This window comes from Notolepis coatsorum (genome assembly GCF_963971535.1).
Source record: "Notolepis coatsorum genome assembly, chromosome: 2".
Classification (NCBI taxonomy): domain Eukaryota; kingdom Metazoa; phylum Chordata; class Actinopteri; order Aulopiformes; family Paralepididae; genus Notolepis; species Notolepis coatsorum.
In genome coordinates, this window is record NC_140166.1 from 87,859,635 (window position 1) to 87,981,530 (window position 121,896).

At 43.3% G+C, this 121,896-nt stretch overlaps 2 protein-coding genes across 2 annotated transcripts in view; both read right to left on the bottom strand.

The window, feature by feature from the left end:
- Positions 1-4,296, bottom strand: part of LOC311223463 (lysosome-associated membrane glycoprotein 1-like) — a gene marked incomplete at both ends in the record, with an annotated part of 20,669 nt that extends 16,373 nt beyond the window's left edge. The window contains 2 exons of the mRNA XM_084308250.1: positions 3,342-3,472; positions 4,260-4,296. Of these exons, the coding sequence (XP_084164376.1) occupies positions 3,342-3,472; positions 4,260-4,296 (168 nt within the window). The remainder of the gene's footprint in view (positions 1-3,341; positions 3,473-4,259) is intronic.
- Positions 4,297-59,806: 55,510 nt separating this feature from the next.
- cul4a (cullin 4A) lies at positions 59,807-117,430 on the bottom strand. The gene is made up of 20 exons (XM_084307668.1): positions 116,708-117,430; positions 111,471-111,586; positions 106,130-106,234; positions 103,244-103,312; positions 103,060-103,133; positions 102,801-102,963; positions 102,613-102,702; positions 100,370-100,452; positions 93,936-94,003; positions 90,539-90,657; positions 87,792-87,984; positions 84,747-84,851; positions 84,518-84,628; positions 76,798-76,883; positions 76,551-76,658; positions 75,170-75,283; positions 72,528-72,633; positions 66,813-66,985; positions 61,471-61,623; positions 59,807-60,533 (listed from the first exon to the last, which is right to left on the bottom strand). The coding sequence occupies exons 1-20, from the start codon at positions 116,850-116,852 to the stop codon at positions 60,438-60,440; spliced, it is 2,277 nt and encodes a 758-aa protein (XP_084163794.1). The 5' UTR covers positions 116,853-117,430; the 3' UTR covers positions 59,807-60,437.
- Between the last annotated feature and the right edge of the window lie 4,466 nt (positions 117,431-121,896).

Here is a 121,896-nt window from a genome sequence, read left to right on the forward strand (position 1 = left end):
TTCAGAGAAGTTCAAGTTCAAGTTTCAAGTTTGTTTATTATTTGTCAGAATAAAATACAGAATACTTTATGATGAAATGCTTGTTTCTGTAAGAGCTCCATACAGTAAAAAAAAAAAAGTAAGTTAAAAAAATTATTATTATTAAGAAGTAAGTAAAAAGTAAGTAAAGGAATATTCAGTCAATATACATATATACAATATACAATACAGAGTACAGTGTTGGTATTGAAACAGAGATACAGTATTGACAATGACTTGGGGATATTGTATTTATTCTTACCATATAATATATATATATATTTATTGATCCACATCTGTCTGTATACCTGCGTATAATAATTTGTATATATCTGTATATACTATATCTATATCTGTACAAGGGGCGGCTACGTGGCGTAGTGGGCAAGGCGCTCGCCACGAAATGCTGGAGACGCTGGGCTCGTCTGTTCGAGCCCAGCACTCCACATTTGCTTTCAGTTTAGCTGGTCGTCCGTACTAATACACATTGGCCGTATTAGGGGGTGGGAAACTGATGGGTGGGGATCAGGCGTTGTGGACAGCGACTCCTACAGGTCGGTTGGTGCGCCTGCGCAGTAGAATCAGGAAGTGTCGGGGGCAGCGTGAGCCTCCCACGCGTTACTCCTCGCCACTGAGAGATCGAGCTGCGCAGGTGAAAAGATGCGACTGCTGTTACCTCAAGTACCGGAGGGGACTTGTGCTATGTATGACTTAGTCCACATTGCAGCCGGCTTGTGGGAGGCAAGAAACAGCGTCCGTGACAGGGGAGGGTTGAATTGGATGATACGAAATTGGGATGGGAGAAAATATAGAAAAAATGGGAGAAAAAGTGGATAAAAAATAAAATAAAAAAATCTGTACATACCTACTCTTACTAGTTACGCTGCTGGCCAGTATGACTTACTACCATAGTGTCTTTATATCTGTATCACTGCACATTAATACTACAATTCTGTACATACATCTGATTAGCATTATACTCAGTAATAAATATCTTGGTTTAATCTTTAATGAGTACATGAGCTTCATAGAAGGTAGGAAAATACTGTCTGAGTCAGCAGGAAGGGCGCTAAGGGGTGTGCTGAGTAAAATGAAAGTGTGCACTGACCTTGGGTTTTCAACATTTACGCAATTATTTGATTCAATGGTGGGTTCTGTTTTATTTTATGCTGCTGGAGTATGGGGTTTTGATGATGCACCTGAATGTAATGCTATCCAGAACCGTGCCATGAGATACTTTTTAGGAGTCCATAAATATACACCAAAAGGGGCTATAGAGGGGGACATGGGGTGGGACTCTTGCTTGGTCAAGCAAAAAGGAGAAATGATTAGGTTATGGAACCGCCTGGTCCAGCTTCCAAATGACAGGGTGACAAAAAAGATATTCAACTGGGACAGAGCACACGGTCATCCCTGGTCAAGAGAGATGTCCATGATTTTTTCTTCGGCTGACTTAAGTATGATTTTCATGAACAATCTGCAGTGTTGTGTAAGGTTCATATAATTAAAACAAAATTATCAACAATCCATCAGGATAAGTGGAAGGTGGAGATATGGAAAAAGCCTAAACTTAGAAAATATGTTGTAATAAAAAATGAGTATTTTACTGAACCTTATGTAATGTTAAACTTAAAGAGAAGACAGAGGTCTCTGTGTGCCCAGTTGAGGTCTGGCACCCTGCCATCGGCCGTGGAAGTGGGTAGATTCCAAGGTAAACCTGAGGAGGAGCGGTTGTGTGTTCTATGTGATCTGGGAGTGGTGGAGGATGCATATAATTTTGTTTTTTATTTCCCTTTGTACACCGCTTTGAGGAGGGCTTTATTTGAGAAAATCCAAATTGTAAATCCGGATTTGTTTTGGCAGTCTGAGAGTTGTATGTTGAGTTGTTTTTTTGTGGAGAACATCTTCAGTTTTGCAGGATTTTTCGAGAAAGCATGGCACTTGAGACAAAACACACTATATCCTATATAATTGTATTTGAATTCCTCTTGTTTCTTTGTTTACATACATTGCATACAGCTTGTGTTATATTACGTTTTATTGTATTTTCTTGTATTTTCTTTTTCTTGTATATACATTTGAGGGGGAAGAAACTGTACATTAGGTACATTAGGTAGGTGGGGTGGGGGGGGGTTGGGTAGGTGGGGTGGGTGGAAAACTGTACATTGGAGTTGGAGTGGTGGGTGGAGTGGGGGGGGGTTGTTGGGTAGGCGGGGTGGGGGAAACTGTACATTGGAGGGGGTTGGGTTTGGACATTTACAGGGGCCAGTTTTGAATTGCAGTCTCCCGTAGGTGCTCTTTGAGAGCGGTTTTGAAAGTGGGTAGTGATTTACATTCCTTTACAGCTGTGGGTAAGGCGTTCCACATTGATGTGGCATAATTGTGAAATGTGTTTAGTCCCTTGTTTAAGCCGAATCTGGGTTTAACATGATTTGTGGAGCTCCCTCTGGTGTTGTGGTCGTGGTATTCACTGACCTTTGGGAAGTATTTTGACATGTACATGGGTACCGTAGTGGTGTAGTGTATCTTGTAGACCAGGCCCATTGCAAGTTGCTGTACTCTGTCGTCTACTCTAAGCCATCCTAGGTTGTCAAAGTGGGCAGGGGTGAGGTGGGTTCTAGGATTAAGGTCAAGCAGTAGTCTGACCAGTTTGTTTTGTGATGTTTGTAATTTAGTTTTTAGCGCCTTTGAGGTGCTTTGGTACCATGAGGTGCAAGCATAGTCGTAGTACCCTTGAATGGAGATGTCTGCCATAGAAATATGTGCCGTCACTCCAATACAATGGAGCTGAGCGGCACTCAAAAAAATGTATTTGAAAAACTCAAAAGCAACGTCTCTTTCCATAAATCATGACCTGGTTACTGACCTTGTTGTGAGCAGTTTCATGTAGGAACTATTTTCTACTGAACTACACCTCCATTCATTATCATTAATTATATTCAAAACTAGGTGAATCACACTGAAACTATCTGCATGGATAGATAGCTCTCTGGGTAAGATAAGATAAGATACGATCAGATAAGATAAGACAGGATAAGATAAGATAATATACGTTTTTTTTGCTTTAATGGGGGAGTGGGGAGGGGAGGTAAAGGAATGAGCAGGGTAATAGAAGAAAGATGTAAATATAGGCAATATAATAAACAGTGTAAACAAAGGTGCTGATGAGGGTCTGTATGCCCTATCGGTTATATTATATGATATGTAGCCAATAAAGAATTTGAATCTTTGTGTTTTTTCTCATTTTTATTTTTTTTGGGGGGGAGAACTGGCCCTTTAAATAGAGGGTCTAGTAGTGGGGTCAGCCAGAAGTGACATAATACCGTTTCAGTAAAAAAAAAAAGCAGCCATTCAGTAGAGGTGTTGTATGTGATGGAGAGAGAGGCGGAGAACTCAGCTTTGATGCAGGTTGAGTCCCCCTCCCGTACCTCTAGACTCACAGCCTGGACCAAACCTGCAGAGGAAAGAAAATATGTAAATAAAGTACTTATCGACCACAGGAAAAAGGTACTTATTGTACGTTATTTTATAGCCATAAATAATATATTGACATATTTATGAAAATGTACAATGTGAATCCGGCTGTCGGCGTTGCCTCCGACTTGGGCGAGTCGTCATACTAACTCAATTGGCAGAGTTAGCGGATGGAAGTCAATGGGTGGTAATCTGGACGTTGTGGACAGCGACTCCTACAGGTCGGTTGGGGGACGCCTGCACAGCAAAGACAGAAAATGGCGGGGGTAGTGTGAGCCTCCCACACGTTACACCTCGCCAATGAGAGTCCACGCTGGCAGGTGAAAAGATGTGACAGGCTGCCTCCTCGTGTATCGGAGGGGACACGTGATGCAAGGCTTCTATCCTCCCTACAACCGGCCAGTGGGGGGCATATGCGAGCAACGTTCAAGACAGGGGAGGGAAGAATTGGCACCGCGAAATTGGAATGGGAGAAAAAATAGAAAAAAGAGGAGAAAAAGTGGATACAAAAAATTAAATGTACAATGTGGGGCTTCCGGTTTACGCTCGGATCAGATGACAGCGTAACTTTTCCGAGCTCCGTGACCACTTCACTTTAATATTGATTATGACGCAAATTTTACGACATACACTCACATTATACCTCGTAGATATGGCTAAACAAATACAGAACAAGATTGGAACATTAAATGAGGTTGACAGTGAATTTATCAGGACTTTGTTCCATGCTGAGCTTGATGCTAGCATGCTGCAGCTAACCAACAGACTGGACTCGCTCCAGGAGGATGTAGCTAGCGCGACCATGCGGCTCTCTAGGGTGGAAGAAGAGATGGCAGAGGTGGCGGTCGTAGCTGAAACCAACTCCACCGAGAACTCGGCGATTGAAGACAAGTTCCTTTTTTACGAAAATAAGATGGCTGACCTAGAGGACCAGAATAGAAGGTGCAACATCAGAATATACGGCTTGCCCGAAAACATTGAAAACGATGCGCCGATTCAGTACCTTGAAAAGATGATTCCACAGTGGTTTCCGTCCATCTCTATACCAGAGATTGAGCGGGCGCATAGAATATTCAGGAACGGTCCCCCGGAGAAGGGCGAACGTCCATGTGCCTTTATATTTTGCTGCCTGCGGTTTTCGACACGTCAGGCTATTCTCCAAGAGGCCAGGAAACACCCTCCAAAAGTGGGTAATTATACCCTCAGATTCGCCACGGATTTCAGCGACTACACCGCCAGAGGTCGCAGGGCCTTCTCTAAGGCTATGGGAGTTGCTTGTGAGAAGGGCATCGAGGTCTACCTATTATACCCTGCGACTCTGAAGATCAAGATGGGCCACGGAGTTGTCTCCTGCAACCGCCTGTTCACGTCGCCGTCCGAGGCAGAGAGTTTCCTTCGAAGCGGCACAGCGTCCCCCCCGGCCGAGGATGGAGAGCCGGCCCCGGCGGAGCAGGCAACGGGCACCTGGGAGTAACAGGCCTCGGAGCCTTGGTATGCTAAGCGCGAGCTATGCTAACTTTCCGGCTCTCCAAGCTAACACTATCGTTACCACTCGCCTACCGCAGCTTTTCGGACCAACAGAACGGTAACACTCAAGGTTTATCTATGCTGTATTATTCCAGAAACGGGTATGCACACTGACTATTTTCAAGTATAATTCAGACGACTTGTGCTTTTTAACGCATAAGCCTTTTTATTGTCTGAATATTGAACTTCGCACTGAACTTCGCATAGACTGTTATGCATATTGTCTTTTTTCAAGTTTGCACTTGGACGAACTGTGCTTCACAAGTTGCACTCAAACTAACTATGTTTTAACGTATCTGCCGGTCGAGGTGGATGGTCCTTTCTGGGCGGAGCTGCCTACGTGAATCAGGATATAACAGGCCTTGAGCCCGATTAAGCTAAGCTCGGGGCGTGCTGGTTGTCCAGCTCTCCTAGCTAACATTGCCGTTGCCACGTTGCCGTTTGCTCCAGCTGAATGATAACGCTCAAGGTTTGTATCCACTGTGTTATCTCAACGACGGGTACGCATGTTGCCCTTTTCTCAAGTTTAACTCAGACGAGCTGTGTTTTAATGCACCTGTTTTTATCGTCTGCACTTTGAACTTCACATTGAACTCTGCATAGATTTCTTCTCTCAGTTGAGTGAAGTGGGTTCCTTTTTTCTAAATTGTTACAATATACCTTACAAGTTATTGGTATGGTTAAGATACATAATGTTGTTGTGGTTGCTGTGCTCGGTCAAGGGTGACCAACTGATGTTTGATCGATACCGGACAAGTATTCTGATGTGGGGGAGGGGGGAGGGAATGGGGGATTGTGTTGTTTTTTGTTTTTATTTCCAGTCGACTCGCTCTGTTTTATTTTTGTTTTCACGTTCACGCTCGGAACTCAATAGGACCTTAACAAGTGGATATGTATCTATTATGGTGTTCTACTACAAACAAATTACATTCAGTCATACTGCAGCCTTTTTAGACTATGGCTAATTTGAACATATTGATCTGGAATACAGGGGGTCTCAATATACCACATAAACGCACAAGTGTACTAACGTGGCTAAAAAGGAAGGAAGTGGACCTTGCTTTACTGAGTGAAACGCACCTTTTATTGGCGGGTAACGCAAGACTGGCAAATACATTTTACCATAACATAAGTACTTCTTCTTTTAGCACCAAGGCCCGTGGGGTAGCCATAATAGCTAAACGAAATTTGAATATTAAACTGTTAGAGTGGTCTGATGCAGATGGTCGAATTACTATTGCTAAAATATAATGTTCTAACCAGAAAATTGTGCTGATTTCTGCATATGCCCCTAATTTGTATGACGCTAACTTTTATGCTGTACTCACTGCAGCTATGTTGAAACTACCTGATTACTCATTAATAGTAGGAGCTGATTTTAATGCAGTTTGGGATCCATTGATTGATAGGTCCAATCACGCTGAAACCTCTGATCAGAAGCAAGCTACCACAGCCCTACAGGCCTGGTCTAAGGACACGGGGTAATCGGTATGTGGCGATCGCTCAACCCATCCACGAGAGATTACTCCTTCTTCTCGTCGAGACATAAGACCTTTTCCAGGATTGATTATGTTTTTTCTTCCCCACATCTCTTTGATAGCTTTGATGTTGACTTATTGCCCATAGCACTTTCAGACCACAAAGGTATCCTCCTCAAGGGTTCACTCAGTAAAATAACGTCCTGCGCCCCCTAGATGGCGCTTTAACTCAACACTACTGAAAAACTGAGAGTTTAACTTGGAAATTAAAGAGAAGCTAACTGAATTCCTGCAATTTAATGCTGGCTCGGTACAGGACCCCAGAATTCTATGGGATTCGGTTAAGGGTTTTATCAGAAGTAGCACTACTCTCTTTGCATCTAATCTCCGCAAGGGACGTCTCTCTAAGCTGCTGGAATTGGAAAAGCTTCATCCCACGTTGATCTCTTCATTGCAGCACAACTACTCTAGTCGACTGGAGCTTCAAATTAAGGTAGTGAAAAAAGAGATTAACTCCATTTTAAGACAACAATCTGAATTTCAGATGCACAGAACAAGACAGCACTACTACTTTCATGGCTCCAGGCCTAGTCACCTACTAGCTATGAAGATACGTGCCAGTGAGCAATTTGCGGATATCTCTTCCATCAAGAACCAACAGGAGGAGGTAACCACCAACCCCAAAAAGATTAATGATACATTTCCCCTCTTTTTATTCCAACCTGTACAAGTCAGAGGTGGTCTTTGATCATACCAAGCTGGAGGATTTTCTTGATCAAATCAACCTACCACAGATCTCGGAAGATAGCGCTAAGCTGTTAGCTGCACCTGTCATGCTAGTTGAACTTAGAGAGGCGATTGCGGATATGCAACGGGGCAAGGCTCCCGGATGGGACGGCATTCCACCGGAACTCTATCTTGCATTCTGGGATGTACTCGGTCCCTTATTACTCTCAATGATTTTACACTCAATCAAAGAGGGCAATTTTTCCAGAGATGTCAATATGGAGCTTATATCTGTTTTACTCAAGAAAGATAAGGACCCCACCGAATGTGGCAGCTACAGGCCCCTAAGTCTCCTCGGAGCCGACCTAAAGCTATATGCCAAGGATTCTATTATATGTTGTTACTACTGTATTGCACATCGTTGCGGGCAAGACCACCCGCATTTCATTGTATACTTGTATGCCGTGACAAATAAAACTCTTGACTTGACTTGACTTCTAGCCACCCGACTTCAAAAGCATATGACATCTCTAGTTCACCCTGATCAGACCGACTTCATAAGAGGCCGCCTGGTTACTGACAACATCAGACGGTTACTGCACGTGATTGATGCCAGCAAGGATGTTGCAGTCCCTACAGCGGTCATGTCCTTGGACGCAATGAAGGCCTTTGACAGATTGGAGTGGTCTTACTTGTGGGCAGTTCTTAGAAGGATGGGGTTGGGGGAGGGTTTCATCCATATGATCAAAGTTCTCTACACAGGGCCTTCGGCCATGATCTTAACAGGGAAGTTATGCTCGCCACTCTTCTCTGTCTCGCGCTCTTCTAGACAGGGTTGTCTTCTTAGTCCCGGACTTTTCGCCTTATCCCTCGAACCTCTAGCTCAGTACACAATCCCAAATTATATCTCCTGTTTCAATTCAGGGCACACATCAGCATATCAGCTTATACACAGATGATGTACTCCTGTTTATGCAGAATCCCTCCGTCTCTCTACCTCATCTTCTCAGCGTGATAGATGAGTTTGGCAGCCTGTCCGGCTTTAAGATCAACTGGACAAAAACTGCTTTTCTTCCACTTAATGAGCCTGCAAAAGCTACCATCCTACCTGCAAACATACTTATGGTGGAGCACTTTAAATGTCTCGGGATTTAAATATTCCACACTATTAGCCAGACGGTAAGGTATAATTACTCCATCTTGGGTGACAGGATTACGAATGACTTCAACAGATGGTCCAAATAAAAATTCGCCTTATAGACCACCGCAACACTTCCGGGATTCTGAAATCGGGGAGGAGATTGCGGGGGGGGCAAATGAATGAATGTGGATGAGAGCCTTGACATTAAGTGATTGCAGATACGGCTGTGGGGGTGCTAGAGACATGATCGAATAGACTTGTATGCGCCTGAATCTCCTGAACACGGCGCGAGACATTCCTAATCGATCAGAACTAAATCGGCAGCGAAAAATACCGTTTTTAAGCATCGATTCCCCATGCACATGCGCAGATTGGCCACGGAGTGTGACGCAACGCACATCCACCCTGGAATGTTCCATTAGAGGGGGTGTTGTGTTGTGAGAATGATAAGATAGAATAAAATATACAGTAAAAGGAATACAGTACAAATATACAGAAGTCTACAGTAAGTGTAATATTGCAGTGTTGTGCATTTATAATCAGTAGCTTAGGCTACATAGTAGGCTAATGACAGCCCATTCTAGTCTAGCAGGTGCTGGTATAGACGTATAATATATGACATATATGACATATATTAAAAAAATGCCTAGATATACGGTATATCTAGGCAAAAAATGTCATAGATGATCAATCAAATCAACATTACTAGTCTATACCTGGAGACTCAATCAGGTAATTGTAGATGTCGCCATAAGACACGTCTGGCCATTGAGTGGGATCGTTTTTCCATTCTCCTGTTCTGCTGAAAGGACATTGGCCACCAAAGCAGGCAATTTTGTTCAAATACCGGCACTTTTCAGCAGCTGGCAAGGTACTCATATAGCTAGCCATTTTTTAAATATCGTAACCTGCCGCTCACATTCTCACAACACAACACCCCCTCTAATGGAACATTCCAGGGTGGATATGTGCATTGCGTCACACTCCGTGGCCAATCTGCGCATGTGCATGGGGAATCGATGCTTAAAAATGCTTTTTCGCTGCCGATTTAGTTCTGATCGATTAACTGAAACCAATAGGAAAAATGGATGAGTCCAGAATTTGCTTTATCAATAAGGGAGTCAAAATTATTGTCAGTGATGAAGAGATTTGTGTCATCAGCTAATAATATAGGTGACAATAAACTGGATGCATTTGCAAGATCATTCACATAAATCAAAAACAACAAGGGTCCTAGAATGGACCCTTGTGGAACACCACATTTTAGTACAGCCAGCTGTGATCGATTACCATTGAAAACTACAAATTGCTCTCTGTTGTTTAAGTAATTCTCAACCCATTGTATAACCTGTTTTTAAGACCATAACATGACGTTTTTTATAATAAAATTTCGTGATTCACTGTGTCGAAAGCCTTTGATAAATCTAAGAAAATGCCTAAGGTATTTTCTTTTACTGTATATCTCGGGCTTAAGAGGTTAACCCTGTGAGGCCCAAATTAAAAAGACATTAGCGACTTCAGAGGCCAGAGGGTGGGACATATAAACACATTTACTATCAAATAGCATTGTGAGGCTGAACAACAGGACCAATTGACTATACTGTACATGTGCTTAACATTTAAAAAAAAAACATTCTTTTTTTAAATGGCTAAAAGTGATTTTGTAATTTTGCAACCATGGGTCTCACAGAGTACTTTTAACCCTGTGAGGCCCAAATAAAAAAGATATTAGCAACTTCAGAGGCCAGAGGGTGAGACCTATAAACACATGAAGGGTGCCGTGACTGAAAAAAAAGGTTGAGAAACGCTGGTATATGGTGTGGCTCTTTGTGGTACCACAGTAATTTTTGTGGCTCTTAGTCTCTGACTGGTTGGCCACCCCTGCGCTAGAGGGACTGACCGCCCGAGAGCAGCATTCCACTGGCCTCCCCACCGTATTGGGCTGGCACCCCACGTTAGAGGGAGTCGGCGAAGTCCGCCACGTGAGATGTGACACAGCCCAGTGGCCGAGGTCCCACATCAATGATTGACCAACCAATTGAAAACTACCTTTTAATTTCAACTTAACAGCTTGGAGAACAGGTACTCCACCACATGCTCAATACACACAGCTGTAAAAAACAATCAGAGATGTGGAACTCAGTCTAAACCTCTACTCATCATCCACTCACATACGAGTGGGTGGGAGGGCGGCTACGTGGCGTAGTGGGCAAGGCGCTCACCACGAAATCTGGAGACGCTGGGCTTGCCTGTTCGAGCCCAGCGCTCCACATCTGCTTTCAGTTTAGCTGGTCGTCCGTACTAATACACATTGGCCGTATTAGGGGGTGGGAAACTGATGGGTGGGGATCGGGCGTTGTGGACAGCGACTCCTACAGGTCGGTTGGTGCGCCTGCGCAGTAGAATCAGGAAGTGTCGGGGGCAGCGTGAGCCTCCCACGCGTTACTCCTCGCCACTGAGAGATCGAGCTGCGCAGGTGAAAAGATGCGACTGCTGTTACCTCAAGTACCGGAGGGGACCTGTGCTATGTATGACTTAGTCCACATTGCAGCCGGCTTGTGGGAGGCAAGAAACAGCGTTCGTGACAGGGGAGGGTTGAATTGGATGATACGAAATTGGGATGGGAGAAAATATATAAAATGGGAGAAAAAGTGGATAAAAAAAAAACGAGTGGGGGGGGGGGAAACACAGCACAGTACCACTGTGCGTTCTTCAACCCCATATTCGAATGACAAGTAGGGCCACTCTGTGTGGGCAGACGTCATCCCCCTTTGCAGCAGCAGTAGGGGGGGCTGTCTAACAGCCCATACCGAGGATGGAAACCTTCACCATGCCCCCTCCTAAAATCAACTGATCGGGAGACATGCGTGGCATGCGTCTGAATCACTCCCCCCGTTTTCACAGAAAACGGGGGCAGACCCTCAAACTAGTTCCCATTGCTGGGACCGGAAAATCGACCTATTTTGCCAACAAAATCAGAATGAACCCGATTTTGTCTGGTCGTCGTGGCTGCGGCACCTGCTTTATCACAGCAGAGCCAAAAAACTGCGCGAGACGAAAAGAGCCTTGAATAAGAAACTCGAACCGGGGAAGTGCGCACGCAACTCCCCTGGTTCAAATCAAATCAAATCAAATCAAATCAAATTTATTTATAGGGCCCGACAACACACGTTAATGTCCCCATGGGCCGTACAGGTCTTCTTTAAACAAGTCAAGAAGAAAACATAACAATAAGTCAAGAACAGAACAAGAACACCATAAGGTCCAAACGTTTTTAGATGAATGCAAATAAATGAAAGAATGCAATTCTTCACAGTCCGTTCATTTACATTTAGTCATTTAGCTGACGCTTTTATCCAAAGCGACTTACAAGTTCTGTACGACAAGCCATCAGGAAGAGCACAACTCTATCAGCTGAGTAACAATGTTCATCAAAGTGTTGAGTGCTACAGTGTAGGTTAGTTTATTAGGACAAGTGCATGACAGTATGGTTAGTTAGGGTTAGATTTTTTTTTTTTTTTTTTTTTTTTTTTTTTTTAATTCAGATAATGGTTGAAGAAGTGAGTCTTTAGTCGACGGCGAAAGATTGGACGTGTTTCGGCTGTCCTAACTGGGGTGGGTAGTTCATTCCACCATTGTGGGGCAAGGACTGAGAATAGGCGACTTCTCTTTGATGACCCTCCCGGAGCTTGGATAGGAGTAGGTCTGAGGCGGCCAGAAGATGCAGAGCGTAGGGGTCTTGAGGGTGTGTAGTTAGAGACCATTGACCGGAGGTAGGCGGGAGCAGTTCCCTTTGCCGCACGGTATGCTAGGTCAAGGGCCTTGAAGCGGATTCGTGCAGCAATGGGGAGCCAGTGCAGGTCCCTAAGAAGTGGGGTGACATGGGCCGACTTCGGTAGGTTTGAGATCAGGCGGGCCGCTGCGTTCTGAATGAGTTGAAGAGGCTTAGTGGCAGTGGCCGGGAGGCCAGCGAGCAGTGCGTTGCAGTAGTCGAGGCGGGAGATGACTGTTGATTGGACGAGGAGTTGGGTGGCTTCTTTTGTCAGGAAGGGGCGTATCCTTCTGACGTTGCTCAGGAGGAATCGGCAGGTTCTGGTTGTCGCTGCGATGTGAGCAGAGAAGTTCAACTGGTCGTCGAGGACAACACCAAGGTTCTTGGCGGTCGGGGACGCGGTCACAGCTGCATTCTCGACTGTGATGGAAAGGTCGGTCAGGGGGGAGGATTTGGCCGGCAGGTGGAGCAATTCTGTTTTGCTTAGGTTCAGTTTGAGGTGGTTGGTCGTCATCCAGGCGGAGATGTCGGACAGACAGGCCGAGATCCGCTCAGAGACGTGGATATCTGAGGGAGGGAAGGAGAGGAAGAGTTGAGTATCGTCGGCATAACAGTGGTAGGAGAAGCCATGAGACGTGATAATGTTACCCAGTGATTTAGTGTAGAGGGAGAAGAGAAGGGGTCCTAAAACCGAGCCCTGGGGGACACCCGTCCGCAGGGGGCGGGTGGCCGACAGGGTCCCTCTCCATGACACTTGGTAGGAGCGGTCATTGAGGTATGATGACAACCATGTCAGCGCAGAGCCAGCCACTCCCATTCCTGCGAGGGCCGTGAGGAGGATCTGGTGGTTGACTGTGTCGAAGGCTGCAGATAGATCTAGGAGAATCAGGACAGAGGAGAGGCCTTTCGCTTTTGCTAAGTGAAGTGCCTCTGTGACCGCAATGAGGGCTGTCTCTGTGGAGTGACCAGTCCTGAAGCCTGACTGATTAGGGTCTAGGAGGTCATTCTCTAAGAGATAAGCAGTAAGTTGGTTGGATACAGCACGTTCAAGTGTTTTAGAAAGGAAGGAGAGAAGAGAGACAGGACGGTAGTTGCCTATGACGGTAGGGTTCAGGGATGGTTTTTTTTATGAGGGGCGTGACTCTGGCTTGTTTTAGGGAGGTGGGGACCACCCCCGAGTTGAGTGAGGAGTTGATGGTTGCAGTTAGGAATGGGAGGATGTCTGGTGCTATGGACTGGAGGAGTGGGGAAGGTAGCCGGTCCAGCTGGCATGTAGTCGGACGGTTCGACGTTACCAGTGTCAGGGTCTCGGCTTCTGTAATGGGAGAGAAAGATGACAGAGTGAAGGATGAGGTTCTCGATTCAGCATTTGGAATGGGTGGGGGTTGGGAGAAGGAGCTGCGGATGTTCTCCACTTTTTCCTCAAAGAAGATCGCAAAGTCTTCGGCAGAGAAAGATGAGGGAGGGGGGGGTGGGGGGGGAGTGAGGAGGGAGGACATGGTAGCATGCAGTTTGCGAAGATTCTTGGCAGAGGCCTCGATCCTATGGTGAAAGAAAGAAGCTTTGGCATTAGTAATGGTTTTGGAGAATGTTAACAAGAGGTTGTGATATGTGTCGATGTCAGCAGTGAGGCGTGACTTTCTATACTTCCTTTCAGCTGCTCTCAGGACCTGTCTTTGTTCTCTCACTGGATCTGTCAGCCATGGACTGGGTGGGGAACGGCGGGCAGGTTTCTCAACGAGGGGACAGAGCTTGTCGAAGGAGGTTGCAAGGGCTGAGAGGAGGGTGGAGGTTGCCATCTCTGTGGAGAGAGCAGAGAAGGTGTCACTCAAAGGTAGAGTGGATAGTATGTCAGAGGAGAGGGTGGAGGGGGATAGGGAGGGCAGGTTGCGTCTGAGTGAGACGGTTTGAGTTGGGGTGAAGACCTTTCGGTTAAGCATGAGAGTTAGTGAGAAGGATATGAAGGAATGGTCAGATACATGTAGGGGAGTTACCGTGGTGTTAATGATGCTGGAGTTACGTGAAAATATGAGATCCAAGGAGTTGCCTGCTTTGTGGGTGGGAGGCATGGCAGTGGGAGTCAGGTCAAATGATTGTAGGAGGGAGACTACTATGACTGACTGAGATGAGTCAGGCAGGTTGAAGTCGCCCAATAGAAGGAGAGGGGTACCATCTTCCGGTAAGGAGCTTAGAAGCATGTCCAGCTCATCTGTGAAGTGATCGAGCGGACCTGGAGGGCGGTAGAGTGTAACAATGGTGAGATTGAAAGGATTAGAGACAGATACTGCATGATATTCAAAAGAGGAGAGTGACAGTGCTGGGAGGGGTGTTACGTTTGTAGTCCATGAAGGAGATGTCATGAGGCCAGTGCCTCCACCCCGCCTGGAAGGTCGAGGTGTGTGAGTGAAGTTATAGTTTGTAGATAACAGTCAGAAATCATACCAGGTATATTCTCATGGGGGATAGGACTAAAACACCATATCCAACACACATGATTAAGTTCAATGCCCCCGCCCAGTGTAACGCCAGTTCCAAGTCTTCAAATAAAAAGAAATGGAACCTCAGCACCGCTTGCAGCCCTCCGGCCTAAGCGCCAGGAGGCAGCAGGGTCAAATCATATTACAATAACAATAGAACGGCGGAGCAGTTGACCAAAACCCACACACCAGACAGTAATTTTTACTCTGAAAAAGGACCCGTCGATGACAAAAAACGCAAGACCTGCTACCATTCTGCCTCCCCACAGGCGAGGCAAAATGGCATTAAGCCGTCTAGCATCATATCAGGCATTTTGTCATGGGGACATGACTAAAACGTCATACCTGAGAAAAGGTAATCGTGGCATCGTCTGGTACCACATCAGACATGGTAACGGAGGAATAATTGCACGTTTGTTGAACGAACCTACTGGTTTCACTCTGGCTTTTTTATTACAAAAAACAAACGTAAACAACAACAAACATCGTATATACAGTGCAAAGAATAGAGGAATTATGTACAACGTGGGCGAGAGGGGGGAACGCTTTCCAGCGTCCCACTACCACAGTCGCACCCAACAACAAAACAATACGTACATAAAACCACTCAGGGCAACAGGGAAACCCATCACCTCCTTCTATTCACCTCCTTCGTGTCGCGTCCCCGTCCACGGTTTCCCCGAAGGGCGAACCTGTAGTCCCGGTCTTCCGGGGGACAACAATTGTATCGACAGATTGCAGAATGGGTACAATGCAGTACGCCTCAATACACACAATTGTCAGAGGGATAGTAGTAGTAGTAGTAGTAGTAGTAGTAGTAGTAGTAGTAGTAGTAGTAGTAGTAGTAGTAGTAGTAGTAGTAGTAGTAGTAATAGTCTTATTTACCCCAGAGCAGCCCATTTCCAATTTTACCATATATATGTAGCAGCCTGAATATTCTACAAAGTATTCAGTAATGCTAACTAACTGTTATTTTCCCTGTGTGTGTATAACGTGTGATTTACAGTGTTCCTTTGGATAGACTAACAGTGTTCCTTTGGATAGCTCGCCCAGTCTAACGACGAAGTGAGGTGCTACTCTTCTCCAGATGCAGTATGGATTACTAGCAATAACATTGAGCCTTTGTTTCCCTTTCTGGAGCGGTCTTTGCGTGGGACCGGTGGAGGTTGCCAGCAGGGGGCGGAGTGCAGTGGTGGCAGGCGGAGCAGTGGAGAGAAGCAAGCAACAAGGAAGAGGGAATCACCTGGAGGTGAGGGGAACAGGAAGCTCTCTTCGACATTGGACTTGGCCGTAAACGGTTGCAGCCACAACGGGAGGTGCTTTGGAATAGCCCCGTTGAAGAAGTCAGTGGAGGGGAGCCCCGCCGGAGCGAGCAACGGGTGATGAGACATACTTGCTAGTGACGGGTTATCCTAGAAGTATCCGTGATAGTGTGTGAGTAAGAGAAACCGAACCCAAGGACTAACGTCTAAGCTAATGAGACTAACGTCTAACGTTATCGGGTTATAGTAGTTACTGTGTGCGGTATAGTAGCGGTAGTCTACTGACTTGAGTAGACTACCGGGCGCGAGGCGCTGAAGAGACCGGTGGTGTAGCCAGCCACGTTGCGTTAACAGTATAACCAAATAGCAGGAGGGTGCGCCGAGACCCAAAGCTTAGCTGTGTTTAAGGTAGCACCAAGTATTAGCTCGCGCGACGGAAGCAAGCCAGCAACAGCAGCGGTGGACGCTTCCCAGACGGTACAGAGGACGCCTCTTCCCACCAGCAGAGGATGCCATACAGCACGCTCTGCCCGCTAACCACTGCCTGCTGTTCGCCCAACCTGCTGGCTGTGCTCGCGGATTGCCGACGCCATCTTGTCATCCGGACTAGTGGTGACAAGAGTGGGTCCGCCATCTTGGCTAAGTACTAACAGTACCACGTGTGTATCAACAGCAACGTCCATTGAAGTGAACGCTAATCACCAGTGTCTAAGGGGTACCCCAAACAATTTAAGCCGGTTTAGGTTAGGTTTTCTTTGATAACGTGGGCCCACATTTATTGGTTATTTTGGTTATTGGTTTATTCGACTGTTTGATTCTGAGACTCCCAATGTGTCTACGTTCTATGCCTGGGTTCCCCCAGTACAAGCGGGGTGATTTAATGTATTGAGCACTCGGTGCCTATGGTGGGAAGAGCTTCCCCTACATTGAGTACAAGAGCACCCGGTGCCATGTGAGTAAACATTAACGTTGTAATGTATAATCTGCCCAGGCTTCACTAAACATAGATTTAATTGGGATCATTGTGTGTGTCTCTTTCTTTGAGTTCCATTTGCTATTTTATTCTCTGGGTAAATATTGTGACGGCATAATTATTTAACCCTTACACCCCATTTACAGAATAGCATTTGAAGGGTCTATACAGGTGGTCAAGGAAGGGTACTGCTTAAACGGAAGCCCAATAATACTATTGAACTGACAGTCACTGGGTGTGGGAGGGCTGTCGGAGGTACTGAGGGAGTGAGGGTGTGTGGGGAGCTACTGCTGACCGCCTTGGAAGGCGAGGGAGACCAGAGTACCAGTCCCCAGGTTAGTAATTCCTGGGCCCCATCCACTCCAGCTGCAAGCCAATCCAGTACGACGTTCCGGGCCAAAGACGGGGGTACTTATAGGTCCAATACTATAGTATCCTACTACCCAGTGTCTGTGTGCTACTACTCCCACAAGCAGGGATAATCCACCCTTCTACATATATATACATAAATAAATGTCTAACATACAATTCCCCGTTGACGTGAACACAACACGGGGGGGAAACCCCCATTGTCTGGCACCACATCAGACATGGCAAATGGTTTTCAAACTACCATACATATATATAAATTAAGGCTGTCAAAGTTAACGCGATATTAACGCATTATCGCCCGATTCTATTAACAGCACTATTTTTTTTAACTCACGGTTAACTTTTAAGGGGAAAAAATTTAAATAATTTTTTTTTTTTTTTATTGTTATTATTATTTTTACTGACTTCACTCAGGTGTATTATTGATGCTATGTTTGTTTCTGAAGTGTGTGTGTGTGTGTGTGTGTGTGTGTGTGTGTGTGTGTGTGTGTGTGTGTGTGTGTGTGTGTGTGTGTGTGTGTGTGTGTGTGTGTGTGTGTGTGTGTGTGTGTGTGTGTGTGTGTGTGAGATATATAGAGAGAGGGGGGTGAGAGAGATGAGGAAGGGGCAAGAGAGAAAGAGAGCTGGGAGAGTGTGTGTGTTTCCCCTATTATTTCATGCACACTTTATTCATTGTTTTAAATTATTATTTTCTTAAGTTATTTTGTGCATCACTCGGTTTTGAATTTTATGCAAATTTGCAGTGCATGAGGGTCATCCTTTTGTGTTAAATGGCTGCATAAAGCAAGCATTTGTTGACTCGCATGTTGATAAGAGTATTAAAAGATCCGTTTAAGGTAGAAAAAAAATATATATATATGCGATTAATTTGTGATTAATCGCGAGTTAACTATGGACAATCATGCGATTAATCGAGTTAAATATTTTAATCGATTGACAGCACTAATATAAATATATATATGCCCTACATATGTATCTATAGCACCTTTAAGGTGTCAGGTGTAACCAGGATCGTCATAGTCTGTTATGGGAAATGAACATCACTAACTCCAGGTAACACCTGGGTCAAATAAAGGTAAGGTAAGGTAAAGGTAAATATAAGGTCAAATAAAAAATTATATTATAAGAAAATACTAGATGATAATAAAAACAATATTAAGGGAATATGGAAGTTATTAAACAGTATTATAAGAAACAGTACCACAGGTAATTATCCAAAATATTTCATTGAGGATGACAAAGATAATTATAATATAGAAGATGTGGCCAACAGCTTTAATAAATTCTTTGTAAGCGTTGGACCAGAAAAAATTATTGATCCTGTGACAGCTGGTAAAACATTTTAGGGATTGTTGGAGAGAAATCCCAGTTAAATGTTTTTAAAAGCAGTGGATGAAAAAGAAATTTTGAACATTGTAAATAAATGTAAGAACAAAAAGTCCACTGATTTTGATGACATTTGATATGACATTAGTGAAAAAGGTCATTGCTGGGATTACAAAACCATTAACATACATCTGCAATTTATAATTTCAAACTGGTTCATTTCCAGATGAAATGAAAATAGCTAAAGTCATACCACTGTATAAAACTGGGAGCAAACACCACTTCACAAACTACAGACCTGTCTCTTTACTCCCACAATTCTCCAAAATACTCGAAAAAGAATTTAACAACAGGTTAGATGCTTTCTTAGCATCAACTACTCTCTTATAGCCAATATGGGTTCCGAGCAAACAGATCAACGTCACTGGCAATAATAGAAACAATAGAGGAATTTACAAATGCCATAGACAAAAAACAATATGCAATTTGAGTATTTATTGAATAAAAAAAAAGCATTTGACACAATTAACCATGATATATTAATTAACAAATTGGAAACGTATGGCATCAGGGGAGTAGTACTAGACTGGATCAAAAGAGAGATCTAAATAAGAGACAACAGTATGTGAAAGTGGGTGATTGCTCTTCAATGTGTTTGGACATTGCTTGTGGTGTCCCCCAGGGTCAGTGTTGGGGCCAACATTGTATATCAAGGACATTATGTAAAGTGTCCAAGTTACTGAAATTTGTTTTGTTTGCATATGACACAAATATTTTGCTGTTCTGGGGATCATTTAAAAGATACAGTTTTCGAACAACCATGAAAAGTCTTTGTATCTCAATTTGCGGAGTAAAATTTTGGAATGGTCTGATTGTGGAGTTAAAGCAATGTCAAAACATAAAACAGTTTAAAATTAAATACAGTCAAATGGTTTTCCAGAGGTACAGAGATGAAGAAGGGGTTTTATAACTGGTGGTATGTGTGTGTATGTATGTATATATATATATATATATATATATATATATACTGTATATATGTGCATATGTAGGTATATAGTTGTATATATGTATACAAAATGGCTAGAGGAACTATACAGGGTAACCTACAGTTTTGGCAAATATTAATAAGGTATTATTAAAAAATGTATTGTTAACTAAGTTCATTTTTATATATTTGAAATAAACTTCAATCAATCAATAAAAGAAAACACTGTCATAGCGATTCATGATGTCAAGTGGAACTACCACAACAAAGCAGTTCACATATGCAACCACCAGAGGGGTGTGGAGAATCAGAAATGAGACGAGACCACCTTTCAATTCATAAATTTGCCAGACAATTTCATCACAAAACATGTTCGATTGTTTTAATAGGAAAAGGTCTCGACTGTTTACCTGGCAAAGAATCTAAAATAATAGACACACTAAGATTAACAGATTAAATTTACCAACATTTATATTCAGTTCCACGCTGACCTCTGACCCTGGTTCTAGGGCTTTCCCTGAATGATGTCACCTCAGGACATCCATTAGATTATATTGAAAACAATCACACTCATTTCACCAGATAGGCTCTAAGTGGCGAGCTGGTACTTCCTTTACCTGTAGGACTAATCATTTAAAGTCCACAGTGCGCTATAGAGCCATATTCAACTGGAACAAGCTACCAGGATCCACAAGGCAAGTAAAGAATACATAACGTTTTAAAAAGATGTTAAAAAGTGAACTGATGTACACGAGACTGATGTAGTAAAGATGTGATTGACTATTTTACGTTTGTATTGATTGATTGATTGATTGACATTTTTATTAACAGATTGCAGAATGGGTACAATACAGTACAGCTCAATACATACAATTGTTAAGGGGATGCAGACCAGAGAAAGACTTTCGTCTTGTTTACATCAGGTCCCCCATTTTCTTATTCTATTCTATTGAATTTATTTTTATTTATTATTATTATTATTATTATTATTATTATTATTATTATTATTATTATTATTATTATTATTATTATTATTATTATTATTATTATTATTATTATCAATTTCAGTTACCCTTTCACATATGTATATTCTTGGGGTAATGTGTTAGGCCTTCAATCATTCATTGTATCTTCAATGTTGAGTATTCATTTGTTATTTCCTTTATGCTTTCTATTTTTTTCCCCTATTTTAATTGTATTACTGTATTTGTATTCTGTTTTCTTGTGTCTTGTGAGGACCCCAGGAAGACTAGCAGTTATTAATTTGACAGCTAATGGGGATCCTAATAAAACATAAACATACCTCTCTCTCACTCTCTCTCCGTTTTCTCTCCTCTCTCTCTCTCTCTCTCTCTCTCTCTCTCTCCCTCCTTCCCTCCTCTTCCAAAGCACGGGTCAAACAGTGGAACCAAATAATATTTACAGCCTCAGCCCTACTGTCCCTGGCACCTAAACAGACCTTTAGGCTATTAATACCAGCAAACTTTCACAAACTGCAAACTCACTCCTGTGTGTGTGTGTGTGTGTGTGTGTGTGTGTGTGTGTGTGTGTGTGTGTGTGTGTGTGTGCGTGCGTGCGTGCGTGCGTGCGTGCGTGCGTGCGTGCGTGCGTGCGTGCGTGCGTGCGTGCGTGCGTGCGTGCATGCGTGCGTGCGTGCGTGCGTGTGTGTGTTGGGGGAGGGGCGTATACTGAGCTGTCTCATCTTGTGATGATAATCGGTTCATCAATCATCACCACAACAACAGTGAGGGATCAAGGGTGGGTCAGGGGTCAAGGGTCAAACAAGACAACTCTGCTCTGTTAAAAGCACCAGGGCCAATCGTCCTCAGGACCAGGGGCCAGATTTGGCCACAACGTTCTTCTTAGTCCTCCAAAGAGTTCCATAAAGGGATGAGATTTGAGATATGAGATTTGGTATTTTTTTTATATGTGGGAAATCTTTATGCAGTTAATTTTTTAGATTGATTTTGAATAGCTCATTATTAACACATTGTTCGCCAAAATCGCTTTACAGCGTTATTGCCCGCCATGCGTTGACCGCCAACATCGCTGTACAGCGTTTTTTAGATCAATATTTCATTTTTTCGCCATGGCATTCATAATTCATCCACCCACCCCCGGTGCTGCAGCGGGACCCTAAATGGGACTGCAACGGCTCAATACCGCCGCCTGGTGGATGGTCGGGCGAGTTACACTCTCGCCAAAACCGGATGTTGTCATCGGTGCGTCAAGGAAATTCCTCCGGCAGTCACATCTCGCTACGGGACTCCTGACAAACACTATAGTACATTTGTATCGCTGCCATAACGCAATAATCGATATGATTTCGGCGTTTATTGCGCCATACAAACCAGAAATGGATGTAGGTGATCGCCGTCGAATAATTGGGATCTTTCACCGCCAGTCTCATCGGCCCACGGTAAGAGAACAGTAACGTTATTTTCAACCCGATTGTGCATTTCCTTGTTTGCAAACAGTCTGATCAATATATCCACCCATACTAAATAAAGCCGTTACTGATGATCAAGGAATTATAGATGACCCCCGCCCCCCCTTTCCTCCACGCATGATGAAGCATAATGTATACCGATCATATACATTTGAATTTTTTAATATAGCGTGTATGGGAAAGAAACATATAAACGAGTAATCGGGATCGCCGATGGGATCATTAGAATTCTGGCTAAGGTAAGGACCCCCTGTGTCTATTTTACCGAACCTGAAACATGTTTCTGTAACGATCACAGTTTCTTACTTTGCCAGACATAAACCAAGCGTTTTGTAACGATCACACACCCTAATTTTACAAACTTAATTATCTAGGAAATGGGCGATGTTTAGTGTGTAATAAACTACAAACTACAGTGTGTAGAAACAAACTATTTTTTCCATGTTGCACTACAAGTAGTGTCTGCCAAATGAGCCACACAATTGTCTCCACAGCTATAATACAGAACACACACACAGCTCTGCAAACATCGTGAAACACGCAAAAGTGACCATTTTCATCTGGCCTGGAGCAGCAGAGATACGGAAAGCGTATGGCGATGAATGAGTTAATGATGATGTAAATGTGTTATATTATAATGTGATTATTAATGTCCCACTTCAATGCATTTTGAGGACCAAGTCTAAATAGCATACTTCTGAAGTATTTAACAAACTACTGCTGTACGCAGATTTCAACAAAACAGACTATTTTTAGTCAAAGTTATAGCATGGTTATACCTGCTGCCAAGCTTACTGGAAGAAAGATTCTAAACATTCTGTGAGAAGTTGACAGTTGGTCAAACTACACCTCAAATGAGAAATAGTTCCTATATTCCTAATTTGAAAACGGCAACATTAGGTCATAAAAACAAGTACCTTAGATATATTACACAGAATAATATTGCTGTATAGTTTGTTTATACTGAAGTATGATATTTAGATCAAAAAAAAATTATGGAAGTGAATGAAGAGTCTGACACCGGGAAGAATGGTGGTGTTGACAGCAGACGACAGTGACAGCAGTGGTCACTAGCTTAATTGTACAGTACTTAAGCATTACATCACGCGACGGAGTGAAATACAAATTAGATCATGCCTATGGGTGGTTGTTAGGCCCGAGGCGCAGCCGAGGGTCGTTAGACCCCTATAGGCGTGATCTAATTTGTATAACACACGACTTCAAGTGGTGTAATACTTTTATACAATGGCCAAATTCACCCAACCTTATTGCTATAGAATAAACACACAGTAATTGAAGCATAATGGAGATTTATTCACAAAACCATCCGCAGAAAAAGTAGGTCCAAAACAAATGTTTGTTGCCTCCATGTCTAGAAGCAGAGGGAGGTTGCTTCAAAGCATGCCATCTAACAACAAACTTCATATAAATCCTGCGATGTATTATTGTTTTGACAATCGGTCATGACAAACCAATTACATAATCCAACATTGTGTAAACAACTAACATATTCCAGTTGACTGTATCTTTTTTTAATGATTCATTACGAATGATACTTCCATTGTGTCCGGGACATCCAGTGAAATCGCTTCGTGTGTCCTTTTGAAGCAGAGGGAGGTTGCTACAAAGCATGCCATCTAACAACAAACTTCATATAAAATGACTCTGCTATAGAGCCACACTCCGTTATGCACAAGTTTACAGACATACAGATAGACAGTACTGCTACATCTATACATTTATGACATACCAGATTTACAAATACAGTACTGTTTTTGTAGGGTGATTATGGTTTATTTACATTGAGGTTCTGGGGTCACGTGGAGTGTGTTATACGAAATACCCCCCCCTCCACCCCACCTACCAATCTCCTACCTACCAACCTCCTCCAATGTACAGTTTCTTCGTCAAATGTATATACTCTCTTTTTTAGACTCTTCTTGTATCACAAACAGTACTGTATTTGTAAATCTGGTATGTCATAAATGTATAGATGTACTACAGTACTGTCTATCTGTATGTCATGTATGTCATATATGTTATGATGAATTGAAAATGGGGGACCCTGATGTAAACAAGATGAAAGTCTTTCTCTGGTCTGCATCCCCTTAACACTTTGATTGCCCAACCCGAGTTTTCTCGGGTTTACCCCCCGCGGGTTGAATGCCCATCACGAGAATATTCGTTTTTTCTCGTATTTTTTTTTTATTAGCGATCTGAATTCATATTTCATCAACCGAGTCTACCGTTGGAAATTCAGCCACCCCAGGCGCTCAGATGTGAAAAAAGCGCCCCCTATCGTCTCCCAGATGGTAATTCACCCTTTTGGATTGAACTCAATTAAAATGAATGAGAAAAAAAAACCCAGACTCCACATTTTACTTCTCACTCATGCAACCGGCGTCGATCAGCTTCACTCTGGAGCCTCAGAGCAGCAGGGATTATGTGTTTTTACAGTATACGCGGTGGATCAATAAAAGGATTGATTTTTTTCTAATGGCGATCAGGAATTGGAATAATCCATTTGGATACCATCTGATCTCAGGTAAGAAATCTATGTTACCAGTCTTAGGATAATCAGACCCGTTTTCACGGAGATATAAGCTTTTATGTGATTATGTGATATGGCTGTTTGACTGTGCGAGCGGTCAGGAACTAGGAGAATCGATTTTCAGCTCGCGGCACGAGCGTGCATGCGTACACATATACTATCGATAATCTAGCGTTTATTTGAAAACGATTCATAAATAGGCCGAAAAATGACAACGTTCTAGAATATTCCAGTAAAGGGCGATTATCATGGAATGTGAAAACGAGTGCTTTTCAAAATGCTAGAAAACGGAAATGAACCGATAAAAAAACAATCTGCTACGACAATGTTGACTGGAAAATGAGTCTTTGATAAGCGACGGGCAGATTAGACACAGCCATAATTTAAAACATAGATTAGGCAATATTAACGTTAACATTGAAGTGGTGCTGGGCATTCAAGGGGTAAAAAGGAATTAAGCTTGGGCTCTGAAAGTGTTAACAATTGTGTTTAGTGAGCTGTACTGTATTGTACCCATTCTGCAATCTGTTAATAACATTTTCAATCGGGGAGCTCCAGTAGCTCACCGCGTACCTCGAGCGCTATTTCGGCGCCGGGGACAACCGTGCTCGTCACGGATCTGGGGTTTAGCGAGTTCGAATCCCGGACTGCAGCCGTGCCTTTCCCAGAGTGTCTTCCCCCCCATCTGTACCCCTTCAGCCTGTTTCTGTCGGTCATTCTTGACCAGAGTAAATGCGATAAACGCAAAAAAGAGCCAGCGGAATGGCCAAAGTAAAAAAAAAAAAGATAATAACATTTTCAATCAATCAATCAATCAAATAACAACCGGTAACTTCACTGTGCTTCTTAAACAATGATTTGTGTAAATCGTGTCAGTGCCCACGGCTTTACATATTCGGGGTAACATCATACATGTACATAGATCAAAATGTACAATGATAAGTTCATTTTCGTCAATGTCAGCATGTCTTTTTTCCTTCTCCGGCTTCTCCTGCTGTATACGTTTACAGACTTTATTATTATTCAATGAGAATGCCAGCCAGCTTTTGCGCGACGGACACCGACACAGAGAGCACTCAGCCTCAGACTTTCTAAGTGACAGGCCCCAGGCGGTCAGGGTGGGGGGTCATACCTCCAGCAAAATCACCCTGAGTATTGGGTCCCCCCCAGGGTTGCGTTCTGAGCCCCCTGCTGTATTCACTGTACACACATGACTGTGTGGCCAGGTTCAGCTCCAACTCCATAGTGAAGTTTGCGGACAACACGTGGTGGTTGGGCTGATCTTTAACAATGACGAGAAGGCCTATCGGGAGGAGGTTGATGAACTGGCACGCTGGTGCCGGGATAAGAGCCTACTCCTGAACATTGGTAAAACCAAAGAGCTGATCGTGGATTTTAGGAGAATACAGCAGGGGACACACACGCCACTGTGGATAAACGTGGCTATCGTGGACAGGGTGAGCAGTTTCAAGTACCTGGAGGGAGTCCACATCACAGAGGACCTGACATGGTCAACAACACACATAGATGCTGTGGTGAAAAAGGCGAAAAAGCGCCTCTATCACATGAGACAGCTAAGGAAGTTCAGAGTATCGGGGAAGATACTCCACTCCTTCTATTCCGGGGCTGTAGAGAGCATTCTGACTGGAAACATCACTGCCTGCTTTGGAAACAGCACGGCACAGGACAGGAAGGCTCTCCAGAGAGTGGTGCGCTCAGATGGCTTATATCACAAATGTAACAGTACTATATACCTGTATGTCATGTATGTCCCTATGCCATAAATGTCATGATGCCATGTATGTTGTGCAGGCATGCGTTCTTCATGGGACGGGGTTGCACACATAAGTACTCGCTATTTGCATATCAATAGCGCCGGTCGTCAGGTGTGTTAAATACGTTCTCAGATGCATTCACACCTAACTTGTTGTGAAGACATGTGTTACATTCCATTCGTAGAGGCAATTAGGCACTGTCTTTAGTCTGTGCTCAAGCGAGGGGACATTAAATGCGCATTCGCGGGAGCGTGTCAACCCAGATGATTTCAATAACGCACCACTGATGTTGTGTTGTGTTGTGTTGTGTATGTCATAAATGTCACTATGAATTGAAATGGGGGACCCTGATGTAAACAAGACAAACGTCTTTCTCTGGTCTGCAACCCCTTAACAATTGTGTGTATTGAGCCGTACTGTATTGTACCCCTTCTGCAATCTTGTTAAATAAAGTTTTCATTCATTCATTCATTCATCAACCGTACTCAGAGGGGAAAGGGGGCAAAGTGTGCCCACTACCCAGGGCTGCTGAGCCTGAGAGAGAACACACACACAATCTACCAACTAAGTTGTTGTTTTTTTTTACGAGGAAAGGGTTTGCTGGAAAGTGTAACGAACGAACAAAACCACATTCTACAGATGAGGCGAATGCTGAAACAACGAAATCACCCGTCACGACTAAACACACCATAGTGAGTCCAGTGTTCCCCTGCAGAAAGAGACCCTGAGGTCACGTGAGGCGCTCAGCGGGACAATAGAGCTGAGAATAAAGAGCGCTCGCCTGTCTGTATAGAGACGCACACGCACTCCGCCTGTCTATAACCGCTCTTTAGACACACACAGGCACAGGCACACATACTCTGCCTATATAAGCTATAACTGACAGCTCTGTAGACACACGCATCCTGTCCGTTTATAGCAGCTCTGTAAACACACACACGCGCGCGCGCACCCAGTCTGTAACCGCTCTTTAGAAACACACACACACACACACTCGGTCTATAACTATTTAGACACACACACACTCTGTCTATAACAGCTATTTAGACACGCGCGCATGGCACTACGGTTTTAAACAATTGACTGATAAACACAAGACTGGCCTATTACGCAAGAAATCCGGACACCCTTCATCCATCTGTCGACAACTGCACCGAGCTAGACTAGATAAACAACATTATTATTATATTATTATTATTATTATTATTATTATTATTATTATTATTATTATTATTACAGCCCTCTGGACACTGGCTGCCTGAAAATCAATATGATTTGCGTGTCATTTGTCTCGTGTTGTTGTCATCGTGATCATCATTCATCATCATTATGAGCAATAATAGGTAGGTAACCCATACTGACGTGTCGTGACGTCGTTTGGCTGAAGGGTCACATACAATGCAAAACAACTCACCTATAATTGCGAACCAGGCGAACAGTTCGAGTAAAGAACGTGAACGTTTCATGTTTAAAATCCAGAACACTGAATAGATCTACAATATCTGGTACTTTAGGAGCGCAGGTTGCTCGGTCTGCTCTGGAAAAAAAGTCAGAAAAGTAGAGGTATTTCCTGTCGCGTTTTGTGTTTGTTATTTACTCCACCAAACAGCTGGACAATTTCATCATCTTCGCATCCGCGGCCTCCATTTGTAAAACACAGTCTGCAGCGGAGATTATTACATCTATTTCATTGCCCTGGATATGAGGGAGGAATGCCCAGAGTCATGTGAACTCTAGTGGCTTAGAAACACCCAGCACAGTCACGTGAGACCCCCCCCCCCTGAGCATGGTCTACTGTCGACCCACAATACTGTATAGAGAGAGGCCACATAATATCAAACAGGCCACTGCTCAGTTGTCTATTCTGTAGAGCAGGATGTCACACTTAACAAAAGCTTTCGTTTGAATGGTACCATTTAATAGAAAGTATTTTTTAAATACTTAACAACTATGTTAAATGTGTTTTATTTGCACAGTTGAAAAGGATCAACAGCATACATGTTTTTTTATTAGGCGAGATTTACCATTTTGGGTAAATTATTTGGGTGCATACGTGTGATTGTTCTGAATAATAAACAAATGTCCTACTGCACAATTCTTGTTTAATTATTATTCAAATACAACCATCTGATGGAATAAGGAACACATAAGGTATTATGTCCCTAACAGGGTGGAACTCTCTCATGGTCGATGGCTGAACAATCCACCCATAATTATTATTACTTAAGTGCTTGAGCTCTACCAATACAAGTAGCTGAAGGTTAAACATGTTATTTACCTGATATAATAAAAAAAAATGCAAAAAAAAAACACGATTTCTTCCCCCAAAGGTTAGCACATTGAAAAGTCACCAATAGCCAGGAATTACTAATGGAGACGCAAACCCAACCATACCATACCATGCTAGACCACGGCAAGCCTCAGCCAGGCTGAACATAGCTAATTGAGACAAGACATTACACTCTGGTTTTGGCCCAAAACTCTTACATCACAGCATCCTTAAATGCAATAGGTACAGCTCTTACCAACACTGTATCCTGTACAGCGAATATAATCTTTCCACACCCGCAAATTGTCTGTCTATTATATTTATTACATATTCTGCCACTTCAGATTCCATCTTTGTCCCTTTACCTCACTGCATTTGCACAATACACCCAACCCTCCTTTGTACTGTATAAACGTCCACTTGTTTGACGTTTGTTATTTTCAATTAAAATGTTTATATATCTTTAATTTATTTGTATTATTCTGCATGTGTTGTTGTTGTCCTCTTTGTGTGAGCTGCAGGAGCCGTGCCTGTCTTCCAGAGACACAGATGAGCTCAATGGTACACTGGTTGAAGAAACATGGCTTGGTTTCAAAACCAAATTTTCAACAATACTAAACAACATGGCCCCCCTAAGAACCACCAGGGTAAAAAATCGCGCTGAGCCGTGGATGCACTCCGAAATATTGGCCGATATGAGAACCAGAGACAAAAAATGCTCAGAGTTTCGTAAAAGTCAGTCAAAGCTTACCAAAAGCACGAGCAGTGAACTCCAAGCCCACGTGACTGAACTCAAACTGGAAAGAAACAGACTAAGAAACAACGTAAACTCCATGATCAAAACTGCAAAAAAGAATTTCATCAATGACAAAACATAGGAAAACAAAAACAAACCATGTGAACTTTGGAAATTACTCAATAATCAACTAGGCTGCAGTAAAAAACTCAAAACCAGATTCTCAAACATAAACATAAAGACGGACAACACGCTCATCACAGACAAGCTGGATGTGTAGCCAATTACTTAAAAATGTTCTTCACAAACATAGCCACAACACTGGTAAACAAACTACCGTCCCACTCAGGGCATTATGGGGTAGAACACATAGTAGCTTACTACAAAAACCTAGGGGTCCGCAAAGACGACTTCAAGCTGGAAATGGTAACAACAGATGAGGTACTCAAAAAACTGAGCGCCCTCCAACCTAACAAGGCCACTGGCCATGACAACATCCCCTCCAAATTCCTCAGAGACTCAGGAGCCGCCATCACCCCAGTCATCACACACATAATAAACCTCTCCATAAAACAGGGACACGTCCCCAAGGACTTCAAAATTGCAAGAGTGACCCCTCTGCACAAAAAGGGCAGCAAATTAGACCCAGGCAACTACCGCCCTGTTTCTATTCTTACCTCCATCTCGAAAGTCATGGAAAAAATAGTCTACGAACAGGTCGAAAAGTACCTAGCGGAAAAAAATCTAATCTACGAATTCCAATCTGGCTTCAGAACATCCCACTCCACTGACACATGCCTTCTCTATTTGAACAACCACACCAAACAAGAGGTAGACGCGGGCAAATACTGCGGCATGGTCATGCTGGACCTACAAAAGGCCTTCGACACTGTCAATCACTCCATTCTGATTGACAAGCTAAAAGCAATTGGTTTTGATGCAATCCTACCTTGAGGGGAGGGAACAGATGGTGGAGGTAAACAGTACCCTATCCCCCCCCCCCCCCCTTACAGTGAGCTGTGGTGTTCCACAAGGAAGCATACTAGGACCGCTACTGTTCCTAATTTATGAAAATGACATGTCGTCAGCTTGTGACTGCAACTTGTTCTTGTTCGCGGACGACTCAGCCCTGCTGGTCTCTGACAAGAACAAGTTACAGGTTGAAAAAACCCTCAGCTCAGAACTCGGCAGAATCTGCACATGGCTCGCTGATAACAAACTATCATTACACCTGGGTAAAACAGAGTCCATTCTCTTCGGATCAAATAACAAACTCAGCAAGACCGACGGCTTCTCAGTTACAGTGGGTGACAATATTGTCACAGGGAAAGATGAAATTACATACCTAGGTTCCATTCTAGAGGCAAATCTTTCCTGTGACAAAATGGCATCCAAGGTAATAAAAAAAGTCAACCAACGAACTAGATTCTTGTACCGGATCTCCTCTCTGGTAAACAAGAATACCCTGAAGACTCTGACAGGAGCACTCATTCAAGGGTACTACGACTATGCTTGCACCTCATGGTACCAAAGCATCTCAAAGGCGCTAAAACAAGATTACAAACATCACAAAACAAACTGGTCAGACTACTACTTGACCTTACTCCTAGAACCCACCTCACCCCTGCCCACTTTGACTACCTAGGATGGCTTAGAGTAGACAACAGAGTACAGCAACTTGCAATGGGCCTGGTCTTCAAGATACACTACACAACTAAGATACCCATGTACATGTCAAAACACTTCCCAAAGGTCACTGAATACCACGACACCAGAGGAAGCTCAACAAATCATGTTAAACCCAGATACGGCTCAAACAAGGGACTAAACACGTTTCGCAATTATGCCACAACAATGTCGAACGCCCTACTATGTATATTTCTCTCCCACCCACCCACGCCCTCCCTCCTAGTGTACAGTCTCCTGAATGAATGAATGAATGAATGAATGAATGAATGAATGAATGAATGAATGAATGAAAACTTTATTTAACAGATTGCAGGATAGGTACAATACAGTACGGCTCAATACACACAATTGTTAAGGGGATGCAGACCAGAGAAAGACGTTTGTCTTGTTTACATCAGGGTCCCCCATTTTCAATTCATATTGACATTTATGACATACTCAACATACATGACATTTATGGCATAGTAGGGACATACAGGTATTTAGTACTGTTACATTTGTGACATATATGATATTCAAATGTACAGTACTGTTACCCATAGATCCTGACAGTATATACATATGATGGGGAGGGGACTGTACATTAGGAGGGGGTGGGTGGGTGGGAAAGAAATATACATACGGTGGGGAGGAGACTGTACATTTGGAGGGGGTGGGTGGGTGGGAAAGAAATATACATACGGCGGGGAGAGAATATATACATGCGGTGGGGAGGAGACTGTCTATTAGGAGGGGGTGGGGGGGTTTGGACATTTACGGTGGCCAGTTTCGAATTGCAGCCTCCCGTAGGTGCTATTTAAGAGCGGTTTTGAATGTGGGTAGGGATTCACATTCCTTTACAGCTTTGGGTAGGGCGTTCCACATTGATGTGGCATAATTGCAAAACGTGTTTAGTCCTTTGTTTGAGCCGAATCTGGGTTTAACATGATTTGTTGAGCTTCCTCTGGTGTTGTGGTCCTCCCCACCGTATGTATATATTCTCTCCCCACCGTGTGTATATTTCTCTCCCACCCACCCACCCCCTCCTAATGTACAGTCTCATCCCCATCATATGTATATACTAGTGATGCACCGATGTGAAAATTGTGGCCGATACCGATAACCGATATTGTAACTGAGGGGTACAATTCCCTGACTGTATTGATAAGTATGGTATCATTAAACCACTACCGCTTTATGTACTTTAATTGCTGGCCATACAGTACACGATATATGAATATGATGAACACTTCCCACAATGAAATCGGTTCCAGTCAAAGGTATTAATCAAGTATTTAATGGAGCAAAAGGTACATAGGATACTTTACATTATTCTTTGAATGCACTTGTAAGGCAAAGGAGTATGCGTAGGCAAATCAATAACGAATGTCCATTCTCTGGTTACGCAGGAGGTAATTATACAACCTGAATCTTAGGGAATTATATCTATGGTGCACTAGTGATAGCGGGAGATACTGGAAGGGGTTCCCACTGGTTGTAAGCCAGCAGGGGGGGTAGAAGATCTGTCGGTAGTAGGACGTCTGGTCAACGATGACTAGGGAGACTTCAGGTACAGAAGCCGGTGCAGTAGCCTCTTGATCCACAGACGAATACAGCTTGGTTCTCTTGTAGACTGTAGCTCTACAGTGAAGAAAGCTAGGCGGCCTCAGGCTCTCTGAGCGCCGACTCGACTTGACTCCTCTCGGGGTAAATCCAACACGTGCAGGCGTCGGCGATTATCCGCTCCATAAATCACAGTACCAAAGCAAATATATTCCAGCCGCAAAGGGCTATGTAGTCGTCGGGTAGATTAATCCAGTGTACATGTCCATACGGCTCTCGCCTAGGTCTCCTCGGGTGAAAGCGCCATGCGGTCGGCCCAGCCTGGATAAGAACTCTAGCTAATACGAGAAAGCGTTGGAGATGCTGGTCACTGTAGAATTATAACCGCACGATACACTATACACAAATAGACTATTAAAGACTCAATAGAAATATGTCGCACTCGACGGTATAGCGCCAAACTCTGACAATTCAGTTATTAATTCGCACGCGGTCTCGATGCTCTATTCTGAGGCCAAACAGGCCATACTTCACCGCACGTTGTATCGTGGGTGAGGCTTCAACTTAACGGTAACATGCTAAGGAAGGTAAGGGTACGGAGGTAAGGGGCTAAGGGGCTTCTACATTCACCTGCGCCGTATTTATACGCACGGTGCACAAAACTAGTTCCACTCTCACTTCTGTCGCGTATCCCTGGGCAAGGCCGGGCATGTCCAGACACATCTTGACGGTGACTTTGAACCTGGCTCCGGAGGCCGGTCCCTGGCGCCGGTGGACCGCTGTCCAATAGGAGAATGAACTATTATGGTCTGGGCTAAAGGGATATTCCGTGTATATGTACAAGGAATATACAGGGGATATCAAACGATATACAAATACTATGCAATATATATCAATAAATAAATATATATATTCGGTTTAATCTGATCCTTTGTAACAGATATTAATATTGCTGTTCTGGCCGATACCGATATTTACCGATGTCGATATCTCTGTATAGAAAACACTTTTTTATGATAATCAAATAAAGAGCTATTTTCCAAAACGCATAATTCTTTTACTTTTGTAACTCATTTTCAGAAATGACTGATATTTTGAAACTATTTAAGGCCAAAACATGTAAAAAGATAAAAAAATAAATTATATCGGACTTATTTTGATATCGGACCGATACCGATGTGTAAAAAAACTGCCATATCGGCCGATATTATATCGGCGGCCGATATATCGTGCATCACTAGTATATACTCTCAGGATATATGGGTAACAGTACTGTATATTTGCATATCATATATGTCACAAATGTAACAGTACAATATACCTGTATGTCATGTATGTCCCTATGCCATAAATGTCATGATGTCATATATGTTGTGTATGTCATAAATGTCACTATGAATTGAAAATGGGGGACCCTGATGTAAACAAGACAAACGTATTTCTCTGGTCTGCATCCCCTTAACAATTGTGTGTATTGAGCCGTACTGTATTGTACCCATTCTGCAATCTGTTAAATAAATTTTTCATTCATTCACACACGGTTGTTATTGTACAGTTTGCTTGATCTAGCTGAGAGGCTTCCTGGGAAACTAGTACTGATCCACAGCACAACAAAGGGGGTGAAATTGTGAAATCTACATAAGGCCATAGCACAGCTAAAGCCCTGGCTAGTGGAGACATGACATAAGACCTAGTCCTATAGTTTTGTTTTATTCATAGTTTTAGGCAGAGATCAAAGCCAATGAAAACATGTCAAGCCGATCCAGTGTTTTACTTATTGCTAAAGATCACAGTCTCCAGGGGGCGGCTAGGTGGTGCAGTGGGCTCACCACCAATGCAGGAGACGCTGGGTTCGAGCCCAGCTCTCCGCATTGCTATCAGCTTGGCTGGTCGTTCATACTAATACAATTGGCAGTATTAGGGGGTGGGAAGCTGATGGGTGGGGATCGGACGTTGTGGACAGCGACTCCTACAGGTCGGTTGGTGCGCCTGCGCAGCAGAATCAGGAAGCGACGGGGGCAGCGTGCCCTCCAAACGCAGACCCCCAACGCTGAGAGATTGCGCTGTGCAGGTGAAAAGATGCGACTGCTGCTTCCTCGAGTACCGGAGGGGACACGTGATGTAAGGCTTAGTCCACATTGCAGCCGGCTTGTGGGAGGCATGGCCTAACAATGTTCGAGACAGGGGAGGGTAGAATTGGACGATACGAAATTGGGATGGGAGAAAAATAGAAAATGGGAGAAAAAAGTAGATCAAAAAAATAAAAAATCACAGTCTCCACAATCAAGTATAGGAGCTTTTGAACCAGGGGGGGTTGGGCTAAATGGAATGTCAGCTCAGAGGACTATAGCTTTACTCCAAGCCAGCAGCATGTGAGGCCCCACGCGCACCTTCCTGCCCGGAGCAGGGTGTCTGCTGCGAGCAGTCAGCTGAGGGTCACGCCACGGTGTGCAGGAACCTTGGAAGGAACTCACTGAATGCTGTAATGCTGCTACTGCACACTTAGCAGAGACATGCTACAGTACATTCTACTAGCGTATCTCAACAGGATTTTAACAAGGAACTATTACCGATTGTCCTCGAAACGTGACTAAAGCCCTGTTCACACTGTAGGGCCTACTAGTGTTATGTGGGGGGGAGACCCACGCACAAGGAAGCCTAAGGAAGTTCAAAGTGAGTCAAACTAAAGAGATGCACAGGATTTGTTTTTTTACCAAAGTGTCCTGAGGTTGAACCCGACACGCCTATAGATGTGACTGTTAGGATGTGGAAAGTTGATATGATACAAATACATTGCTTCAAATGGCATCTAATAAATCAGTACAAATTAATGGAAGTGGATATGGACCACTAGCCTGTATCTAACTCAGGGAGATTTGTTTTTGGCCAACAGCTAGGCTAGCGATCAGTATTTTTCCATTCATTTGTGCCTTAGCCTAGCCTAGCCAGATAGCTTTCTACTGAACACACTTTAACTTTGTACAAAAAAAAAGTCAATAACTGTTTTAGGTCTTATGTCAGTGTGTTTATACTTTGTAATAACCAAGTTATTTCAAACTCACCCCCTCAAATATAAAAGAAGCTACACAAAAATAGACACACTAAGAAATCTCATCACTCTCTGGAACCTTTTAGAGGGCGTCTTGCTCCATTCATAGCAGGAATGAAATGCAGGCTAATAAAGAGTCATATAGTGTGTGTTACCCTACCAGGGTGGAACAGAACATAAAAGTGTTCTTGTGAATGGCGAGTGTTTGTAACGAGAGGGAGAGATTGAGTCTGTATGTAAAAAGAGAGAGATTGAGTCTGTATGTAAAGAGAGAGGGATGGAGATTTTGTCTGTATGTAAAGAGAGCAATTTAGTCTGTATGTAAAGAGAGAGGGATGGAGATTTAGTCTGTATGTAAAGAGAGAGGGATGGAGATTTAGTCTGTATGTAAAGAGAGAGGGATGGAGATTTAGTCTGTATGTAAAGAGAGAGGGATGGAGATTTAGTCTGTATGTAAAGAGAGAGCGATGGAGATTTAGTCTGTACTGTATGTAAAGAGAGAAATTGAGTCTGTATGTAAAGAGAGAGAGATTGAGTCTGTATGCAAAGAGAGTGAGAGAGAGATTGAGTATGTACTGTATGTAAAGAGAGAGAGAGATTGAGTCTGTATGTAAAGAGATAGATTGAGTCTGTATGTAGAGAGTGAGATTTAGTCTGTATGTAGAGAGGGAGAGATTGAATCTGTATGTCAAGCGAGAGAGAGAGATATTGAGTCTGTATGTAAAGAGAGAGTCTGTATATAAAGAGAGAGATTGAGTCTGTATGTAAAGAGCGAGATTGAGTCTGTATATAAAGAGAGATTGAGTCTGTGTTGTAATCACGGCGAGAGCCTTCCTCACCCCTCCTCCTTCCTCACCATCACCATCACGGCGGAAGCCTCCCTCACCCCTTATCCTCTCACACCCTTATATGGGCAGCATCCGTTCCCCGGTTTCCCACGCTGCCAGCACCTCAATCAACACGGCTGTGAAGGATTCCCTCATCAGCGTATATTATATTATTATAATATTATTTTACACAATCCTAATTTAGTTGCGGATGCATTCAATCAACACTTTTCTTCTGTCTCTTCTCCCACAATGCATGATCCTTATATTGCTCTTAACAATATTCAGCCCTGTAACAGCTCCTTCTCTTTTAAGAAAATAACACCTGTTGAGGTCCATGCTGTAATTAATGAACTGAAGGTAGGTAGTGGTCCCGGGTTAGATGACATTGAGAACAAATTTCTAATTATAGCATCACACATTATCATGTATCCACTCTGTGATCTCTTCAACATGTCATTATCCACTTGTGAAATACCGGCTATCTGGAAGTGGTCTTGTATCACTCCTTTGCATAAAGGGGGTGATGTTCTAGAACCTAATAATTACCGTCCAATCTCAATTATCTGCTCCACTATAAACATATTTGAAAAGTTAATTTATAACCAATGATCATATTATCTAGATGAACACAATATATTATCACCCAATCAATCTGGCTTTAGATCAAATCATTCCACAACTACAGCACTATTGGAACTTACTAGTGATATTTTCTCTGTCTCTAATAATGGTAACTTGACTGGTGCTATTTTTATTGATTTGAGCAAGGCCTTCGATCTCGTTGACCACTACCTCCTTTTAGATAAATTATATTCTGTTGGTTTGTCAAGGAATTCTTTATTATGGTTTAATTCCTATCTTCATAATAGAAAGCAATGTGTAGCAATTCAAGGTAGAAAATCTGATTTATTAGTTCAACAAAGAGGTGTGCCGCAGGGCTCAACTCTTGGTCCACTTCTTTTTTCAATTTTTATAAACGACCTCCCTTCAATTATTTCTGAATGTTGTATTCAGCTCTATGCTGATGACACAGTAATTTACACCTCCAAATCCACTCTATCACACATTGAATTAGCTCTGCAATCTGATTTTAATTCCTTGCAACATTGGCTAGCTGCTAACAAATTACTACTTAACAAAAGCAAATCATATACAATGATCTTTGGTACTCCCCAGTGCATCAAATCTAAAGCCAAATCTCGTTCATAGTTTAGATGGTACACCTTTGCAAAGAGTCGAACACACAAAATACTTGGGTGTTTGGCTTGACTCTGAACTATCATTTAAGTGTCACATTGATCATATCGTAAGAAAAATGTATCTTAGTGTGGGTATTCTCTACCACTCCAGAAACTGCTTAACTTTTTCTGTTAGAAAAAAGCTTGTAATTCAACTTATTTAGCCATTTATGGATTATGCTGATATTGTCTACCAGTTTGCATCCAAAACAAATCTCATTCCTCTCAATACATCTTACAATAAATTATGCAGATTTGCTCTTGGATGCCCTTTTACAACTCATCACTGTCTAATGTATGAAACACTGAATTTGCCCTCTCCCACTGTAAGAAGACAGCGCCACTGGTTACAATTTATTTTCAAATGTATTCATCTTAATTATCCACAATATCTAAAACAATACTTGACTCCATATTATTCCAATTATTATTTAAGGCATTCTAGCCAACTCTATTTTTGCATACCTACACTTTCAACACACTCAAAAGCAACAGCCAAGAAAGCCTTTTTGTTCAAAGCCCCTTCTGATTGGAATAACTTACCTGCAAATACTCGTTCCATCTCATCTTTTTATTTATAAAAAAAATGCGCTGTCTTCTTACTTTAATAGAACATGTTGTTTTTAGTTTATCATTTTTAGTTTTATCATTTATATACTGCATACTATCATGACTTTCATTACTTATCTCGTACGAAGTAACGATCCATTCCTATCCTTGCTTGATTTGTGTTTTGTTTTGTTTGTCCTGTTTATTTTGTGATCTTGTATGTTGGTTTACTTATTTTGTAATGTCATTTTTCAGTTGATTTTGTTGTTGTTGACTGTTTCGATGTCCAATGTTTTTTGTGTGTTTTTTAGTTTTTTCTGAAAATGTACATACATTGTATTGTGTTAGGAGCCCCTCGAAAACTAGATGCTACATCTCAAGGGGTTATTCCGAATAAAGAATTTCAATATCAGCGTGAGGATACTTCAGCCCGCAGATCCTGTTCTACCCTCGTCGGAGTGTTAACCTTACTTCCTAGGTACGACGACTAGCTCTAGCCTTGCTACTCAAACCGTGTTGAATTGCCTTGTCCTAATCCTGTTCTCTCTGTGCCCCAGGACCACCGCCCCGGTACTCCGCTCACCTGGACGCCCCGTGCGGCACATGGAATGCACCATCCCCCATCTCGAGAACATTCTTGTGCCTGTCGCACATTCCTATTTGTGAAACTGTCTGCTTCCCCGTGCGGCACATGGAACGCACCATTCCTCATCTCGAGAACATTCTAGTACCTGTCGCACATTCCTATTTGTGAAACTGTCTGCTTGGGGAATCATAATTAAAACCAACCTAAACCGCTCCATTCTCTCTCCTCCTGTGTTCTGCAATTGGGCTCCGCCAAACCCCTATCCTAACAGAACACTCCGACCAGATGACGAACCCAGCATCACCGGAGCTCGGAGAATGGAGGGAATTCCAGACCGTCCTCAATGGACACGCCGTTCTGGTAAACCAACACTCACAATTACTGGATGAAATTATTATCCAACTTGGCGCTCTCACGCTCAGCTCTGCGGAGCGAGACAACCGATGTAACAATTTGATGCATACATCTCTGCCCAGCCAACCCCACCTGTCGCGCCCCCGTACAGGGAGCCCCATGTCCCCGCACCAGAACGCTACGACGGGGACGTCTCCAAGTGTCGTGCCTTTATCTTCCAATGTTCATTAGTATTCGGACAACAGCCACAGACCTTCCTAAGTGATAAGTCTAAAGTCTCTTACCTGTCGGGTCTACTCAAAGGTCCCACGTTAGAATGGGCAACCGCCCTCCACTTCAGTCGGTCCCCCCTCTGCGATTCATACTCCGCATATATCGGCGACATGCGCAAAGTCTTCGACCATCCTCCTGGGGGCTCGGATAGCACTGCCGGCTTGTTCACAATCCGCCAAGGTAATCGCAGCGTGAGCGAATATGCAATTGAATTCCGTATCCTAGCAGCAGGTTCCGAGTGGAATGACACGCCGTTACGAGGGGCTTTTCGCCAAGGCCTCAGCGACGTCCTAAAGGATGAATTGGCGTCTAAGGAGAAGCCGTCTTCCCTAGACGAGCTAATTAATTTAGCCAGAGAACTGGACATGCGCCTTCGCGAACGCTGCCATGAAAAAGCTAGAGGTGCTCGTCCTCCATTGCCCAGCTCACCTCGCTCTCCCCCCTCCGGGCGCACCGTCCGCGCCGAGCACAGCCTCTCTGAAACTATGGAGCTCGACCGCTCTCACCTCTCTCCCAGCGAACGCCGTCACAGACTCCAGACGGGGGCATGCCTGTATTGCGGTCAACTTGGCCACTCCCTCGCTGCATGTCCGATTCGCCCAAACGTTCCGGCTCGACAGTAATGCTGGGGGCATGTTCAAGCCCAAATTATGCTCCCAGCTCCGGTCCAAACATGCAATTCAGTGCCACGCTGTGTTACAACGGCTAATCGCTCCCGCTGTCCGCGCTGGTCGGTTCAGGCGCAGACGAAAATCTCATCAACGCTGGGGTAGTGTCTCACTTCCGTATTGCTACTGACATTTTGCCTATTCCCCGCGATGCTCACGGCCTAAACGGGAGGCTTCTCTCGCAAATAACTCGTCACACCAGACCCCTCCGCCTCCTGCTCTCAGGGAATCATAGCGAGGTTATCCGCTTCCACGTCACTAATTCGCCCCATAATCCCATTGTTCTCGGCATGCCTTGGCTAAAGCTGCACAACCCTGTGATAAACTGGCCAACAGGCTTGGTCGTGAGCTGGAGCGCTCACTGCCACGCCTCTCGTCTACAGTCAGCTCGGCCGCTAGTCACCTGTTCAATCTCTCATGTCCGGAGAGGGAGTCCATGGAGAAATACGTTCACGAGTCCCTGGCCTCAGGCATTAATACCCCCCCCCCCCCTCTCCTGTCGGCGCGAGTTTCTTTTTCGTTTCCAAAAAAGATGGCTCCCTTCGCCCCTGTATTGATGACCGGGGTCTCAACAACATCACGGTCAAGAACAAGTACCCCCTGCCATTAATTGACTCTGCTTTTGAGCCCCTGCAAGGTGCCACCATTTTCACAACGCTGGACCTCAGGAACGCCTATCACCTCGTCCGTGTCCGGGAGGGGGACGAATGGAAGACCGCCTTTATGACCCCGCTCGGTCACTTCGAGTACAAGGTAATGCCCTTTAGGCTGACCAACGCCCCTGCTGTCTTCCAGGCCCTTGTCAATGACGTTCTCCGTGATGTTCTTAACTGCTCTGTTTTTGTTTATTTGGATGACATTCTGATTTTTTCCCGCTCTATGGAAGAGCAGGTCCAGCATGTCTGCCGGGTCCTCCAACGCCTGCTGGAGAACAAGTTGTTCGTCAAGGCGGAGAAGTGTGAGTTCCACGTCTCCTCCATCGTATTCCTCGGCTACATAATAGAGGGCGGCTGGATCCGGGCGGATCCCGAGAAGATCAAGGCAGTGTCAGACTGGCCCCGGCCCACCAACGTCAAGCAGCTCCAACGCTTCCAGGGGTTTGCTAACTTCTATCGGCGTTTCATCAGGGACTACAGCCGGGTCGCTGCGCCCCTTACCCAACTCACTTCGCCCTCCGTGCCCTTTGTCTGGTTTGATAAGGTGGACTCCGCCTTCTCCGAGCTGCGTAGGCGCTTCACCTCTGCGCCCATCCTCATCCAGCCGGACACGTCCCGCCAGTTCGTGGTGGAGGTGGACGCCTCGAGTACCGGGGTGGGGGCGGTCCTCTCCTAACACTCCGCTCTCGACCAGAGACTACACCCCTGTGCCTTCTTCTCTCGCCGCCTGACCCCGGCGGAGGTCAACTATGATATCGGAAACCTGGAGCTCCTGGCAGTCAAGCTGGCCCTGGAGGAATGGAGGCACTGGCAGAGATCCCCTTCCTGGTCTGGATGGACCATAAGAACCTCGCCTACGTCCAGACGGCCAAGCGCCTGAACTCCCGCCAGGCCCGCTGCTGGGCGCTGTTCTTCGCCAGGTTCAATTTCACCCTGACCTACAGGCCAGGCTCCAAGAACATTAAGCCGGACGCCCTCTCCCGGCAGTTTGTCCCCGAAGAGGGTCCCTCACACCCCGACACGATCCTCTCCTCCTCTTGCTTGGTGGCCTCCGCCACCTGGGAGATCCAGTCCGTCGTCCGGGAGGCTCAGCGCGTCCAGCCTGATCCAGGTAACGGCCCACCTAACCGGCTTTTTGTCCCCGACCTTGTCCGCTCCCAGGTGCTCCAGTGGATCCACGCCTCCCGGTTCGCCTGTCATCCTGGGATCGACCGTACCCTGTCCCTGCTGAAGCGGCACTTCTGGTGGGTCTCCATGAGGGAAGACACCCGCGCCTTCGTCTTTGCCTGCACCGTCTGTGCTCATGGGAAGGCTTCCCACCAACCACCTGCCGGGCTCCTCCGTCCACTGCCTGTTCCTGGCCGGCCCTGGTCACACGTCGCCCTGGACTTCGTCACCGGTCTGCCCCCCTCACACGGTAACACTGTCATTCTCACCATTGTTGACAGATTTTCGAAGGCCGTGCACTTTGTTGCTCTCCCCAAACTCCCCTCTGCTTCAGAGACCGCGGACCTGATGGTGCTCCACGTCTTCCGCCTCCACGGGATCCCGGTGGACATTGTCTCCGACAGAGGCCCTCAATTAGTCTCCCAGGTCTGGAAAGCCTTCTGCCGGGCTCTGGGGGCCACGGTCAGACTCTCCTCCGGATACCACCCGCAGACCAGTCGGAGCAGGCTAACCATGACCTGGGGTCCGCCCTCCGATGCGTCACGACCGGGACCCCTCTGGCTGGAGCGCCTTCCTACCATGGATTGAGTACGCCCACAACTCCTTGTCCTCCGCTGCCACAGGTCAGTCCCTCTTTGAATCCTCTCTGGGCTACCAGCCCCCACTGTTCCCTGCACAGGAGGAGGAGATCTGTCCCCTCTGTGCAGGAGCACCTTCACCGCTGCAGAAGAGTATGGGAGGACACCAGGGCCACGCTACTCCGCTCCGCTGACCAAAATCGTCGCTTCGCCGACCGCCACCGGACCCCGGCCCCCGACTATCAACCAGGTCAGATGGTTTGGCTCTCATCTCGGGACCTGCCACTCAAGTCAGTTTCCCGAAAACTCACCCCCCATTTTGTTGGTCCCTATAAGATTCTGTCCGTCATTAACCCCTCAGTCGTCAGACTCCAGCTTCCCTCCAACATGCGCATTCACCCCTCATTTCATGTTTCCCAGCTGAAGCCGGTGGTCTCCAGTCCCCTTTCTCCCCCAGCTCCAGAGCCTCCCCCTCCGCTGGTCATCGACGACCATCCGGCCTACATCGTCCGGCAGCTGCTGGACGTGCGTCGCCGTGGCCGCGGCTTCCAATACCTGGTTGACTGGGAGGGCTACGGTCCGGAGGAGTGCAGCTGGGTCTCCCACCGGATGATTCTGGATCCTGCCCTCGTCCGGGATTTCCATTAGGCCAACCCTGACAAGCCTGGAGGGTCGCCAGGAGGCGCCCATAGAGGGGGGGGGTCCTGTTGTAATCACGGTGAGAGCCTTCCTCACCCCTCCTCCTTCCTCACCATCACGGTGGAAGCCTCCCTCACCCCTTATCCTCTCACACCCTTATATGGGCAGCATCCGTTCCCCGGTTTCCCACGCTGCCAGCACCTCAATCAACACGGCTGTGACGGATTCCCTCATCAGCGTGAGGATACTTCAGTCCGCAGATCCTGTTCTACCCTCATCGGAGTGTTAACCTTACTTCCTAGGTACGACGACTAGCTCTAGCCTTGCTACTCAAACCGTGTTGAATTGCCTTGTCCTAATCCTGTTCGCTCTGTGCCCCAGGACCACCGCCCCGGTACTCCGCTCACCTGGACGCCCGTGCGGCACATGGAACGCACCATCCCCCATCTCGAGAACATTCTTGTACCAGTCGCACATTCCTATTTGTGAAACTGTCTGCTTGGGGAATCATAATTAAAACCAACCTAAACCGCTCCATTCTCTCTCCTCCTGTGTTCTGCAATTGGGCTCCGCCAAACCCCTATCCTAACAGTCTGTATGTAAAGAGCGAGTGAGATATTGAATCTGTATGTCAAGAGAGAGATATATTGATTCTGTATGTAAAGAGAGAGAGATTGAGTATGTATGTAAAGAGAGAGAGATTGAGTATGTATGTAAAGAGAGGCATATATTTAATCTGTATGTAAGGATAGAGAGATTGAGTCTGTATGTAAAGAGAGATTGAGTCTGTATGTACAGAGAGAGAGATTGAGTCTGTATGTAAAGAGAGAGAGAGATTGAGTCTATGTAAAGAGAGAGATTGAGTCTGTATGTAAAGAGAGATTGAGTCTGTATGTAGAGAGATCAAGTCTGTATGTAGAGACTAGAGAGATTGAGTCTGTATGTAGAGACTAGAGAGATTGAGTCTGTATGTAAAGAGAGATTGAGTCTGTATGTAAAGAGAGAGATTGAGTCTGTATGTACAGAGAGAGAGATTGAGTCTGTATGTAAAGAGAGAGAGAGAGATTGAGTCTATGTAAAGAGAGAGATTGAGTCTGTATGTAAAGAGAGATTGAGTCTGTATGTAGAGATTGAGTCTGTATGTAGAGACTAGAGAGAGATTGAGTCTGTATGTAGAGACTAGAGAGAGATTGAGTCTGTATGTAAAGAGGGAGAGAGAGATTTAGTCTCATGCACTGATGCATCAGGTTACACAGAACATGTAGGCTTATTATAGCAACACAATGTCTCATTTGCGCATGCAGGTCAGTTCAGTTCACACTGCAATCTGACATTGGCCGCGTTTAAAAAGAAGAACAGTCAAACAAAAATCTGATCTGAGCACTAAAGGCTTGCAGTGTGAATGTAGCCTTTGACACGTACCCAGAGAGTTGTAGATGTGCATGTCCTTGGTCTCGTTATTACCAGAGCCTTGGGTCTCGTGATTATCTATTTTTTGAATGGGTATTCCTGCACCACCACGTTCCACTCAGCATAAACTCCCCAAGAACAACATTTAAACAAGCCAAAGCCAAAGCAGTAAAACTGGGCATAACGGTCGGCATGCAACATGTGACAAGGCCTCGCTTGGTTACACAATGGCCGCGTTCAGACCTCCTCCCACCAGCGACAAGTTGTTGTTTTAAATAATTACACTAGTCGTGCATCCGAGGAAATCTAATTAGGCTGCAAAGTAGTCATACACTGTCAGCGTCAAGAGACAGAGCACACCAAGCTGCCAAGTAGTCAGACACTGTCAGCATCAACAAATAGAGATAGAGCACACTAAGCTGCCAAGTAGTCAGGCACTGTCAGCATCAAGATATCAATACACTACTACGCTGTCAATTAGTTAGACAAGGTCAGCAACAAGAGATAGAGCTAGAAGACATTAAGCTGCCAAGTAGTCAGACACTGTCAGCAGCAAGAGATAGAGCTAGAAGACACTAAGCTGTCAAGTAGTCAAGCACTGTCAACATCAAGAGATAGAGCTAAACACAATAAGGGTGGGTTGCACCATCTAGGTTTAATTTAATTAAAAAAATTGTCATAATCAGAGATTAGTTAAACTAGTTTTAAAATGAGTAAATCCATATTTAGAATTAACTGGAGCTATGTTGCACAATTCAAATATAATAAATCATAGTTTAATAATTTAAACCAATATTAAACCCATTTTAAATCAAGATTATAGTATTTTCTCAACTAAATAACATGCAATGTTGCATGTAGACCAAACAATGAATTTGAATGAAACAATTGCTACTTTGTTACAGTTGGTATGACCTAGCTACAGTAACTAGCCAACAGCTACAATGTAACTGTTCTGCTCTGCTACCTGATGTTAGCTAGCTAACTAATGTTACTTTCTGTCTACTCATGGCTTGGCAGAAAAACAAAAATTGTAATCATCATCATCGTAATTTTTTTGCTGATTCTGTCCTTCATTTTACTCTATCCAACTCTATCTATATCCACCAACTGTCAGTTTATAGTTAATTACTGATCACAGTTTAAGCCTTATGTTGTGTTCGGGGTCTCCCGTGACCCGTTTCAAGTTTAAATTATATAATAACTACCCTCTAGTTTTTTTTTATTGGAACAAGGCTTTGTGATATCCTTTACAATAGCTATATAAAACACTCCACAACTGATTTTGACAATTTTAGCAAATTCTGAAGGTCTCTCTAAAAAAGTGTATAATTTGGGTCAGTTAAGATTCATCTTTGATCGGCTTCCGGTTCCGCTCAGGATCAGATGGCTGCTTGATTTTTTCGGGCTACGTGACCACTTCACATTAATATTGATAACGACGTTAATTTTACGCCATACGCTTACATTGTACATCGTAGTTATGACTAAACAAATACCGAACAAGATTGGAACGTTACATGAGGTGGACGGAGAATTTATTAGGACTCTGTTCCGTGCTGAACTTGAAGCTAGCATGCTGAAGCTAACTAGTAGACTGGACTCGCTCCAGGAGGAAGTAGCTAGCGCGACCACGCGGCTCACTGGAGTGGAAGAGGAGATGACCACGGTAACGGCTATCGCTGAGACCAACTCCACCGAAATCTCGGCGATAGAAGACAAGTTGCTTGTTTATGAACATAAGATGGCTGACCTAGAGCAGGGGTTCCCAAACTTTTCAGGCCAGGGCCCAGAAAATAAGGCGTCAGAGAGCCGCGGCCCAATGCACATCGTCAGGCTTTTTTTTAATTTATTTTTTTGCCAGGCGACCAATTTTTTTAAGCCAAATATCACTTCAATCCTATTAAGTTAGTTCAAGTTAGTTATTCATTTATATGTGCTATTTATGAGAGGGCTAACTTGTTGCAAAATAATAATGATAATAATAATAGCCTCATTAAAATACTATTGTTGCTTCGGTTGTTTTCAGCGTTTTATGTGCATAATCTGTTATTTAGTTTGAAATGTTCGTTGAAATAAGTAGATTTTTCGTTTTTGTTTATTTATTAAGTTAATATAAAACCATATAGTCACATTTTAGAATACAATAGAATAGAATTTTAGAATACAACTAGAAACACTGTCCTGGCCTGCTTCTAAGTTCAGTGGCTTGACAAAAAAAAAAAAAAAAAAAAAAAAATTATTTAATTTTTAATTTTTTTAAATCATCTCGCGGCCCACCCGTGGCTGCTCGCGGCCCACCTTTGGGTCGCGACCCCGACTTTGGGAACCACTGACCTAGAGGACCGGCATAGAAGGTGCAACATCAGGATATACGGCTTGCCCGAAAACATCGAGGACGACGCGCCTATTCGGTACCTTGAAAGGATGATACCCCAATGGTTTCCGACCATCATTCTACCGGAGATTGAGCGGCAGTGGCGGCCGGTCGGTTTTCGCCACTAGGGGCGCTATACCAAATATTTTGTACAGTACAGTACAGTACCACGCAACACTTGTGATTCGACTCACGCTCACGGCAATGAATCGGCTCTTATGAACGAGTCGCTCAGCTGTTACTACAACAACACACAACCAGTCAAATAAAGTATAGTCTAGACTCTAATTCACAACTTGAAACACAATATATAAATAGAAAAGTTAGAAACAAAACTCGCCCGTCTACAAACACAGGCAGATCTCTCCCTCTCTCCTTCTCTCTCTCACACACAGTGCGACGTGGAATCGATTCGTTACACAATCAGACCTATTATATACCAAGAATAACTTCAGTATGAGTACAGGGCTGTACACATATTTTGCATATTGTTAAACGAGCCAAGGCTAGCTATTAAACTATCGATATGAATCGAAAATCTGGGACCGTTAACGTTAACGTTACTCCGTTCCATGCACTTCTAAGTGGCCAGCTAAGCTAACGGAGCTAACAGCTAGCAGTAGCTGTAACGTTAGGCGGCATCAGTAGACAACGTATCATGTATTAAACTAGAGTTAAGATCGCTAATCTACCTTGTTGTTGGCTTGTTGATAAAGTATATCCACTCCATGGCATTGTCCATCCAGCCTGTGTTGATGTCCATCCGGATCTCAGGTTGGTGTGGTCCAAGTAGTTTCAAGTCTTTTTTTTCTTGCATTGTCCGACTTTCAAACGGTGTTGATTTGATGGATTTAACAGAATTATCCAATTCCATGGTGGTAGCTTTAGCTAACTATAAATCGAAATGAAAATACTCAGTCCTTGAATAAACCGAAGGCGTCTTTTCTTTTTCTCTATTGTGAACTGTAGTAGTGTAGTTGCTGTTGTTGACAAGTAGACTGAACTTGCTGACTTGCTGTGATAAGATACCTCCTCCTGGCGCGAGAAATGCGGCTATGGAAAAAAACTGGCATCGCGTCGGCCAATCAGAGAGCGTCTCCGCGAAATGCGGCTATGGAAATTCTTCACGGAAGTTCACTTTTGCTGCCTAGACCGCTTCAAATAGCGCTCGGATTCCAACATAATAGTCATATTTCAACGCACAACGCCGTATGCACTGATTGGCTGTGACGGAGACAGCGATCAAACTGTGACGCGCAGTCAGAGCGCTATCGCTTATTGCCCGGGCGAGAAATACTAAAAAATAAAAAAAAACGTCACTTCCTGCCCATGAAAACGCTGTTTTTTTTATTTAGATAATAACGTTATATTGTGCATTGGAAATACAAACATACTTAAAACGAGTAAATATTATTCATTTTAAACATGTTTATATTATTTATAGGGCTATAAAACAAAAAACAAAAAAGTTTTTTTTTTTCTTATTCTCTCATTTAACAGGTGGGTCGGCGCCCATAGCGCCACCAGTGGCGAGCCGCCACTGTTGAGCGGGCGCATAGAATCTACAGGAACGGTCCCCCGGAGAAGGGCGAACGTCCACGCGCCTTTATATTCTGCTGCCTACGGTTCACAATACGCCAGACTATTCTCCAAGAGGCCAGGAAACACCCTCCAACCGTTGGTATCATACCCTTAGATTCGCCACGGATTTCAGCGATTACACCGCCAAGCGTCGCAGAGCCTTCTCCAAGGCTATGGGAGTCGCTCGTGAGAAGGGCATCAAGGTTTACCTACTATACCCTGCAACTTTGAAAGTCAAGATGGGCCGCGGAGTTGTTTCCTGCAACCGCCTCTTCACGTCGCCGTCCGAGGCGGAGAGTTTCCTTCCGAGGCCGAGGGTGGCGAGCCGGCCCCGGTGGAGCAGGCAACGGGCATCGGGGAATAACAGGCCTCGGAGCATTGGTATGCTAAGTACAAGCCATGCTTATTTTCCGGCTATCCAAGCAAACACCATCGCTACCACTCGCCTACCGCAGCTTTTCGGACCAACAGAACGGTAACATTCAAGATTTATCTACGCTGTACTATTCCAGCAACGGGTATGCATACTGACTATTTTCAAGTATAATTCAGACGTCCTGTGCTTTTTAACGCATTTGCCTTTTTATTGTCTGAACATTGAACTCTGCACTGAACTTCGCATAGATTGTTATGCATATTGTCTTTTTTCAAGTTGCACTTGGACGAACTGTGTTTGACAAGTTTCACTCAAACAAACTATGTTTTAACGCAGGGGTTCCCAAACTTTTCAGGCCGGGGCCCAGAAAATAAGGCATCAGAGAGCCGCGGCCCAATGCACATCGTCTGGCTTTTTTATTTATTTTTTTGCCAGGCGACCGATTTTTTAAGCCAAATATCACTTCAATCCTATTAAGTTAGTTCAAGTTAGTTATTCATTTATATGTGCTATTTATGAGAGGGCTAACTTGTTGCAAAATAATAATGATAATAATAATAGCCTCATTAAAATACTATTGTTGCTTCGGTTGTTTTCAGCGTTTTATGTGCATAATCTGTTATTTAGTTTGAAATGTTCGTTGAAATAAGTAGATTTTTCGTTTTTGTTTATTTATTAAGTTAATATAAAACCATATAGTCACATTTTAGAATACAATAGAATAGCATTTTAGAATACAACTAGAAACACTGTCCTGGCCTGCTTCTAAGTTCAGTGGCCTGACAAAAAAAAAAAAAAAAAAAAAAAAAAAAATTTAAATCATCTCGCGGCCCATCCGTGGCTGCTCGCGGCCCACCTTTGGGTCGCGACCCTGACTTTGGGAACCACTGTTTTAACGTATCTGCCGGTCGAGGGGGATGGTCCTTTCTCGGCGGAGCTGCCTACGTGAATCAGGGTATAACAGGCCCTGAGCCTGATTAAGCTAAGCTCGGGGCGTGCTGGTTGTCCAGCTCTCCTAGCTAACATTGCCGTAGCCACGTGCCTACTATGACTTTTTGCTCAAGCTGAACGACAACGCTCAAGGTTTGTCTTCACTGTATTATCTCAACGACGGGTACGCATGTTGCCCTTTTTTCAAGTTTAACTCAGATGAGCTGTGTTTTAATGCACCTGTTTTTATCGTCTGCACTTTGAACTTCGCATTGAACTCTGCATAGATTTCTTCTCTCAGTTGAGTGAAGTGGGTTCCTTTTTTCTAAATTGTTACAATATACCTTACAAGTTATTGGTATGGTTAAGTTACATGATGTTGTTGTGGTTGCTGTGCTCGGTCAAAGTGACCGACTGATGTTTGATCGATACCGGACAAGTATTCTGATGGGGGGGAGGGGGGAGGGAATGGGGGATTGTGTTGTTTTTTGTTTTATTTTCCAGTCGACTCGCTTTTTTTTTTTTTTTTTTTTTACGCTCACGCTCGGAACTCAATAGGACCTTAACAAGTGGATATGTATCTATTATAGTGTTCTACTCCAAATGAATTACATTCAGTCATATTGCAGTCTTTTTAGACTATGGCTAATTTGAATATCTTGATCTGGAATACAGGGGGTCTCAATATACCGCATAAACGCACAAGTGTACTAACCTGGCTAAAAGGGAAGGAAGTGGACCTTGCTTTACTGAGTGAAACGCACCTTTTATTGGCGGATAACGCAAGACTGGTAAATAGATTTTACCATAACAAGTTCTTCTTCTTTTAGCACCAAGGCCCGAGGGGTAGCCATAATAGCGAAGCGGAATTTGAATATTAAACTGTTAGATGTGTGGTCTGATGCAGATGGTCGATTTACTATTGCTAAAATAGAATGTTCTAACCGGAAAATTGCGCTGATTTCTGCATACGCCCCTAATTTGTATGACGCTAACTTTTATGCTGTACTCACTGCAGCTATGCTGAAACTACCCGATTACTCATTAATAGTAGGAGCTGATTTTAATGCAGTTTGGGATCCATTGATTGATAGATCCAATCACGCGGAAACCTCTGTTCAGAAGCAAGCTACCACTGCCCTACAGGCCTGGTCTAAGGACACGGGGGTAATTGATATATGGCGTTTGCTCAACCCATCCGTGAGATTACTCCTTCTTCTCATTGAGACATAAGACCTTTTCCAGAATTGATTATGTTTTTTCTTCCCCACGTCTCTTTGATAGCTTTGATGTTGACTTATTGCCCATAGCACTTTCAGACCACAAATCCTCCTCAAGGGTTCACTCAGTAAAATTACGTCCCGCGCCCCTAGATGGCGCTTTAACTCAACACTACTGAAAAACGGAGAGTTTAACTTGCAATTTAAAGAGAAGCTCACTGAATTCCTGCAGTTTAATGCTGGCTCGGTACAGGACCCCAGAATTCTATGGGATTCGGTTAAGGGTTTTATCAGAAGTAACACTACTCTCTTTGCATCTAATCTCTGCAAGGGACGTCTCTCCAAGCTGGTGGAATTGGAAAAGCTTCATGCCACGTTGATCTCTTCATTGCAGCACAACTACTCTAGTCGACTGGAGCTTCAAATTAAGGTAGTGAAAAAAGAGATTAACTCCATTTTAAGACAATCTGAATTTCAGATGCACAGAACAAGACAGCACAACTACTTTCACGGCTCCAGGCCTAGTCACCTACTAGCTATGAAGATACGTGCCAGTGAGCAATTTGCGGATATCCCTTCCATTAAGAACCAACAGGGGGAGGTAACCACCAACCCCAAAAAGATTAATGATACATTTCGCTCTTTTTATTCCAACCTGTACAAGTCAGAGATGGTCTTTGATCATACCAAGCTGGAGGACTTTCCTAATCAAATCAACCTACCACAGATCTCGGAAGATAGTGCTAAGCTGTTAGCTGCACCTATCACGCTATCATGCACGTGATTGATGCCAGCAAGGATGTTGCAGTCCCTACAGCGGTCATGTCCTTGGACACAATGAAGGCCTTTGACAGATTGGAGTAGTCTTACTTGTGGGCAGTTCTTAGAAGGATGGGGTTGGGGGAGGGTTTCATTCATATGATCAAAGTTCTCTACACAGGGCCTTCGGCCATGATCTTAATGGGGAAGTTCTGCTCGCCACTCTTCTCTGTCTCGCTCTCTTCTAGACAGGGTTGTCATCTTAGTCCCAGACTTTTCGCCTTATCCCTCGAACCTCTAGCTCAATACATAAGACAATCCCAAATGATATCTCCTGTTTCAATTCAGAGCACACATCACCATATCAGCTTATACGCAGATGATGTACTCCTGTTTATGCAGAATCCCTCCGTCTCTCTACCTCATCTTCTCAGCGTGATAGATGAGTTTGGCAGCCTGTCCGGCTTTAAGATCAACTGGACAAAATCTGCTTTTCTTCCACTTAATGAGCCTGCGAAGGTTACCATCCTACCTGCAAACATACTTATGGTGGAGCACTTTAAATGTCTCGGGATTGAAATATTCCCCACTATTAGCCAGATAGTAAGGTATAATTACTCCAGCTTGGGTGACAGGATTACGAATGACTTCAACAGATGGTCCAAATAAAAAAATTCATTACAGGCCCGTGCGTGCATCAATAATTAAAATGAATATTTTACCCAGAATTAACTTTATCAGCTCCATGCTCCCGTTACCTCCTCCTGTTGGTTACTGGCAGAAATTGCACTCTGCCTCATATAAATTCGTTTGGAACGATAAACGCCCGCGCTTGAAGCGATCCACTGCCCAGAGGAGTAAACTTGATGGGGGCTTAGCATTTCCAGACTTTAAACATTATTTTTTTTCAAGCATATAGACTTCAGGATATTGTGTATACTAACATATCAATTAAGCAATGCAAATTACGATTTGGCCCTCTTATCACACATGTGATCCAGACTTGGCGTGACACCCACTAACCGCCATCAATGGCACATGCATTCCCCTCTATTTAATAACAATCTTCTCCTTATTGGACAACAACCTATTAGGTACCCTAGATGGGAAAAGAAAGGCATCCAGCCATCCACACATTGGGGGATATCTTCGATAACTCTGGTCTCCGCTCTTTCCAGGATCTATCCAACGGATATGATCTTCCCGGAACCTCCTTTTTATTTTATTTACAAATAAGAGCAGCTCTGAAGGCTCATGGCGTTCCATGGGACGTTCCACTAGTGCATCACCGTTTTCACAAATTCTTTTATGACAAAGAGACATAGAGAGGCTTCGTTTCTGACTTTTATCGCCATTTACTTATGTCCTCGTATAAAGACCTCCCCCTGGATACGATTTGGAGAAAGGATGTCCCGGAGCTAGATGTAGATTTTGATTGGGATGCAGTCTGGGGAAATGTTCGGTTATCCTCACACAACCCAGATCACCAACAGATTCATCAAAATTTTGTTCACAGGACTTATTTGACCCCTATACGATTGAATCTAATGGGTCTCAGACCTGACTCTCGATGTACCTTGTGTTCAAACAGTGCCACCAGAACATTTATGCATATGTACTGGGAATGTCCTCCTGTTGAGCTCTTTTGGGAAAATGTTACCCCTCAGCTCTCAGATATTTTCTCTTTGACCATACCCGTCTCTCCTTCTGTATTGTTATTGAATGATGTCTCTCAATTACCGACCTCTACACATGTGAAAAGACTCATTTTAGCCGGCCTCACAGCCGCCAAACAAATGTATTGCCTCATGTTGGATTCACCCAGATAAACTCTGTCCGAAGGTATGGATTCTCACCTATCACCTACCTAATCTAATATCGCAATCTGGTTGGCTGCTGTTGAAAAACTAAAAGAGCGCATATAAATTTTGATTTTGATAACAATATATTATGTATGTAAACAGGAAATTTCACAGAGTAAATTTTACTCAAACTGTCCTGGGGGGAGCGAATGTCCATGTATATTGGTTTAAAATTTTGTTGGTGTTTTTTGTATATTTGGTTATGTATATGTTTTATATATCCTAACCAGTCACACACGCTTCACAAAGTTTTTTCCCACAGCAGTCCGAACGCCTATTGCTTATTAACAGCGGAGGAGTGCGCCTAATGCTTCCGCGTTTTCCCTGATTGGCTGCGACACGCCCCGCGGCAGGCACGGCAACCGCGGAGCAGAGCGGCAGAGCTTGCGGCATTATTTAGCCGTAAACCGCCATGATTCTCATTCGAAGCTTAGCTCACCTGGCAGCGCGGCGGTCCTGCGGTCCGTTGGTTTCAAGTTCGAATCCCATAAATTTTTCTTTTTTTTAACGTGTATTCTTTCGCCGGTTAAGGTTAGGCATGGTTAAGGTTAAGGTTAGGCATTGTTTCGGAGTTGGTTAAGGTTAGAAAGGTTAAGTTTAGGCGCTGTTAAGGAGCTGGTTAAGGTTAGAGTTTGTCTTAGAGAATGGCAATATTCTTTCTATGGTTAAGGTTAAGGTTAGGCATGGTTAAGGTTAAGGTTAAGGTTAGGCATTGTTTCGGAGTTGGTTAAGGTTAGAAAGGTTAAGTTTAGGCGCTGTTAAGGAGCTGGTTAAGGTTAGCGTTTGTCTTAGAGAATGGCAATAGACAGCCTATTTCCGCACTGCCGCGGTCACATGGTCACATTCTTGCACTCTTCCGCTGTTAAAAAGCAACACGCAGTCCGAACACTGAACACCCTGGCCCGCCCCCCTTTGCACAGACGGGCAAGCATCTGTCACTGACTGACACTGTTACCGTGACTGTCCTATATGTATTTATGTATATATGTATTTATTGTGGGATTGGGAGGTGGGAGGGGGGCGTTTGACGTTTTTGATGTTTGATGTCTGTTTCATGTTTGATGTAACCAGTGCTTAACAATCTGTACCGAAAACAATTACCACCAACCATTGTTGTGTGGCATTAAAGTATCTTGTTGTTGTGGGCCCCTTTGGCTGTTGGTGTGATGGTCACGGGCTCGGGTGGGGGGGGCCCTGGTTCAGGACGCGTGTAGCTTTATGCCAAGCAAGCAGTGCAAAAATTTACCGTAGTGGCATGCAGTAATGCGCCTTTCATTTTCGCGGAAATAGGCTGTCTATTGCCATTCTCTTTGACAAACTCTAACCTTAACCAGCTCCTTAACAACGCCTAAACTTAACCGTTCTAACCTTAACCAACTCCGAAACAATGCCTAACCTTAACCTTAACCTTAACCATGCCTAACCTTAACCATAGAAATTATATTGCCATTCTCTTTGACAAACTCTAACCTTAACCAGCTCCTTAACAGCGCCTAAACTTAACCGTTCTAACCTTAACCAACTCCGAAACAATGCCTAACCTTAATCGGCGAAAGAATACACGTTAAAAAAAAATCACGTTAAAAAATATTTTCGATGGGATTCGAACTCGCCAGCAAACAAGCCATAGGATCCACAGCCATGTGTCCTTACCAATTGAGCTATTTGTTGGATACTGAATAAGGGGCGGTGACTTATATATATTGAGCTCCGCTCGTGTCGCATGCGCGGGCACCTCGCGCGAGCACGCCGGCGCACGCACGCACCTGAGCGAGCACGCCGCCGCCGGTGCACGCACGGTAGCATTTGTCTGAAAAGAAGGGCGCTTTACCGCACTAGCGTGCGGTGACGAATGCGGAAGCATTTTTGCACTGCTTGCTTGGCATTAACGTACAGGCGTTCAGGACCTCTGCGAGTAGTGGTGTTAGAGAGGCATGATGCTTTGACTCGCTGGGGCGCCGGACTCGGGGTCCTCGAGGGTTGGGGTTCGTGGCTGCTGTGTATAGTGATGGAGGGGGCTCAAGATGGTCACTATACAGTCTGTCTTAGTTATTGTCTTGTCATTATTGTAATAAGTTATTGTCCGGGGATGTCTTTTTGTGTATTGGTATTGGTATTGTATTGTGATGTGTCTTGTTTCATGTGAGAAAAAAATAATTAAAAGATTTGATAAAAAAAATAAAAATAAAAAGGTTCATCTTTGATCTTTAGACACCCCACCCACACCTCTTTCCTCCACGGGAACAATTACTTTTTGCAACATGCACCTGTTCTCCCAATCCCTCTGGCACCACTCCCCCCACGGGAACTCAACCTTTCTCACAGAATATGGACACTGATATTTAACTTGAACGTAAACACACACATGCACGCACACACATGCACACACGCACGTACACATACATTCTCGCAGTACAGTGTAGGCTTTGATCATCTTGTGGGGGGCGTGTCATGAACAACATTGCACAGATTGTCTTGCGTGAACGTCTATAAATATCTCTGTCAGGTTAATTTCACCACAGAGGTTACTATAGTTATTGTTAATAATATAAAGTTCTAAAAACTTAATTTTTTTTATATACCATTTTAATATTCGTTTATTTTAGTCCGATAACATAATTATCCACTATCTTCACTATGGAATATAATGAGTGAATTTAATCAATTTTTACTTGGAAATATGTAGTGTAATGTGTGTTGGGCCCATAACATTTTATGAAAATAGGATTGTATGGTTATAAATGCATAACAAGTTAGTTATGATGTAGTAAAAACAATATTGGATGATAGACATTAATTTTACGATTTTATTGGTTTGTCATGACAAACCAATTACATAATCCAACATATGTGTAAAGAAACAACATATTCCAATTAACGGTATATTTTTTTAATGATTCGTTAAGGCGTAGTCAATACTTCCATGCGTATAAATTGAGCAAGTTGAGAACACACAGGGACCTCTGCCGCGCGCTGCAACACACAGAGGAGCTTGGCGCGGCGTAGCGGCAGGCGTGGATAAGGGGCCGTGCTAGCGCGGGGTCACGTGGGCGCCGTGGCCAATCAGAGGAACCCGGAAACCGAACTGCGTTGTATTTGCAATAGACGCAGCCCCCTCAGCATCAACGGGGCACCGGTCGAGAGTAACCTCATTCCCAGCTTTATCTCGAGAGATAAAGCCTGGTAAAGCACTACGGCCGAAAGTGGGAATCAGGTAGGAAGTCCCGCCCCTGAAATCACGACACAGTGCTCATGAAAATGTATTCCCCCCAGAAACAACCTTGTTATCGCCTCCCTCGACAGGCTGACAGACCTGCTTGTTGTTTGTTTCGCTGGGGACTATAAACAGATCAGGGGGTGCCCGGAAACCGGAAAGCCTGTAGCCGGTATTTCTGTATTTCCGATTCACATTTTAGGAGGCATAGCTTTACCAGCCTAGGTCGAGAGAGTAAACAGTTTCAAGTACCTCGGAGTAACTGCACCCCATTGGATTAGACTGATGGGGGGGGGGGGGGGGGGTCCAGTTTCCTCATTTTACTTATCCATCTGAAGAGACCGAAGTGATTGGCGAGCCGGAAAACAACGTCGATATTTGGAATGGCGATCAGGAATTGGAATAATCTTTTTGGAGAACATCTGATCTGAGGTAAGCAATTTATTTTACCAGTCTTGGGGTAATCGGATCTGTTTTCACCTATATATCAGCGTTTTACCCATGTGTGTGTGTGTGCTGATCAGGAAATGAGAATATATTTTTCAGCCCGCTTCTCTAGCGTGCATAAGTACACATATACTATCGATAATCTAGCGTTTATTTGAAAACGATTCATAAATAGGCCGAAAAATGACGTTTTTTGTGTATTCCAGAATATTCCAGTAAATTCCGTTTATCACGGACTCTATATTTTCCTTACACTTTCAAGAAAACGAGGGCTTTTCAAAATGCTATAAAACGGAAATGAACAGATTAAAAAACAATCCGTTTTGACAATGTTGACTGCAAACAAGTCATTGATAAGCGACGGGCAGATTAGACACATAGCCATAATTTAAGACAGATTATGCGTTTAGAGCGCCATCATTGAAGTGGGTGGTGGCATTCAACCATGTTTTACCATCTTAACCAGTGGCAACCAAAGTGTTAAAAAGGTTTTTGTACCTCATTGTCTGCATTTTTACTTCATTGTACTTAGGTTGTATATTGTACTGTATGTAGTGTATGAAGCACATTCTCAGGGGCTCATACAAAACTAAGCATTTCACTGTAATGTACATGTAGGCCTACCTTATAAATGACAAATAAAAACAACCTTGAACTTGACCATCTGTCATTCATCAATTCATTCATTCTTGGGGAGGCAGGGTGGCCTTGAGATAGAGGCCGACCAGTAACCAAAACGTCACTGGTTCGATGCCCGGCAGGAGGAGGGTGTATTCCAGCTGTGAGCTGGCGACTGAAGGGTGGCTGGTATTACATCTACGGTGCCCACCATTTCTGCCCAAGTGCCCTTGAGCAAGGCACTGAACCCCAAAACTGCTCCAGGGGCGCTGCACTGCAGGCGACCCTGCGCTGACCCCTCTGATGAAATAGATGTGATGGATTGTTTGTATGTAACTAGGAGGGATATGAGGACTGTGGTATGTGTAACTAGGAGGGATATGAGGACTGTGTACTGTAATAGGAGGGATATGAGGACTGTGTGCAGGGGTGTAAAAAGTACCCAGAAATTATACTTAAGTGAAAGTATGGGTACAGTCTCAAAATAATATTCAAGTAAAAGTCAGAGTATCTGGCTAAAAACAGAGGGGTTGAAACCAGGGGTCTCAAACTCATTCCATCGTGGGCCAAGTTTTCATTTGATATGAAATTATTCTTCTGATAGCAGGTGTTTAATCAAAGATCCCCGCTTTCTAGTCTTGCACAAGGACCAATCAGCATGGGTATGGGCGGGTTCATTTTACATTGATGGGGATTTGATTGGCCGTTTTTAAATAAAGTGTGGCAGCAGGATTAATAACGTTAACGTTAGTTCGGCCAGAGAAACAAATAGACTAATTAAAATAGTTGGACCTGCGAGATTTGTACTTTGTAGGTCTGCATTTTAAATGTCGGGAGTAAAAAGTATGTTTTTTTTCTCTGAAATGTAATTGAGTAAAAGTACAAGTATACAAACCTAATAATACTAGAGTAAAGTACAAATCCCCCAAAACAGTACTTGAGTATTGTAACGAAGTACAATTACTCAAGTACTTTACACCCCTGACTGTGTGTGTGTGTGTGTGTGTAACTAGGAGGGATATGAGGACTGTATGTTATGTGTAACTAGGAGGGATATGAGGACTTTATTATGCGTAACTAGGAGGGATATGAGGACTGTTATGCGTAACTACGAGGGATATGAAGACTGTGTGTATGTAACTAGGAGGGATGAGGAGTCGAGGACTGTGTGTATGTGTAACTAAAAGATTAAGAGGACTGTGTATGTGTTACTATGAGGGATATGAGGACTGTGTTGTGTATGTGTAACTAGGAGGGATATGAGGACTGTGTTGTGTGTAACTAGGAGGGATATGAGGACTGTATGTTGTGTAACTAGGAGGGATATGAGGACTGTATGTTATCTGTAACTAGGAGGGATGAGGACTGTGTATGTGTAACTAGGAGGGATATGAGGACTGTATGTTATCTGTAACTAGGAGGGATTAGGACTGTTGTGTGTAACTAGGAGGGATATGAGGACTGTGTTGTTTAACTATGAGGGATATGAGGACTGTGTTTTATGTATAACTAGGAGGGATATGAGGACTGTATGTGTAACTAGGAGGGATATGAGGACTGTATGTATGTGTAACTGAGGGATATGAGGACTGTGTGTAACCTGTGTGTGCCTTGTGTACATCAACAATAAAACTACTTAATTCATTAAATATCCATTTATTCATGTTCTCTTTTCTCACTCTTACAAAGAATACAATCTGATCTACAAAAGTTCAGCGTGTGGACACTGGACAACATTGGTCAAAATAAAGAAGCTAAAGGAACCCAAGTGGCTTGTCCTCTTTTAATTTTTTTTTACCTTCAGCTGTCCAACCCCAAAAACAAGACCTGCCCCCAACACGACACCCCCCCACCCCCCCTCCCTTTGACTCCCTCCTCCTCCTGCCTCCGGTACCAACCTCTCTCTCTGCTCCACTTTCATCACTCCAAAAGTCACTCTATAGTCGTCCTCGCCCTCAAAACCAGATCTCCTTCCCAAAATCAGATGATAACTACTATTCAGGGTTAGAAAAAGACCAGTCCATGTGGCCCAAAGGAGATCTTAAAAAAAGAAAGAAAAAAAAACTTGAGAAAAACAGCGGAAAATAACTGAATTAGACAAAAAGGTGGATGGATGGATCACACAACCCAAAAAAAAAATATCATAACATGAACAGAAAGTGCTAGTTATTTTCAGTTGAGTTTAGCATCAGCAGATTTTGTGCGATTCACACGTCAACCCGGGCCGCTCGTCCAGCCCGCTCTCGGACCAGTCCTGCTCAGAGTCCCTCTGAGGACGATGTTGGGTGGGGGTGGGGGGGGGGCGCACAGTACATCTGAGTCTCTGGGCCCCCCCATGTGGAGCCTCCCTCTGATGTGGACGCCAGGGTCCAGGGTCTTGGGTATGGTTGGATGGGGAGGGAGGGGGGACGCCAGAGAACAGTCGGATGGCTGAGGGGACTGTGTACTGTTTCAGTGGGCAGCTCTAAGCTCCCCATGAGGAAAGCATGAGAAGATAAGATAGTGGCGCCCCCCTCAGGCAACGTAGTGGTACTGGTTAGGAGTCTCCTTGTCGCGCTCCATGTAGTCTCTGTCTATGAGCGACTCGATGCGTTTCTTTAGGTCGCCCGGCTGCGGAGAAGACAAGGACACATGGCGTCAAAAGATGAGCGAGATGAGCATTTCCTGTGAGCTGCCACTAGGGGCAGACTGGCTAACCGTGAGTGATGGTCCGTTCTCACCCAAAGCAACCAAGTCTAGCAACGTGGCTGCATTCAACTAATTAATGTAGAGGAGCGTATGCAGTACGATTGGAAACTGAATGAGCGAGTTTTGCACACTGCAGATTAGGCTACGTGCAATGCAACCTCAGTCATGCAACTTTCATGCCACTCTAGATCGACATTTGTCACAATTCTCTTTTACATCCATCTTCGTTATTGTTCATTTACGCATGCGGGTCAGTTCAGGAGCCTGACCAGTTCACACTGGAATCTGATATTGGCCACATTTAAAAAAATAATGTGAACAGCCAAACAAAACAAAAAATCAGACCTGAACAATAAATGAGAGATGAGCACTAAGGCTTGCAGTGTGAACACAGTCTAAGTCTAGTGTGAACTGTGTGATTCCAGTGTGAACTGGTCACTCCTGAACTGACCCACATACGCAAATAAACAATAATGATGATGACGTAAGAATGGAGGACACTGAAGTCACAGTTTATGGTTTAATTTATAAGTTGAATGCAGTAGAGGCAACTAATTAAAACAAATCAGACATGTATCTGATTTAGGACCACATATGAATGTGGCCCATATCAGAATTGAAAAGATCAGATTCCCTGTGATTTGTGCTGTTCACATTGTTATGAAAAAAAAGCTGATCCGAGTTACATATGAGCAAAGAAATCAGATTTGAGCCTTTTGTCTGCAGTGTGAACGTAACCTTAGATGTAACTTGCATCTTTAAAAAAGTAGTGTCATGTGAGAAACTAAACTAGTGTGTGTGTGTGTGTGTTGATATCCTTAGTGAAGAGGAAGGAGAACTGGAGGTCCAGGCTGAATACCTTGACAGGGAACTTGAGCTGGTTATAGAGCTCTGACACCAGCAGGTTGTGGCTGAGGGTCTTCCTCATCTTCATGATGCGAACCACCGCTGCGTCGATCTGATACTGTCTGTCCTGGAACACCCGCTCCGTGGTGCTGACCTGCTCCTCCACCTGGTTTGACAGCAGCCAGGACACGTCTGATAAGACTGGGGCCGGCTGACTACAATGCTTTTTATTTTTATAAATGTGCCTACATCAGCATGAGAAATTATCTCATCGCATGAGGTTGGGTGAAAATACCAAAATATTAAAAAGAAGAAAAAAAATTGCCTGGATTTACATTAGACTAAAATGTATTATCATACAGCCCAAGTACAGTACAATGAAAAGAAGTTTGGCATCCAACCAGAGTGCAAATGTAACAGGTATAAAGACAGTATGGTAGTAGTCATAACTAGTAAGAGTAGGTAAGGAATATGTGCAGATATAGTATCTCCAGATATGTAAATGTATTATGTGCAGGTAAGTACAGACAGATGTGGATATATATATATATATATACACGATAAGAATAAATATATATATACGGTATATACAGCATTATTGTACATGCTATCATACAGAGTTATATGGTTATATGCAGCTGTATAAGCAGGTATATTCAGACAGATATGTATATACAGATATATAAATGTATTTATGAGTTACATACAGCACTGTTGTACATGTTATCATACAGAGTATATGGGTAGACTATAGTATGAAGTGGGTAGTTTTAGAAAAAGATTATGTAAGCTTGTTTAAAGACCCTATTACCTGTGCCTGGTCACATATTACTTCCCCGGCCCTAGAACAGTGTTTCCTATTCTTTATATTACTTCCCCGGCCCTAGAACACAGTGTTTCCTATTCTTTATATTACTTCCCGGCCCTAGAACACAGTGTTTCCTATTCTTTATATTACTTCCCGGCCCTAGAACACAGTGTTTCCTATTATTTATTACTTCCCCGGCCCTAGAACACAGTGTTTCCTATTCTTTATATTACTTCCCGGCCCTAGAACACAGTGTTTCCTATTCTTTATATTACTTCCCCGGCCCTAGAACACAGTTTTCCTATTCTTTATATTAATTCCTCAGACCTAGAACAGTGTTTCCTATTCTTTATATTACTTCCCCGGCCCTAGAACACAGCGTTTCCTATTCTTTATTACTTCCCCGGCCCTAGAACACAGTGTTTCCTATTCTTTATATTACTTCCCGGCCCTAGAACACAGTGTTTCCTATTCTTTATATTACTTCCCGGCCCTAGAACACAGTGTTTCCTATTCTTTATATTACTTCCCGGCCCTAGAACACAGTGTTTCCTATTCTTTATATTACTTCCCGGCCCTAGAACAGTGTTTCCTATTCTTTATATTACTTCCTCGGACCTAGAACACAGTGTTTCCTATTCTTTATATTACTTCCCCGGCCCTAGAACACAGTGTTTCCTATTCTTTATATTACTTCCCCGGCCCTAGAACACAGTGTTTCCTATTCTTTATATTACTTCCCCGGACCTAGAACAGTGTTTCCTATTCTTTATATTACTTCCCCGGCCCTAGAACAGTGTTTCCTATTCTTTATATTACTTCCTTGGACCTAGAACACAGTGTTTCCTATTCTTTATATTACTTCCTTGGACCTAGAACACAGTGTTTCCTATTCTTTATATTACTTCCCCGGACCTAGAACACAGTATTTTATATTCTTTATATTACTTCCCCGGACCTAGAACACAGTGTTTCCTATTCTTTATATTACTTCCTCTGACCTAGAACACAGTGTTTCCTATTCTTTATATTACTTCCCCGGCCCTAGAACACAGTGTTTCCTATTCTTTAAATTACTTCCCCGGACCTAGAACACAGTGTTTCCTATTCTTTATATTACTTCCCCGGCCCTAGAACACAGTGTTTCCTATTCTTTATATTACTTCCCCGGACCTAGAACACTGTTTCCTATTCTTTATATTACTTCCTCTGACCTAGAACAGTGTTTTATATTCTTTATATTACTTCCTTGGACCTAGAACACAGTGTTTCCTATTCTTTATATTACTTCCCCGGACCTAGAACACTGTTTCCTATTCTTTATATTACTTCCTCTGACCTAGAACACAGTGTTTTATATTCTTTATATTACTTCCCCGGACCTAGAACACAGTGTTTCCTATTCTTTATATTACTTCCTCGGACCTAGAACAGTGTTTCCTATTCTTCATATTACTTCCCGGCCCTAGAACAGTGTTTCCTATTCTTTATATTACTTCCTCGGACCTAGAACACAGTGTTTCCTATTCTTTATATTACTTCCCCGGACCTAGAACAGTGTTTCTATTCTTTATATTACTTCCCCGGCCCTAGAACAGTGTTTCCTATTCTTTATATTACTTCCTTGGACCTAGAACACAGTGTTTCCTATTCTTTATATTACTTCCTTGGACCTAGAACACAGTGTTTCCTATTCTTTATATTACTTCCCCGGACCTAGAACACAGTGTTTCCTATTCTTTATATTACTTCCCCGGACCTAGAACAGTGTTTCCTATTCTTTATATTACTTCCCCGGCCCTAGAACAGTGTTTCCTATTCTTTATATTACTTCCTCTGACCTAGAACACAGTGTTTCCTATTCTTTATATTACTTCCTCTGACCTAGAACACAGTGTTTCCAATTCTTTATATTACTTCCCCGGCCCTAGAACACAGTGTTTCCTATTCTTTAAATTACTTCCCCGGACCTAGAACACAGTGTTTCCTATTCTTTATATTACTTCCCCGGACCTAGAACACAGTATTTTATATTCTTTATATTACTTCCCCGGCCCTAGAACACAGTGTTTCCTATTCTTTATATTACTTCCCCGGACCTAGAACACTGTTTCCTATTCTTTATATTACTTCCTCTGACCTAGAACACAGTGTTTTATATTCTTTATATTACTTCCTCTGACCTAGAACACAGTGTTTTATATTCTTTATATTACTTCCCCGGACCTAGAACACAGTGTTTCCTATTCTTTATATTACTTCCTCGGACCTAGAACAGTGTTTCCTATTCTTTATATTACTTCCCCGGCCCTAGAACAGTGTTTCCTATTCTTTATATTACTTCCCGGCCCTAGAACAGTGTTTCCTATTCTTTATACTTCCCCGGCCCTAGAACACAGTGTTTCCTATTCTTTATATTACTTCCCCGGACCTAGAACAGTGTTTCCTATTCTTTATATTAATTCCTCAGACCTAGAACACAGTGTTTCCTATTCTTTATATTACTTCCCCGGCCCTAGAACAGTGTTTCCTATTCTTTATATTACTTCCTTGGACCTAGAACAGTGTTTCCTATTCTTTATATTACTTCCCCGGCCCTAGAACAGTGTTTCCTATTCTTTATATTACTTCCCCGGCCCTAGAACACAGTGTTTCCTATTCTTTATATTACTTCCCGGCCCTAGAACACAGTGTTTCCTATTCTTTATATTACTTCCCCGGACCTAGAACACAGTGTTTCCTATTCTTTATATTACTTCCTCGGACCTAGAACAGTGTTTCCTATTATTTATATTACTTCCCCGGCCCTAGAACAGTGTTTCCTATTCTTTATATTACTTCCCGGCCCTAGAACAGTGTTTCCTATTCTTTATATTACTTCCCCGGCCCTAGAACACAGTGTTTCCTATTCTTTATATTACTTCCCCGGCCCTAGAACAGTGTTTCCTATTCTTTATATTACTTCCCCGGCCCTAGAACACAGTGTTTCCTATTCTTTATATTACTTCCCGGCCCTAGAACACAGTGTTTCCTATTCTTTATATTACTTCCCCGGACCTAGAACACAGTGTTTCCTATTCTTTATATTACTTCCTCGGACCTAGAACAGTGTTTCCTATTCTTTATATTACTTCCCCGGCCCTAGAACAGTGTTTCCTATTCTTTATATTACTTCCCGGCCCTAGAACAGTGTTTCCTATTCTTTATATTACTTCCCCGGCCCTAGAACACAGTGTTTCCTATTCTTTATATTACTTCCCCGGACCTAGAACAGTGTTTCCTATTCTTTATATTAATTCCTCAGACCTAGAACACAGTGTTTCCTATTCTTTATATTACTTCCCCGGCCCTAGAACAGTGTTTCCTATTCTTTATATTACTTCCTTGGACCTAGAACAGTGTTTCCTATTCTTTATATTACTTCCCCGGCCCTAGAACAGTGTTTCCTATTCTTTATATTACTTCCCCGGCCCTAGAACACAGTGTTTCCTATTCTTTAAAGTACTTCCCCGGACCTAGAACACAGTGTTTCCTATTCTTTATATTACTTCCCCGGACCTAGAACACAGTATTTTATATTCTTTATATTACTTCCCCGGACCTAGAACACAGTGTTTCCTATTCTTTATATTACTTCCCCGGACCTAGAACACAGTATTTTACATTCTTTATATTACTTCCCCGGACCTAGAACACAGTATTTTATATTCTTTATATTACTTCCCCGGCCCTAGAACACAGTGTTTTATATTCTTTATATTACTTCCCCGGCCCTAGAACAGTGTTTCCTATTCTTTATATTACTTCCCCGGCCCTAGAACACAGTGTTTCCTATTCTTTATATTACTTCCCCGGACCTAGAACAGTGTTTCCTATTCTTTATATTAATTCCTCAGACCTAGAACACAGTGTTTCCTATTCTTTATATTACTTCCCCGGCCCTAGAACAGTGTTTCCTATTCTTTATATTACTTCCTTGGACCTAGAACAGTGTTTCCTATTCTTTATATTACTTCCCCGGACCTAGAACAGTGTTTCCTATTCTTTATATTACTTCCCGGCCCTAGAACAGTGTTTCCTATTCTTTATATTACTTCCCCGGACCTAGAACACAGTGTTTCCTATTCTTTATATTACTTCCCCGGACCTAGAACAGTGTTTCCTATTCTTTATATTACTTCCCCGGCCCTAGAACACAGTGTTTCCTATTCTTTAAATTACTTCCCCGGACCTAGAACACAGTATTTTATATTCTTTATATTACTTCCCCGGACCTAGAACACAGTGTTTCCTATTCTTTATATTACTTCCCCAGACCTAGAACACAGTATTTTACATTCTTTATATTACTTCCCCGGACCTAGAACACAGTATTTTATATTCTTTATATTACTTCCCCGGCCCTAGAACACAGTGTTTTATATTCTTTATATTACTTCCCCGGCCCTAGAACAGTGTTTTATATTCTTTATATTACTTCCCTGGCCCTAGAACAGTGTTTTATATTATTTATATTACTTCCCCGGCCCTAGAACACAGTTTCCTACCGTTTCCTTCATCTGGATCTGGTTGATTTTAATGCGGAACAGTTTGTGTCTGAAGTCGTTATTAAAGTGGAAGCGGTCTGCATCCTCTACGTCTTTCCCCCGTGGGGTCTTGTTGAGGACACGGGCCTTCCCACAGGCCAGGGACTGTAGTGTGCGCCTGAGCTCTCCTTCCTCTGGACACGAGAAGAGAGAGGGGGGATAACATGTTATAGATTCTATGCTAGAGATTAAAGGTGCTATAGATAACATTCAGCCACTAGATGTCGCACTAGAGCACCAGCATGTCATATAACTAATAATATGTCTATACTACTATGCAATCAAGAGTGTAACACTCAAGTTCGATACTATTTGATGAACAATACCACTGACCCTTAGCTGCCAGAGTTGTACCCCTCCTGCTGACTTTTGTAAGTCGCTTTGGATAAAAGAGTCAGCTAAATTACTAAATGTAAATGTGGTTAGGAAATAGGGCTCGGGTTCCAAGATTCCTAAGGTGTATCACCATACTGACAGAGGAAGACTAAGGTGCATCACCATACTGACAGAGGAAGGTGCATCACCATACTGACAGAGGAAGGTGCATCACCATACTGACAGAGGAAGGTGCATCACCATACTGACAGAGGAAGGTGCATCACCATACTGACAGAGACAGACTAAGGTGCATCACCATACTGACAGAGGAAGGTGCATCACCATACTGACAGAGAAAGGTGCATCACCATACTGACAGAGGAAGGTGCATCACCATACTGACAGAGGAAGGTGCATCACCATACTGACAGAGGAAGGTGCATCACCATACTGACAGAGGAAGGTGCATCACCATACTGCCAAGAGGAAGACTAAGGTGCATCACCATACTGACAGAGGAAGGTGCATCACCATACTGACAGAGGAAGGTGCATCACCATACTGACAGAGGAAGGTGCATCACCATACTGCCAAGAGGAAGACTAAGGTGCATCACCATACTGACAGAGGAAGGTGCATCACCATACTGACAGAGGAAGGTGCATCACCATACTGACAGAGGAAGACTAAGGTGCATCACCATACTGACAGAGGAAGGTGCATCACCATACTGACAGAGGAAGACTAAGGTGCATCACCATACTGACAGAGGAAGGTGCATCACCATACTGACAGAGGAAGACTAAGGTGCATCACCATACTGACAGAGGAAGACTAAGGTGCATCACCATACTGACAGAGGAAGACTAAGGTGCATCACCATACTGACAGAGGAAGACTAAGGTGCATCACCATACTGACAGAGGAAGACTAAGGTGCATCACCATACTGCCAAGAGGAAGACTAAGGTGCATCACCATACTGACAGAGGAAGGTGCATCACCATACTGACAGAGGAAGACTAAGGTGCATCACCATACTGACAGAGGAAGACTAAGGTGCATCACCATACTGACAGAGGAAGACTAAGGTGCATCACCATACTGCCAAGAGGAAGACTAAGGTGCATCACCATACTGACAGACTAAGGTGCATCACCATACTGACAGAGGAAGGTGCATCACCATACTGACAGAGGAAGGTGCATCACCATACTGACAGAGGAAGGTGCATCACCATACTGACAGAGGAAGGTGCATCACCATACTGCCAAGAGGAAGACTAAGGTGCATCACCATACTGACAGAGGAAGGTGCATCACCATACTGCCAAGAGGAAGACTAAGGTGCATCACCATACTGACAGAGGAAGGTGCATCACCATACTGCCAAGAGGAAGACTAAGGTGCATCACCATACTGACAGAGGAAGGTGCATCACCATACTGACAGAGGAAGGTGCATCACCATACTGCCAAGAGGAAGACTAAGGTGCATCACCATACTGACAGAGGAAGGTGCATCACCATACTGACAGAGGAAGGTGCATCACCATACTGACAGAGGAAGACTAAGGTGCATCACCATACTGACAGATGAAGACTAAGGTGCATCACCATACTGACAGAGGAAGACTAAGGTGCATCACCATACTGACAGAGGAAGACTAAGGTGCATCACCATACTGACAGAGGAAGACTAAGGTGCATCACCATACTGCCAAGAGGAAGACTAAGGTGCATCACCATACTGACAGAGGAAGGTGCATCACCATACTGACAGAGGAAGACTAAGGTGCATCACCATACTGACAGAGGAAGACTAAGGTGCATCACCATACTGACAGAGGAAGACTAAGGTGCATCACCATACTGCCAAGAGGAAGACTAAGGTGCATCACCATACTGACAGACTAAGGTGCATCACCATACTGACAGAGGAAGGTGCATCACCATACTGACAGAGGAAGGTGCATCACCATACTGACAGAGGAAGGTGCATCACCATACTGACAGAGGAAGGTGCATCACCATACTGCCAAGAGGAAGACTAAGGTGCATCACCATACTGACAGAGGAAGGTGCATCACCATACTGCCAAGAGGAAGACTAAGGTGCATCACCATACTGACAGAGGAAGGTGCATCACCATACTGCCAAGAGGAAGACTAAGGTGCATCACCATACTGACAGAGGAAGACTAAGGTGCATCACCATACTGACAGAGGAAGGTGCATCACCATACTGACAGAGGAAGACTAAGGTGCATCACCATACTGACAGAGGAAGACTAAGGTGCATCACCATACTGACAGAGGAAGACTAAGGTGCATCACCATACTGACAGAGGAAGACTAAGGTGCATCACCATACTGACAGAGGAAGACTAAGGTGCATCACCATACTGCCAAGAGGAAGACTAAGGTGCATCACCATACTGACAGAGGAAGGTGCATCACCATACTGACAGAGGAAGACTAAGGTGCATCACCATACTGACAGAGGAAGACTAAGGTGCATCACCATACTGACAGAGGAAGACTAAGGTGCATCACCATACTGCCAAGAGGAAGACTAAGGTGCATCACCATACTGACAGACTAAGGTGCATCACCATACTGACAGAGGAAGGTGCATCACCATACTGACAGAGGAAGGTGCATCACCATACTGACAGAGGAAGGTGCATCACCATACTGACAGAGGAAGGTGCATCACCATACTGCCAAGAGGAAGACTAAGGTGCATCACCATACTGACAGAGGAAGGTGCATCACCATACTGCCAAGAGGAAGACTAAGGTGCATCACCATACTGACAGAGGAAGGTGCATCACCATACTGCCAAGAGGAAGACTAAGGTGCATCACCATACTGACAGAGGAAGGTGCATCACCATACTGACAGAGGAAGGTGCATCACCATACTGACAGAGGAAGGTGCATCACCATACTGCCAAGAGGAAGACTAAGGTGCATCACCATACTGACAGAGGAAGGTGCATCACCATACTGACAGAGGAAGGTGCATCACCATACTGACAGAGGAAGACTAAGGTGCATCACCATACTGACAGATGAAGACTAAGGTGCATCACCATACTGACAGAGGAAGACTAAGGTGCATCACCATACTGACAGAGGAAGACTAAGGTGCATCACCATACTGACAGAGGAAGACTAAGGTGCATCACCATACTGCCAAGAGGAAGACTAAGGTGCATCACCATACTGACAGAGGAAGGTGCATCACCATACTGACAGAGGAAGACTAAGGTGCATCACCATACTGACAGAGGAAGACTAAGGTGCATCACCATACTGACAGAGGAAGACTAAGGTGCATCACCATACTGCCAAGAGGAAGACTAAGGTGCATCACCATACTGACAGACTAAGGTGCATCACCATACTGACAGAGGAAGGTGCATCACCATACTGACAGAGGAAGGTGCATCACCATACTGACAGAGGAAGGTGCATCACCATACTGACAGAGGAAGGTGCATCACCATACTGCCAAGAGGAAGACTAAGGTGCATCACCATACTGACAGAGGAAGGTGCATCACCATACTGCCAAGAGGAAGACTAAGGTGCATCACCATACTGACAGAGGAAGGTGCATCACCATACTGCCAAGAGGAAGACTAAGGTGCATCACCATACTGACAGAGGAAGGTGCATCACCATACTGCCAAGAGGAAGACTAAGGTGCATCACCATACTGACAGAGGAAGGTGCATCACCATACTGACAGAGGAAGGTGCATCACCATACTGACAGAGGAAGGTGCATCACCATACTGCCAAGAGGAAGACTAAGGTGCATCACCATACTGACAGAGGAAGGTGCATCACCATACTGACAGAGGAAGGTGCATCACCATACTGACAGAGGAAGACTAAGGTGCATCACCATACTGACAGATGAAGACTAAGGTGCATCACCATACTGACAGAGGAAGACTAAGGTGCATCACCATACTGACAGAGGAAGACTAAGGTGCATCACCATACTGACAGAGGAAGACTAAGGTGCATCACCATACTGACAGAGGAAGGTGCATCACCATACTGCCAAGAGGAAGACTAAGGTGCATCACCATACTGACAGAGGAAGGTGCATCACCATACTGCCAAGAGGAAGACTAAGGTGCATCACCATACTGACAGAGGAAGGTGCATCACCATACTGACAGAGGAAGGTGCATCACCATACTGACAGAGGAAGGTGCATCACCATACTGCCAAGAGGAAGACTAAGGTGCATCACCATACTGACAGAGGAAGGTGCATCACCATACTGACAGAGGAAGGTGCATCACCATACTGACAGAGGAAGACTAAGGTGCATCACCATACTGACAGATGAAGACTAAGGTGCATCACCATACTGACAGAGGAAGACTAAGGTGCATCACCATACTGACAGAGGAAGACTAAGGTGCATCACCATACTGACAGAGGAAGACTAAGGTGCATCACCATACTGCCAAGAGGAAGACTAAGGTGCATCACCATACTGACAGAGGAAGGTGCATCACCATACTGACAGAGGAAGACTAAGGTGCATCACCATACTGACAGAGGAAGACTAAGGTGCATCACCATACTGACAGAGGAAGACTAAGGTGCATCACCATACTGCCAAGAGGAAGACTAAGGTGCATCACCATACTGACAGACTAAGGTGCATCACCATACTGACAGAGGAAGGTGCATCACCATACTGACAGAGGAAGGTGCATCACCATACTGACAGAGGAAGGTGCATCACCATACTGACAGAGGAAGGTGCATCACCATACTGCCAAGAGGAAGACTAAGGTGCATCACCATACTGACAGAGGAAGGTGCATCACCATACTGCCAAGAGGAAGACTAAGGTGCATCACCATACTGACAGAGGAAGGTGCATCACCATACTGCCAAGAGGAAGACTAAGGTGCATCACCATACTGACAGAGGAAGGTGCATCACCATACTGCCAAGAGGAAGACTAAGGTGCATCACCATACTGACAGAGGAAGGTGCATCACCATACTGACAGAGGAAGGTGCATCACCATACTGACAGAGGAAGGTGCATCACCATACTGCCAAGAGGAAGACTAAGGTGCATCACCATACTGACAGAGGAAGGTGCATCACCATACTGACAGAGGAAGGTGCATCACCATACTGACAGAGGAAGACTAAGGTGCATCACCATACTGACAGATGAAGACTAAGGTGCATCACCATACTGACAGAGGAAGACTAAGGTGCATCACCATACTGACAGAGGAAGACTAAGGTGCATCACCATACTGACAGAGGAAGACTAAGGTGCATCACCATACTGACAGAGGAAGGTGCATCACCTATGCCAGTAGCAGAGCGGATCTCCTCCACGCTGAACTCTTCTCCCTCGTTGAACATCAGCAGCACCAGCGTCTGGAACAGAGACACCTGGAGCTCCTTCTTACCCTGCGGGACAAGTTGGATTGAGTTTAGATTTTTTACTTCACATGCTCTGTGACGTACCTGTACGTGATCTATATTCGCATGTTCTTGGTATCTAAGGACATATATGGACCTCAGGGAATGTATTCCCAGTGTCAGAATTATTGTGTCTGTTACTATGCTTGAGTAAATTGTAGGGGTGTAACGATGCATCGATTAATTGAAATGAATCGATTCTAATCTGTTCGATTCAATGCATCGATTTGAATATGTTAGAATCGATTATAATCGAAATTAATAATAAAAAGATCTTTTTTTTTTAATGTTTTTTTTTGTGCGTGTGTTGTTTTTATTGACCTATAGTCCATTCATGCTGAGTGAATCAGTTCCCCCAGCCACATTTGTGTATTCAACATTTTTGGGGGAATTAACCGATAGAAAATGTATCGAATCGTGGTCAAATGAAGAGATTTCATGATGCATTGAATCGTTGCCTGAAGAATCGTAATCGAATCGAATCGTTGTGAGGTCGAATCGTTACACCCCTAGTAAATTGTAATGAACCAAAAGGAGAATATATATTTCTTTTTTAATTTCTTTTTAATCTTTGACGGTGAATAACACCATGCTAACATTGACCAGATGTGAAGAATTGCCACAGAGCTCATTCAGCACCTTCTTGATATCACGTGTACAAAAAGTCTAAGCAAATGAATAAAGGGCAGATGATTTACAGGTTTTTTTGTAGATGCAGTACTGAATTTTGCCATCCGGACACATGCCATTTTAAATATGAATATAGAATACAGAATATCATGCCTATAAATGAGCTTATTATGGCCAAGTCATACATCTATGGATCGGGCCAAATGTCCCATTTCCAATGGCGTTAAATCTGCCGTTACAGGGCAACAAAGACTGTGAATGAAATCTACTGTAAGTACAGTAACTTTTTGTCCAAAGCTCCACCATTTTTCATCAGATTGAGACAAATTCTTTTCTAGACGTTCACAGAAAGGTAAAGAAACAAACTACATTGTATTTTATGGCAATAACGTTCAGGTTTGTTCGACCCGTGAGATATAATCACGAAAATAACGTCAGAATTTTCAACAGCTTTGACAGAGGCTGGTAGTTTTATAGTTTTATAAAATGTCGATGTCTTCTCTTAGAACTACAAACATGAATGACAGCGTTATTTCCTCGTGTCTAATTAATCCGGTTTCTCAAACTCATATTTAGCTAAGAACACTTATTGATCCAACGTTATAGTCCGAAACGCATAATCGACGCTGCTCTGAGGGTCCTCAGTCAATCTGGTAACACGACACTGCTTGCCAGAGATGGGAAAACCCTGGACCGGAGTTTTTCTCTGATGCACTTTTTCACTCAATCCAATCCAATGATGTGCATTACCATCCGGGAGACGATAGGGGGCGGTATTTGCCCTTTTCGAGCTGAGAGCCATTCCCAATGATAACGTCAGGCTGGACGGATGAAAAATTTATAGATATCGCTAATAAAAGAAATAACGATTAAATAACGAGAAATCTCGTTATTGGAAACCAACGCATGGCGGCCAATAACGAGAAATCCCGTTGTTGGCAACCAATGTGTTAACACATTAATTGCCAATAACGAGTATTCTCGTTATTGGCCGCCATGCGTTGAGTGCCAAACAACGAGTAAACTCATTTTTGGGATCGTTACGCCATGGCATTCATAATTCATCCAGCCTCCCTCCGGGAGACAGCTGGACCCTGTCTGATATTGCAACACCTCAATACCGCCTGGTGGATTTCGGGCTCTGTGCATCTGGGGAAAAAGCTCCGCCAGAGATATGTTGTTACGTGGATGAATATACACACTCGAGTGCATGGGATTGCTTTCGAGACGCAAGAATCAATATGCTTTCGGCGTCTATTGCGTCAAACAAACGGAAAATGGATCTAGCAGATCGACGTCAAATAATTGGAATCTTTTTCCTCCAGTCTCATCGGGCACAGGTAAGAGGAACCTAACATTATTTCCAGCTTGATTGTCAATGTATGTCATTGCAATCTGTCCGATCAACGTATGGTGTCTTACTAAAGAAAGCCGTTACTGACAATCAAGGAATCATAAACGACCCCCACCCCCCTTTCCTTCACGCATGATGGAGCATAATGTATAGCGATCATATGCATTTGAAATTTTTAATGTAGCGTGTATAGGGACGAAACGCCAATCGATAATGTATAATCCGCATCAGGGCCTATAGCGCGCGTTCTAGGAATTACTGCTATACAGTCTAAAAACACTTATATTCTCGACGGTACTAACACGACAATGTATGAATGGGAAAATATAACGTTCCCACATCCTGAACGATAGATACCCGATGTTGAATGGGCCATAGTAATGTCAATATAGCTATAATATTTCAAAAGTTATAGCCCTGCAAAGAAGGTGAGCCACTCCATAGGGTTACAGCGCTGGCAGAGGGTGGTAAAGATGGGCATAATGCATGGCACCCAATGTGTTAAGAGTGTATGTGGTGTTTATGTATGTCAGTCAGCACCTCTTTAAACTCCGTCTTGACCACAGCGTGGCCCAGTGTGGGCTGCCACTGCAGCTTCCTCCCACTGTGTTTCCCCAGGTAAAACAGCTTAAACACCTCCTGCAGCTTCACCATCTGACAGAGGGAGAGAGAGGCAGAGAGAGGGAGAGAGACAGAGAGAAGCGAGAGAGGTGGAGGGAGACAAAGAGGAAAGGAGAGAGAGAGGCAGAGAAAGAGGCAGAGAGTGAAGACATAAAGAGAGAGAGGCAGAGAGAGTGACAGGCAGAGGGTGACAGAGACGGGGAGAGAGAGAGAATAAACTAAAACATCAGTGGTCCTATGTTGGAAGGAATTTGCACTAGGAATGGGCGATCTGACCTAATTTCACAATTTTAAATCCTGGGATCCCATATTATCCCCATTATGCCAGATGTAATTCCTAATGTTATTTATAGGGCCTGCCCCTAGCATGTATAAACTTATACAATGGCATGCAAATTTCTCGATTCTGATTGGCTGAAACAGTCAAGTTAGACGTTGTTATTTATCATAACACACGCTCGTGATCCCAGAACCTGCCCACAACCAAATTACAATCACTCCGCCGTTTTGAGTTTTTAGGAATGAAACCAAGATCGGACAATAATCTTTATGAATGGATGTATTGATAGCGTCATAACGACTCATTCAAAAACGATTCTGTCACGTGGAACGTGTTAGTTTATCTTTAGAGCAGGGCGATAGACCACCAGCCCTGATTCCAAACTCTAAGCATAACCGACTTCGAAAGAGGGCCAAAGCATTGCCAGTTCGAAATAAGGCGGAGATTAATAAAATGTTCAATCAATCCAATAACACACGCTCACTTCATTCTTAGATGGCATGCTTTGAAACAGCGCACCTCCGAGCTGCTTCTATAGGGAGGCAACTTCCCCCTTTTTTTTTTGTTACCTACTTCTTCTGCGGATGGTTGTGAATAAATCTCAATTATGCTTCAATTAATGTGTGTTTATTGTATAGCAATAAGGTTGGATGAATTCGGCAATTGTATAAAGATGTAAGCACTGTCTATCTGTAATAAAATTTTCAATCAATCAATCCAATAACACACGCTCACTTCATTCTTAGATGGCATGCCTTGAAACAGCGCACCTCCGACGGCAATTGACACACGGAGGCATTTTTTTTTTTTTTTTTTTGGAACAACTTTTTCTGCGGATGGTTGTCAATAAATCTTCAATTAATGTGTGTTTATTGTATAGCAATAAGGTTGGATGAATGCGCCAATTGTATAAAAGCCATTACACGCCTCGGGCCTAACAACCACCCCTAGGCATGCTCTAATTCTCATAACACACTCCTGCGCGTGATGTAATGCTTAAATATTCACCAACACACAAACCTCTGGGGGCAAGTGGACCTCCATGGGTATGTAGGACGGCCAGTAACCCATGGTGAGGATGTTGACAGTCAGCTCTATGTTGCTGGGTTCACTCTGGTTCTGAGTGTACTGGGAGACAAACACACATCAACAACAACAACTTGCGAGTTCTACAGCTATAGATAATAATAGATCATATATATAGAACAATAGATAATATCACTGCAAATAAACTGTGCATTTAATGAAGGCTTCGGCGTGTCTCTACCTGTTTGAACTGGATCATGACGTCTTTGGACAGCTCCATGTCCTTGAACATCCCCTCTAGTTTACTGGTGAAGGCCGCTCCGCATTCTGCGGGAAGTTAAACCCAACAGAAACGTCACAATTCCTTCTCGCTCGATCGCACACGCTCATATTGGTCCCTCTTGGTTTTGAGAAACACTCACAACTCACCATTTGAAACCAAGTCCTAACGAACAAACAAAGCCTTCAGCTACAGTGATACCTACGTCGTTTTGAATATTTGAATAACTGTTAATGTGAATCCTCTCTATAATGTAATTCATTCATTCAATCTTTATTTAATCTCAAAGGATCGTTGAGAGCAAGCACTCATTTACAATGACAAACAATGATTGCAGACTGTGGTGAAGTGGCTTGCTATTAACACTTTAATCGCTGTTGACGCTGAAACACGTCTTTCCCCGCCATGCTCATTCTGCCGAAGACGCTGGACAGCGTCTTTGATATCAATATTTCAAAAATCTGTGATCGAAATCATATTTCTCCCCCGGAGACATGAGATGTACTGGTGAGCCCCTCTCAACTCTACAACGGTTCAAGAGCGCCATCTGGTGGCCGATCGGCGGATCGCCCAGGGCATAAACAGGAAGTGGAAGCTGGTGCTCATTTCAATTCGGTCCGATCACTCGCTAATAGTCCCAGGACTCGAGCTGATCACAACGGATAGTGATCCGTTACCAATAACTCGATAAACAACATGATTTGGACGTATATACTATTATACAACCTGGAAATGGATCGGATATTTCGACATCCCATAATAGAGAAAATTCTGTTCCACGCTCATCTCCCAACGGCGAGAGGAAGCTAAGGTGAGTTTCAGCGTTATTTTTTAATGTCTTCTATACTAACTGCTCTAATGATCATATCACCCACACTAGATGAATGATATAACGTTGCCCACGGAATTATAAACGACCCCCCCCCCCCCCATCCGGTCATCATCAGATCATACGTAGTAACTTCTAGAAGTACGTCCATTTGAAATTTTTTATCTCGCACAGATTCCTACCGAACTGTATTTGATCATCAATATAATGCATTTAGGGCTATAAATCAAGTTCTGGAGAAAGCTGCAGAAAACGATAAAAACATACTTTAGACCGTATTTTAGTATGAATATGTGAATGAAAAAGTATAACGTTGCTACACCCTGAACAATAGATATAGGACGTTGAATGGGCCATAGTAATGTCAATTTAGCAATAAAATTTTAAATATTATAGCCCTGCAAAGAAGGGGAACTTCTCCATGTTAAATAGGGCTGGCGAGGGATGGTAAATTATGAATTTAACCCCGGCGATCAAAGTGTTAAAAATGATTTACTAATGAATTGAGTTTTAAAGTGCATTGCAAAACATTTCATGTTTCTGGGGCACAGAAGCTAAAAGCAGATTTTCCTAATTCAGTGCAAACTCTGGGAAGTGTTTTAAGTGTAAAAACCAATCACCAGAGTGAGTATAATAAGGTCCAGAGCCCCAATCCAGTAATGGAGTGATGTAGGGTGGGAGATCATCAATAATAGCCTCATACAGATGCCAATGCAAGACACGTCTCTCTGCCAGAGAGGACCACCCGACCTTATCATACTTAGCTGGATAATTGGAGAGGGAACATCAAAGAAAGACTTGGATTCAAACATGTATAGAAAGTGCATTGTCTGGAATCTCTGTGGACCTTTCTTAGATTATTCAAGTTTCAAGTTTCAAGTTTCTTTAATAGTTGTCATACAGAAGTACAGAATACTTTTGTACAAAATGCTTCTTACTGTTGCGCTCCAGAGACTGTGCAAGACAAGATAAGTATGAAATAAAAACATAGTAAAATTAGAAGTAAAAAAAGAGGTCACAGTGTTCAGTTTAGACATATGTACAATGTTCGATGCAGAATAGACGTAGTTACCATACAATATACAATACTGTGCAGTGTACTAGTATACAATACTATATAGTGCAAGGCAGAAATGGAGAAATGGGACGAGGTGCAATTTAGGTACAATTCACAGTAGGTGTACGAGTTGTAGTGCAAATCCTTTATCAATAAATATAAAGTGTAAGTGTGTTTGTGTGATCTAAAGTGTGGAGAGTGGGTGCTGCAGTGTGTTGTTTGTTTGAGTGAGTGTGTGCGTGTGGGTGTGTGTGCTGTGTGCATTTGATGGTTGTTGCATAGTGATTATTGTTCGTTTAGCGATTATTGTTCGTTTAGCAGCCTGATGGCCTGGGGATAGAAGCTTCTTCTGAGTCTTTCTGTGCTCGCCTTAAGACTCCGGTATCGCTTGCCTGACCGCAGCAGTTCAAAGAGGCAGTTGTTCGGGTGGCTCGAGTCCTTAATAATTCTCTTAGCCTTCCCCTTGCACCGCTTGTTGTAAATGTTCTGGAGGGTGGGAAGCCCCCCTCCAATTGTGCGTTCGGCTGAACGTGTCACTCTTTGTAGTCTGCTACGGTCTTGTGCAGTGCTATTCCCAAACCAGGAGGTGATGTTGCCGGTCAGGATGCTCTCTATTGTACATGAGTAGAAGTTCCTAAGGATCTTCTGACTGACTTGGAACTTCCTTAGGCGCCTGAGGAAGTAGAGGCGTTGTCGTGCCTTCTTCACAACACTGTCAATGTGTGTGGTCCATGTCAAGTCCTCGGATATGTGGGCTCCGAGGTACTTGAAACTGTTCACTCTCTCAACCGGTGCCCCGTCGATGCTGAGGGGGCTGTAGTCCTTGACCCCCGACCTCCTGAAGTCCACAATCATCTCTTTTGTTTTGCTGACGTTCAGGGAGAGGCAGTTCTCCTGACACCACTGTGACAGGTTCTCTACCTCTTCCAGGTAGGCCCTTTAGTCGTTGGCAGAGATCAGGCCCACCACTACTGTGTCATCAGCAAATTTGATGATGGTGTTGTTGTTCCGCTGTGCTACGCAGTCATGTGTGTACAGGGAGTAGAGGAGGGGGCTCAGAACACAGCCCTGGGGGGCCCCTATGTTGAGCGTGATGGATGAGGAGGTGCAGTTGCCGGCTCTTACCACCTGGGGTCTGCCCGTCAGGAAGTCCAAGACCCACTGGCACAGGTCATAGTTCAAGCCCAGGTCCCTGAGCTTGGCTATGAGTTTGGAGGGGACTATGGTATTGAATGCTGAGCTGTAGTCGATGAACAGCATTCTCACATAGTTCCCCTGCCTCTTGTCCAGGTGTGATGCTGCTGTGTGCAGCACCTGGGCTATGGCGTCCTCCGTGGACCTGTTGGGGCGATATGCAAATTGCAGAGGGTCCAGGTTGATGGGGAGGGAGGAACAGATGTAGCCCTTCACTAGCTTCTCAAAGCACTTCATGGCTATGGAGGTGAGGGCTACAGGGCGGTAGTCGTTGAGGCAAGCGGGCGTAGATTTTTTGGGTACAGGGATGATGGTGGACTTCTTCAGACAGGTGGGGATGACAGCCTGTTCCAAGGACAGGTTGAAGATGTCAGTGAATACCGGGGCCAGTTGGTCGGCACAGACTTTTAGGACGCGGCCGGGGATGCCGTCCGGTCCTGCTGCCTTCCTGATATTCACTTTTTTAAAGATCCGTCTCACCTCATGCTCTGTTACCCTGAACACTGAGTCTCCATCAGCAGACCCCCCCCCCCCCCATTGCCGTGGTTTGTAGGCTGGTGTTGTTATTCACAGCCTCAAACCTCGCATAGAAGGAATTGAGATCATTTGCTAAGGAGATGTCACTGTTCAGTTTGAGGGGGGTGCCTTTGTAGTCTTGTCATTGTTCTGAGGCCCTGCCACATGCCTCTAGAGTCAGCCTGTTCAAACTGAAGTTCAATTTTATCCCTGTAACGCCGTTTTGCCTCTATTACTGCTCTCCTGACGTTGTATCTTGCCATCTTGTGTTCTTCCATGTTGCCTGTCACCAGCCCGGTGTTGTATGCTGATGTGCGCACTTTCAAAGCCTCACGGACGGATTTGTCTACCCAGGGCTTTTGATTTGGGTAGATTTTAATTTTGGTGGAGGGGATTGTTTCTTCTACCCGAGTACAGACAGTCAATCACCGTTTCGGTGTATTCGTTAATATTGGCTGTGTTATCACGGAATACACTCCAGTCTGTACATTCCAGTACAGCTTGGAGTGACTCCTCTGACGTCACGGTCCAACGCTTAACCTCTCGCGAGACCACCGGCGTTCGCTTGAGACTTTGTTTGTACTTTGGCAAAAGAAATATTGCGCCGTGATCGCTTTTACCGAATGGACTAAGAGCCTGTGACTTGTACCCATTCTTAAATTGCGAGTATACATGGTCTAATATGTTCTCGCCTCTGGTGGGACAGGTCACATGCTGATAGAAATTCGGCAGCACCTTTTTAAGACGCGCGCTGTTGAAATCACCCAAAACCAAAATGGCAGCGTCAACATTAGCTGCCTGGAGTTTGTTTACCTCGTCGTGAAGTTTTGAAAGTGCGACCCCAGTGTTCGCGTGTGGTGGAATGTACACTCCGATGAGGATGATGGACGTTAACTCTCTTGGGAGGAAGAAGGGTCGACATTTTATCGTGATAAACTCCAGGTCTGGGGAGCAGTGGTTAGACGGTTCCTTTGTGTTGCCTAAATCGCACCACGATCACTTCACTTGACACAAAGTCTTGTCTTGTATTTCACAAAAACTCCTACACAGAGCCTCATGGTTATGACACAGCAAAGACCACCTCAAGTCGTGAGTCACTTGCTCCTACAAAAACGATCATGACATAAAGCCTAAATGTGCCGATGAGTTCCCATTATAGTATTAAACGTCTTCTCGTAACATTTAGCATCATTTATGTCAAAGAACAAGAATCTCTTTGTGTGGGGCGGCTGGGTGGCGTAGTGGAGATTGCGCTCGTCACCAATGCAAGAGACTCCGGTCTCGACTCCCTGAGTCAGTGTTGCCTCCGGCTTGGGCCAGTCGTCATACTATCTCAATTGGTAGCGGGTGGAAAGTCGATGGGTGGGGATTGGACGTTGTGGACAGCGACTCCTACAGGTCGGTTGGGTGACGCCTGTACAGCAGAGACCGGAAGTATCAGGGGCAGCGTGAGCCTCCCACACGTTACTCCTCGCCACTGAGGGCCCTTTCTCACTAACCATTCGGGGTCGAATCAGCGCCGGATCGCACCAGAAAAGGGTGCGTCATTCATTCATTCATTCTACTGAGAACGCTCCCCCCCCGTCCCCCGGGACGCTGACTCGCTCCAAACCTGGACCGCTGAAATAGGTGGTCTCGGGTGCGCGCTAGTGGGAGCAGGGGGCGTGGTGTACAAGCTTCTACCAAAACACGGGAGAGGCTTCTGTCAACTTGCTGACACAACGTCGTTACTGTAATGCTTTTATGCTTGCTTGAATTTTGGGCAGATAAAAACACAGCAACAACTGGACAATACCCACAAAAACTATATTTATGATCAATTTGCGAGTTCAGACCTCAACCAAACAAGCATGTGGAGCCTCACAGCTCAGTGGATGAAAACATGAAGCCACGTTACAAAGCACAACACTTCCCTGGCTCGCATTAGGCCTGGCAATTTTTTTTGCCATTGCTATGTCTATACATTGGTTTCTTGTTCGAATGCATTTATTTCTATTAGACCAGTGGTGCCCAACCAGTCGGCCGTGATCGACCGGTAGATCAATGACATGCGAGCGATGGGCTAATGTTAGCTACTGAACAGGCTAAGCTAACTAGCGTTAGCTAGCGTTAGCTTAGCGTTAACCTTGGAAAACGCTCAAAGCGGAATCCACGACACCAGTTCCATCAACTGACATGCAATATAATTGCCGCGAGCGATGGGCTAATGTTAGCTGCTGAACAGACTACCGTAAGCTAACTATCGTTAGCGTAAGCTAACTAGCATTAGCTTAGCGTTAACCTTGGAAAACGCTCAAAGCGGAATCCACGACACCAGTTCCATCAACTGACATGCAATATAATTGCCGCGAGCGATGGGCTAATGTTAGCTGCTAACTAGTAGATAGGTCTAGTAGACTAGATAAGACTAGTAATAGGCTAAGCTAACTAGCATTAGCGTAAGCTAACTAGCGTTAGCTTAGCGTTAACCCTGGAAAGCGCTCAAGCGGACTGCACGACACCAGTTCCATTTGTGAGAAAAGGGGGGTGGGTTATATTGACAAGGCTTGACAACAGAGGTTCAAATATAACTTCATATTTATTGGTTATTTTGTTTCTTTTATATCAGCATCCAGTCTCCACCGCCGTGTTAGCACTCTTCCTGTGTTTACATTTTCGAGCGTGACATCATCGCCTACGGCAAGCTTACACGCTCAAAACGCTAACCGTAAACAAAACCCAGAGCACACCAAGACTGAGTGTGTACGCAAACTAGAGGGGGGAGAGGGAGGGGGAAGTTCGCACCCAAGGACGGAACGGACCCGAATGGTGAGTGAGAAAGCACCCTGAGAGTCCGCGCTGTCTGGTGAAAAGATGAGACAGGCTGCCTCCTCGTGTACCGGAGGGGACACGTGATGCAAGGCTTCTATCCTCACTACAGCCGACCAGTGGGAGGCATAGTCTAGCAACGTTCAAGACAGGGGAGGGGAGAATTGGCTATATGAAATCGGGATGGGAGAAATAGAAAAAAAATGAGAAAAAGCGGATAAAAAAATTACAATAATCTTTGTGTGAAAAATAAATCCAATCACAGCTGGTTTGATTGATGGTTAGAAGGTCTGTCCTTGATTAAAGACATTTTTAGTCAACTAATAAGTCATAGGATTTGTCGACTTAACCGATTAGTTGTAAAACTGTCTGTAAAATGTCACCATGCAGGGGAGCTCCCGTAGCTCACCGCATATCTCGGCGCTATCTCTGCGTCGGGGAAAACCGTGCTCGTCACGGATCTGGGGGACACGAGTTCGATTCCCGGACCCGCCGTCATTTCTCAGAATGTCTTCCCCTGCTCTACATCCCATTTCAACCTGTTTCTGTCGGTCATGCTTGACCAGAAAAGCGATAAACGCTAAAAAAAAAAAAATTTCACCATGCTATAATGCATAATGATTTTTTAAATATAAAGGTGCTTATATAGATAAACATTTTATGTAGAGTAATAATTTTGAAAGAATAATACATCCACAGAGCGGAATAAAAGTATTGCTCCTAAATGGATCAGGCATGTATCGCCTCCCTACTTCCCATTCCCCCACGTGGAATGCACCCGATTGGATAAATGGCATGCTGGTGCTACTGCGACATCTAGTGGCTGAATGTTATCTACAGCACCTTTAACTTATCAGATATGTAGTTGTAATTTTAGCGGGAATAATTAATTCAGCATGGAGGGGGAAAAAAGGATAAAATACAACTAACAAAATATTGGTAGACTAAAAGCAAAAAAAAAGTGGGGCTCGGGAGGTAGAGCGGTCGTCTGGTAACCAGGAAGTTCCCGATTCGATTCCCACTCCTCCCGGGCAAGTTTATCGAAGTGTCCTTGAGCACGACACTTAATCCCTAACTGCTCCTTGCATGGTCGCCTCCGCCATCGGTATGTGAATGTGAGAGTGAATGGGTCAAATGTGAGGAACAAATTGTAAAGCGTTTTGGATAAAAGCGCTATATAAATGCAGTCCATTTACCAAGCAAACCAACCGTTTAATCGACTATGAGGGGGGGCTAATAGTTAAGACTTGTGACAAATAAGCAAATAAGAGATTCACCATGTTTGAGTTTGGAAAGCATGGACTTCTCTGCGTCGACAGAAGCACTCTTGCCAACAAGCAGGCGCTTGGCCAAGTCCTTTTTATAGAATGCCTCAAACACATCCTTTCCTGTGGAGGAGAGAAAAAGAGAGAGTCACAGACGGATGTCAGAATGTAACAACTTGCGTGGTGTTAAGTGACACTTGTGTAATTAAGATGTAAATATGCACAAGGGAGTGTAACTGACCGTGTATGAAGCGGAAGATGATCATGATTTTGTCTAGGATTCTCTCCAGCTCCTCCTCTGTGGCCTCTTTGTTCCCTGCTCGCAGTTTAGAGTCCACATACTTCGCTGGAGAGACAACAAACACCAGCTCAGAATCAACATACTTAGCTGGAGAGACAAACACCAGCTCAGAGTCCACATACGTCCACATACTTAGACAACAAACACCAGCTCAGAGTCCACATACTTAGCTGGAGAGACAACAAACACCAGCTCAGAATCAACATACTTAGCTGGAGAGACAAACACCAGCTCAGAGTCCACATACTTAGCTGGAGAGACAACAAACACCAGCTCAGAATCAACATACTTAGCTGGAGAGACAAACACCAGCTCAGAGTCCACATACGTCCACATACTTAGACAACAAACACCAGCTCAGAGTCCACATACTTAGCTGGAGAGACAACAAACACCAGCTCAGAGTCAACATACTTAGCTGGAGAGACAAACACCAGCTCAGAGTCAACATACTTAGCTGGAGAGACAAACACCAGCTCAGAGTCCACATACTTAGCTGGAGAGACAAACACCAGCTCAGAGTCAACATACTTAGCTGGAGAGACAAACACCAGCTCAGAGTCCACATACTTAGCTGGAGAGACAAACACCAGCTCAGAGTCCACATACTTAGCTGGAGAGACAAACACCAGCTCAGAGTCCACATACTTAGCTGGAGAGACAAACACCAGCTCAGAGAAGGGCTGCCGCGATATCGCCATCACGTCACGCCCACTGCAGAGTCAAGCTGATTACCGCATCACCGGCTGTTTTTAATTTTTTATAATAATAATTATTATTATAGTTGTGTATAGCCTATTTTCTTCACGCCATGTGTTCGAAAGTTTCCACTCGCAGTTGCGCAGTTAACACTTTGGGTGCCATGGGTTAAATTCATTATCAACCGTAGGTTGCCGGCTCTATTTGTCTATGGAGAAAGTCCCCTTCTTTGCAGGACTATAACTTTTTTAATTCTATTGCTACATTGCCATTATTAGGGCCCATTCAAAGTCCTATATGTATTGTTCATTGTGTAGCAACGTTAAACTTTTTCATTCACATATTCATAGTAAAGTATGGTCTAATGTATAAGTATGTTTTCATCTCTTTCTGCAGCTTTCTCCAGAACGTGATCTATAGCCCCAAATGCATTATATTGATGATGCAATACAGTTTTATGGCAATCAGCGCGATATAAAAAATTCCAACTAGACGTACTTCTAGAAGTTACTACACGTCATCTGATGTTGACCGGATGGGCTAGGGGGCGTTTATAATTCCGTGGGCAGCGTTATACCAATCATCTAATGTGGGTCAAATGTTGATAATAGCAGTTAGTATCGAAGACGGTAATTTTACACGCTAAAACTCACCCCAGTCTCCACGCGCCGTTGGGCGATCATCGTAGAGTAGACATTTTATCATTATGGGATGTCGATTTACCCGGTCCATCTCCAGCTTGTATAATGGTATATACGTCCAAATCATGTTGTTTATCGAGTTATTGGCAATCGATGGCTATGTAGTGTGTCGAGATCGAGTCCCGGAACCTATAGCGAGTGCCCGGAAGTAATACGGCCGACCAGCACAACCTCCATAGCACTTCCTGTTAAGCGATTGCGCCGATCGGCCACCAGATGGCGCTCCTGAACCGCCAGAGAGCTCAGTGGGTCGTCCTGGTGGATCTCAGGCCAGCGGAGGGGAAATATGAATCCGATCGCAGATTTTTGAAATATTGATATAAGGACGCTGTAAAGCGTCCTCCGGCAACTTGAGCATGGCCGGGAATGACGCTTTTAAGCGTTTTCCGGCAGTCAAAGTGTTAACATTCTGATTGAACCCCAGAACTTGTTTTGCTGCTACGGAAAGTTTTCGCTTTGAATCTGCTAAAAACATGGATCTTGTAGCGAAACCCAATCGAAGGGCATTCGGATGCCGTAAATGCTGCCGTTTTGATCCCGAAAGAAGACTGAGTGGTCACGGTTAGCGAGGACAGGTCAGTTCTGGTTCTGGAGCAGTAGATATGCCATATATTCTTTTTGTGTGTGTGTGTGTGTGTGTGTGTGTGTGTGTGTGTGTGTGTGTGTGTGTGTGTGTGTGTGTGTGTGTGTGTGTGTGTGTGTGTGTGTGTGTGTGTGTGTGTGTGTGTGTGTGTGTGTGTGTGTGTGTGTGTGTGTGTGTGTGTGTGTGTGTGTGTGTGTGTGTGTGTGTGTGTGTGTGTGTGTGTGTGTGTGGTGTGTGTGTGGTGTGTGTGTGTTGAGCGCAGTTTCTTTAGCTGGTGTTAATTCGCTGGCCACTGGGTTGAACAAACGATTCCATGACGTTATTATCTGTTATGCAGATAGATAGGACAGTCAATTCATTCCTAATTGGTTATTGAACCAAGCGTTTGGTTAATGTTAGCTACCGCGAGTCGGACTCGCGACCAGCAGTTTCAAGAACAGGCTGAACAGCCAGCAGTTTTCAACCAATATTCCTGCTCAGAGTCCACATACTTAGCTGGAGAGACAAACACCAGCTCAGAGTCCATATACTTAGCTGGAGAGACAACAAACACCAGCTCAGAGTCCACATACTCAGACAACAAACACCAGCTCAGAGTCCACATACTTGGACAACAAACACCAGCTCAGAGTCCGTATACTTAGCTGGAGAGACAACAAACACCAGCTCAGAGTCCACATACTTAGCTGGAGAGACAACAAACACCAGCTCAGAATCAACATACTTAGCTGGAGAGACAACAAACACCAGCTCAGAATCAACATACTTAGCTGGAGAGACAAACACCAGCTCAGAGTCCACATACTTAGCTGGAGAGACAACAAACACCAGCTCAGAGTCCACATACACCATGGAAGTTGTCACTATAAGGAAATTCTTAGTTGACTAATAATAGGATTCTGTTCATAGTCCATTTGACTGACAAATCTGTAAAAACTGCTCCACATTAGTTAGATAGATGTACGCTATGATGTGGTCTTCCTCGTCTGCCTCTCTACCTACCGATGAGCTCGGCAGGTTTGTTGGGCCTCTTGTTGATGAAGGTCTCGAAGGCCTCCTTCATGGCGTTAATGAAACTCTCGTTGCGTCCAAAGCAGCCGTGGGCCACATTGTCCATCTTGTCCTTGAAGTCCAGCAGGTCCTGTACCATGTCTTTGTCCTTCTCTGGCGTACCTACAATCTCTCCTCCGAAGGACTGAGACCAGTGAAAATATTAGTGTACTTAGGCCCTTGTTACACACAGTGTTTTTGTGCTCGTTTTTATACGTTTTTGAATACGTTTGCTGTCCCCATTACATAGAAATGCCGTTTTTGCCGGATACGTTGTGGCCCTACTGAAAACGCTAAATTGTGTTTTCCGTTTTGGAGTAGCGCCAAAACTCGCCGACAACATGTCGTGTAATCTGCACGGAGCCGTTGTTGCTCAACGCCCATGCGCAGTAGATACCATCTGCGTGCCCTTCCGGTGACAACAGAGCTGTCCCAAATAGCTGCAGCTACCATGTGTTGTCAAGTTATTGTTATAAGGACCCCAGTCCAAGCTACAACAGTCTGCATTCCCTTAACAATTGTTTGTATTGAGCCGTATTGTATTGTACCCATTATGCAATATGTTAAATAAAGTTTACATCCATTCATTCTGCTAGCATTACCGATTGGATGAGCACTGCCGCTGGCTAACGTGAGCTAGCGTTAGCTATCAGACCCTGTTAGCTCAAGCTCCTCTTTCAATCTTAACAAGCATTAAACAAAATGGCCCAGTCATCTATTCACCTTTGTTTAATACACACAGCGTTGTCTCTAATGTTATCTAGCTACTGATAGCTCCCGATATCATCAGTTTGGTGCTGGCTGGTTAACGTGAGCTAGCGTTAGCTTCTAGCCACAATGCTATACTGTTATACTGGCATATTCCAGTCACGTTAGCATGTAGCTAACAATGTAGCTAACAACATTGCCGATCCTTTTTGAGACTAAACTATCCGCTCTTGGTGGTCACTTGTGTTGATGTTAGTTTTGTTTCATCAACAAATGAGAGGCAGAACACAGTGAATGTATCCGTTTTGTTTATTGCACTTTTATTACACTTTTCTGAAAAATAAGTGCTGCATTGGGTAAATAGGCATTTAAAGATGGCGGCGCCCGCCTAGTTGACATTTTCTTTGCAGGAAGTGTATTGGCACATTCAAGTTCCGATTGGTTGAAAATTGCCTTCATGTTCGCCACCTACTGCTTTGGCAGTGTACTACATCACTGTACTCAGGTTGCAAAACGTATGTCTTACTCGACTACCGCTACGTTGCGACCTGGAAAAGCGAAACTCATCAGAAAACAAAACTAAGGTGTAACCGCAGCCTTAGTGTATCTGCTAGAGGTGTAACAATAGAGGTGGTGTAACAATACACACGTTTTCAGATTCCATACGAATTTAGATTTTGAGGCCGCGTTTTCTATTTGGTTTTCGATTATTTGTGCGTTAACATTTATTAATTCTACCGAGCTCTAATTGTAGATTACATCATTTACACAGTTTGGTTTGGCTCAGAATTTGTATTTATTCATTTCTATTTCAAAGTTGTAAACAATGAAAACAAGCCTTAACTGGTTCGGGGCCAACCACGTATACGTGTTTGGGAGCCGACCTTTGAAGGCCAACCACGTATATATACACACGTGTCAAACTCGTTTTTGCTTTTATTCCATTTTAATATCCCGGATGTTGTCACAGAGCTGTATTTTGGCTGGAAAAGGCATATTGGGACTCCGAAAGTGCAGTACCGGCCAGATCCTGGTATTGGCGCTGTCTCGAGAATGCAGTTTCCCCTGTTGCAGACCGGGTGTAACTTTTTTTTCCCGCTCCGGGTATACTATTCTGTTAGCCTGAAGCTATGGCTTCACCAGATCGCCTGGAATACTTTTTGCGACGCCGAATTCAGTATGCAGTAAAGGAATATAGCATCAGCCAATGGACATATGGATCTACCAGATGGCGATCAAATAACTGGGAAATTCTTTTTGGAATCCAACCGGCCACAGGTAAGAGCGATTTGACGTAAATTTCAGCCTGATAGGGCCTTGTTCTCATAGCCATCCACCCGGTCAGCGCATCTTGTTGCAATAACGAATGCAGTTATTGGTAATCAATAATCAGAAACGACTTCCCCCACCCCCCCTTTCATGCATTCATGGTGGAACATGATACCGATCATATGCATTTAGATTTTTAACTCTAGCTTGTGTAGGGCCGAAACGCCAATCGATTTAACGTTATTAGCTTAGCGCCCTATAACTAGCGCTGCAGGAATTATACCAGACCATTCCGATATAACGTTCATATTCACGACGCTCTAAAACGGGAATGTATTGATGAAAAAATTATTTCTTTATGGCATATTGAAGGAAAGGTTTATACTGTCAATTGACAATGACAATGGACACATAGCAATAATATCAAATATAGATTTAGCTCTACAAACAACCTCACGCACAGTGAAACGTTGTAATGAAAAGCTGGCCTCCTAGAGTGGGCCCCGTCTAATCCCAATGGCCCCGAATGTGTTAAACATGATGCAATCAGCAGTTACCTGTACCATACTAAAAATAAAGTCTTGAAATAAATAAAAAAATAAAACAGATAAAACAGACATGCTGACCTGTAATTCAGACACTCCTGACACCGGTATTGATAACGTAAGACGGTGGGTCTGACAACGTGAGACTAGTGTGTGTGTGTGTGTGTGTGTGTGTACCTTGATGTAGTCCCTCCAGAACTGCAGCAGGGTAGGGAGTCCTCCCTTCACTTTACTGAAGAGCTGGTAGAGCAGAGCCAGCTCAGTCACACGGTTCCCATCCAGTAAGATGCCCAGACCTGACATTAAACACACACACAACACAAGACAGTGAACACAACTCCATCATAAGAAAAAGGAGGAAAGGCATCAGTTTGTCATTCAAAATATTGGAGGGAAGGATGTGTCACAATGTGTCTGGTGCTTCCCAGAAGCCCTGGCCTACAATTAAAGTTGCCTACAATCAAATATTGTGATATGATTTGGTCATATAGTCTACTCTAGCCCTACATGAAATTATACGGCATCAACAAAGTCCTTGTGATTTCTAGTTTCATATGATCTCTCTAGCATCCATCTTAGATCTCTAGCATAGACTAATATAAACATGTACCTACATACAGACGCACACACACACACACACACAGAGAGTCAGAGACTAATGTAAACATGTACCTACATAGACACAGAGACCAATGTAAACATGTACCTACATACAGACACACACAGGGCCTTTCTCACTCACTACTCGGGGCCGAATCAGCGCCGGGTCGCGCCCAAAAGGGGTGTGTCTGTCTGAGTGGGAACGCTCACCCCCGTCCCCCGCTGATTCGTCCCCGGGGGCGGTGAACCTGGGACGCTTGAAATAGGTGGTTTCGAGTGCGCGCCGGTGGGAGCGGGGGGCGTGGTGTACAAGCTTGTACCAAAACACAGGAGGCTTCTGTATCAACGTGCTGACACACACAGCGTCGTTACTGTCATGCTTCATGCTTGCTTGAATTTTGGGCAGATAACACACAGCAACAACTGGACAATGTTCAAATGCATTTATTTCTATTAGACCAGTGGTGCCCATCCAGTCGGCCGTGGTCGACCAGTAGATCAATGACATGCAATATAATTGCCACGAGCGATGGGATAATGTTAGCTGCTGAACAGGCTAAGCTAACTAGTGTTAGCCGTTAGCGTTTGCCACAATGCTATACTATTATACTGGCATATTCCATTCACGTTAGCATGTAAGCTAACAAAATCAGCACCTATGAGACTAAACTCCGCTTTTGGTGTTCAATTGTGTTGATGTTAGTTTTGTTTCATCAACAAATGAGAGGCAGAACACACAGTGAATGTATCCGTTTTGTTTATTGCACGTTCTTTGCTGAAAAATAAGTGCTACAGTGGCTAGACTAGTATAGGGTGACCAAACGTCCTCTTTTGACCGGACATGTCCTCTTTTCACGCCCTGTCCGGGCCGTCCGGGGGGGGGTTTATAAATTCATGATAATGTCCGGCTTTCACGGACCGTTTGCATGTACTTAAATTGACTGGCGCATGGCACAGAATACTACGGTACTCTGTTGCGTGTGTGACGTAATCCCTGAGAAGCTTTGTGGGCGGCTCTACTACACTCGCAGCAGTCTCGCACAAACAGAGGAAGAGAGGACAGAGTGGAGCGCAGGCGCGCAGCTCACATTCACAATGCCAAAGAATGTACTTTTAACAGATGAACTGAAGAAGAAATTCCAAATGTACCGACCCGTCGGAACAAATGGGAGGCGAAGTTCAGTAGTGCGTGCACTAAATCCGAAGCCAATGTGTTATAGCGCCCCACTCGACTCGATTGATGTCGCACATGAAGCGCTCAAATCATATCCAGTACTGTGGTGTTTCTACAGACAGGAGTAACCACGGAGCAGTGAAAATATTCCCAATCATAATACAGTACTTTGACTGGAAGAGGGATGGCATGCAAACAAAATTAATCTAGGTTAAATACACCAAATGAGACGGCAGAAACCATTGCACAATATCTCATTGAAACATGGCAAAAAGTCTGAAAAGGATATTTGTTAACTGGATTTTCTATTTTCTATTATTTTATATATTTTGTTATTTATTTTTGTCCAGTAAGACTTGAAAAGAGAGCTATTATTTTGTTACAGGTTGATTTTTAAGTAATTATTGTGCCATTGAGATTTGTCAGATAATTCTAGGCATAATCAAGCATGCTGATTGTTAACTTTGGTTTGTCTTTGGTTATAGAGAGATATTGTTGTGTTATATAGTCAAATAATTAGGGCTGTCAGTTTATCGCGTTAATTAGATTAATTAATTACACAGCAAAGTATTGCGTTATGAAAATTAACTCAAAATTAATTACACATTTTTTTTTTTTTTTTTTTTTATTTCATTCATTCCATAAGAACGTAGAATACACATTACAGACTTTTTTTATATGGTCCATTTGCATGTTCTTGGTATCTGATTCTAGGGACATCTATGGATCGCAGGGAATGTATTCCCAGTGTCAGAAATACTGTGTCTGTTACTAGGCTTGAGTAAATTGTAATGAACCAAATGAGAATATCAATACAAATTTTTTTTTATCTTTGACTGTGAATAACACTATGCTCAAATTGACCAGACCTGAAAAATCTAAGCAAATTAATAGATGGAAGATTAAACAGAAGCTGCAGAAGGGGCATGTCCTCTTTTTTGGAAATCAAAATATGGTCACCCTAGACTAGTACTAGGCTAAGCTAACTAGCGTTAGCCATTAGCTTAGCGTTAGCCCTGGGAAACGCTCAAAAGCGAACTCTACAACACCATCCATTCGTGAGAAAAGGGGGTGGGTTATATTGACAAGGCTTGACAACAGAGGTTCAAATATAACTTCATTTTATTGGTTATTTGTTTTATTTTATATCAGCATCCATCTCCACCGTGTGTTAAATTCTTCCCGTTTACATTTTCGAGCGTGACATCATCGCCTACGGCAAGCTTACAAGCTCAAAACACAAACCGTAAACAAAACCCAGAGCGCACCAAGACTGAGTGTGTACACAAACTAGAGGGGGGAGAGGGGGGGGGGGAGTTCGCATCAGATCTCGGAACGGACCAGAACGGAATGGAACCGAATGGGTGAGTGAGAAAGGCCCCTAATGTAAACATGTACCTACAGTATCACACACACACAGAAACTAGTGTAAACATGTACAGTATCTGTACAAACACAGACTAATGTAAACATGTACCTACATACACACTAATGTAAACATGTACCTACAGTATATACACACAGACTAATGTAAACATGTACCTACATACACACACACTAATGTAAACATGTCCCTACAGTATATACACCGACTAATGTAAACATGTACCTACAGTATACACACACAGAGACTAATGTAAACATGTACCTACATACACACACACACACTAATGTAAACTAATGTACCTAGAGTATATACACACAATGTAAACATGTACCTACAGTATATACACACACAGAGACTAATGTAAATATGTACCTACACAGAATAACGTACGGTTATGTTTTTTTTTTTTTTACCTTTTTGTAGAACTGCAGTCATATGTTCTCCCAGAAGCTGTTTTTCAACACAAGAGATTAGTGGTTTCCTGTGAAATGATGAAATGGAAAAGGAAGAGGCTGTCAAGGTAAATATATGTTTTAAAAATAAAACCTGCTGAAGATGCTTCAATCTCAAGTCTGTCCTTCAAATTCTTGTCTTCTCGCTCAGACATGAACAGGATTTGAAGTTGAAGCGACCCTCAGCCCGGGCTTCTATGAGTTACTATGAAGGTGCTACTTTCTGCTATAGAAAACATTGGACCAGGTTAAAATACCATGCCATTGATAAGTCTGTTTAAAAAAAATTATTTAGTTTTTTTACTCTAATAGTCGACACATACATTTAAACATCAAGTTCCTCAGCAGAGCATGGAAGGAACATTTTTGTCACAAACATATAGCTTGCACTAGTCCATCTTGGGACCTTAAGGAGGATCCTAAATGCATCATTATATATGCTACCTGCAGTTTTTTCCTTTTTGCTGTGCTATAATTACACCAGAGGTGGGCAGTATAAAGCGGAGTACAATAGGCTCTGAACAGGCTTATTTTCACATTATCTGTACACATTAGGGCTGCAAGATTCTTGCAAAAATGTGAATCACGATTTTTCTCTCTAAGAATTGAGATCACGATTCTCTCACACGATTCTTATTTTTTCAATAAAATCATTTATTGCACTCTTAACTCATTGGGCGCCAGACCCGAGTAAAGTCGGGTTATCTCGCCAGCGGTTGAGCGCCATACCAGAATATAGTTGGGTTATGGTAGCCTTTTCTTTTATTAATTCTTTTTTTAATTCATTACAGGTTCACGCCTTCACGGACCTCGGTGTTACCATAGGAAATTATTCTGAGATCCAGAGTGCAATACCGGCCGCATCCTGCTAGGTGGCAGTATCGCCCACCCTTTGAAACCCTATTTCACACAGTGTGTCACATCTAATTTCGTCCAGGCGGAGAATTTAGACCAAGCCAAGTAAATCGCTTCATCCGACCACTTCGAAACACGTTCAGGCATATCTTGTGCCACTTCATGTCAGGGACCAGATCGACATCAATACTGGAAATCGCGATCAGACAATTGGAATATTCTTTTTGGGATACCTCCTAGTTAAGGTAAGGACTATATGACATCAATTCTACTTTGATCCAACAATGATTTCACATCGATAGCACCCACTTGGCCCACTTTACACACTTTATATTTATTGGTACTGGTATATCTGTATATTTTACCTCATTGCACCTCACCACTACAAGGTGGCACCACAAGCTAAGCTAAGTTGTACCTCATCACATTGTACTGTATTTAGGGGTGGGGGAAAAAATCGATACGTAGTAGTATCGCGATACTTTGCGTGGCGATACTGTATCGATACAGGGACACCAAGTATCGATATGTAGTTATTCATACAAATTTTTTGTATTTTTTTTTTGTATAAGGAAGTTGCATTGTTCATTTCAATACCTGTAATAGTACAGTAGTCCACACACACACACATGTGCATTCAGTTAAGTTGGAATATGACTGTAATACAAACAGTTCAGTTTGTCAGGTACATGCAACACAGATTACAGTGTTTACATCTGTCTGCTTGAGAAAATACCATGTTCTGCAATAAAAATGATTGAAGTGAGATGAACAGACTGAACTTTATTTGATTAGATAAAACATGTTGACAAAGTTTTCCTTTGCAGTTGAAAAAAGGTAAATCGCAATATATCGCAATATTAATATCGCAATACACAGCACATCGCAATATATTTAGTATCGCAATACTATCGTATCGTGACTCAAGTATCGCGATAGTAGCGTATCGTGAGGCATCTGGTGATTCCCACCCCTAACTGTATTGTACTGTAAGGGAACTCAGCTACCCTTCTCTGTATATTGCACATAGTGCACTGTGCACTATATATTGTATGTATATTGAACATTTGTTTTGTTTACACTTGTTTACGTACATGACTTTCTATTCTATACTTATATTATACTTTTTATACTTATCCTTTTATATAGCACACTCTCATGAGCAAAACGGAAAGAAGCATTCTCTCATATGAAAGTATCCTGTATTTCTATGACAACTAATAAAGAAACTTGAAACCACGGTAGAACACGCGAACGTATACATGAAAAGATTCATTCTTTTTCACATGACTTGACCGAGGGATAGTTAATGTCAAATGAGCCATAGTATTGTCTCCATAGCTATAATATAGATATAACCCTGCAAACACCGCGACGCACAGTGAAAATCCCTATCTCTTACAGCGGTGGCGCAATAAGTACAAGGATGGCTAAAACGGCTGGCGCTGAAAGTGTTAAACAGACAACATAACATATCAAAGTGCTTGACTTAAACATAACATATATGAAAGTGCTTGACTTACACTTAAAAGTCTCAAATAACTCAAGTCAGAATCGTCATTTAAAAAAGTTAAGTAAAAACAAAATTAAAAAGAAAATCATCGTAATATAGAAATGAGATTGCATAAGTCTATGAATCGAGATCAGGATTATTTTCCGATTAATCGTGCAGCCCTAGTACACATAACATTTTCGTGGCAGCATATTGGCCTGTGCATACAGTTTGCAGCACTGGCGCTACACATCAACATCATCACACATGTCATGAGTGATATTGTGACCAAAATATCACACACTCTTCACCACATCTAGAGCGTAGTCAAACAACGAGGGGAACTTTTGCTTCTGGTCCTCCTTAATTTTCACAATCATAACTACACTCGTTAGGGTTGAATTTGATATCATGTTGTATAGCATACAGAGCAGACTTTAAGCAATTGCTGTAAACCAGCACTATAGGGGGACAGTATGACTAAATCATCAGCATCAGCGGACCAAAATATTTTGCCCCCCCCCCCCCCAACAAAATAGTCATGAAATGAGCCATGTTTAAATTTATTGAAATAACACCAATATCGTGACCTTTCAAATTGGCCCTATATTTTGTTTTCAGAGCTGTCATGGATGAAAAGCCAGCTTCACACAGATACTGTATGTGGTGCTGAATGGTATCAACACCTTAACTGCTGCATCATGAGATACTTGGTGGGCCATGAGATGAGATACTTGGTACTCAGCACCACACTCTGAAACTAGCTCTCTAGGTGGTATCAGATGAGATTTCAAAGAGTTCTTCCAAGAGTTTGGATGGAGATGTGTCAGGAAGCTTTGTCTCAATGTTGTCTGTAAAGGTTTTTTTTTATCCAGAGTAACTTGGTGATCCTTTTCTTGTTTTATTAAATAATGATTTTCAGATTTTGAGAAATGGTATTTTCATGGAGAACAGTGCAGCTGCAACAGATAGCACTTTAGTGATAATTTTCTGGAATCCAAAAAAAAATATATATATTTTTTTTTAAATAAATCTCAAGGCCCCCCGTCATGCCTCTGCGCCCCCCCTGGGGGGCGCGCCCCCCACTTGAGAAACACTGCTTTAAAGGAACACGCCTACATTTTGGGAAATTACCTTATCGTCTTCTCCAGAGAGAGAGACAAGAAGATAGATACCAGTTTCCTCTCTGTGCGTTCAGTAGAAAGCTAGGCATTGTCCAACTAACACCTCTCCCGAAGGCTAACCGGACCTGTCCGCCTCCATTCATTGTGCTAAGCTAGGCTAACATGCAGCCAGATAGCTTTCTACTGAACGCACAGAGAGGAAACTGGTGTCTATGTTCTTGTCTCTCTCTGGAGAAGAGACGGCAAGCTAATTTCCTAAAATGTTGGCGTGTTCCTTTAAGTTTTGTGGAGAGATCATATACATTGAACAGGAAGGGAGACAAAATCCCACCCTGTCTTACTCCACCATTACCAACATTAAAATGAGCCGACATAATATCGAGTGAAATCTGGTGTTTAATGTTGAGTGACATTTGGTGTTTAATATTGCTGAAGTGGAAGCATCTCTCCACCTACACACAGCAGTTGGATTAAGGAGGAGTGTTGTTGTGGGTGTCTACGTTAGTGGACACGGTAGTGGTAACATTTGAAGTATAAGAGCTTTTGAAACGGGGGGGGGAGGAGACAAACGGAATGTCTACAATCTATAGTCAAGCACTAGATCTCCGTTTGTGAGGCGATGGAAGGTCCGCGTGAGCAGAGATGGGCAGAACTGTGACAAAATGAGAAATGACCATAAGAATTGACGTGACAATAATGTACCGACAGTGAATGGCAGCCTTCTTATTGCCGTTTTCAAGCTCTGGCAACAGAATGGACCAAAGTGGCCCAGTTCCAAGTCAGAATCAGAAAGGTCTTTATTGCCTAATCGTTTTCACATACAAGGAATTTGATTTGGTTGTTTTTGGAACAGCATTGTCAGACAGACAATTAGGGTACAATAGAAAATACAAATGTGGAATAAAATAAAAATGATTATAAACTAAATTAACACAGAAGCACAATAGAATATAATTAGAAGTTGGAACATTTTAATAAAAGTAAACGCTGGCTTCCTCTGAGGCCTCGTGTCCCTCAACAACTTCAAACTAGGGTAGGTTGAAGGCCTATGTTCCCATGACTTAAGCTCAGTATTGCTAGCCTATTGTGAAAGCCTAGAATTTTCTCCATTGTTTGTATCAATATAAAAAGAAAATGTGTTGGGTGTTCTAAATACACCACCCCTACCCCACATGGCCTATAGGCTGTGTTGGGCGTTCTAAATACACCACCCCTACTGTCCTTCTACAGGTTGTGTTGGGTATTCTAAATACACCACCCCTACTCCACATGTCTTCTACAGGCGGTGTTGGGTGTTCTAAATACACCAGGTTATGTTACGGGTGCTCAGTTAGATTCTTCTGAAGTTCACATTATCACTCTAATCTGTGGAAAGAAAATGAAACAAAGACCCCCCATCGCTCTTCTATAAGGCCCGGCCCTGAGCACAAAGGGCGCTCTGGCTTTCACACCGGCAGGGCTCCGGTTCAAGCTCTGGCTCACAGCAGCCTCTGAACCTTGGTGCTTTCTGGTGAACCAGGCCGTGTTTACACCTATTTAAGCAGAACCAACATTCCACCATCCTGCGTCATCAACAGGGGGAGTTACTCAGGCGGAGGTAAACACAACCATATGAACACCACAGTGGCAAAATGTGCCGTATATAAAACAGCTTCAAAGGTTCGGCATTGCACCATGCTGATCCACTCAACAGGTAGCGATCCCAAAATTAGATTAGATTAAAATGTATTGTCATTATACAGCACAAGTACAATACACCATCCAACCAGAGTGGATAAATAAATGCTCCAGAAATAAATAAATGCATAAATGAATTAAAGACAAAATTTAAGTTGTGTAACCGGAGAGATTTGAACCTGGGACCATAGGCAGCCGCACTAATGAGTTGAGTTAAATGGTCCTATGTTGACTGCGACCGACTAATCCATAGTTTACACTCGTCAAGAGCCAATTGTCGTCCAGTATTGGCATTAATAAATGAGATGTCATGCTAATATGTCATGTTCTACAGTAGGACTTACTATGATACCCAATAATACAGCGGCACGGTGGTGTAGTGGTTAACACTGTCGCCTCACAGCAAGAAGGACCAGGTTTCCATGATGCCAGGTACTGAGGTGGGGTATCTCCCAGGCCTTTCTGTGTGGAGTTTGCATGTTCTCCCCGTGCTCGCAAGGGTTTCCCCCCGATAAGATAAACCCAATGGAAAAACATGCACAACAGATCGCTAACGCTGTGGCGTCCTTGACGAAGACGGACAGGAGCACTTGGATTGGTCCCCGGGGCGCGGCTCACGTTGACGCCCTATCTGCTCCCGGCTGCCCATGGGGGGGGGGGGAAGGACAACGGGATGGGAAAAGTGCAGAGAGACATTTCATCAGCGACTCAGTGCATGTGTGTGTGTGTTCCTGTGGGTCGCCCATCTCGCGGTGTGTGTTAATCTGCATGACAAATAAAGACTTCTAGTCTAACAATTACAATAAAACAAGTAATTAGAATAATAGAAGCCTACTTTGCTGGAACGAATCTTTTCGAACGTATACAGGCTCACTAATATATTTATTTCTGAAGCATTTATCCACTCTGGTTGGATGGTGTATTGTACTTGTACTGTAAAATAACAATACATTGGAATCTAATCTCATTGAGATCAGTCGCAAATCACTTTCTGTTGTATGGATCGATTGAGTGCAATGCCGAACCTCTGCTTTTCGCAGTTTTCGCTTGTCCTGACAGCCTAGAATATGACACGGCCACTGATGATGTCACGGTTTGCAAAGGAAAAACCAAAAAAAATTCGGTTCCAGCTGAGCAGCGATTTTTCACGTTCCGAACCAATTAATCCTGGTGTGAACGCGCCGGCCAGTTGGAGATTAGGTCGGGCCTAAAGGGCCTAAAAGAGGCTGGCTGACATGGAGTCTTACTGGGTGCTCTGGTCGAGGTAGCTGATCACACGGTCATTCTCCTCCTCCAGCCGACGAGCCACGTGATGCAGATACTCAGGCACCTGAACACAAGAACATTTCCTCATTTCCAATGTCGTTTGAGACATACCGATTATTCAACAAGTTAATAATAAACATTGATATAATCTAATCAAATAATCAGTTTACATGGTAAACGTAAGACATAATACAAATATTAAGACAGTGCAGGATAATGGGGGGGGGGGGGGGGGGAGACTAAAAATAATAACAAACTGTTGCAGAAGATCAGTCACATTTCAAAATCTACCAGAGGATATAGGTGCATTCATCTAAATCTACCAGGGGATATAGATGCATTCATCTACATCTACAGAGGATATAGGTACATTCATCTAAATCTACCAGAGGATATAGGTGCATTAATATAAAGCCTGAGCTGAAGATCATTCCAAGCATCAGGGACATTGTAACGAAAGGCTGACTTTCCAAGTCCGGTCTGCATGCAGGGAACCTCTAGTGTAAGGCAGTCTTTTGAGCGGGTCCAATCCAGTAATGATGTAAGATAAGGAAGTAACTTTCCAGTAATGGCCTCAAAGATAAATAGATACCAATGTTTATTTTGCCTATTTGCCAGAGAGGACCAACCCACTTTCTCGTATAAGTTGCAGTGGTGCATAATCATAAATATGTCAGTGATAAATCTAAGAGCAGAATGATAGACAGAATCCAAAGGTTTAAGAGTGGAAGTAGCAGCATCTCTATAAACCACTTGTCCATAATCCAGGATAATACACACCTGAACACAGACAAGAGCATGTACATGAATACACAAGAATATCAGAAACAACCTACTGCATCCGTATGGATTAGGGCCACTAGCTCTTCATCTATTCTATAATTTTTCATGCTGAATGCGTTGTTTCCTGGAGAATAAGCCCATCTCTGACATTGCAATGATAATAATAAAGAAAAAGCCATCAATTTAGGGCTGTCCTCGACTGAGGACATTTTTATTTTTTTTAAGATTTATTTGAGCATTTATTGCTTTTCATGGTCAGACATGACCGACAGATGAGGAGAGGATGAACGGGAGAAGAGTCGGGGAAGACATGCGACAAATGGGAGTCACCGGGAGTGGGAAGCGAACTCGGGACGGCCGCTTCGCGACGCAGCGCGATACATGGTGTGGTACTAGAGTGCCCCGACTGAGGAAATTCTTAAGGTCGACTAATATTCATAGGATTTGTCGACGAATCAATTAGTTGATTTCATTGACAAATCTTAGTCTTGGTCGACTAAGACCAAACTGACCCATCCATCCACTAATTAACTATGAGGGGACAGCTCTACATCAACAGGGTTTAGGTTTAAAAAGGTCCTGCATAAAAATAATATTGGTACTTATAATAAATGGTACTTATATAGTCGCTTTACACCCAAATTAACCATGAAACATTATGTGGGCAACACCCTAATAACTTGTGTTTTATTAAATTTTTTGATCCACTTTTTCTCCCCATTTTCTATTTTTCTCCCATCCCAATTTTGCGTATCAAATTCTTCCCTCCCCTGTCTTGAACGTTGCTAGACTATGCCTCCCACAGGTCGGTTGTAGTGAGGACAGAAGCCTTGCATCACGTGTCCCCTCCGGTACACGAGGAGGCAGCCTGTCGCATCTTTTCGCCGCAGCAGCTCGAGCTCTCAGTGGCGAGGAGTAACGCGTGGGAGGCTCACGCTGCCCCCGTCACTTCCTGCTTCCGTCGCACCAGCGTCACCAAACCGACCTGTAGGAGTCGCTGTCCACAACGTCAAATCCCCACCGACCGGCTTCCCCACCCTCTAACACTGCCAATTGTGTTAGTATGAACGACCGGCCAGCCGGTAGCAACGCCGAGAGCTGGGCTCGAACCCAGCGTCTCCTGCGTTAGAGGCGAGCGCCTTGCCCACTGCGCCAATCAGACGCCCATATCTTGTGTTTTATTATAAATAATTTCTCATACGTTTATCATAGGTGGTCCTTTAACATATGAAGAATGGAATGATTAGAAAGCTTGTGAGTTTGCCTTGCAAACTAACTATAGTCATCTAGCTGATTGAATAACTACAAAGTTAGACTGCATCTTCTGTATCGCAAGCGCAGTGTCTCAGTGTGTTGCCAGGCTACTGGTACTGCTAGTCAGAACTCTTTGTCCCCCAGTACAGCTGCGATTGACAAGATGCCACTGACAGGTGTCACTTACATCTCTCTCCTGCATCAGCCGCTGTCCCTCTGCTGCATACAGACGGTTGGTTTCTACCAGAAATCTCTCCTCAAACGACTCCTTATAAACCTGTGGAACACAGGGCAGAAGACGAGAAAAGGAGTCAAAACGACGCTCTGCGTTCCACAAATCTGAAGCTTTTTCGATGGAACGCATAATCCGGCCACCTGCAGATCTGAAAGCATGCTCAGTAGGCTTCTGAGCAGGCTGCGGTCTATGGTCTCTCCATTGCGTTCTTGTTCGATCTGCTCCAGAATGCCGTCCACTGTGCGCTTCTGAACAATGCCATCGCTCACGATGTGGGTACGGAATAGCTCCAATCCTGTGTCCCTGCAACACACACACACACAGATAATTCCAAGATCATAGAAAATGTAAATTCAACATACACCTCACACAAATTAGGGGATTGAACAAGGATCCTACCAGATGGAGGGAAGTAGTGAATTCTGTAGCACATAGGTCCGATCCAGAAATAGAAAGATACTCCGGATCATGATCTGAAGGAGAAATACAGTCCGAACATTCAAACGTTCAATTCAACCCTCTTAACAACAACAAAAATAATAATGAAGCAGGATTGTATGAACGACCAACAAACAAGCCTTACAGTCTGCCTGCAGTGGTCCTGCCAGCAGCGGTTGATCCTCTTGAGAAAGGACAGACTGTCCAGGGACTCTGTGAGCTCCAGGTTAAGGAAAAACCCTCTGACTTTAAAAATGGAACATATTAGGTCTCTTTTCAGCAAGTTTATACAACTTCCTCTGTGGAACGTGTTCGTTAGAGGATAAGGCCAGTGTACTTTCATCTTTTTACTTTCTCATCGTCAACATAGCCTACGAAAAGACCAAAACCAACAATGCATTTCTCCTACTTACAAGTATGGTACGTCCAGCAGACACCAGATTATAGCTCGTATCCAGAAGTCATAGAACTCCATTGTTTTCCCAAAATAAACTAAAACATTCAGGCAAGTCACAGAGCCGTACTTTTTGTTTTGGTCAGTATAATACCTCACTGCAATGAACGCGAGTGTTGTCTTTTTCCTGGAATGACTTCATGAAGTAACAAAACTATGATGCTCGTGTTCGTCACAGTGATAGAATTACAATACGTACGGCTCTGTGACAGTTTTACAGTTTTTGTAAAACAATGGCATTCTATGACTTCTGGATATGAGCTATAATCTGGTGTTTTAGTAAAAGTTGTACATGAATTAAATTCTAACATTCACCAATGTCTTCCCATTTTGTTCTTTGACCAAGGACACACTGTGACCTTTTAAGGTTGCTTGTGTATAGTAGCAGGTGTCAAGTCGTGAGCAACACCGAAATTCAGTTATAGAGGCTTATTTGGAGTTATTAGGGTTCCACCACCTGTAGTTCTGTGTTGGTGCATGCATACAAAAGACATTTGAGACGTACTTGCAGTACTTATATTCCATCTATTTTATGCTCATTTTGTGTTTATTTGACTGCTGTGACGCTTAATTCTTGTATGAAAGGTGTTATACAAATAAAGTGTATTATTATTACATAGCAAGAGAGAATAAACATCCCTATGGTATTAGTGCCTTAGAAGCTCTACTAAAGTAAAAGGGAAATTAATTTAACATGTTATAATAAAGGTAATACAGTAAGTGATTTATGACAAATAAGTATGTATTGTACAAGCTAACTAATTGGCAAATACAATATGCAATATAGCCTGCATAATATAATAAAGTATTACTTCTCAGGGAAATGTAAGATGAGCTGAAAATATATAACATGACTGCTAAGGCACCATTATAGAGCAGTCATGACCTGTCAAAAACAGTTCTCACCCTATTTATACATCTGAGTCACAGCGCCCCCTTGTGAGAGAGATGGCAAAACACCACCAATATCCAACTCTACAACTAGTGGCTCTCCCACTGTGCTTATTATAGACTAGGTCAGTCTTTCGCAACCGCTGTGCCATGAAGAAAGATGAAGTGTGCTGTGGAAGATTTGATAAAATAGGATTTCTATATGAGAGATATTTCAATTAAACATAAATGGTTGTCTCAGCACTCACTTATACATAACTAGTTCTAAATCTGCCCCGTGTCCACCTTTGGCATTCCTGTGTCAATTTTGGTAACACGAGAGCGAATAATTATTTAGCTGCACATCAATCAAATGTCAGGACTCGCATAACGAGCTGCTGGCAAAATCTTCAGAACGACTGTCTATTTTGTGATGCCAGAAGGGACAGCTTTCTTTCACAGAGGCATCCCTACCAGTAAACAAAACGAAAGGCATTCCACATCAAGAGGAAAAGAACAAAAGCGGTCAACAGACGGTATGAGCATTATCTTGCGTCTGGACTGTCTAGAGATGTCAAACAGCCCTCAACCAGAGTGCGTCAGCTGAGGGAAAAGTTATGCTAGCATTATCCAACTTCACTAATGACGACTGATGCCAACGGTGGTGCCAAGTAAGTTGAAGAGGCTCTTGAAAACTAAGTGTCCCTGCCACAGATAACGTTAGCTAACCGTGAGTATAAACTGGTGTGCCTCGAGATTCTAGTTCAACATTTGATGTGCCTTGATATTCTGGTTCAACTTTTGATGTGTCTCGAGATCCTGGTTGGACTTTTGATGTGCCTTGAGATTCTGGTTGGACTTTTAATGTGCCTTGAGATTCTGGTTCGACTTTTGGCATGCCTTGAGATTATGGTTCGACTTTTGGTGTGCCTTGAGATTCTGGTAAAAATGTTGGTGTGCCTTGAGATTCTGTTCGACTTTTGGTGTGCCTTGAGATTCTGGTTCAACTTTTGGTGTGCCTTGAGATTCTGGTTTGACTTTTGGTGTGCCTTGAGATTCTGGTTTGACTTTTGGTGTGCCCTTGAGATTCTGGTTAAACTTTTGGTGTGCCAATTCTCCCCTCCCGTCTTGAACGTTGCTTGCATATGCCCCCCACTGGCCGGTTGTAGGGAGGATAGAAGCCTTGCATCACGTGTCCCCTCCGATACACGAGGAGGCAGCCTGTCACATCTTTTCACCTGCCAGCGCGGACTCTCATTGGCGAGGTGTAACGTGCGAGAGGCTCACACTACCCCCACCATTTCCTGTCTCTGCTTTGCAGGCGTCCCCAACCGACCTGTAGGAGTCGCTGTCCAGATTACCACCCATTGACTTCCACCCGCTAACTCTGCCAATTGAGTTAGTATGACGACTGGCACAAGCCGGAGGCAACGCCGACAGCCGGAGTCGAACCCGGTGTCTCTTGCGTTGGTGACGAGCGCAATGTCCGCTGCGCCACCCACCCAACCTACTTTTGGTGTGTCTTGAGATTCTGGTTCAACTTTTGGTGTGCCTTGCTTGGGCCTGACTGATCTACTTAGACAATGTCACACAAGTCACATTTCAAAATGTGAAAAACAATATGACCTCTCTTTCGCTACCACACTCAAAGACAATATTTTGAATTAAAATAAAAACATTCAACAAACAATTTGGTGCAAGAGGATATTCTCTGAACTGGTGGATCTGAGCCTGGACGTGATCCTCACACACCTGCCGCAGCTGCTTGTACAGCGTGGGGGAGACTTTGTATGAACACAGGTTCTCCACCGCCTGTGTGTTAAAAACATAAAGAAGACAAGAATAGAACAGATAGGCCATTTAATCTGTTGAGCCGAGACCAGGAATAACAATCAACAATTAATAATGATTTCTGTTCTCATTAAGATTAATTTAAACCAGGGATGCAGGGATATCAGATATTGGTGAAATACCAGGTTAAAATATAATATTGGTATCAACTAGGGCTGCAACGATTAGTCGACATAATCGACGATGTCGATTATGAAAAATCGTCGACGAGATATTTTTGCGTCGATTAGTCATTAAAAAATATATATTATAATCCTTTTTTTTTTTTTTTTTCACTACCTATCTTTGTGAAAGTGGCTTCTCAGCTCTGGTCCAGCCAGCTGAAGACTTCTTAGCTTAACATAACAGACCAACAGTAAGTTTGGGGGAACTAATGGGATAACTGGGGATGTTGTTTGGTCCTGACAAGAGTCTCAAAGCAACTCTGAGGTCATGCTCAATGTCCAATCTGTTCCTCTGCTCTGTCTTCAGCTGGACCAGAGCCGAGAAGCCACTTTCACAAAGATAGGTAGTGAAAAGAAAAAAAGAAAAAAAAAATTATTTATTTATTTTATTTTTTAATATAATTGTTTTTTGATTAGTCGACTAATCGAAAAAAATTAGACAGATTAGTCGACTACCAAAATAGTCATTAGTTGCAGCCCTAGTATCAACAATTTGCCTGATAGTAAAATCAGATACCAAGAATAGAACATGCCAGAAATCAAATGAGACTTGATTTGCTGCAATTTTTACACATTAACTCTCTCTTAACACTTTCAGTGCCCGGCCATTAACATGGGAAACATGGTTAAATGCCAGGACCCACTTCAATGATAGCGTTGTGAACGCAGAATCTCTGTCTTAAATTATGGCTATGTGTCTAATCTGCCTGTCGCTTACCAATGACTTGTTTGCAGTCAACATTGTCGAAACGATTTTTTTTTTATAGCATTTTTTTAAAAGCCCTCGTTTTTCAGGAAAATATATAGATTCCGTGATAAAAGACGTTTACTGGAATATTCTAGCATACAGTCAGGAGAATGAGGCTGGCAGGTCACTGCCAGAGACACCATGAGCTGCCAACCAGCAAACTTGTGCTGTGGGAACCAACACACGGGCATCGATCACGAGGATCCCACATTAACCTACGTGGACGTACTCAGGAGAGATGCGAGAACAGAATGCACCGGCGAGCTAGCCAGATGCATGGAGGATCGGGATGACTGGAAGCACCGATGGAGGGCCCGTCCGAGGACGACCTAGATAGATTGTAATTTTTCTGCCTATTTATGAATCGTTTTCAAATAAACGCTAGATTATCGATAGTATATGTGTACTTATGCACGCTATAGAGGCGGGCTGAAAAATCGATTCTCTCATTTCCTCATCAGCGATCACAGCCACACACACACACGCATAGGGCAAACGCTTATATCTCTGTGAAAACAGCTCTGATTATCCTAAGACTGTTAAAATAAATTCCTTACCCGAGATCAGATGTTATCCAAAAAGATATTCCAATTCCTGATCGCCATTCCAAATATCGATCACGCTTATTGATTACAGTGTTGGGTACTGTAAATACATAATCCACGCATTTTCCGGGCCGGTGAGCACAATCGATCCTTCAGTTGGCTTAAGGGAAAAGTAAAATGAGCAAACTGGCCACCCCCCCTTCAGCAGTGTAAAGTAATGGGGTGTAGTACCACAGGGAGAGACGATAGGGGGCGGTATCTTCCCAATTGAGCTCAGAGAGACTCTGCAGCACTAACCTGAGGCTCGAAATATGAATTCAAATCGCCAATAATAAAAAAGAAACGCGTCCGTGGCACTCAATGTGTTAATGGAAATTATTAAATCTAAAAAAAAAAATTAGTCCAATGACCCCAAAATGACAATGTCAAGAAAGATAATCTAATGATACTGGGGTCAAAATATACGATTTTATTAAGTATCTTAATACTGAAATCAGACTGTTCTTCGAACTCTGAAATGACAAAACTGTAATTGTATAACTATAACTGAGTTATCTGTCTAAATTACAAAGAAATATACTGCAGTAGTAACTACCAGTTACTACACAGACTACCGGTAGTTGCTGTGCCATAGCGGTTTTGAAAATAGGTGAAGAGTTTTGTGTAGATTTTTCTCAACATCATGTTGCCGAACCTCCCAGCAGACTTCCACTACACTACAAGATCAGCATTTGAGGCAGGGCTGTACATTAACTTTTTTTGCACATAGCACTGATGCTACAGAGGTTGATAGTTTTGTAGCTCAGGCCAAAATCTTGTAGCACGAGTATAAAACATATCTAAAATCTCTAAAAACAACCACACGCCGTAGTGCTGTTCATCACTTAAATAGGTATGTGACTGGCAAGTGGCAAAGGACATGAATCTTGCATACAGGGCACACAGAATCCAAACCTTAAAAGAAATGTTTTCAGGGGGGCGGCTACGTGGTGTAGTGGGCAAGGCACTCGCCACGAAATGCTGGAGACGCTGGGCTCGTCAGTTCGAGCCCAGCGCTCCACATTTGCTTTCAGTTTAGCTGGTCGTCCACAGTAATACACATTGGCCGTGTGGGAAACTGAAGGGTGGGGATCGGGCGTTGTGGACAGCGACTCCTACAGGTCGGTTGGTGCGCCTGCGCAGTAGAATCAGGAAGTGTCGGGGGCAGCGTGAGCCTCCCACGCGTTACTCCTCGCCACTGAGAGATCGAGCTGCGCAGGTGAAAAGATGCGACTGCTGTTACCTCAAGTACCGGAGGGGACTTGTGCTATGTATGACTTAGTCCACATTGCAGCCGGCTTGTGGGAGGCAAGAAACAGCGTCCGTGACAGGGGAGGGTTGAATTGGATGATACGAAATTGGGATGGGAGAAAATATAGAAAAATGGGAGAAAAAGTGGATAAAAAAAATGTTTTCAGACAAACATTTTCTCTTTATTTGCCCATAATGGTAAACTGCAGGGACATAACAACTGTATACAAGACATCAATATGTTACAAATTAGCTGTGCGAATTAGTTTAAATTAGTCATACAATTTTTTTTTTTTTATTGAGAAAGTGTGTAAATCACTAATAGAACAAAAACAACCCGTGTGTGTGCGCTTGTAGTACTCCTTGAATGAGATCATTCATCTCACACACACACACAATTGCATTAATCAGAAGTACAAGGAACTCTGCATACCTTTGTTTCACAATGAAAAGTGCTTTATAAATAAAATTAATTATTATTATTGTAAATAACCCCATGAAAAGTTTATTATTTTGATGGGTAATTACCTGCTTCATATTTACTGGTTTCAGTATGTGCCTAAAGTGATCAATGTGTTGGGCGGTTTATAGAGATCTATGCCAATTAATGTTTTATGTATATCCAGGACTTTTATTATAAGAATTGATAGAGGCCTAGAGCTAAAGATATGTGTATATGTGACCTTTATTTTGAAAACCGTGTTGCGCCGCAACCGGGTTTAGGTTTGCGCTTTTGACAGTGACATTTTCAGTTCAACTTAGCTCGAAGGAAAGACGCTAATCAAAAAGGTTTAATGGACCCGTATGAGGCCATAGCTCTTATGGTGGGACTTTGTTTATAGAAGAGGAATGTAATACTATGCAAAACGAGAAATATACAGTGATTTTACCAGCAGTAAGTTGCAAGCCGCTTTCATATACGGGGAACCGTGACAATTATTAGTATCACCTTATTTGCATATTGTCTCATTATTAGATAGATAGATAGATAGATAGATAGATAGATAGATAAGATAGATAAGATAGATAGATAGATAGATAGATAGATAGATAGATAGATAGATAGATAGATAGAGATAGATAGATAGATAGATAGATAGATAGATAGATAGATAGATAGATAGATAGATAGATAGATAGATCGATAGATAGATAGATCGATAGTAAGGCTGAGCCCGAACGTTTGTTCGTTACGCTGGCATTCGGATTTTAATTAATGGGTTCGAACGTTCGCAAAAAAAATCCGTTTTTTGGGTGGAACGTTTGGTGCACACGCGACGCGACCGGGGAGCGTAGAGCGGGTTACACACAACACAGCAGTGCTCAAGCACCATGCATGCCCATTTACACCGTGCGGGAGAAAGAAAGAAACAAAATAACTGGAGATAAAAGATTCTGGAGTAAACATCGTGCAACGCCTGGGTACACCATGCCCAAAAGATCCACTGTTTGCAACAACCTAACTCTGACGTACGGGGCCGTGCGGGAGAAAGAAAGAAACAACATAACTGGAGATAAAAGATTCTGGAGTAAACATCGTGCAACGCCTGGGTACACCATGCCCAAAAGATCCACTGTTTGCAACAACCTAACTCTGACGTACGGGGCCGTGCGGGAGAAAGAAAGAAACAAAATAACTGGAGATAAAAGATTCTGGAGTAAACATCGCGCAACGCCTGGGTGAAGATAGATAGATACTTTATTGGTCCCCGGAGGGAAATTTAAGTAGCCAGTATTTAAGTATTGAAAAACATCCTCACCTAATGCATGGCTGTTCTCTAGTTCCTGTTGCCCAATCAGCTTGTTCGTTGGCTTTACATTTATAAATAAATTAATAATAAATTATAAATGGAAAGCCAACAAACAAGCTGATTATAAATTATAATGATTAGAACGTAGACCATTTCACATTATTTGTTAGAAGTGTCCGTGTCCCTGTCAATCATCACTGCCAGGTCCGAGTTAATTTCATCGGCTATGGTCTCTATCATCTCTCCACAGTCCACATTGGACGTGGTTGTCATAAGATGGACTGATATCCGCTCCGTTCTTCTTGCAGAGCAAAATTAGTGGCTTAATCTTATTGAAAGGAAGTTCTTCTTTGGCGATGCAATAGGCCACATTCATTTTCATCTTAACAGAGTTTCATTTTGATTGTTCGCTAGGAATTGTGGGATTTGGTTTTGGATGTATGGACTCTATGCAGACATTTAATTTAATCGCATGATAGACTACAACTACCAAGTAGAATAGCGTGGCCCAGGCCCATCGATTCACTTCAAGCAAAAAAAATATTTCACACACACAGGCTGTCAGGCTATCGCACGGGTGCTACGCAGTAAATTCATTCATCGCACAGACTGATTTCTTCATAGCACATATATGTCGCACTGTACAGCCCTGTTTGAGGTATACCTCAAGAACATCAAACAAACAAAGGAAAGCCAAACCTGGTAGAGCTCTTCCAGGTTGTATTTGATAGAGGTGCTGTTCTGGATGGCACCCACTGCATCTCGTAGCTTCAGCCATGTGTCCTCTGTGTAGTTATCTGCTAACTTTGGCCTATCTGTCAGATCAGAGATAAAAAAAAACATTAAAGATCCCTTCCACTCAAACATGTTTTTTATGATTAAAAGGTGCTATATAGATTTAAAAAAATGTATTTAGAGTTATATATATATACCGGTATACACATTTATTTTGTATTTACTTGTCAGCAGAGCTTTTTGGAAATTGGAAATAATTGACAAAAGAAACACGCAAGGAGCAAATTTGCATTGCTCCTTGCATTCTCAACGATGGTAAGGGTGTAGAAATGCTACGCCCTTTTCAGTAGTTTACTGAGCAATTTCATGTAGGCTATACTAATTTAGTCAATAATAGAAAAAAAATTTACCTTTAATAATGTTTGGCACACAAAGACCAAACTGACTGAAAAATATAGGCAACATGTGTCAAAGTATTAACTTAGTGCAAACAAACTAAATAATTAAACCTTTCCTATTTTTGTGGCCACATTATAGACAAAGGCCATCAACATAAAGTATGAATATGCTCAACCAGCACTAGACTTTATCAAAAAGGAAAAGTCACTGTTATTTAAAATAAATAAATCATGTGTACTAAATATATATTTACTGTTTAATTGCATGAAACATTATTAGTATTCTCTTATGCCGCTTTTCAGTACTGCATGCATGGTACCTAATCGACTCGACTCGCTTTTGCTATTCGAGTGTCCTGGTAGCCGTATTTGAAGTGACGTCACACGAGGAAGTAAATAGTCAACAGTAACACTGCGTTGGAAGGAGAAGCCTGGCCCCTGATGATATACTATAAACCAACAGCCAATAAATGTGAAGTTATCTTTGAACCTCTGTTGTCAAGCCTCGTCAATATACCCCCCCTTCCCCACTAATGGAACACAGCGAAGTGACTCCACGGTTAGCTTGCGGCTAACGTTATAACCGAACAATACACACATGCCCCGAACCGTGGAGGTTTTATCGAACGGTGTACGGTTCGAATGCGTACACCCCTAACAGTTACTTTTTTATAATGTCCATAGCTCCGCCATTTTTCATCAGATTGAGACACATTTTTTCTAGGCGTTGACAGAAAGTAGAGCTGCCGCGATTACCGCATTACCGCGGTATCGCTGTTACATCACGGCCACCGCAGAGTAGGCTGAATACCGCGTCACCGCTGTTTTTTTATAATAATAATAATAAATTACCCTCCTCTCGTTGGGCTTGCGGCTCTGCAGATATACCCTACTCCTCTATCGAGGTTCCAAGCGACCCTATTGGGTACCAGAAAAGTCACGTGAAACATTGCAGACCACTGATTGGTCAGAAGAGAGACGCGTCACACGTTGTAGCGCCATGCAGTGTGTTACCACCAATCGGCAAGCGCGTATTCGTTTTTTACGTCCTGAATGTCAGCTCATCACAACACGGCTAATAACGTTAGCTTTAACTCTCCGCCGGAGTGGACTACCATCGCTCCTCAGGAGTACTAAACGAGACAATGATTTTACTGTCTGCAACGAATGTTATAATAAAAGCCCTTCGTTCTATACACTTGTCTGATTGACAACTTTATTAACAGACCGCAGAATGGGACAACTCAGCACGCTCTGAGCAAAGAAAGGAACTGAGATATGAATAGAGTATTGCTTGCCTTGCTATGGTCCGGTAAATACGCTGATGTTATTGAACGTATAACTATATAATGTTAATGCCACAAAACGAATGCCTTTATTATAAAGTAGTAACTTTATAGTAATAATAATAAGAAAGGGTCGGGGGGGTAACCATCCCTGCCCGCGACACCGATTGAACTGCGCACGACCAGAGGGGAAACTTCGAATCCGTGTTTCACTTTCAATAACTAATGCGTGCTTGCCGAATCCCAAACAATATTCATGCTGCAAAGTCATCCTCTAAAGATAGACATTTAGACTAGAGGCAGGCTATATGCTATAAAGAGTAGACTACTACTAAAAAAAAAAATGCATTCAAACTTTTTTTTTTTTTTTTTTTTGTGCGTGCGTGCGGTAATAACCGCGGCGGTAGGAAATATTTTGCAAATTTGTGCGGTAAGGAAAACATCAATACCGCGGCAGCTCTAACAGAAAGGTACAGAAACAAACTATGTTCCATTTTATGGCAATAAGGCTGGTGTGAGCTGGGTAGTGTAGTTTTATGAAATGTCTATGTTCATCGAAAGACCTGGGTCTCCTCTCACTTAGGACTACAACATTTTCATGACACGTTATTTCCTTGCGTCCAATTCATCCGGTTTCCGAACGAGATGCGCAGAGATATTTATAAATTAATAACAATTCACTAATAACAATTAAAATCATTGGTAAACATTATAGTGCTGAAAATATACACTTTGACTGCTATTTTGATAGGGTTAGGGTCTTTACTCTTGGCTACATTTGAAAAAGAAACACAACATGAATTAATATGGACTGTATTGATCTATTTATGACGTGATATTAATTTCGTACAGGTACCGGACCGCTCAGGCTTAAGGGGTTAAAAAGCCCAGCTCACAAAAACCAGGGTGAAATAAAATAGAAATACACTCAAGCACCACAATTGTATTTTTTTTTGTATATTGTAGCAATGGATTACCACATGGTTAAAGAATGTGGCAGTGTTTAAAACTCCCAATCGCCGGGTAGCAATATAATAATATCATGCATCATTATCAATTCAACTTAACAAAGCTCTCCTGTCCTGTGACTTAACAAGATCAGTCTCTGTTTGATTGTATGGAAACCATTCATCAGATTTTAATGAACCAACAGAACCTTTACAAAGCAAATTATTTGGCACAGGCACTGTTAAAACACATTCAAATGTACGCCAGGCCAGACCTGTGTCAATTCAATTGTATTCGCAAATAATTATTGGTAGGCAGTGGCACTACTAGGCATGCACTGACATGAAAGATAAGGCCAATATCTATATCACATTTCCTGATCTGGAGGTGCAGGTCCAGTGAGTGTATACTAGTGGGCGTGTCTGCCTTGTTCAGGGGTACTACGACTATGCTTGCACCTCATGGTACCAAAGCACCTCAAAGGCGCTAAAAACAAAATTACAAACATCTCAAAACAAACTGGTCAGACTACTGCTTGACCTTACTCCTAGAACCCACCTCACCCCTGCCCACTTCGACAACCTAGGATGGCTTAGAGTAGACGACAGAGTACAACAACTTGCAATGGGCCTGGTCTACAAGATACACTACACGACCAAGGTACCCATGTACATGTCAAAATACTTCCCAAAGGTCAGTGAATACCACGATCACAACACCAGAGGGAGCTCCACAAATCATGTCAAACCCAGATTCGGCTCAAATAAGGGACTAAACACGTTTCGCAATTATGCCACATCAATGTGGAACGCCCTACCAAAGCTGTAAAGGAATGTGGATCACTACCCACTTTCAAAACCTCTCTCAAGGGACACCTACGGGAGACTGCAATTCAACACTGGCCCCTGTAAATATCCTAACCCAATCATTCCAACCCCCTCCAATGTACAGTCATTTACCTAGTATGGTTTTGTCAATAGTTCAATGTACAATTGTGTTTGTTTGTACAGTGTCTCCTCCCCCCCCCCCCTCAATGTACAGTGTTACTTGTTTATACAGTATGCCCCCCGCCCCCCCCCCCCCCCCCCCCAACCACCTCCAATGTAAATTACCCAGTATGGTTGTCAATATCCCAATGTACCCAACCCCCCCCCACCCAACCTCCAATGTACAGTTTCTACGTCAAATGTATATACTCCCTTTTCTTGACTCCTTCTGTATCACAAACAGTACTGTATTTGCAAATCTGGTATGTCATAAATGTATAGATGTAGCAGTACTGACTATCTGTATGTCATGTATGTCATATATGTCTATATGAATTGAAAATGGGGGACCCTGATGGAAACAAGACAAACGTCTTTCTCAGGTCTGCATCCCCTTAACAATTGTATGTATTGAGCCGTACTGTATTGTACCCATTCTGCAATCTGTTAAATAAAGTTTTCATTCATTCATTCATTCATTCTCTGTTCAAGATTGGGGATTACCTGGTTGACTATGAGAGTAAATATTAATGAATGTGGCTGAAGCAATTAATGCACTGAAATAACAAAAAGTTTGATTGTTAAGCACTGGCAAAGGTCTGCACTCTCAATGCATTCTTCTAGATTCATTGTAGGATAGCTATTTGGTAGGGATGCACCAATACCGATACTGGTAGTGGATAGGCGATAGCGGTCCGATACCAGGCAAAAAGTTATCTCCGATACTAAAATCCGATACCAGGAAGCATGTCTAACGTGACATAAATCAAAGCAAGGTATCTTGAATTTCCCCAAGGGGATTAATAAAGGAACACTCGACTTGACTTGATGCATTCTTGACACATGTCATGTTAGCTCTCTCTAATGGAGACAAATGTATTATATCTTAAGAAAATGTTTAAAATGACGCAAAAAGGATGGTCCAAGTCTATACTGTTCAGTAAAAGCGATGGATTGGTACTCTGTATCGACCGATACTTAAAGTTCAGGATTCTAAATAGGTATCGGTAGTAAACAAGTGGTATCAGTGGCAGTGCATCTCTGGTATTTGTTTCAATGAATTACATTCAATCACTTTGGATTGTAGCTAAAGGGACCCCCCAGGGTTCCAGGGGGTCCCCACTGACAAATGTATTCCAACGAGAGAATGTATAACAATGACTATTCTGATCGTATATTTCACTAGTCTCTCCACTGTTGTCTGCAGACCTAGTTGGTTATGAAACTCTGGACAAAATCATATCCCACGAACACAAATCTGGGAGATCGAAATATCGTCAAAATATGAGTCCACAGCCATGTATACCAATTTAGAGATTATTGGCGTGAAAATAGTTCCAGAACCCTTTTGTATTTAGTGACCTAAGTAACCAGTAAGTACAATGGCTAGGTTATCACAACTTTATGATAATGATTAATGGCGAATATTGGACAGTTTATTGTGCTAGCACCTAGCTAACAAGATAACTGTGAGACAAATAACGTTAATAACGAGCGTTGGCTAACGTCACGTATACAAATAAAACAGCAGGGTAACATTAGTGGTTTAAAACTGAAACACAACTGGGTTAATGTCAACTTACCTTTGAAGTTTTTGATCACTAGTTTCTTTGAAGCGCCAGTTTTGCTGGAGGCCAAAGCAGACGTCCTGGTCACCCCGTTGGTGTTGTGCTCAGTCAGAGCAGAGAAGTTGTTTTTCTTCTCCTGTCGTATATCTTCTGCCATCATGGGATCAGCTAGCTGGGATAGTTATCTGTATTAAAAGGCCGCTGATGTTTTGTGTTATGATGTCGAAACGTTCCCAAATACGTTGCTAAAGTTATAACAGTCAGCTGCAACTTGGACTTTCTCGGAACTGTCTCTTAGTAACGGTCAACGTAAATAGAACGCGCTGTTAAAGGTAGCTAGCTAACAGGACATCAATAAGCGGCCACTATCGCGCTGAATAGCCAACGTTAACGCTGTTAGCTAACTAGCCGGACAACTTGGCCAACGGTAGACACAGCGCACAAACTCGTTAGCTAAACAGCTAGCTAGCTCACGTTGCTAGTTACGTTAACTGTATATATTCAGTATATTTGCGGTAATGTTAGCCCGACGATAGCTAACATTGACTAGTAATTACTCTCTTCTAGAGCACTTAAAACGAGACCTTTGGTATTACCTTTCCCATTCTAAAAATGTTTATAATCATGAGCTAGTCAAATGTTGTGTTGTTGGGGCGATAATATAGCTAAAATAAAAAAAACATAATTACAATATCACAGACCCCATATCCAGTGTGGCTTTTAGCCACATAACGTTAGCTCGCTGCTAGCACAACAAAATGGCTTTTCTCTCCAGACAGTTCAGTTGGACAGGTGCATCCTGGGTGAATCGAAAGGAAACTATAAAAGAAGGAAGGGTCAATTGATTGATTGATTGAAAAGTTTATTAACAGATTGCAGAATGGGTACAGTACAGTACATCTCAATACATACAATTGTTAAGGGGATGCAGACCAGAGAAAGACTTTCGACTTGTTTCCACCAGGGTCCCCCATTTTCAATTCATCATAACATATATGACATACATGACATACAGATAGACAGTACTGCTACATCTATACATTTATGACATATCAGATTTGCAAATACAGTACTGTTTGTGATACAAAAGTGTCCAGAAAAGGAGTGTATATACATTTGGCGTAGAAACTGTACATTGGAGGAGGTTGGTGGGGTGGGGTTGGGTGGGTTGGGTGAGGGCTGTACATTGGAGGTGGGGGGGGGGGGGGGGGGGGTTGGGTAGGGGACACACACACATTTTACACTGTACATTGGAATGTTGACAAAGCCTTACTTGGTCATTTACTGTACAACTAGGTTAGGACATTTGTAGGGGCCAGTTTCGAATTGCAGTCTCACGTAGGTCAATACGTCACTGTGTGGCGCGTGAACGCACATTGGTGCCGAAAGCCTTCAGTTCGCCCAACAACCGATTGATAAATGAAAACTGTATTTAACAGATTGCAGAATGGGTTCAATACAGTACGGCTCAAGACACACAATTGTTAAGGGGATGCAGACCTGAGAAAGACGTTTGTCTTGTTTACATCAGGGTCCCCCATTTTCAATTCATATAGACATTTATGACATACACAACACATACATATGACATCATGACATTTATGACATAGGGACATACATGACATACAGCCGGTATCCATACTGTTACATTTGTGGCATATATACGATATGCAAATATACAGTACTGTTACCCAGAGATCCTAACAGAAAATATATACATATGATGGGGAGGAGACTGTATTGATTGATTGATTGATTGATTGAAAACTTTATCAACAGATTGCAGAATGGGTATAGTGTTTACATTAGGGTCCCCCATTTTCAATTCATCATAACATGTACATTAGGAGGGGGGGGGGGGGGGGTGGACATTTACCGGGGCAAGTTTCGAATTGCAGTCTCACGTAGGTGCTCTTTAAGAGCGGTTTTGAATGTGGGTAGGGATTCACATATTTTTACGGCTGTGAGTAGGGCGTTCCACATTGTTGTGGGCAGCATAATTGTGAAACGTGTTTAGTCCCTTGTTTGTGCCGAATCTGGGTTGCACATGATTTATGGAATTCCCTCTGGTGTTGTGGGCGTGGTATTCACTGACCTTTGGGAAGTATTTCGACATGTACATGGGTACCTGTGTGGTGTAGTGTATCTTGTAGACCAGGCCCATTGCAAGTGGGATCAGCATCAGCCATTGATTGATTGAAAATGTTATTAACAAACCAAAAAAAAGTCAACCAACGAACTAGATTCTTGTACCGGATCTCCTCTCTGGTAAACAAGAATACCCTGAAGACTCTGGCAGGAGCACTCATTCAAGGGTACTACGACTATGCTTGCACCTCATGGTACCAAAGCACCTCAAAGGCGCTAAAAACAAAATTACAAACATCACAAAACAAACTGGTCAGACTACTGCTTGACCTTACTCCTAGAACCCACCTCACCCCTGCCCACTTTGACAACCTATAGCTTAGAGTAGACGACAGAGTACAGCAACTTGCAATGGGCCTGGTCTGACAGGGCTATTCAACTGGCGGCCCGCGGGCCAGATCCGGCCCGCGGGATGATTCTGACCGGCCCGCCAAAGATTACATGATAATAATAATTTTTTTTTTTTAATATATATATATATTTTTTTTTTAACTTTTTTCTTTTCATGTCAACGTTAACACGCACAATTGAGCCAAAAGTCACTCAATTAATGACAGATTTCATTGATAAATTGAGGGAAAACTTTGCAAGTCGATTTGATGAATTTGACATGTCCAGAGAATTGATGTGTAGTAACTTCCTAGCTTTAACTCCTACTCTGCGTTGTGATTTAAACCTTACAAAGCTTCTTAGAAGAACTACTCTTTCCAAATGCAGATAACCAATGTTTAATCTGGTTTCTGCTTACCCTGAGAGAGCACACGGCGCGGCCGTTGAAATGAAGCGAAGTCGGAGCAGTTTGAAAAAGGATACGTTTTTTAATGAAAAAATGATTTCAATCAGATTACAAATCAAATATTTGAAAGAATGGTGCAATGAATTCTACCGGGAGCAGTCGCTATGCCGATACGTTCAATATCTAAAAAGCTTGTAGCTGCTCGTTGTTCGTTCTTCACAGATGTTTTTGCTGCGTCCGTCTCTCTGCTGCAGGGTCCTCAATATCTAGTGGAGAAAAAGGGTGTGTTTGTTGCTTCCTGGGTCTGTGGGTTGTCTTTTGTGTCTCTCCTGGCGAGGAGTTTTGGTTATCTCCAATTTAGGCTCCGCCTCTAATTTTACGGCAAGCGGGCGTTTCCAAAACTCGCCTCGAGCGTTTCTATTGGAGAACACTTATTCTCAGCTCTCATTGGCTAACTCACTACCGTGACGTTTTGAACTAATTTAGGTCACGGAGTGGCTTCAAATGGTCTTTTCTTTGATCAACTGCTGCTTTGTTTTAGCAGAGACAATCTGGCGTCTCTCAAGGCAGTTTCTTTGTATTCAATTTGTTTGGACCATTTGCCTAGGGCCCTGGGTTGTAAAATCACCCATGTTTATTGACTTTCCCAGGAAGATCAAACGAGACACTATCTCTCACTCAATCAGCATCTGCCTGCTTCAACACCCCTTTTAGGAAGTCTTGAGCCAAGCAGCTGCGTTATCAAATCAGCGATGTGTCTCGTTTCTTTTGTTTATAGAGGTAGAGGAGCAAGGGAAAATAGTGAATGTATTTTACCTGTTGGTGTTTTTGCCATTCTGCTTTGTTGTACATATACACAGTTTGCTTTCTGACGGAAATCTACCACAGTTCCCCGGTTTGGGGATTAATGATCCCCAATATACTTGTTAGTATTTTCTCAAACAAACTGTTTACAATTACCTTAACCTTACTGTTTAGCCTAATTTCCTCAGAGCCAAACCTTTCCAGAATCCTTCTGACTCATTTTCCATATTTGTTAGTATCAATTGCTTTCAACACCCACATTAGCTCCCTCCTCCACTGACCGACTATGAATCCATTTTTGTTTACACAGTTCTCTATTCACTCACACCGTTTTAACAATTTCCACTCATTTGCCGGTTATACACAATGTATCAGTTATATCAATTTCACTTCAGTCTAGGTCCGTCCCTTTATACAAAAAGATGATCGTACCAATTACCAGGTTTAGACTATACTTATGTGTTTTTTAACCAAATGTGTCTGTTTTGTGCAATTCACTCTGAAAGAAAAGACCTTACATTGCATTTACTATCTAAACATTTCTAAAAAAGGAGAGAGCTCAGCTAATGAAAAATGAAAAATTAATATGTACACGCCCTCTCCAAGGCCTATCAGTTACACTATCCCTTCTTTCGCCTATGTATACCGTTTAGGCTTCTGGATGACTCGTTTTGGTCGAGTATCTTGTTCCGGGCTTGTGCTAAGCACTGGTTCCTCCGGTTCTTCTGGTACCTTCTCCAAGTCCACAGAGGAGAAATTATTATGTTCCAATTCATAATCTTCTCCTCTGTCTGGTTCCTGTAAAAAACCTTCATCTTCTACTGGTGGCCAATCGTGGCCCCCTCGGTCTGGCTCGCCATAATCATCCGGGTCTTCCCCATCGTTTGGGGTTAGCGCCACCCCAATTTCATCTTCTACCGCCTTCACTTCGCCTTCGTGTAACGGTTGCGACGCCCCGGTTTTACCGTCAAGGTCTTGTGGTTCAGGTTCCCATTCTTGGTCCGTATTGATTGCTTTTACACAATGAGTAACATGAAACCACATAGGCGATCCTTGAATTTGTAAAGCCCTCTCGGTGGCTCGAACGACTTTGTATGGCCCTTCTCGTCTTGCGCCAAACCATTTGTGTCTAAATACTTTTACATAAACGTAGTCGCCTGGTATGATTTGAGGTGTAGTCTGCCTATTCACCTCCTCCCCGGTTTCATGCTCCTGTCTACTGGAGACATGAACCAGAATACTTTTGTGTATCTTTTGTGAGGTTTTGCCCGCTGCTCACTACCTTTTCTCTGTCTTCTTTAAGCCTACTGTTAGGAATTCCCTACTCACTCTCTCTAGCCCCCACCCTCTCGTTCCTTACCCTTAGTGGCCACACCTGTTTGATATTCTATTATCTCTCGCACCTGTGATGGCAGGCTAATTAGTCCCCCTGTGGGCTTTAAATACCAGGGCGCTTCCCCTCGTTTTGGCGTGGGGTCGTGTTGTATTCATGCTGAGTCATATTCTCTAACATCTA

Coding starts and splice junctions, on each gene's coding strand:
- cul4a (XM_084307668.1), bottom strand. CDS start 116,852: ATGATGGCAGAAGATATACGACAGGAGAAGAAAAACAACTTCTCTGCT. Junction 84,852..87,791: donor CAAACCTGCCGAGCTCATCG/GTAGGTAGAGAG, acceptor TTGTCTCTCCAG/CGAAGTATGTGGACTCTAAA. Junction 61,624..66,812: donor AGATCCAGATGAAGGAAACG/GTAGGAAACTGT, acceptor CTGTCAAACCAG/GTGGAGGAGCAGGTCAGCAC.